Source organism: Marmota flaviventris, chromosome X (genome assembly GCF_047511675.1).
Source record: "Marmota flaviventris isolate mMarFla1 chromosome X, mMarFla1.hap1, whole genome shotgun sequence".
Lineage (NCBI taxonomy): Eukaryota > Metazoa > Chordata > Mammalia > Rodentia > Sciuridae > Marmota > Marmota flaviventris.
Window position 1 is genome coordinate 116,141,176 of NC_092518.1, and position 114,303 is coordinate 116,255,478.

Genomic DNA, 114,303 nt, shown 5'->3' on the forward strand with positions numbered 1-114,303 from the left:
GTAAGTGTTCTTTATCAAATTGAGGACATTCTTCTTTATTCTTACTTGAGTGAGAGCTTTTATCATGAATGAGTATTCAATTTTGTTGCAATTTTTTCTAAATTGGTTGATATATGTTTTCTTTAGCATATTAATATAGTAGATTACATGGATTTTTTGAATATTGAACCACTCTTGCATTTCTGAAGTGAGCCCCACTTCATTGTGGTATATAATTCTTTTAAAATATTGCTGGATTCAATTTGCTAATATTTTCTTGAGGATTTTTGTATCTAAGCTCATATGACATACTGGCTTATGGTTATTGTTGTTTTATTATTTTTTTGCTACCTTTGCCTATTGTTGGTATCAGAGTACCACTGGCCTCATAAAATGTGTTGGGAAACGTTCGTTCTACTTCCATCTTTTGGAAGAAATTGTGTAAAACTGATATTGATTATTTAAGTGTTTGGTAGAATTCTCTATTGGTGTTTTGAAATTTCAAATTTGTTTTATGAAAGTTTTAAAATTACAAATTCATGTTATTTAATAATTATAAACTATTAAATTTATGTATTTCACCCTGGGTGAGTATTTTTTTGGGGGGGTAGGTTTTGAGCAATTGATTGATTTCAGATTGTCAAATGTCTGTGCATAGAATTATTCAAATAATCACTTATTATCTTGATAATGTCTGCAGTATGGGTAGTGATATGCCTTCTTTCACTTCTGATATTAGTAATTTGTGTCATCTCTCTTTTTCTTCAGCATACCAAGAGATTTATCAATTTTACTGGTCTTTCCAAAGAATCAGCTTTTTCATTCATTGATTTTCTCTATTGTTTTTCTCTGTTCAATTCATTGAATTCTGCTATTATCTTTACTATTTCCTTCATTTTATATGATCTGTCTTCATTTTTCTCTTGGTTTTCTTTTTCTTTTTCTTTCTTTCTTTCTTTTTTTTTTTTGGCACTGGGGATTAAACTCAGGGGCACTTAATCACTGAGCCACATCCCCAGCCCTTTATTATATTTTATTAGAGACAGGGTATCACTGAGTTGCTCAGGGCCTTGCTAACTTGCTGAAGCTGGCCTTGAACTTGCAATCCTCCTACCTCAGCCTCCCAAGCCACTAGGATTATAGGCGTGCACCACCATACTCAGCAAAATGTTGCCTTTTCATTTTTATTCCATTCAGCATAGTTTTTATGTTCTCTGAGACTTCCTTTTTTAATCATTAATTATTTAAATATGTACTATTTAATTGCCAAGTGATTGGAGATTTTCCCTTTGGCTCTCCATTGCTGTTTTCTAGTATGAAACCAGTATGGTCAGAGAACAATTTACTATGACTTAAATTCATTTAAATGAGATTTATTTTTAAAAATTACTGTTACCTAGGTTATGGTCCATTTTGGTCATGTGTCATGTGCTTTTGGAAAAGAATATATATTATACTACATTTAAGTTTGCTCTAATTAGTTATACATGACAGTAGAATGCATTTTGACACATTGTACACAAATGGAGCACATTAGATTTTATAAATATAATGCTGGGCAGAGCATTAGATTCAGTGGTTAATGGTTGCACTAGTTTTCTATGGCAACTATAAAAAGTAACCACATACTGAATAGCTTAAAACAACACAAATTTATCATCTTACAGTTCTGTTATTCAGACATCTAAAATGGATCTCACTAAGCTAAAAATAACAGGGCTGCATTCCTTTCTGGACACTCTAAAGGAAAGTCCATACTGTACCCTTTCCAGCCTCTAGAGGCTGCCCATGTTCTTTGGCTCATGGTCCTCTTGCTCCATTTTCAAAAGCTGCTCTGGATTGAATTCTCTTTACATCACTCTGACCTCCACTTCTGTCTGCTTCTTCCACATTGAAGGACCACTGTGATTACATTTAGCCTACTCAGACAATAAAAGATTATCTCCTTATTTTAGGACCAAGTGGTAAGCAACCTTAACTCCATTGGTTACTTTGTTTTCTCTTTGCCATGTAATATAAAAGGAAGGGTGGTGGAATGAGATGGACATTATTACCCTATATACATGTATGATTACACTAGTGGTGTGACTCAGCACCATGTACAGCCAGAGGAATGAGAAGTTATGCTCCATTTGTGTACAATGTGTTAAAATGCATTCTACTGTCATGTATAACTAATTAAAGCAAAATTTTAAAATTTAAATAAATTGCCTGTTATTTGTGTAGTTTTGTGGCTAGTTGAGCTTCCCCCTCTAAAGGGTAGAGTATAATTAAAATTTATTTATTTATTTAGTAGATTCACATAGTGACTTTGTTCTCTAGGGCATCCCTACTTTTTCAGAAAGTAATGAAAAAAGAAATATGCTATATTTTTCTTGAAGTTGTGTTTGGGTTCATTCTGTTTCACATTTTATTCCAAATGACAAAAAGAGGACATTTAGGTCACTCATTATGTAAAAACTTCCTGACTCAAGTTTTCTCGTTATGGAAGTTATATGAATTCCTAAATACTAGCCTATAAAAATAATAAAAATAGAAAATTTTATTATTCATCCTGAACTATTTCAAAAACTCTACCAAACTTTACATTTTGTTCTCAGGTACCACTCTTGAATCTAAGAAATTTTGACTTAACTTTAAAACAGGGACATCTGTTTTAAAAAGCACTTAGGAACATTTTAGAATTTTCTTTAATAATTCATTAGACTACCTTTAGCCTCTGTATCCCAAGAAGTCTAGGCCACTGTTTTGCTCAGTAATTATACAGAGGACCTGGAGTAGAGGTTGGTGTATCTGAATGATGTGGTTGTTAAAGTCACTTGTAAACTTAATAGCTGAAAAAGAAGTAAAGTTTCTCAGATCAACCTGCATTTGATTTCAATTAATTCTGCTTAGGTCCAAATGTGGCTTGATGAAGAAATTAGAAGTAAGTGGGAGGTGTGTCGTTTTCACACAATCACTTAGGAAAGAAAGAGCAAAAATATTTAATATCATCATAGAGTCTTCATATCTTGAAAGAATTAAGAAGAACTAATGGTCATTAAAATCACCCATATGATGCTAGAATCTCCTTTTTACAATACTCTCACTGAATTTTTGCTTATATCTGCAATGACAGTTAGTGAACCCAATTCCAGTTTCTTACATTGATCCAAAATCTGCAGCTTCCACCCATTATTTCTACTTCTATTCTGTGAAGCCATTCACAAAAAGCCTAATATATTTTCCACAAATATTTGAAATCAACTCTCATATCCTCCACTTTATAACATCTCTAGGCTGAATGTCTTTAATTCCAAGTGTTCATCCTATGACAGTGGAGGTGCTTAATAATACCTGGGAAATGGAAGAATGAGTGGTTATTCTTCTTTGAAATATTCGTTTTCTACATCATTTTAAAAATGAATATTTGTGAAATAGTTACTAGGTATTAATTTTCTTTAATTTTTGCTGTTTGCTATGTTTATTTTACAGTTAAGCAAATTGAGACATGGAGAGGCTAAGTCACTTGCCCAAAATCATAGATGTAGAAATAATGAAACTGGAATTAAAAGTATAGCAACAAAGTTTGCATTATACTATGCTGTATTCTTTAAAAAGTAGGCAAGAAAAGAGCACCAATATCATAGGAGTGGAACAGAGTAAAATAGGACTATCATTGCCTTTTTAAATATTACATTTCCACAAACATAGCCTTAACATCAATTTAATGTGTGGGGAGACAATATTATTGACACACTTTTGGTTTAATCTTTTAAAGTGATAGCATTTTCAATCTGCATTCATGCAATTGGGAGTTTTAACTCAAATATACGACCTTATATTTCGCCCCTGTGAAATTTCATCTTTCTTGATTCAGTCCATGTTTCTGATTTGTCAATCTTTTTGAACTCTAATCTTGCTATCTAATAAAGCCATCATTCCTCCATGTTTGTGTCAACTACAATACAAATGAGTCAGTAATACTTTCTATATCTTCTTGAGAAGATTGATGATCAGGAGCATATTGTAGAAAGTCACCTGTGACAAACCACTAGAACTGTCCTTCAAGGATGCCATAATTTCACTTATCAGCACCCTTTGAGCACAATCATTCAGCCGGTTGCCAGTTCATCACATTGGTTAAACAGCCCATTCCTAGCTGAAAGGTAGAAACTATACAAATGTCCATAAATGAATGTATAAGCAAAATGTGATATATATATATACAGTGGAATATTATTCAGTTTTTAAATGGAATGAAATTTCAATACATACTGCAATATGGATGAGCTATGAAAACATGCTAAGTGAAATAAACCAGCCACAAAAGAACACATACTGTATGATTCTGCTGCAGTCTGGCTGGGCACAATCAGGAGCCACTTGTCAAAAGAAACTAACTTTATTTTTAGAACCAAACACGCCAAACAAACAGCATCTCAGGAAAAACCCCTCAGAGCCTCAACTGCCACCACCGGCTTTCCACACGCCTGTCTCTCCCCCCCACAAGCTTCTCTCCACCTCCCACAATCCTCCTGCTCTTGAGGCCGATTGGCTGGGTCACGTGGGCAGAGCCAAAAAGTCCCCCAATGAGCAGCTCCGTGGTCTGAAAGGGCAGGGAAACAGTCCAATGAGCATCACCGCAGAGGAGCCAATCAGCTAGATGTTGCTGGGGCCGCTGTGAGCCAATCATCATCCGGCAGCTGGATTGCTGGCAGCTGGAAGTTTGCTGGGGCCCCTTCGGCTGTGGCTCTCAACATGATTCCACTTCTTATATAATTTCTAAGATTAGCCAAATTCATAAAGACACAAAGTAGAATAGACATTATCGGGGACTAGAAGGAGAATAAAAATAATGAGCTATTGTTTAATGGGTGCAGATTTTCTATTTAGGATGATGAAAAAGTTCTGGAAATGGATAGTGGTGATGGTTTCACAGCACCATGAATGTATTTAATGACACTGAATTGTTCATGTTAAAATGGTTTATGTTATGTTCTATATATTAGCACAATTTTAAATAGTCATCCAATATTTCTCTGCTTTTCAAACAACTCTGTCAAATTATTTACTGAAGTCCAGAAGCACTATGTCTACATTTTATGATTAACCAGTTTGGTAATGCAATCTTCCTCAATGACTCTATTCTTGAAAAAATCAAAATTAGTCTGATATCTAGATCTATTTATCTATAAACATACAATTCCAGTTGGTACCATCTTTACCCAAATATGTAACAGCATTTTTAATAACCCTTGCTATAATATTAGTTTGCATCAACAAGTTATTTTTTTAAGAAACTACTTTTTAAAGAAATCTACTTTCTTCTCTTTGGAAAAAATCTCTATCATGTATTAAGTTTCAACCACCTAATAATCATTCAAAGACTTTCCTTCCATGTTATGTATATCTTCATTTTATACATTGGAAAAAAATGAGGCTCAGAGAATAATTTATGTGACTTAACTGAAGCCACACATTAGTGTCACATCCAGGATTCATCACAACGCTGTCTAGTTATAATGTCCTTGTTTATTCCTTCAAGCTCCTTTGTCTACTTCTACTCTTGCAGGACATCTCTTTTCTACAATCAGAGAAATAAAGGAGTATAATCAGACTTAGAATTATTCCTTCTCTATGTCATCCATCAAATAGCATCATTATCCTTAAGCACTATGTATGTATCTTTTTTAATCTCCTTCCTCTTGCTGCTCTGAATATAGATTCTCTAAGAATCTTTTTTGGTTTTCAGCATTTATTGCAACTCTCAGATCATTTAAAGGTCTTTATGGTGACTATTCATGATTACCTATGTCATCTTCTATGTATTTGTCCTTGGTTATATTTTCTTCCTTTCTTGTTTTCAATAATTCATTCAACCAGAAAACCTTAACTGAGGACCTTATGAGCTAGACACTGAGGGTATGGATGTGAGCATGATAAACATGGTTCCTGTCCTTATGGAGTTTGTAGTCTAATGAAAAAGGGAATTAGAGACATTTATATTGCAACATGGAAAGCACTAAATAAAGGTGAAGCACTCAGAGAGTGGCATGTCTGGCTTCTGATCGGGAACCTTCCTTGACTAGCAATGAAAGAACAAATTAAAAATGGGTGATGTTGAGAAAGAAGATTTTTGTTCAGAAGTGTGCCCAGTGCCACACCATGGAAAAGGGAGGCAAGCACAAGACTGGGCCAAATCTCCATGGACTGTTTGGGTGGACGACAGGTCAGGCTGCTGGATTCTCTCACACAGATGCCAACAAGAACAAAGGCAGCACCTGGGGAGAGGATATACTGATGGAGTATTTGGAGAATCCCTGGAACAAAAATGATCTTCACTGGCAGTAAGAAGAAGGGAGAAAGGGCAGACTTAATAGCTCGCCTCAAAAAAGCCACTAATGATTAATAGCTACTGCCTTATTTATGACCAAACAGAACTGTCTCTTGGCTTTTTTATGTGTACCATAATTTAATTGATGTGATATACCAGAAATCAGATCATGAGTGACTGACAAAATATTTTTTAATATTTATTTTTTAGTTGTAGTTGAACACAATACTTTTATTCCATTTATTTATTTTTATGTGGTGCTGAGGATCGAACCCAGGGCCCCATACTTGCTAGGCGAGCGCGCTACCACTGAGCTACAGCCCCAGCCTTGACAGAATTATTTTTGTTGGACAATCCTGATTTAAGCAAAACTGACTTGTACTTAAATTAATACTTGGCTTATACTCCCACTTCAGTAAATTCTATCACTGTTTCCCCTTTTTGAAGTTATGGTTGGACTTAATTAGTAATGTTCAGTATTTCATAAAAATGGTGAATGACATCTGAAAACTGATTTATATTTAGATTTATATAACGGATTATGTGAATATGGGGGAAATCCCTTCACTCTCTCAGAACCAAGCATGATTCACATTTGTTTTAATTTGTGTTCATTAGCCTATTAAAGGCAATGGTTGAAGATAATGAAAGCAGTGCCTACTTTATATTTTTGTTGACCATGCCAATTTAGTTAGAATTCCCCCCGTATCTAAAATGCTATTCTTTCCTTATGGAGAGGCATTTTAGTATGGTTTATGTATGATATTAAATAAAGAATATTTAACACTTCTCACAAAAAAAGTGAAGCACTGAGTTCTGTGAAAGTTCAGAGGAAGGAAAACTAAGGGTGCATGATGAGACAAGTGATAAGAGAGAAAGCAGGGCCATGGAAATATTCCTGGAAATGACGCATGAACTGAATTTTAAAGGATTAATAGTAGGTCTGGAGAAGAGGGCAGGGAAAGGATCACAGCAAAAGAACCAATATGTTCAAATCCCTAGAACCAAAAGAGAGCTTGATGGCTTCACAGAATATGAATAATGTGGTGTGGTTGGACTTTAAGATGAAAGCAGAGGAATACTCTGGTTGGAGGTGGAAATCACAATCTGGATCACAGCCATGCAGCACCTTGTAAACTATGCTAAGTTGATTATACTTTATCCTGAACATTATAAGACGTGTTTGCTTGATTTTAAGCAGGGCAGTATCATGATAAGGTAAATGTCTTATTTTCTAGATAGTCTGGAAGCAAAGTGGAGAATAAACTGGGTGAGGCTATGAAAAAATAAAGTGTCAGGGCCAGTGAAGAGGATGCTACATGGGGTGTGAGGCCGAAAGCCTAAGGGAAAAACTTGGAAAATCAAAGCAGAGTTTTCTAGAGTTTACTAGTGCTCAGGAATCAAAGAGCAGCATTAAGGACCTCCCAGGGGGTGGGCCTTTACAAATGTTGCAGTCCTTGGGGGGCTCTGCATGAAAACAAGGGAGAACCAAATCAGCCCAAACAGTACCCAACTGCAACACACCCTTCATCAGCTCATACTGACTGGGCTAAGAAGATTGTTCTGATTGATCACCCTTTCTATCTGCCTAGCAGATAAAAGTTCTAAGAAAAAAATAGGTACTTCCTGAAGGAAAACAGAAAACAATGGTGGGAGTCAGATTCTCTCTATTTTTACATGTGATGTTCCATGTTTAATTAAAAATATTAGATGTTCTGCAAGGACAAAACAACCAGGGAATCCAGAAATTTGAGTTAACAAAGACTTTAAAATATTGATGATTAGCTGGGCTCAGTGGCACATGCCTGTAGTCCCAGCACTTGGGAGGCTGAGGTGGAAGATTCATGTGAATCCAGAAGTTTTGAGATAAGCCTGGGCAACTTAGTGACATCCCACACAGTCTCTCATGTCTTTTCACCCTTGTAAGTATATAAGGTACATATGTGTACTTAAAACTCTATATAAAGCTATATACACTTAAAACTCTCTATATGTACATATATAGAGAAGTTACTTATGTGTTTAAGAAATATAAAAAATAGATAAGATGGAAAATTTCATCAAAGAATTTGAATCCATAAAAAATCATCAAATAGGTATTCTAAATCTGAACCCTAATCTCTGAAATTAAGAACTACATATAAGCACTTAACAAAATAGAGCTGGTGGAAGCCAGGATCAGTGAATTGAAAGACAGTTAAATACACAGCATCCAAACCAAAGTACACAGAGAAAAAAACAGCTAGGTGGAAAATATCTAATATATATGTAATTAAATCTCAGAAAGGCGAGAACAAACGGGGCAGAAGTAGTATTGAAAGAGATTATGGTAAATGCAGAAAAATTCTTAAGAGCAGTCAGAGGCAAAAAGAAAAATTATCTTCAAAAAAGTAAAACAGGTCTTAAAACAGACTTTTCTCCCTCCAAACATTTTGAAATCTACTAACCTAAAATCAAGGACACATTTTTAATGATGCCTTTAGATTTTTTTCATTATAGTTTACTGTTAATATGGTCACTTTCTTTCAGTGCTATAAACATTTCCATATTATCAATGAGTTCTCCAAAATGGGCAGCCAATATGGTATAGTGGAGATAGCACTATTCTGTCTCTAATAAGCTGTGTGATCTTGAGCAATTTAGTTAACCTCTCTAGACCTCAGTGACATTTCTCTTCTGTAAAATTAGACAGTATCCACTTTGTGAGGTTAGTGTGGCACTTATGTGAAAATTACTTTTAGTATAATATACATTGTAATATAGGAATTCTGTAAAAAACAGTCAATATTTTCTTGTTGTTCACTTTGTTTTGCTTCTTAAAGATTTTTTAAGGGTTCACAGCAAATTTGAGAGGGGAGTGCAGAGATTTCCCATATACCCCCTACCTGCCCTCACACATACACAACCTGCCAGTATCCAAAGAACAAGTAGAATTTATCTGATGCTTCACTTTTAGCAGGAAGGGAAACAAGATCCATCATCAGATGGCAAAGAGGGTGATGGTGCTGCTGATGATTATCAATTATTTGGAGCACTCTCTATGTGCCTGTTTACCCTCCTTTACCCCTAACAGTAGCCGTGTAAAATAAGTTCTATTATCATTCTCATTTAACACTTAGGGAAACTGAGGCACAAGGACGTTAAGAATGCTTAAAGTGACAGAGTCAAGATCTAAACCAATATGAATCTGGCATTGAAGATTGTGTTTGGGATATTAGATGACCCCCTCACCATTTGTTTATTCCAGGTTGACATGGTCCTTGGCAATCATGTTCACACACTTCATCTGGAAGATTTGTGTTATACACCTCAGTGACACTACTTCCATGACTCCCTCCATTAGCCTGACCCAGTTTTCTCTGTGATTTATTCACTCTCTCTTCTTTGTAATTTGTACATTGATGGCTCTGAGGTCTCAAAATAAGACATTTCCCTGTGATTTTTGTTTTTCAATGTGGTTATCATTCTACTCGTTGAACCTCCCTTTTCCACTTTGTATTTTCTCCATGATGTCTCATTTCATTCTCACAAGTTTTTCGTCTTCTTCAGTGAGTAACATGGTTTCATTTTAATAGTTAAGATTCAGCTGGACTGATTTCTAGCTTCATTATTTGATAATATCCAAAGTTCTCTGCTCTCTGGACAGGGAAATGTTCTCAGCATGGGCCTAAAGCAGAGTTGGGTGTTTCCTTATCTCTTCCCTCTTCACTGTATGGAGATCTTTAGGGTTGGGATAGGAAACAGGAAGAGGAAAGTGGACTGTCATTTTCTCTATCTGTGGAAGGTTTATTTTCTCTACTTATGGGTCATAATTATAGTAAAGTCCATAGTAATGATTCCCAAAATAGGATATGTATTTTCAGAGGAGGTGCAAGATAACCACTTGAAGCTTTTAAGAAAATATTAGAACTTCTACCTTCAACTTTTTTCTAATCCAAAGAAAAATTTAAGAGTCAGCTTCACTGATGTTTAATATACAAATTGACATCAGAACCCTTCCTGGATTCATACATCAAGTAGTCCCACAAAAGGCTTGGGGAAATTCTTGAGTAAGTGGAGGGTTGTACAAAGCAAATGGCACATCACTAGCACTCACCCACACTCCTTGGCTTTTAGTTTTTCAATTTGCCTGTGGAGAGTTATTGTGTCTTGAATGATAGTATCTCCTCCAAAATTCAGAGCAACCATATTAAGAGATATGGCCCTTGGGTGATAAATAAATCACAAAAGCAGAGCATTGGTGAATGGGATTAGTAGCTTCATAAAAGTGATCAAATTGCTTCGCTTCTTACTAGGAGCAGAAGGGTGATCCCTAACCTCCATCACCAGCTGCAAGCAACACTGGAGATGCTCAGATGCGTTATTTGGGGCCATATCCTAGACCTGCTGAGAATCAAAAGTCTTAATGGGGGCTGGGGGTTGTAGCTCAGTGATAGAGCATTTACTTCGAAAACATGAGGTACTGGGTTCGATCCTCAGCACCAAATTAAAAAAAAATAAAATAAAGATATTGTGTCCATCTAAAACTAAAAAATAAATATTTTTTTTAAAAAAAGAAAGGTAGGGGTGATGCATGAAAAGCAAAGGGAAACCAGTTGGAGAGGAAGGGGATTAAGGGGTTGGAGATGGGGAGGGAGAGGGGGAGGGAGAGGAGGAGGGGGAGGGGAGGGAGAGGAGGAGGGGAGGGAGAGGGGAAGTGTACAAAGAGCATATAACAATGAATCCCATAATTATGCAAAATTATAATTTACCAATAAAAATACGGAAAAAGTAAAAATGCTCAAGGTAGAAGGAATCATTCTTTTCCCCTTCCACCTTCTGCTATGTGAAAGCACAATATTCCTCCCCACCGGAAAGATGCAGCAAGCAATAAGGCATGATCTTGAAAGTGGAGACAAGGCCCTTACCAAACAGCAAAACTGCCAGTGCTCTGATCTTGGAGGCTCAGCCTTGAGAACTGTGATAAGTGTCTTTTCTTTATAAATTATCCAATTTAGGACATTTTTTTTTATAATGGCTCAACTGGACTAACACATAGGTTAAATGTATTTATGCATAATATTATATATTTTTGGCTAATCAACAACTGACATAATATAAAAATTAACTTAGAGGTTATTTGCGAAGAATTCATGGGTTGAAGTAAATGCCAATAATGCAAGCACAAAGAAAATGGCAGAGCATATGTTTCTCATTCCCTCAGAACAGACAGTTCTTTATCTTTATTTCACAGTGAAGATTGAGACACTCTAATCACATACAAAAAAAGTCAGCCAAAGTTTTTCTAATCATCGAGACCTGTATTAGAAATATGGATTTATAATTATACTTTAACTCAAGTTTGCTTTACCATATAGTTCAATTCTACACACTTCAAAATAAATAGTTGAAATGTAAGCACCTCTCCAGAACCATTCTTGTTGCCTGCCTCCTTTGTAATACAATTAAATAGGTGAATGGAGCTAGGTGCGGTGGTGCACACCTGTAATCCCGGCAGGTAAGGAGGCTGAGACAGGAGGATCATGAGTTCAAAGCCAGCCTCAGCAAAAGCGAGGCGCTAAGCAACTCAGTGAGACCCTGTCTCTAAATAAAATACAAAATAGGGCTGGGGATGTGGCTCAGTGGTCGAATGCCTCTGAGTTAAATCCCTGGTTTTCCCCCCAAAAAAATTGGTGGATGGAAATAAAAGATTTCAAGATGATTTCAAAGTTTCAGGTAATTGGATGAGTTATGATGTAAAAACATTTTAACAAAATGGTAGATGATGTTACTTTTGGACAAGGTAAATCTGAGGTCAGATGAAGACAACTAAAAAAACTGAGTAATATATTACACACACAAACAAAAAATGGTGCATATAGATATACATACTTAGAGTTCTGTTTTGAAGAATTTGAAAAAATTGATTTGTAAGTTCAAGTTTCTATAAATTGATATGCATTTGCCACAGGATAACAAAACACTGTACTATATTTTATTTAAAAACACATGCATTTTAAATGTTAAGTGCATTTATAACTAATAACACATTTTGAGTGAAAGAAGTCAGTTCCCAAATGGTGGTTCATAAAAACATATAAACACCATAGCATTTTAACTGGGAATGAAATATCTCATTAAAAAACTGACTTCTCAGCAGATACAATGGAAGCTGAAACACAAAGGAATAGTGTTGTCATAGTGTAAAAAAATGAAGATGGCCATCATCAGTGAAAATACTGTTAAAGATGAAGCACCATAAAGACACACAGAACAACAAAATCTGAATGAACTTATAGTCAATAACCTTGTATAGAAGGGAATTCTTCAGGGCTGGGGTTGTGGCTCAGTGGCAGAGCACTTGCCTAGCATGTGTGGGGCCCTGGGTTCGATCCTCAGCACCACATCAAAGTAAATAAAGTAAAGGTGTTGTGTCCAACTACAACTGAAAAATAAATATTAAAAAAAGAAGGAAATTCTTCAGGCAGAAGGGAAATAATCCCATATGGACACTAAAACATATTAAAAAAATGAAGACCAATGAAGAGGTAAATATATGAATAAAGGCAGGTTAATTTGATTATAGAAAACAATAATAGTAAAAATTAGTATGGTTTAAAATATACATAGAATGAAAATGCATGCATTTACTGATTCAGAAAGCCTTTTGGGAAGAAAAGCAGATTATAGAAGGAAAGATTCATGTGTATTATTTTCAGTATCATATCTTTCCAAGAAATAAAATTCTACACAAAACTTTAAAATAAATGAATGAAATACATGTCAGCACTATGGAGTTTGAGTTGGCTTGCCCAGTCCCCAACTTCATGTTTGGGCATATGATATACACCTGGCCAATAAAATACCATGATTGGTTAAGTCGGGTATATGACCAAAGATGAACCCATAAGAATCAGCAAACACCAGCTCTAAAACTTTGGCTGAAGTGCTAGGATACAAGGACTCTTGTTTCATTAGAGTTTCTTAGCAGTAGGACATAAGTCTTGAGATTCCAAAGGCCATCTTATCTGAAATTAATAAAAAACAGAAGGAAGCAGAGATGATAGATGGAAAGAGATGTTGGATTTAAGCTCCCAGAACCAGTCAAATCCAGAACTGGTCCAATCTCTGGAATTTGCAAGTTTGCATATCGGTGAATATTTCCTTTTTAAAAAATTAAAGTATGACCACAATAAGACAAAATGGGAACATAAGTTGAGTTAAAGAGTTTTAGAATTATGACATCATCAAGAAAGTGGAAAAGAAGTAATTTGTAATAAGAATGCATGTGTAGGGCTGGGGATGTAGCTCAGTGGTAGAGTGTTTGCCTAACATGCATGAGGTCCTGGGTTTGATCCTCAGCATCACAATCAATCAATCAATCAATCAATCAATAAATAAAACAAAACTTACAACTGGTATTGTCCAGAAGAAAATTTTTTTTAAATGAATGCATGTAGCTCACTTGCCTAGCATGTGTGAGGCACTGGGTTCAATCCTCAGCACCACATATAAATAAATAAATAAAATAAAAGTATTGTGCCCATCTACAACTAAAAAAGTGTTTAAAAAAGAATACATGTGTAATTCTCTAAGATAATCACTAGAAGAATAACTAAAGAATGCACAACCAACCAAGATAATACAAGAGAAAATTGAATAATAACAAAATATTGATCTTAACAAAAATAAAAGAGAAAAATAAGACAGGCCAGTCAAGTATAAAAAATATGGAAATTAAAAACCCAAATATTGCTAATTTCATTAAGTGTAAATGGACTTGTGATGAAAATGTTCCAAGATATTGTGGTGAGACTCACATAATTCTGTGAATATACTAAAAGTAATTGAATTGTATACTTTAAGTGAGTGAATTGGGTGGTATGTGAATTACATTTCAATAAGATATTTTTTAGAAGTGAAGAGAATAAATGTACTAAACCAAATTGTCAGAAAAAAATAAAGCTCAACTATATACAATTTACAAGAGAATGGAGAAACATATAACCTGTTAACACTAACCACAAGAAAGCTGATGTAGCAGCACTAATATCAGACAAAACATGACTAGAGATAAAGAAGAATATTTCATAATAATAAAAGAATCAATCAACAAGAAAAATATAACAAATTCTAAAGCAATGTATATCCATTACAGATATAAAACAAAAATTGATAAAATTAAAAGGAGAAATAGACACATCCACAACTTATAGTAAGAGTTTGAACATAATTCTATTAATAATCAATAGATCAAGAAAATAAAATGTCATTAAGAAGATAAAGATCCAAATAATAAAATTAACATACTTCCTTCCTTCCTAAATTCTGCTGAAAACACTCTACCCAGCAACAGAATATATATTCTTTTCAAATGCAAATGTAACATTTACAGAAATTGACCATATACTGGATCATAAAGTCAGCCTCTAAAAATTTCAAAGGATTCAAATCATTTAGATTATATTCTCACCATAATAAAGGTAAGCCAGAAATCCATATCATGATGATGATTAGAAAATTCTCAAATGCAGTCATGCATAGCTTAACAATGGGGATATTTCTGAGAAATGTGTTATTAAGCAATTTCATCACTGTGTCAACACTATAGAGTATAATTACACAAACTGAGACAGCTATGACATCACTAGCCTATAAAATGTTATGGGACTGCCATCGTATATGTGGTATATCATTAACTAAAATATCATTACGCAGTGCATAATTGCACTTGGAAAGTAAGCAACATATTTCTAAATAACTAATAAATCAAAGAGTAAATCTCAATAGAAATTAGAGTACATTTTGAATGAATGATAATGAACATACAATATTTCAAAATTTTCAGAATCAAGGAGTGCTTAACATGATATTTGTAACCTTAAATGCATAGTGTAGAAAAGAAGAAAGGCTGAAAACTAATAATCAAGATTTTCACCTCAATAGGCCATGTAGGAAAAAATAACTGCAAATGTATATCAAAGGAAGTAGAAGGAATAATTATGATGAGAACAGAAATTAATTAAGTGTCCAAATGCAATAGAAACATCAACAAAGACAAAAATTACTTTTCTGACAAAAAAAACAACAAAATGTGTATCACCCTAGAAATATTAATTAATGGGACAGAGAGAAAAAATATCAGTCATCAGTATATGAAGTCCATATAAAGTACATACTTTATACTGAAGTCCATCAGTATAAAGAAGTCTATATCACTATAGGTCCTAAAACATGAAAAAATAATATCAGAATATAAAGAACACAAATTTAGACCAATGAATTAGGCAATTAAAAAATTTTTTAGTTGTCAATGGACCTTATTTTATTTATATATTTATATGTGGTGATGAGAATTGAACCTAGTGCTTTTCACATGCTAGGTAAGTGCTCTATCACTGAACCACAACTCTAGCCCTGAACTAGATAATTTATATGAAGTGATAAATTGCTCAAGAAAGACAACTCAATGAACAGTGTCTGCTGTAGTCTGAATGTGTCCTACCAAATTCACATGTTGAAACTAAATCACTAATATGATAGTATTAGGATGTGTGGCCATTAAGAGGTGTTTAAAACTCATGAGGACTGAGCTTTCATAAATGGGATTAGTGACCTTATAAAAAAGCTTCAGAGAGCTGCCTGGCCCTTCCATATTTTCTCCCTTGTAAGCATATAACATTTGTCTCTTTTTACCCTTCTGCCTTCTTCCATGTAAGGACACAGAAGCAGATGCCATATTGGAAACAGAAAGTAAGCTTTCACCAGACACCAAATCTGCCAGCACTTTGATGCTGGACTTCCCAGCATCCAGAATTGTGAGAAATAAATTTATGCTTATAAATTATCCACTCTGAGGTATTTTGTTATAGCAACAAAAATAAATGAAGACAGTGTCACAAGAAGAAATAGAAAATCTAGGTATGTATTATATAAATTGAAGAATTTATTAAGCACCTCCCCAAAGAATACCCCAGGATCCAGTTGGCTGTATTAAATGTTTCTAGACATCTAAGGAAAACAACAACAACAAAACTAGTCTTCAAAATAGTTCTAGAGAACAGAAAAAGTGAATATATATGAATTCCTTTTATAAGGTCAAAATGATCTTTTTAACAAAATTTGACAAGGATTATACAAAGGGAAATTACAGAAAAATCTCATGAGCACATATGCAAAACTCCTAAATGCAGTATTAGCAAGTGAGTCAAGATCTATGTACAAAAGACATTACAACAAAAGCCAGAGAACTTTATTCCAAGAATACAAAGCTTTACATTCTAAAATCAATAAATATATCTACCATATTAAAAGAAAAATGGGGGAAAACTTATGCTCATCTCATTAGATACAGAAAAAAAAATTAAAAAACTACAGTCTTCACTCACAATTAGAAAAAAATACTCATAGCAAACAAGTAATAGAAAAGAATTCTCTTAATCTTGCAAAGTATACCTACAAAATCATTAAACACTAAACATTATGCTTAATGATAAATTATTGAAAAACTTCCTCCCTGGGATCTGGAATAAGAAAGTGTTTTCACTATTTTTACTGAATATTAAACTTAGTGTCCTAGCCAATGCAATAACACAGGGAAAAAAGTTGTAAAGAGTATATGGTAGGGGGCTGAGGTTGTGGCTCAGTGGTAGCGCACGTCTGGCATATGTGAGGTACTGGGTTTGATCCTCAGCACCATATATAAATAAATAAATAAATAAAATAAAGGTATTGTGTCCATTTACAATAAAAAATTATTTTTTAAAAAATAGTATATGGTAGGAAAGGAAGAACCAAAACTCTTTCTATTTGTAGACAGTGTAATTGTGCACAAAGAAAATCCAAAAGAATCCACAGAAAATCAAATAGAATTACGGAACAAATTTATTGACACTACTGCATACAAGGTGTATGTAAAAAATCAAATTAATTTTTATAAATCAGCATCAAATAAATATGAAATGGAAGTTTTAAGGATACTATTTGCAGTTGTATCAAAAACATCAAATAATTAGGAACAAATCTAACAAAAGATGCCTAAGAGCTTTATACTGAAAACTACAAAATATTGAGAAAATTCATTTTAAAAGAATTTAAAAAGTCAATGTCATGTTTATTGATTACAAGAATGAGTGTGGTACAGAAAATTTGATTGAATTTCTTCTCTCATATGCAGAAGCTAGAGCAAAATAAGGGGGGAAAGGGGAGGGGTCAGATATTAAAGATACAGGGAAGATCAGTGGAGTAGAAGAAGGAGATTGAGAGGGAGAAAGGAGGGTGGGAAAAGGGAGGAAATGTGGAATAAATTCAACAAAGTTCATTATATGCACACAACATATGTAAATATACCTCAGGAAATTCTACCTTTATGTGTATATAAAAAGCACCAACCAAAAATAAATAAATGAGTGAAATGAAGATCAGCAGAGTAGAGGAAGGAGAATAAGGAGAGGAAGGATGTGTGAGAATGGAGACTGAAATGAAGTACATGAAATTCCATGCATGTATGACTTTCTCAAAATGAACCCAACTACTATGTATAACTATAATGCTCTAAAAGAATCAGTATGGTAAACATGTGAATTCTCCCAAAGTTGATCCATAAACGTAATGCAATATCAGTCAAAATCTCAATAGCTTGTTTTTATTCTATTTAAAATCAACACATTGCCAGGGGCAGTGGCACATGCCTGTAATCCCAGCAGCTCTGGAGGCTGAGGCAGGAGGCTTGCGAGTTCAAAGCCAGCCTCAGAAATTTAGTGAGGCACTAACCAACTTAGTGAGACCCACTCTCTAAATGAAATACAAACTACGGCTGGGGATGTGGTTCAGAGATCAAGTAGCCCTGAGTTCAATCCCCGGTAACCCCCCTAAATTAGACACATTGATTCTAACTATTATATGAAAATGCAAGAAGCAAGAATATCCCAGATGATCTTGAAGAAGAAAAATATTGAAGGACTTACATTATAATATATTGAGACTTATAATAAATCTTTAGAGATTAAACAGTGTGACAGAAAGACAAATAGATTAACAAAACACTAAAGGACCATAAACACATTCACATATATGTGGCCACCTGGTTTATGATAAAGGTGCTAGTGAACTAAAATTGGAAAAAAGAAGATAATTTTAGCAATTGGATATTCTTCTCTATATAAAACAAATGAATCTTAATACCTTACTTCACATCATACATAAATATCTACTTCAGATGTATTGTGAATCTAAATTAAAATGGCAAATCAATAAAACTTCTATAAAAAAGCAAAGAAGAATATTCTATGACCCCAGCAAAAATTATTTATTTTTCTTCCAGATGTCAGTTTTGTGGTTTTATTTAAGTACAAATAAAATGTACACATGAGCCATCTTTTCATTTTTTTCTTCACTGTGCAACCTGCCATTAGGATTAATAACTCTGGTGATCAAATTGGCTGCTCTTTAAATGATGGCTTTGCTGTTCTTGAAGGGAACACTGAGCAATCAAAGCACAGTAAGATTAGTTGCACATCAGCAGCAATTCCTGTTCCTGGACATTGTGGACCAGGAACTTCCAGAAGCCACTGGAACATGTGCTCCTTTTTCTCATTGCTCTCATAACCAATATATAGCTGCAAGATCTGTTCCTTAAATATTCTCTGCATCAGGTTGTTAATATCTCCAGGTTTCTGCTAGTTGCACTTAATTTTAACATATGGGTCTGATGGGTGCTGGATTAACTTCTTTTTTTTTCTTTTTGTACCAGGAATTGAACTTAGGGGCACAAAACCACTGAGCCACATTCCCAGCCCTATTTTGTATTTTATTTAAAGACAAGGTCTCACTGAGTTGCTTAGCTCCTCGCTTTTGTTGAGGGTGACTTTGAACTCAAGATCCTCCTGCCTCAGCCTCCCAAACTGCTGGAATTACAGACATATGCCACTGCGCCTGGCCCCAGCTCTTTTTTTATCTTTTATTTAGAGACAGAGTCTTACTAAGTTGTTTAGACCTCACTAAATCGCTGAAGCTGGCTTTGAATTTATGATCCTCCTGCCTTAGCCTCCCGAGTCACTAGGATTATGGGTGTGCGCCACCATGCATGGCTGGATTAACTTCTTGGTCTTGTTTTTGACAAATTTGGACTTCACAAGAGACCTGATGGCAGCCTTGATTCTGAATAGGGGATGGCTGCCACCTTCCTAGGAAGCACTGAAGAAGAGCACTGATTTCTTATACTAAAAGGCACTAATCATAGGAGAAAAAAAGTTGACAAACTATACTGCTTTGAGGGCTGAGGCTGTGGCTCAGTGGCAGAGCACTTGCCTTGCATGTGTGAGGCACTGGGTTCAATCCTCAGAATCACATAAAAATAAATAAGTAACGGCATACAGTCCATCTACAACTATATAAAAAAATTTTAAAAATTAAAAAACATACTGTACTGGTTTGAATTCAGTTAATTCTGTTAATTAAGAAACACTACCACCAGGCATGTTGGTGCATGCCTGTAATCCCAGTGGCTCAGGAGGCTGAGACAGGAGGATCATGAGTTGAAAGCCAGCTTCAGCAACAGTGAGGTGCTAAGCAACTCAGTGAGACCCTATCTCTAAATAAAAAATACAAACTAGGGCTGGGGATGTGTTTCAGTTGTTGAGTGCCCCTGAGTTCAATCCCCAGTACTGAAAAAATAATTCTACTGAGATGTTATCTAACCCTAGTCAGAATGGCAATCATATAGAATACAAAAACTAATAAATTCTGGTGAGGATGTGGGAAGAAAAGAGAACTTATACACTACTGGTGGAAATGTAAATTGGTATAACCCCGTGGAAATCAGTATGGAGGTTCCTTAAAAAACAAAAAATAGAACTACTGAAAAACCAGTCTCTACCTCAGAGCAAAGCCTGTCCAAGGAAGGGACATAACCTTTGTCCTTGGAAAGACCCACAGAGCACTCCTAGGCACATTCCCACCCTGCTAAGTTGTTTATCTACAAATAACAGGAGAGATCTGCTGCGCCAGGTGTCCTTGACTCAGTCAGGCTAGGTGGGGATCCATAGCAACCCCCTAGCAGCCACCAATCAGCATGAGACAGGGAAATACCTGGGATGCCAGATGACCCTCCCAGTAGTTTATGGTGGTTGATAACATGTTGGGAAACCATGTAGTTCAGCACGTACACCCTCTTGGCTTAAACCAATCAGTTCAAATGAATACCCCTTTTGTACTGACCAATCACCCCTACCCAACTTGTTCCCGCCAGTGAATGTGCTAATCATGTTTTAGAGTTGTTATTTGATTTTCCCACGGTGTGTGATGATTTGCTAAGAGATGCTATGATGTATGTGAAATCCCTGCCTTCTCCAAAGAAATGTATAAAAATGCTGCAAACCATGGGCTCGGGGCCTCTCAGCATCACCATTTGCTGTGTGCGCACGTGGAGGACCGAGCTAGCTCTCAATAAACACCTCTTTGCTGCTTACATCGATCTTGGGTCTCTGGTGGTCTTTTGGGGGTCCCGAATTCGAGCATAACACTACCATATGATCCAGTTATTCTACATGTGAGCATATATTCAAAGGAATTAAAGTCAGCATACCATAAAGATACCTGTATGCACATGTTTATCGTGGCCCAATTCACAATAGCCAAGCTATGGATTCAGCCTAGGTGCTCATCAACAGATGAATGGATAAAGAAAATGTAGTATATATACCTAATAGAGAATTATTCTGCCATAAGGAAAAATGAAATCATATCATTTCCAGGAAAATGGGTAAAACCAGGGAACATAAATTTAACTGAAATAAGACAGATTCAGAAAGGCAAGTATCACATGTTTTTTTCTGGAATCTAGGAAATCTGGGGTTGGGGGAAGATGACATGAAAGTAACAGGTAGACTACTAAAGAAGAGGCAGGGGATGAAGTAGGGATGAGGGTAAGAGGAGATGAGGAGAGGAGTGGATATGATCAAAGTATGTTATTGAAAAACCAGCCTCTATCTCAGAGCAAAGCTGTCCAAGGAAGGGACATGGCCTTTGTCCTTGGAAAAACCCACAGAGCACTCCTAGGCACATTCCCACCCTGCTAAGTTGTTTGTCTACAAATAACAGGAGAGATCTGCTGCGCCAGGTGTCCCTGACTCAGTCAGGCTAGGTGGGGATCCATAGCAGCCCCCTAGCAGCCACCAATCAGCATGAGACAGGGAAATACCTGGGATGCCAGATAACCCTCCCAGTAGTTTATGATAGTTGATAACCTGTTGGGAAACGATGTAGTTCAGCACACCCCTCTTGGCTTAAACCAATCAGTTCAAATGAATACCCCTTTTGTACTGACCAATCACCCCCTACCTAACTTGTTCCCGCCAGTGAATGTGCTAATCATGTTTTAGAGTTGTTTGATTTTCCAGCTGCGTGAGGTGATTTGTTATGCTGTATGTGAAGTCCCTGCCCTTTTCAAAGAATGTATATAAGCTCTGCTCAAGCTGTTCTCGGGGCTCTTTGCTCTTTACCTCTCCGAGGTAGGCTTGGATCCCCAGCATGCTGGACCCCCAATAAATCGTTTGCTGTTGCATGAGACAGTCTCTTGGTGGTCTTTTCCTCGACGTTCGCCTGACCCTTACATTATATGTATGTATTAATATGCCACAATGAAATCCAATATTCTATATTGTTGAGGGCCACAGCCAAGTCAGGATGACGCATGGCAGTTTGCCAGAAGGGAGTGGTTGAGAGGTGACGCCAGCGAGACATTGAGATGATGATGGTTATGTTAAGCTGTGTATTCAGTTGTATATGGACCCCTGCTGTCTGGCAATAGGGTGGCTGGGGGGGGGTGGATAGGGTGGTGCCTAGGGCATCACTACTTCGGAGTTCCCGTTGAGTTCTCGGGGGTCGAGTGGGGTAGGCGCGGAGCCCGGGGGAAAGCTGAGAGAGTTCCCGGGGCTTGTGCGTGGAATGCTGGTGGAGTTCGGGCAATAAAGTTTCCTGTTTGAACATACAAGTGCTTTGTGGCGGCTCGGTGATTTGTGCCCAGCCAGACTGCGGCACTATATAATTAAAATTCACTAATAAAAACAAAGAAGTGATGGGTTGAAATGTTGCACTGAATTGTATTAATATATTCAGTTAATGCATGTTAATAAAAATGAGGTAAATACATTTTAAAACTGACAGAAGTACAGGGAGAAATTAGATGATTCAACAATAATAGTTGGAAACTTCAATAACCCATTTTCAATAATCTATGGAAAAGTTAGATAAAAGATAAAAAGGAAATATAAACCTTTTTTAATATTTAATATTTTATTTTTTTGGTACCACAGATTGAACCAATGGGAGCTTAACCACTGAGTCACATACCTGGATCCATTTTATTTTTTTTTTTCCTGAGAAAGAATCTCATTAAGTTGCTTAGGGTCTCACTAAATTGATGAGGCTGGCTTTGAACTCACAATCCTCCTGCTTCAGCCTCCCAAGCTTCTGAGATTACAGGCATACCATACTACATCAGGCTGCAAATATAAATCTTTAACACTATAAACCAACTAGATCTAACAACAAAAAGTAGAATATACATTCTTTTCAAGTGCAGATGGAGTATTTTCTAAGATACACCATATATTGGGCGACAAAATGAGCCTCAATACATTTAAAAGGAGTTAAACCATACAAAGTATGTTCTTTGCATGCAAGAAAGTGAAATTATAAATAATTAAGATAAATTGGAAAATTCACAAATATATAGAAATTAAATGACACATTCCTAAATAAATAATGGACCAAATAAGAAATCTCAAGAGAAATTATAAAGTATAAAAATTTTGGGAGGAATGAAAATGTAGACACAACATATTAAAATTTATGTGGTACAGCTAAAATAGCATTTACAGGGAAATTTATAATTATAAACACCTATGTTAAAAAGAAGATTCAGTTGGGGCTATAGTTCTTGCTTAGCATGCATGAGGTCCTGGGTTCAGTTTCCAGCACTACAAAAAATAAAAACCAAAAAGAAGACTCAAATGAATAGCATAACTTTCCACTTTAAGAAACTAGAAAAGGAGAGCAAAGAAAATCCAAAGAAAGTAGAAGGAAATAATAAAGATTAGAGTAAAAAATAATAACATAGAGAATAGAAAAAAAACTAGAATGTAACCCAGCTATCTCATTCCTCACTATTTATCCAAAAGAACTAAATCAGTACACTATAGCAATACTGCCAAGCACTTCAGTGTTTATAGCAGTACAATTCACAATAGCCAGTATATGGAATCAACCCTGATGTCCATCAGTAGATTATATGGATGGAACTGGAGAATATCATACTAAATGAAATAAGCTAGACTCAGAGAAAATCAAGAGCTGAATGTTTTCTCTCATGTGGAAGAGAGAAAAACGTTTTCTTATGTGGAAGCTAGAGCAAAATAAGGGAGAGAGTTGGCAGCGGAGAGGATAGGATATTATAAAGAGTTAGGGAAGATCAGTGGAGTAGAAGGAGAACAAAAAGGAGGGAGAAAAGAAGGGAAAGGGATAGAAAAAAGAATATATATTTGGAAATTACTCATCAAAAATAACTGAATAAGGGAGTGAAAGGAAGATCAATAGAGGAGAGGAGAGAAAACTTGGGAAGGGAGGAGGGAAGTAGAGAGTGGATATTGAAATCAAATTCTCTGCATGTATTATTTTGTCAAAATGAACCAAAATACTATGTATAATTATAATGCTCTAATAAAAAAAAGAAAGAATAGAGGACATCAGTGCAAATGAAATTCGGCTTTTTGAGAAGATCAAGAAAATAGAAAAGCATTTAGTTAGATTGGCCAAGGGGAAAAAAAACCTCAATTTAATAAAAACAAGAATGAAAAAGGACATTACTACTAGTCTCACAGATATAAAAAGGATTATAGGGCAATACTATGAACAACTATATATCAACAAATTAGATAATATAGATGAAATGGACAAATCATTAGAAAGACAAAAACTATAACTGATTCTGAAATATCCTTTCAAAAGTATCAGGTTTTTAGGGGTTAGGGTGCAGCTCAGTGGTAAGGTTGGTGCCTTGCACATATGAGGCCCTAGATATGATCCCCAATACCACAAACAAATAAAAATCAGGTTTTTTAGACTTGTAGAAATTAGTTTCCAGCTTTTGAAAAATGTCCATTCACTTGATATGTTCAGGCTACTTTAGGGAAACCAGTTGTTTGCCAATTGGATCCTTTGCATGGATAAATTCATCATGTAGGTTTGTTTATATCTGGAATGTTCATTGTTTTTAAAGACTACAGAGTACATTGGATGTCATCATAAGTGAACTCTATCCTAGAGAAAAATGGTTTTAAAATATAGTACTTGAAATTGTGAAATCAAACTGGATTTCAATTAAGTTAGGGTTTTAGTTTTAGTAAAAAAATTGAGCAAGTCCTATTTAACTTGACTGCCCTTTTCTGTTGACATTTTATTTTGGGTTCTAAAACTGTCTGATTTCCAAAATTTACATTTTCACTGTCTGCTGAATATGCAAATAGATGAGCAAAGTTTAGTTGTACTTAGACAAGATATCAACAATCATTTTTGTCTCATAATTTTTGTAATTTCATTATGATTTTCATAAAAATCAAGATGATTTGAAACTTACTCTTCAAATCAATGTACCTTTTAGGTACAGGAGAAAGAGTGATTTGATACACCACTTAATATACTGTAGAAAGTATGACTTGGTAAGATCTAACAGAATCAGCTCTACACACAAGAGGCCAACACATGTTGAATCAAAATTTCCCCTTTTGTTCACTCACTGGACATGTTAGTTGTAAATTCTCAATCAGGAAATGTAACTTTATTTGATTTCATAGAGCAGGAAAGGTAATTATACAAAAATGTATATTTGTTCATGTGGCATGCCTAGGCTACCAATTTCTTTCTTTCTTTCTCTTTCTCTTTCTTTCTCTCTCTCTCTTTCTTTCTTTCTCTTTCTCTTTCTTTCTTTCTTATTGAACCCAGGGCCTTGTGTATGTGAGGCAGGCATTCTACCAACTGAACTATGTCCCCAGCCCACCAATTTCAAATGAATAGTCGTTGGTTATTTTTTTATTTTTTGTAAAACCAAAGGTTTTCAATTGATTTATAAGTATTTCTCGGTCTCATCTTGGAATTGTGAAATTTGGTTTCTATATGTTCTTTCATATCTCCCCCCCACCATAACAGGTCCAAAATTGGTTTCTACTTATTGTCCAGTATATTGTATTTTGGTTTTTTACCTCTCTACTTCAGTTGTATGTATCCTTCCAACTGTTATTAAAATAACATGGCCATTTTCCTTTCTCTTTGTGGTGATTTCTGGGTCAAGCTGGAGTTGGTATGGTAATCATTTTTTTTTCCTTTATCTGAACATTTAAAACACATGGTCATTATATTCATAATGTTAAGAAGTAAGGTAGCACTATCTCTAAACCAATCATAATAGTTAATCCATAATCAAAGTCAAAGACCAAATTAAAGCCCATGATTATGAAGCACTTAAGATGCATGTTCAAGTTGCATCCCTCAGAGGGATGCAACTTGGATGACCCACTACTGTGAATAGCAAATCATGGTAACTGACATAAGTGGTCAGAGTTGAAAACATGGATAATCTATACCACATCTGCTTAACCATTGCTTTCAGCTTCTATTTCAGGGGACACAATTTGGGTTTGCTAAATAAAACTTGAGTGCCTATTGCTGAAAAATGCAGGACTTTCAGCACTAAAAGTGGCCTAGTACCAAAGAAGTTAGGATGATTGGTCATCCTATCCATTCAGTACTCTATCCAGAGGATAGATTTTTGACAGTTTTGTTCAAATTTAAGGTTGCTTTTGGAGGAGAAGATTAGTTAACTTTCTAAATTTCTCATTTCAGAAATGAATCTGATACTATGCATATTAAATATCATTTATGATGTACATTTCTGACTCACCAAAATTTAAACCCATGACAATAGGGGGTTTATGTTTTCTTCACTTCTGTACTCCCTATTCTTGACACATAATAGGCATTCAATAAATATTTTTGATGAATAAATGAATTAATGCCTCCTGCAGGAGTGTGGAAACAGATTGGAAATATTACTTGGATAGTCTAGGTAGTAAGCTAGTGGAGTGGTCCAGATTAGTGATGGTAGAGGTGCCAGAGATAATGAAACATGGATTTATTCCAGGGACAGCTAGGAAGCAAAATTCCCATGATTAATGATGGAGGAGAGATTAGCAGGGAGAGGGAAGTAGAAGGTCTTAACCTGCAGAACTGGATGGACAAAGGTGCTCTTCAGTACGAAAACAGTAGAATAGTACCAGGCTTATAGGGAGAAAATCATGAATTCTCTTTCATATTGTTTGAGATGCCTTTGAGATGACTAAGCAATTTTAAATTAACAGTAGCAAAAAAAAAAAAAAAGTTGGATATCTGATCCTAGAATTCAAAGGAGAGTTGTTAGCTAGAGAGATATTGGCTAGAGAGATAAATGTATGTGCCATCAGTCTCAGTAGGTGGTAAATAAAGTGATGGTTATTGATGATTACCAAGGAAGAATGAGAAGGGCATAAGATTACACCGAAACTGTTATGATGCACACACTTAATCATTCAAATTAGTGAAATTACTTGATTATAAACCAGAGCCTAAGCTAGAATTTTAAATCACAAATATTTTAAAGATTTTGAAACATAATAATTAGAAGAGATTTCCAGGTATTCTTCAATTTTTCCTTAGGAAAAATTTTCTCATTTTTAGAGATGAGGCATGTTTCACAGCAGAATTGAGTGTCCATTGGTTACTTTGTTTTTTTTTTTTTGTTTGTTTGTTTTTGGTTAAGGGTAATTATGGAGGGGAATAGTTCTGATTTTTTAGATATTTATTAAATTCTCCTGTGTACTCAGCACTGTGCTAGGTGCTATGAAGAATATGAGATATATATCATGAAGTGACTTTCCAAGTTCAAAATGAAGTGATAGAAATTAGATTAGAATCCAGGGCTTCTGATATCTAGTCGAAGTAAGTGCACTGCTTTTTTTTCACTAAATTGATCATCCACTCTAAAAATATTTCTTGAGTTCCTATTATATAAAGGCACTGTTACAGGCACTTGTGATAAATCTTCCTGCTTTTTCATAGGCATTCACTTCTGGTGACTAATAGCATTCACATTGCCCTTCATATTTAGTAAGCAGAGTTTACAGACAGTTGGGTGTGGCTTACAGCTGGATCATCCACTTTCAATTTATAATCATTTCTTCTCTTAGTGCCTGAAGGAAAAGGAAATAAGTGGTAGATTAACATATGAAGCAATTAGAGAATAATATAGTAGGCATATAATTAAATGCTAAATTGCATTGCCTGAGTGTAAGTGCAACAAGGATCCAAGACCCACAGTACAAGATAGCAAGCTTAGATAGGGAAAAGTCTTCCAAAGTAGTAACCATCTCATGTTTATGCGAGAAAGTTCAGCAAACATTTGTTGGGCAGGCACTGTGCTAGGTGCTAATGATATAAAAAATAAGATGTGGATCCCTCTCCCCAAGAGCTCACTGCCTAGAAGAAGAGACAGAATGAAGTATATATAATTTCAATCTAATATGGTAAATAATGAGATATAGGTCTGGCCAGGATGGTATAGAAACAAAGACGAGGAGAGCTTTGCCCAAAAGGATAAGGGAAGACTAATGTGAAACTCAAGGCCAACACCTGAACTGAATATCGAAAGTTGCTAGATCTTACATAGTCCAAGAAAGTTGTAAAGCACAGTTTTAAGAAGTAAGAAGAGCATGAATAAAGAAACACAGGCCTTTTGTCTACTCCACTTGTCAGAAAAACTGATGACAAATAAGTACTTGCTAAGTGGAATAAGATAAAAACTACTCCATATCACTGACAATATATAAAGCTAGTTCTTGCAGCTAATATTTATAGAGGTCTATGGGCCAGGTACTGTGTTAAATCTTTTATCTGGATTATCTCACACCATCCTCATAAATATCCTTGAGAAAGATACTCCCATCATCCTCAGTTTACAGACAGGAAATTGAGACACTGAGAATTTGGTCTGAAACTAGGGTTTGTGCACAGGTCATTTGGTTCTTTGCCTCCCAGACTAGATTATGTTATTGTGAATATTAGCTCCCCACAAATTTTATCCATTTATAATCTCTTTAGCTTTTTATCTTATAATACTTGAGGGTACTATAGATGTGTCTGATCATATTACTTAACCAATGGCCGAAATAGCTCCCCCCAAAAAACAAAACTCCAAAAATGCTCAAGATCACCAGGGACAATGGCAAAGCCAGTTATTAATATGTGTCCTCACTAAAGTATGTCTAGGTATGACGTTAATATGAATGAGGTCACAAATAATCCAATGTAAGTGATGAGATGCCAAAGTTATAATTTTGTTTTTACTTTTTACACCTTAATAACTATAAGTCATTGGATCTCAAACTTTTGTGTACTGTGTACCACAGTCTTACCTAGCAAAGTTTGTTACACATACAGTTACTGGGCCCCATTTTATACCTGTACTAAAACCTCTGGGGTAAAGGCTTGGGCTGTTTCATTGTTAACAAATTACTACTTGGGTCTGGTGGCACATGCCTATAGTGCCTGTTACTCTGGAGGCTGAGGCAGGAAGATCACAAGAGCAGATCCAGCTTGGGCAATTTAGTGAGATCCTGTCTCAAAATACAATTGAAAGGGCTAGGGATAGCCGGGTGCAGTAATGCATGTCTATAATCCCAGTGGCTTGGGAGACTAAAGAAGGAGGATCATGAGTTCCAAGCCAGCCTCAGCAATGGCAAGGCACTAAGCAACTAAGTGAGACCCTGTCTCTAAATGCAAAATAGGGCTGGGGATGTGGCTCAGTGGTGGAGTGCCCCTGAATCAAATCCCCAGTACCACCCCTAAAAAAAATGGGCTAGAGACAGTGTAGGTTAGTGATAGTGTGCTCATGCATGATGCCCTGGGTTCAATCCCCAGGAATATCAAATTAAGATAAATTCCTGAAATTATTCAATCCCATTAAAGTTCCACTTTTACCCATTCTTCATTACATTCTCTTCCCCATTCTCCATGGCAAAAAGTTCTAGGGGCTGGGGATAGAGCACTGAACATGACAAAACCAAGCTCCTACCCTAGTAACACTTCTTTCCAGTCAGGAGACAGATTAAAAACACAAACAAATAAATAAGAGGTGGTACAATATTGTATTTAAGAGTCTGGACCCTGCAGATAAAACAAATTTTGTAGACTTGAAACATGGTTCTTCCTTATGCTAACTGTCTAACCTTAGGCAAGTTACTTAATTGCTCAACAATTTCTTCCTCTGTAAAATGGAACTAAGAACATTCCCTCACAATCCCCTCAGGGCTGTTGTAAGGATCTGACAAGGTAAAATACTTTCGAAGAATCTAACAAGATAATGTACAAAAAAGTAGTGTGGTACAGTAATTGTCCGCAGTCAGAGTTAACTCATAATTTTGCAAGCATCAATACTATGAGGTTTATTTACTTCTCTAATATTGTCAGTCGATATATCAAATTAAGTTCAGTTTCTCTCTTTATTCAACATTGAACAGACAATGTTTTTTTAAAATGTTTATTTTTTAGTTGTAGTTAGACACAATATCTTTGTTTTATTTATTTATATGTGGTGCTGAGGATTGAACCCAGGGCCTCACACGTGCTAGGTGAGTGCTCTACCGCTGAGCCACAACCCCAGCCCCAAACAGACAATGTTTTAGGGATGTCCATGGCTCTCTAAATCATTCCTCTGCCTGTAATCCCAGTGGCTGGGAAGGCTGAGGAAGGAGAATCCGAGTTCAAAGGTAGCCACAGGGGAGAAAAAAGTGAGTCTTGGCAATTTGGTGAGGCCCTAAACAACTTAGCGAGACTCTATTTCTAAATAAAAAATATTTTTAAAAAAGGGCTGGGGATGTGGCATGTGCCTCAGCACCTCAAGCTTCAATTCCCAGTAACCCCCCCCCCCGCAAAAAAATAAATAAAAATCATTCCTCTGCTAGAGAGGCTTGTTTCCTGGGTAGCAGCTATACATACACAAGCTCAAATTTCCAAACATAGAAAAGATTACAACAACAAGGTCTACTGAGACTCCTACCTCCTCGATTAGGTACCTGAATAGTTCCATAGGCTGGACAGAATTAGGAATGTTAAAGCCTCACCAATATTCAGTGAAAGTTTGAAAATAAACAACTAAGGAGAACAACAGAGGGGGCCAAATGATGAGAGTCAACTCTGGTTGTGAGATCAACTAGATAACATGAAATACAGATACATACAAATAACAGTTCATATTTGTTAGGGCAAAAACATTCACATACATCATTTTCTGTTTTCATTCCCCATAACAACCTTGGGCAATATTATTATTATTTGACTGAAGTGTAAATTAAGGCTCAAAATACTCAAAAGAATAGCCCAGGTTACTCTGCTAGTTAGTGTTAGGGGATAGAGCAACAATATCCCCAACAATTCAAAACCAGTCCTTTTTCTTATGCTACATTTCACACAAATAGCATTTTTGTTCACAAAAAATATTTAAAATACTAATCCATCCACTTTAAAAATGAAAAGTAGAAAATGGAAGTTGTGTTCATTATACAAAATGCCAGTAGATTTTAATTCTGTTTAAATTTTCTATTTAAAGGTTTATTTAAATTAAATCAAAAAAGAAGTAACACTTTTTTTTTGACTTGTCATGGTTGCAATTTTACATTTGTTTATGTGATTATTTGGTCTCCCCTGCTACACCAAAATAAATCATATCCATTTTTACCTGACCCATAGTAGGAGATCAATATATATTCTATGAATGAATGGTTGATCCACTGGTATTGATTGTAGTCAGAAGGTCATAGGCATGTAGGTGAATTTAGCCTTTGGCTTAGGCAGAAGTAGTAAAAATGCTAGGGGTAACCTATACAAAGATATGGAAAATAGCTGGGCACTGTGGCACACACCTGTAATCCCAGTGGCTCTGGAGGCTGAGACAGGAGGATCACGAGTTCAAAGCCAGCCTCAGCAAAAGCAAGGTACTAAGCAACTCAGTAAGATCCTGTCTCTAAAAAAAAAAATACAAAATAGGGCTGGGGATGTGGTTCAGTGGGCAAGTACCCCTGAGTTCAATCCCCAGTATCAAAAGAAAAAAAAAACTGAAAAATGGGTAAAGGAGTTTCTCCTTAGTTGCCAGAGAGGTTGAATTTGCTTGTGCTGGATTTAGTGACTTAAGGTCAAGGATAGGTCTGAACTAAACAGAGAAAATGCAGTAACTAAGCAGATGTTTATAGGGTAGAGAAAGCAAAGAGATTGTGTCGATTTTCAAAAAGAAAAAAAAAAGAAAGGACAATTTCTTAACTGTGAGTTTCTTTTCTGTGGTCTTCAATAGATCTGCTGCAAGAATATCTGGGTAGTTTAAGGAGACAGATTCCTGGACCCCGGGAAGGGATGACAGGACAGGATGAAAAAAATGTATTTTTAACAGACTCCCTAGGTAATATTCACTTCCAAGTTTTAGGAACTGCTGGGCCTGGAGCAACAGACTAGCAGAGGGTATAGTGCATGAGGAAAAATCTGCATTATATTATAAAACGAGAAAAAGAAGGAAAACCTACAAGGAACCAAAATAGTCAGAAAATCAGAGAGTCAAGTCACTGTTGTTATGATCCCAGAGGAAAGTTTAAGACCAAGTAGATGGCCAAAATTGTTAAATGTACCAGAGATATTAAGAATGAAGATTGAGAGAGCCAGGTGCGCTGAATCCCCTTAGCTTGGGAGGCTGAGGCAGGAGGATTGCAAGTTCAAAACCAGCCTCAACAACCTAGCAAGGCACTAAGTAACTCACTAATACTCTGTCTCTAAATAAAATATAAAAAGGGCTGGGGATGTGGCTCAGTGGTTAATACTCTCCTGGGTTCAATCCCTGGTACCAAAAAAAAAAAAAAAAAAAGAAGAAGATGGAGAAAAGCTTTTGAATATCGTAAGAAGATCCAGTGTGGTATGTATGTATGTATGTATGTACCCCAGGTGTTGAGAGCCACAGCCCAGTCAGAATGATGCCTGGCATTTGCCAGAGGGAATGGTTGTAAGGTGACACCAGCGAACCATTGAGATGATGATTTGAGTTAAGCTATATATAATTGCTGTGATGCTGGATTGATTGTATTGTATATTTGACCTTTACTGTCCGGCAATAGGGCGGCTCTTGCTGCCTCGCCCACTACTTTGGAGTTCTCCCGAGGGTTCCGGGAGATTGGATGGAGCCCGGTGGAGGGGGTGTGTTCCTGTGTGGTGTGTGCAGTGCCGATGAGAGTGGGGGAATAAAGAGTTGCTGTTTGAATCTACAAGGCTTTGTGGCGGCTCGGTTATTTGTGCCCAGCCAGACTGCGGCACCCAGGAAGGGATTTATTTATTTATTTTTATGTCAGCGTTTTTGCTGCTATGAGTAAAAGACCTGACAAGAACCATTAGACGGGCTGAGGTTGTGGCTCAGTGGTAGAGCACTCACCTAGCGTGTGTAAGGCCCTGGGTTCAATCATCAGCACCACATAAAAATAAATAAATAAAAACAACAGTATTGTGTTCAACTACAACTTAAAAAAAAAAAGAACCATTTTACAGGAGGAATAGCTTATTTGGGAGCTCATGGTTTCAGAAGTCTCAGTCCATAGACAGCTGGCTCCATTTCTTGAGGCTCAGGGTGAGGCAGAAGCTCATTGTGGAAGAGTGTGGCAGAGGAAAGGGGCTCAAGACATGATGATCAGGAAACCAAGAGCAGCACCAATCACCAGACACAGAAGATATACCCCAAAAGCAAGCCCTCCAATGACCCAGCTTCTCCAGCCACACCCTATCTGCCTTTAGTTATCACTGAGTCAATCCCTATCAGGGGATCAATTCACTAAATAGGTTAAGGCTCTCATAACCCAATCATTTCACCTCTGAATGTTCTTGCACTGTATCGCACATGAACTTTTGGGGGACACCTCACATCTAAACCATAACATTCCACCCCAGTCCCCAAAAGTTCATGCTCATCTTCCAATGCAAAATACATTTAGTCCATTTCCAAAAGTCCCTATAGTCTCAACAGTTTCAAGATTGCCCAAAAATCCAAGTCCAAAGTCTTCACTGAGACTCAAGGCAAACTCTAAAGTGTGAGCCCCTGTAAAAATCAAAAGCAAGTTACATATGTCCAATATATAAAGGTACAGAATAAACATTACCATTCACAAAAATGGGGGAAAAAAGAAGAGATGGGACCAAAACAAGACTGAAACCCAGCTGGGCAAACAAGTCCTGTAGTTTCATATCTGGCATCTGGAGCACATGGCATTGTGATGTTCTCTCCAAAAGGCTTGTGTGACTCTCTCTTATTTGTCAGTTGCAACCCACATGGCCTTTCCATTGATCTGTCTCTCCTCAGTTCCTGCAGTTTTCCTGGGATGATGCCCCACGTTACTGGCATTTCTTACTCTTGGGGGTTTCCACTGCAGCTGCAGCTTCCTCCTCACATCTCCATGTATCACTGCTGGCAGGGACTCAGACCCTGCTGCACTTTGCCTGGCCTCCAAGGCTTTCCTTTGAAATCTTGGTGGAAGCCTACATGACCCCCTAAGTCCAGCATCCTGCAATTCTGCAGAACCAGCACCACATGATTGATGCCTAGGTGTGCCACCATCTGGAGCAGTAGCCAAGCCTCCAGGGATGCTGGCTACAGCAGTCTGTGAGAGCCTGGGTAGCTGAGCATATTGAAAAAGCTTCCTGCAAGCAGGATGCCCCACTGTTTTCTTCTCAAAGGAGCCTGAGATGTGGCTGGTTTTGCCAATTCCTGGGATGTCCTCAAGCCATATTTCTTACTTTCTCTGGGAAAAGTCTTTAGCATTTCTTTAGTGGCACTAATGTTTTTAACAACTGCAACTTCCTTAGCCCCAGTTTTACACCTGACTTTCAAGTCCAAATCTTTCTGTTCTGCTTTCTCTCCCAAATGTAACAATTAAATTGGCTAAAAACCACCAGCAATATCCAATGCTATTCTGCCTAGAAATTTCTTTCAACAGATTAAGAAGTCCATAACTTTTAAAATCAGCCTCACAGAAAGTCTCAGGACAAGGGCAAAATGCTGACAACTTCTTAGCCAGAATGTAACATGAATGGCTTCTAGTCCAAATTCCAATAGAGTCCTCCTTCTCTGAAACCTCATGAGCCCCTTCACTGTGCACAATCCTATAGGCATTCTAGTCTTCTGAGCTCACACCAGAATTGTCCATTAAGCTCCAATCTAAAGCTCTTCCAGCTTGCATTGCTAAACTTTCCAAAATTCTTCCCGCAAATTCCAAAAAACTTCAAAAGCTTCTGAACCACATGGTCAGGTTAGTCACAGCAATGACCCCACTTCTCAGTACCAATTTCTACTTTAGTCAGCATTTTCACTGCTGTGACTAAAAGACCTGACAAGAACAATTTTAGAGGAGGAAAAGTTTATTTGGGTCTCATGGTTTCAGAGATCTCAGTACACAGAAGCAGACTCCATTCTTTAGGGCTGGAGGTGATGTAGAACATCATGGTGGAAGAATGTAGTGAAGGGAAGGGCTCACATAATGATCAGGAAGAAAGGGAGACTCCATTCATCAGATACAAAAGATATACTCCAAAGGCATGCCCCCAATGACCCACCTCTTCTAGCCATACCCTACCTGTACCTGCCTTCAGTTGCCACTCAGTTAATCCCTATCAGGGGATTAATTCACTAATTGGGTTAAGGCTGTCATAACCCAATCATTTAATTTCTGAATGTTCTTGCATTGTCTCACATATGAGCTTCTAGGGGACACCAAATATCTAAACTATAATAGTGGCCTTTCAGAATGTTTTTAGTAGAGTCATGATGACAGAATTCAGATTTTGGGGGTCCCTGACCATCCTTTAGGATCCAAAATGAAACAAAGCCTGAAACCCCATGAGCTCAAAGGTTTGGGTTACCCCCAGATCTCTATATTTTTCTTTCATCTTTTTGTGTTACCCCCAGATCTGTACAGAGTCAATCAATCCTTGGGGTGGACAGAGTCCATAAATCCTTGAGGTATGTATATCTATTACAGCAATTCATCTATTGTACTAAATTCTTTTTACCTATTTTTCTTCCTCATTTAGACTGAGAATTCCTTGAAGTGAGGAGCTGTGTCTTTTCTCTATTTTAATCTCTTTTCTTTTCCAGCTTTACTGAGATATCAGTGATAAGTAGAAACTGTATATATTTAAGTTGTACAACTTGATGTTTTGATAAGTAGCCCTATCTTCCTTTTCAAATCTCCAGAGTCTGGCATAATACCTGGCATACAGGAGATATCTGTTAATGCCTGGTGAATGAATGACTGGAGAGCAATTGGAGGCAAAGGGCACAGTCTAGCAGTGAAAGTAGATGAATCTTATGTTTGAAGGCAAATGAGAGTATAGCAATTGTTGCTGTTGGATCAGGGAGTAGGTAGGAAATCAGTTCTTTCAGAGCATGAATAGATGCAATTAAAAACACAGCTTTAGATTTAGAAAGAAGAATGACAGCTTTTTCTCTGAGTCTTGGAGGAAGCATGAGAGGGTGGGGGTACAAGATGAAGCAGCTTAGCTCAGATGGCCCTTTTCCCTTTTAACTTCATAAGTCATGAAGTTAAGGCCTTTGCTGAGAATGAGGTACAAAAAGTGGAATCTAGAGCCTGAAGAAAAAGACTACAAGAATATTGGTTGAAGTGTACTGGTGAATTGATAAAAGATTAATAGATCCCCTGCTGTATTCCTGGGCATTAAAAGCATGTTATCACAATCAGACTTCTGTCTGTAGCCCGTGAACTAGCAGGTTGCATCTGTAACTCATGCTGATTGGGAATGGTTACCATACCTGAGGCCTGAAAGTAATTGAAGTCACTGATCTGTCCCTCTCCTGAATTCTCTGCACTTTTCTTTCACCTCTCAGTTTAAGACACTCACTGCAGTGAATCTACTATTGTAGATATTTGTCTCTTTCTTGCTAGACTGTAAATAGTTGAAAACAAGGACCATAATTTATTCACTTTTGTGCTGTACCTTAGCATAGTGCTTTGTACATAATAAGCAGAAGATTCTGTATCAGGCACACACCTCTAATATAGCATTTATCACATCATACTGTATTTGTTTTCTTGTCCGGCTCCCCTTTAACACCATGAGTCCAAGGGCAGGTAAAGTTATATTGGTTTATATCTCCCTTGTGTTTAGAGCTTAGTTTTGCAAATGTTTGTTGAATCCAATATTGTCAAAATGAATGCAGAGATGAAAGAATGAATAAAGATAGAAAAATGTGGAGATCTGGGGATAACCCAAAAAGATGACACACTGCACAGGTTCTGCATTTTTGTTGCTTACATAATCACCTGTCTCACTCTGACATCAGTAAGCCTGTAAAGCTGGTGGGAAATGATGCTGGGGACCTGTTTTCACATACACTGCAAATGTCTGGAATACACATTCCAGATCTTCTTATCAAATCTGGTCACTCCCTTTACAGTACAGAGTTTGGGTAAAAGGGCTAAGGGTTCCTTGCAGTTAAATAACTGCTTTGTCCACCTTTATTGTGTACCTATTTGAATGGAATCAATGTTACCCCACTATGGTCACTGTTTTCTTGTAGATTACAATTTAAGGTTGATATTGCAGAGAAAAATAAAAAGATTGGGGAAGCAACGTAGAAACAGCATTGAATAAAAACTGGAAATCCACATTCACTGCAGGAAAAACAGCTAACTTGAAGGGAATCTTTAAATGTTCACTGGTTAGAGCTCCCCCACCCCACTTTTTTTTTTAAATAAGACTGGCTTGCAGTCTGTGAGGCCGATATAAAATAACAAAAGCTGGACCCTTATTTAGGGCATACTATGTGCCCAGGCATTAGTCTAAGTGTTAGTCTATGTTAACTAATTTCTCACAATCACCTTTTGAGATGGATACCAGTATGATCTCCATTTTGGACAAGATGAATCTGAGGGACAGAGAGGTAATAATATAACATGATCAAGGTCACAAAGCTTCAAGTAACAGGAGCTGAGAGTCAAACCCAAACAGTCTGACTGCTATACACCTAAAAGGAAAGCACTGGTTTAGGTGTTTGGTTTACCTGTGTGGGTTATAAAGAAAAAAACATTTATCTTTTCTGACTATGGTGATCCCAGTATTTATATAGAGCCTGTTAATGACAGGGATGCCAAATCGTGCTTTAGTTGCATTCTCTCACCCTTTCTCACAATAAGCCCCTCAGGTACTATTTTATCCCCATTTTAAAGACAAAAAAAAAAAAAAAAAAGATTTAAGGTTCAGAAGTTAAAACGATTCGCCCAAGGACTGAAATGAAGGCAGGCAGACTCCCTACGAGCTTCTCAGTCTTTCCTGGCGGTAAAATGATGCGAACGGAGGACCTCAAAGGGATGCCACGAGAGTACAATGAAATAATGGATGTGAAAAGGCCTCGGTGAACAAGTGCAAGGGATAAGGCCTACCCACTTGAATCTCTGTTGAAAACCGGTTACACAGGGCCCCTGTCCAACGGTTTCTAGTCCCAACCCTGCCCCTTCTTCGCCCAACACACAGTGATATCTTTGAATCTCTTTCTCTATCTCCTCAGATCCTGCCCCTAAACACTTGGCGGAGCGGCAGAGCGGAGAATAGAAGGTACGCGCGCGAGCAGGAGGTGGAGCCTGCCACCCAGATCCGTACAGGGGGTGCCCTGGCACATGCGCCATGGTCCTGTGGCTTCAGTTGCCCCGTCTCTGCAACCAATCAGGACCCGCGGCGCGCTCCGAACGTATCAACGCTGTGTGGGTCGTGTGCGTGCAAGGGGGGCGACGTAAGGGCGCTCCGCGAGCCCGTCTCTCCTCGAATGAAAGGAAACAACCTCCGGCGACAGAGCCCCGCTCTTAGGCACTGCTGGAGAACCGAGACCGACTTCTTTCTCTTTCCCCTCATTGGCGCTTCCCTCCTGCCGTCCGCCTCTGGGCCCTGCTGGTGAGTACCCACGGAACCCAGGGGCCCCCCATTCTCTGCCCGGCGGGAGAAGACAAGGAGGATGGCGGTGGCCAGGCCGCCGCCCCTGCCCGTTGTTAAGGGGGGGACTCTTGGTGGTCTCGCTTTATTGTCAGGGACCCCAGAAGCGCCGTTCATTGTAGGCGCTTGGCAGAGAGGCTGCTGAGAAAAGTGCTTCGGAGGTGCGAAGGGAGAGGTTAAGCTTAAGCCTTGACTTCGGGGGAGGGGGCGCAACATTAGAGGAGGGAAAAAATTGGGAATTTTTAGTCTTTACTGTTGCTTAGGACATATTTGGGAAGAAGGGAGACTCCCAGTTTGGGAAGAGTGAGAGGAAGAATTTTTAGGATGGAAAGAGGGTTAACCTTATGGAATGAGGAAAAACTCCGGGGTGGGGGGAATTAGGGGTGAAACTGATGTATAGGGCAAAGCTTATAGCGAAGACTGTTAGAGGAGGGTCTCCTGGGGGAGAGGGTGTAAAGAAAGTGGTAGGATGATATTTTCCCGGATTTGTGAGGATTGGAAAAGGATGATTAGGGGACCCTGACTTTACGACTGAAGGGAACCTGCCGAAGTGTTTTAGAGGAAGATAGTTTTTCGAGTTTATCTAGCGCTTGATTAGAGGGAGATGTTGGAGTCTAGTGTGAATTGGGGACTAAATAACGGAGAGGATCCAGTATGTGTACCATCTTCTATTATACGAACATCCCAGTATTCTTTTGCAATTTCCATTCGCTTCGATATTCTACGTGGAAGTTAAAAAAATCTTTTGTTTTTGAAAAACCTTTTTATTTTCATGTGCTTCCTGCGTAATATCAGGTCTTATTCATACAGTTCAAATTCTTTCTCTACCCTTGGGTTTGAAACAACTGGAAAATTCCTTCAGTTTCCTTTTGAATAACCGCAAAAAGCAGTGCGAAGCATGTAACAATATCGTGCAACCAAATTCAGGTGCCCTTCCGGTACATCTCTTATTCGTTTATTTCTCTGCACTGTAACTTTCCTGATAGAAATACTGCATCTTTTGAGGATCGCTTTTATATATTTTGACCTGTATATTTCAGCTTGCTTGCGTGTGGAATGTTTTAATCTTCCGGAACTGCAGTTTTTGTTTTGTTTTTTGTTTTTTTTTTTTGTGAAAATGCTCTTTCAGATAGGCATTGGATGAGCTCTCGAGTTGGTTCTTGAACGCTCTCCTTGAGGTTTCAGGTTATTTCTACCTTGGTGCTTCACAGCATCTTATAAAATCAGAAACGTACGATTGTTTCAGCCTAACGAGTCTGGCTTTTATGTTTTTCATATATTTAAATTGTGTTTTTCAAGCAGTTATTGTTCCTTCCATATTTTTGCTTTGTAACGTTATCCATGATGATGTTTTCTTTTAAGGAAAAGGTTTCATTGTTGGGTGAACATATCAAACTTTGATCTCTGCATGCCCTGAAAAACCTTTTAAACTAAAATTAAAATGCCCTATAGCTGTAGATCATTATGACCACCCCCCCATTGATCCTTGGAATGCCCTTATTCTACCTAGCTAGAGACCACAAATGTGATGACAGTATTAGATAAAAGTCTGTATTTTTATGATAAAGACATTTTTGCTAGGAGTCATTGTTTCCATGATGTTTTCCACTTCATGTTTTATAAGGAGGCTGTGAAAAAAAAAGCAAGATATGCACAGATGCATTATTTGAATTATAGTGGAAAAATCCATTTAGTCATTGCATATTGGGGGAAGTTTTTAATTGGTTTTTTGCACTTTTTGTGTGGCTCTGTTCACTTTACAAATTAAATTTAAACTGATTAAAGGAAAAATATGCTGAAATACTTTTTAAGGGAAAATAAAATGTACCTTTTTTTTCTCTTTAAAATCTTTAATATCCAGAAACCCAGGTTCCCAAAATTAGGATGAGAAATGTACCTGTTTATAAAGTGAAAAAGGCAGAATTCAACATGGATGGAATTGAGGGGGATTACATTTCACAATTTTGAGAATAAAAAGTGATTTTCCACTCTAGGAATTTCCTTTATCCTAAGCCATTTTTATAGCCAGTGCTAGGATTCTATAGAAATTACACATTAAAGATGTCTGTACAGATTAGATTTATAATGTGCCATCCTTTCAACTAGCCTGGATGACCGGGAGAAATGCTGAATACATTACAGTGACTTCAGAGTGCCTATTATTTGTTGCATGGTAGTAAAAAAAAAAAAATACTAATTTAGAACCCAAACAGCATATTTTGGTGCTATTTATGAATCTTGGTATTTTGTATAGATAATTCTAAAGATTTGGGCAGCTATATTCTTGATAAAGCAACTGAACACATACTTGCCTGAGCAAATGCAAACACACTTCCCCTTTTGTTTCTTTTGTTTCTGTTATGTCCTTTTCCCCCTTTAATCCTGAAAGTATTTGCTGCCTGTTTTCAATCAGTTTCACGGTTTATAGCCAGTGCTATGAATTCAGTACTATTATAAAGTATCTGATGCCACTTGGAAGACTGAGGTATTTAAAATTATAGACAGCATTAAGAGTTTAATAAGCCCATCAAAGCAAAGATTGTCAGGGCCTTTGAAGTTTTGTTAAAAAGAAAACCCTAGATATAAATGAGTGAGATGACATGTTTTCTTTGTGGCTTCATGTTAAATTTTGATTAAGTATCCAGATTTTTATATTGAATAGTACCAAATGGTTTGTAGATACAGTGTTGCTGTTGCTACTACTATTCTTGTTGGTGAACAGATGCTTCTCAGAAAACTATAGTGTAGTGTTAGTGAGTCAGTTTTTTCAACAGTGTTATTAAAATGTTTGAGTATAGAAAATGGAAAGAATTTAATACATTAACTTTAAGACAGCAGTGTAAGATTTTATTGATTGTGATGCATGTTATAGCAACTGGGATCCTGAACTGCTTAGTCCTATTGACTTGGGAAAATACAAATCAAATAACTGATTTTTAAATTTGTTTAGTATTGTTCTGAAAAATCCATGTTGAGAATGATGATCTAAATCTGAAACCTACTGTGTTAGAGCTTTTCTTCCCTTTTTCTGTTTGACTATATAAACTATTATTATATCTTAATCAAATGTAAGGCTTATTCAGAAAATTTTCCTTCTATTACACAATATTACTAATTTACATATGAAAGTTACTGCATTTAAAATACCAGTGTCAGTTTGTGACTTAATTAATAAGCAGACTTGAAGTAAATCACAATCATATAAGTGGTTTTATAAATAATGAAGTCTTAAAGACTGCATTTTTTGGTAGCTAATAGAAGCTTAACTTTTTCTTGAAAAAAGGAATAGAATAGCCAAAATTAATTTATTAAAGATCATATGCATGTTTTTTTAAACTTCCATTTTAAAAATAAGTGCTCCAGAGTTATGGTTAAGTAAATTTATATTACTTTCATTGTTTTATAAATATGTGGACTCCAAAAATTGTGCAATTATAAAATTCTGTTCCCTCTGGATATTTTGTAGTTTTCTCAAGTTTTTGCTCTGTTCATATATATATTTCTTTATCTCCTTGAAGGGGTACCTAACCATACTTGAAAAATATTTTTCATTAATTACACAAACAAATGAATATTTAATATTGTGCATTTTTAAATCCTCCAGAATAGTTCTAATTATTTCACATATCCTCAAATTTGGGAGCAGTTTGATTTTTCTCATTAGTCTAGACTTTATTTAGGGGTCTCTCTCTCTCTCTCTCTCTCTCTCTCTCTGTGTGTGTGTGTGTGTAAAATGGAGACATTGGGGTTTTAATATTAATTTATCTATTACCCAGTAACTTTAAGTGTATGTATTGAAACCTAGTTCAAACATTAAACTACTTACACGAATACGTATAAACTGATATTAAAATGAAATTAACTGTTTTGTTGCCATGTTTATTCTCTGTAGCATTTCTTGAGACTTAAAGTGGCATTCTAAAGGCAATTTAAAAATCATGTCAAGCTCAATTGAACAGAAAAAAGGGCCTACAAGACAGCGCAAATGTGGCTTTTGTAAGTCAAATAGAGACAAGGAGTGTGGACAGTTACTAATATCTGAAAACCAGAAGGTGGCAGCACACCATAAGTGCATGGTAAGTATAGAGGCAGCCAACCAAGAGACCTTGAAACCATTCATGAGAGAATCTTAATAACACATGATTATTCCCAAGTACTTTTTTTAAAAAAAGCACTCAGTTAAAATTTTAAGACATGGCTTAACACTAATGCTATGCCATTTTTACTAGAAAATCTTTTTCAATTTAATATTTTTTTCATTGATTTACTATAATAAATTTATATGTGAACCTTAACTTTTTTTAAAAATGTGATTTATAGCTCTTTTCATCTGCTTTGGTCTCATCACACTCCGATAATGAAAGTCTTGGTGGATTTTCTATTGAAGATGTCCAAAAGGAAATTAAAAGAGGCACAAAGCTGGTAAGTTGGTATTTCTGCCTCTTGAGTATAAAAATTACTTTAAACTCATTAAGGATGAAATTGCTTATTTTAGAGTGTATTGCATTATTAACTGAGTATAATTTCAATTGCAGGCTTTTTTTCTGAGCCAGCAAAATCCAATGCTGGGTTTAATTTATTTACCACTCAACAAAAAAGAATGAATCAACATTTATATTATTCAAATAATTTTTTCTTTTCTAAAGGAATTAAAATTTTCTCAGAGGCTGTGTTTGCTTAGAAAACAAGCAGTTTGCTTAATTTGCATGTATCTTGTGTTAAAATTATCATTCAAGTATATTTTTCATAATTCTAGTATGTTTTCCTTTTCTTTCATTAAAGTTATTGTGGTCATTACAAATGAAGATGACAGTGTCCCCTCAAGAGGGAAATGTTAGCACTTGCTGAACAAGGTATTTTACTGTGGCTCTGCTATATGACACAGCATTTATCACTTCAGATAACTTTTGGAAAAATTTACAGGAGCTTTTCTAAAACTGTGCTAGAGTAATGTTCCTGTATTTGTCTTTACTACCAGTAACCAGATGGGCAAGGATTTATATCACTCTATTGGAAAAATACTGTTATCTTAATTGGTGTTTATGACACATGGTTTATTTTAAAACATTTAATTAATTGAAAGATTTATTTTCATTTGATTATTTGTATTGTTTGAGCTCTTTATTGAAATTACATCCATAAATGTACCTTTACAATTTTCACTGTTAAATGATTTATTATTTTAAAGATGACTTTGGCAGAACATATATCTGTGTTCTTAGTCACTGATAATCTAATTCACAAAGAATCTGAGATGCTGATTTTCAGATGAAATGATTATGGGAACAGTTTGATGATAGGGATAATGTATTTTGAAAAGTAGTCTTCTAGTATTGGGGTAAAAGCAATTTGAAGAAATATAAGTTCAAAGAAAACATTTGAGGTTTTTTTTTTTTTGTTGTTGTTTTTTGGATAAGTAGTTTCAGATCCTAGTGTCAGTATTGGTACAAATGAGAATTCAGGGGTCATACCATTTTTGTTGTAATGAGACCTTAATTGAAAACCTTTATCTTTCCTACCCCTAAAACTGTAAATAGCAGGTTATTTCTCTGGGTCATGTTTTCCTTGCCTCCAAAAAAAAACGGATAATGACAGTACTTGCCTCACAGAATTATTGTCAGGATTAAAGGAGAGACTATATAGGACTGAGTATGGTGCTTGGCATACAGTTAGTACTTGATAAATAGAGGCTGCCACTGTAGTTATTGCTTGTAAATAAAAATAAGATCCTGTAAATATCATTGTGGGCTAATGAGAAGCATGGTAGTCTGACAAGTCATGAGGCCTATTTAAAAAAAAAAAATGGTACTGCAGGTGGTAACCAGGGCCTCATCAATGCTAAGCATACGTATTACCACTGAACTACACCTCCAGCCCCAGAGCTATTTTTTTTTTTTTTTTAGAAATTTAATTTTTTTTTAGTTGTAGATAGACACAATACCTTTATCTTATTTGTTTCTTTTTTTTATTTTTTATTTTTATGTGGTGCCAGGGATCGAACCCAGTGCCTCATGCATGCTAGGCAAGTGCTCTACCACTGAGCCACAACCCTGGCCCCCCATAGCTATTTTTTAAATAACTGCTAAGAAAATATTATATAACCTTATACAAGCGATTAACTTATTTGTTGTTTCACCAACTGTAAATAGATAATGCCATATGACTGCTTACTACACAGTTATGTTGCATGACTACAAAGGTCTATAAAAGATATAAAGAATTATCTTAGAAAAACTGTTTCGGAAGTCCTTTGACAACATTGGCATATAGCATTGAGGGATACCTCAGAAGGGCAGCACTTCTGAGCCTGGGCATATCATTTTGCTTCCTTTCCTTTTTCTCAGATGTCAGAATTTAAATGACATATTTAGAGGATAGGATTTATATGTTTTACTCATTTTTTTTTTCTGTGGGATTAAACTCAGGCACTCTCTGCCACTGGTTTACAACTCCATCCTTTTTTTTTTTATTTTGAGATGGTATTTCTAAGATGCAGAGAGTGGCTTCGAACTTGTGATCATCTTGCCTTAGCCTCCTGAATCACTGGGATTACAGGCATATGCCACCATACCCAGCATGTATTTCACTTTGAAGTAGTTTTTAAGACTCATTTTAGCCTTCAGTTTTGCTCCTTCCAATATACTGTTGATTTTTTAAAAGAAGTGATACCAAATAACCAAAATTCCAGATTATAGTTTTCTTCTTTATTTTCCCTGTATAAATTCATCTAAGCAATAGAAGGGCTGTAAATCAAATAGGAAGAGAGAAAAAATGAAGAGCTTTTTGTAACTAGATAAACTACGTACAAAATTGACAAGCAACTTCCATAATTGACTTTTTAAGGTATTTTATCCTGTAAGCCAGTTTGCCCTGGTTCCTGTTCATCTGGATTTCTAGGTGAAAAGTAGGTCATGAATACCCATTGAAAATAACCAAAAACAGGAACACTGGCTCCTGAGTGCTTTTGAGATAGATTCCAGTCTGTACCTGGTGTTGGCTCCAAAGGTGCTTGCTTGTCCAAAAGATAAGGACAGAAAGAAGAGGTGAGGGCTTAGAAGTGAAAGGGTTTAGGCATCCAGATTAGTCAGACCCTTGTAAGGAGGGGAACACTCAGTAAGGCAGCGGGTACAGGTATGTAGTTCTTACATTCTTGCAGCCATAGGTAGTTTTCTAAGGTTTTCACATCAACCAAAAGGATCAGAAGAGGAAAGGTATTTTGCAGGAACATAGTCATCTTTTTAAAATATATAGCACCAAAATGGAACAGAAAAATTTGCCAGAGTATTAAGGCTTTATCATTTGAAGTCCTGTTTTTAGAGTTTAGACAGATAAATGTTTTTCCAGAATGATTTCCAGTTCATACTGAAGCCATATGGAGATATCACATCTGTACCATCTATTCTTATTCTCTAGCCATCTAGCCAAGAAATGCAAATTCCCAAGTAAAATTATGAGTTACCATTGCTTTTTAAAATTTGTCTAAGGAGATTCTTGAGCAGCATATTTGAAGAACATAAACTCTTTGAGCATGAAGCTAGTTGGTGAAAGCACTAAGATTGACATTGGATAGCTACTCTTACTAATTGGTACCAGTGTCAGATATATCACAGATTGCAAGAACAGAAAGAGTTCAGGAGGCCATTTAGTTCACCTTCTTTACCCCTAGGCAAGATTATCTACAAGCCATCCAAGATAAGATTTTTGTCTGCCCTGTTCTTAAATATGTCAGGAAATTGTGATTCCGCCTAAGTAATCTGAAACAGGACCAGTAATATATAACATTCTTTAGAGTTGAGAAATTCATTCCTCTGTATAACTCAAATATCTCTTAACTGAAAGCCACTTATTCTAGGTCTGTTTCTTTCCATTAAATAAATGGTTGGGGCTTTTTCTTTCTTACTAAAAATTCTTCATATGCTTGATGATTTTTCTTGGGTCACTCCTAAACTTTCTTTTTCAAACTAGGTTTTACTCACATATCTTATGAAATCCTCTGATCATTTTCTTTACTGCTAGTAATATAAATAGCTAATGTTTATTGAATTATTAATATGTGCTAGGGACTAGGCTAAGTATTTTAAATGTTTGTGATCCTGTTTATTTATCACGATCAGACTGAGATAGGAAAGTATTCGTTCTCATGTTACACAGGGAAACTGAGGCTCAGAAAAGTTAAGTAACCTGACTGTGATCATATAGCTAGTTAGTGGCAGAGTTGGGATTTAGATCCTGAGCTAGTTAACTCCAAAGCCAGAACTGCTAATCACCAGGTTATACTGACTTTTTTAAGCTTCCCAACCAAAAATCACATTTTAAAAAATGTGGTGGTTAAGGCTGGGAATGTGGCTCAGTGGTATAGTGCTTGCCTAGCTTGTGGGAAGCCCTGGGTTCTATCCCCAGCACTGCCAAAAAAGAAAATGTAATGATTAGATGAAGATAGAAATAGTGCCAAATTTACAACATACTCAGACTCCTATTATTTAATTAATATATTCTGCTAATAGCATTATCTTGTTAATTTTTAGGACAAAAACCCTATACAAATCCTACATAAAATTGTCTGATTCCTACCCTCAAGATTTTTTTTTGACACCTCTGAAAATGAAAAGACTTAGTTCTGCATAGTCTTTATTTACTATCAAGGGACTGTGAGACACTCCAGAGTAACAGGGTGTCTGACTTTGAGATAGATATTGGGCATGCCATGAATCTGCATATGGGTTTTTTGTTGTTGTTGGTGGTGGTGGTGTTTTTTTTTTTTTGCAGTTCTGGGGATTGAACCCTGGGCCTTGCACATGCTAGGCAAACACTGTACTACTGAGCCACATCCCCAGTCCATGAATATGCATGTAAGGTAGTTCATAATATGTATCTTTTTATTCTGTTTGGGAGGGATCTGGCCTATTTAGGAAATTAAGACTGTTTTCTAGATATAGTAAGATTTTTAAAAAAATGGAATGAATGCAGGAAATAGGTGAGCCATACCAAAACAGGTCATGGAGTTAGACAGTAATAGATTAGAGTAGTAAGGTGAGAAGACTGCAGGGTCATTAAACATCAGACAGGAATTGCAACTCAGATAAGAGGTAATAGGGAAGGGCAAAACAGGATTTTTCAGGAGAAAAGTGACACACAACAGACAATGTGCAGAATGAAATATGATGGCAGCATATTTGTCTGCTCTGCAGAGATGTCCTGCGGGCATCTTAAACTTAACCTGTCTAAACCAGTATTCATAGCCTCCCCACCTTGAAACCTGATTCTCATTCTCTTTCTGAATCTTTTACCTTCAATTCTTCATTTTCCACATAGGTCAAGTCAGTTCTATTTTGGGGATGTCTCTGCCTTCTTTCTTAATGTGACCCTATATCCAGTCTTCCTCTTCCCATCTTTGCAACACACACACACTACTGGTTGATATTTGATCTCAACCCCAGCCCCTCCAAGTGACTTCTGATGTATGTCCTTAGTTATACACCATTGCCCTTGGATGAGGTTGGTAAACTTTTCTGTAAAGCGCCAGATAGTAAATGCTACTATCCCTCCCTAACTTAAAACATTTAATGATTTCTTAACTACATGCAAAATAATATCCAGAAGCTTTAGCCTGCCCTTGATATGTCTGTCTTAATACACCTTTTCCATTCTTATCTCATTCTCTAATCCTTTACCAAACATCTTCTGTGCACTTGTGTCCATTTGCTGTGCATGTACTGATGTCCAACTGTGTTTATCGGTCCCTTTTCCTCTCAGCACTTCAGAGAAGCTCTGTTTTCTGAGGTTCAGCTCAGAATTCAAAGTTGCCTCTGCCATACAGTAAGTACAACACAATATGCGTTGCATTTGGTACACATGCACAGGCCTTTCTTCCACATTATGCTGTGGACTCCAGGAGAGTAAGACTATATTCTCTTTGCCTAGCATAGGATTATGTGGGGGTAATGCATGGGGAACACTTAGTGTGGTGCTTGATGTCTCCTTTGTACTCACTAGTATTCTAATAAGTAAGTGGGCACTCATTCATTGCTGGTTGAATTTCAAGAAAGAAAGGGCTTCAATTGGATAATAGTGTGAAGCCTTAATAATGGGCTTGGTATAAATTGACCAGGGAAGTCATGGCATAGCATGAAATTCCTGTTTTGGTTAATCACTGTTTTAGTGTTGTTTGCAGCTTTCAGTGGTTTGAAAAGGGAGGAGAGAAATAGATGGGAAAATTAGCTTGGTTATTTCTTCAGGATAGTGGAGAGCTGTATATGAATCAAATATGAGGGTTTTAGGTTTCACCCTTTGCTCCCCAAGTATGATGTTATTTTTGTGGTTTCCTTAGGCATTATATTTGTCAAGTCTTCTGTACATTACAGTTTGAATTTATGTATCTATTTATTAAATACTCTGCACCCAGCACAATGCTAGATATGTTGGATATCAACGTGAACAAATACAGTTTAGCCTTAGAAGTAAAGTATGCCACAGGAAAGCCAGGAAAGAGGACCACAATTCACTGTACCTGAGAAGGCAGAAGGGTCCATAAGAAGTGAGATTTTAAACATGTTCCACCAGGAGAGTGATTCCAAAGAAGTCAAAGGGAGAAGAGTTTCAAGGAGAAAGAAGTGGTCAAAAATATTAAAAATATTATATAAGTACTAATTCCAGTGCTGTTTAAGGTATAGCATGTGTGGCTCATTTAGGATTCAGTAAGGGCAAAATGAGGTGCCCACAGTGTAGGGAGTGCTGCCATTTGCTTTCTGTACACACACAGGCAGACAATAACAAGTGACCATTAGTGCTACTAAATCCTTAGAGCAGTGGTACTTAACCAACTCTGCTAAGTTGGAAAAGGACCAAAGGGGAATTTGCAATCAGCTATCTTTTGAAAAAGGTTCCCAAGTGACTTTTTTAGAAAAAAATATTTTTAGTTGTAGATAAATTATTTTATTTATTTATTTTTATGTGGTGCTGAGGATCAAACCCATTGCCTCATACATGCTAGGCAAGCACTCTACCACTGAGCTACAACCCCAGCCCCCCCAAGTGACTTCTGATGTATGTCCTTAGTTATACACCATTGCCCTTGGATGGGGTTGGCAAACTTTTCTGCAAAGCACCAGATAGTAAATAATAAGGCTTTTAAAACCATATGGTCTCAGTTATAATCACAGACAATACACAGAGAAGTGAATACACTGTGTTCTAATAAAACTTTATTTACAAAAGCAAGTGGTAGACTGGAATGGGTCTACAAGACACTTGCCACAACGTATTTGGAAGGAAAAGAGGTAAATGTTTCTCCTGAAGTTTTGTTCATTATCTGCATAACTAAGTGTACATGTGAATGTATCCATATAAATGGAATTTTTAGACTCCAAGTAGGGTTAGAGTATAGCTCAGTGGTAGAATGCTTGCCTAGTATGTGAAAGGCCTAGGCTCAATACCCAGTATCACAAAAAATAAAATAAAAAGGCTCTAGTTGTGGCAAATAGATTTATTTTTGATGTATATATTTTACCTGTCATTTATATTAAAATGAACTCTGCTTTACTTTTGATTAAGCAGAATGAATGTAAGGCCAACAAGAAACTTCAAGTCTGATGATGGATAAAAACTCAGTCTTTGGCTACTAGTGAATGAGTTTGTTTGTTTAAATGCACAGTTTTTTTCTTTGCCTTCATTTAGTACTTTTTTGTAATTGGGAATACTATAACATAATTCTTATTTAGTTTTGCTAATGGAGGAGAGCCAAAACCAATAATTATAATTTATGTCTGATTTAGGGGATTTCTTGGTCCTTATTTAAGCATGGCTGTGTATTTGACATTCTTCACACATTATAGCAAACATCATGACAGTGTACAGTGCCCTCAACTGGAAAGACCTATGACTGTGAAGAACTGCACCAAAATTACCTGGCTTAGAAAATGTCTGAATCTTTCAGATGAAATAAAAAGAAACACCAACACCTCTAATAAGAGAATTTATTTTCCTCATCAGTCATGATTCAGAAATTTGGATGGAGATGGAGTTCACTCAGAGCAAGGTCAGGAGGTTAAGTTGAGCAAGAACTTGATAGGCTTGGTTCATTTCCCTTCAATTTCCAAAACTTCTGAAGTGATCTCTTCAGTAACTGCTTAAATTTAGTCTGTTACTCTAGTAAAAACAAGTGGTCCTGGTTTTTAGAAGCATGTGGAATTTAAGATCCCAATCTATTTTTCTAGCAGCCCTTCACTTTTCAATGATTTTATTAACAGCTTTCAGATTTTCATTGTTGTATGGCTTTCCATTTAGACCTCATTCATGTTAAGTTTGTGTTTTTATGAGTCCCCTTCAAAATGCTGTTTTTTAAAACTCCAGATTAGAGTGTTATGAGTTCATGTTTCACCCTCCCATGCAGTGCCATTCATCTTAGGAATTTTTAATAAATGATTTGAATAGCCGTCAGCCGGATAGTTCAGAGGCTACTCTGCGGTCTAACTATGTTGGACATGTGTGACTTTACTATAAAAGCAATGAACCTAGAGTTATGTAGCATTTGGGGCCATCTCTGAAAACTTGCCCCAAGTGCACTGTCCAGCTTTTTAGTTCTTATTGGAGTTAGACATATCTTCTTTAAAAAAACAAAAAGCAAAAAACTGTAAGGTAAGCTATTTCTGTTTATTTTGACTTGTATCTCCTGTGGAAATATCCTTGGTACCGTCACCTTCTCCAAATGGTTTTGGCATTTTTTTCTTTGCCTTACAGGCTCAGGAACATGGCTGCTTTTTGTACCCTCTTTTACATGCTAGGTGCATTTGTAGATGTTTTCTTGAAGCAAAGTATCTCCAGAGTAGTTAAGTACAGTACTTAGCTGTGAAAATTTGAACATACACCTTGGTAGTCAGTTACTGACATGCGTAGTGCATATTGAACAGTAATGCTGGATGAGTTAAGCTGTAGAGTGCCCTTCCTCCCTGGGTTCCATATGGTTCTATCTAGCCACAAGATTCCACGTTCCCCCCCAAAGCCCTCTCTTTCTGCCTATATTAGAAGTTGGCAACCTCATTTTCTGTTTACTCCCCTATAGCTATTGTGAAAGCACTATTCTTCATTTTGTTCCTTAAGACTTTTTGCAAACTGAATTTCAGTCTTGGCCTAGTTCAGTTGACTGAAGAGGAGGTATGTCCCAGTCTTTGGTTCCTACTGTACTTTAGCTAAGTCTTAGTCCTCTGAGTTCCTTGTGTTCCCTCTCATGCGTGACTTAGTTCCTCTTTCATCTGTAGTTCAGCTCCTTAAGATTCTGATTATGTGGCACAACTTAACCTTAAGTTAGTGTAGTTTCTGACAGTATTATAGAGAGATCACACAAATATATATAACAGGATGGGCCTATTATTTCCTAATTTCCTGAGATTGGAGCTGGTGATTAATTATTGTGGTTTGCTAGGTCTACTAGGTAGCAAACTAAATAAGGTGATACAAATAATAGAAAAATTATTATCAATGAAAAAGTTTTTACCTCCCTTTAAAATAAGAACATGAAATTAGGATATGAGTAGGATAAGCTGAGAATGTTTATACCTATGTTGGAGGAAAGAAATTGGCTCTCAACAGAATATTTGAGAGGTGGGTCAGACCTTTTTGGGGCAAGCAAGGAAGTCTACCATTGTTCTTGAAAAACTTATTCCTGTCAGGTTAAGTTTTCTTTTTCCAAATTTGAAGGAGTCATGGGTACAGTGTAAGCATGATGATAAATGGAAGTTAACAGTCATTCTGCTGAGGGGCTAGTAGGGACTGTGGCAAATTGGAAATCAAAACTTTTTTATGAAAAGTAGAATACTACTTGGGCTGTGGTTGTGGCTCAGCAGTAGAGCATTCACCTAGCACATGCGAGGCCCTGGGTTCAATCCTCAGCACCACATACAAATAAATAAAATAAAGGTATTGTGTCCAACTACAACTAAAAAATAAATATTAAAAAAAGAAAAGTGGAATACTAAATACCATTACTTGGTGCAACCAACAATGCCTTGCTTAATGGTGGTGTTTGGTGGGAGTTTCTGTTTTCCAATTCTTTTTTCAAGGGAAGACCTCTTTGGTTGTGTATTATTTCATGTAACTCTGTGTGTGTGTGTGTGTGTGTGTGTGTGTGCGCGCGCGCACATATGCAGTACTGGAGGTTAAACTCAGGGCCTTCTTTTTTTTTTTTAAATATTTATTTATTTATTTTTAGTTATCGGCGGGCACAACATCTTTGTTTGTATGTGGTGCTGAGGATCGAACCCGGGCCGCACGCATGCCAGGCGAGCGCGCTACCGCTTGAGCCACATCCCCAGCCCCGAGGGCCTTCTTTTTATTTTATTTTGAGATGATCTAACTGGGTGAATCTGGCTTTGAACTTGTAATCCCCTTGCCTCAGTCTCCCAGGTTGCTGGGAGTATAGGCATGTGCCTCCCTGCAACAGCTTATAACATTTTTTTAAAAAGCTGTATTAGCCAGCTGCCTGCTTTCCTAGATTCTTTAAAATTTTCTTTTTATCTCTTATTTCCCAGTCTTGTGTCTAGCAGAGCTAGTATCTCCCCCCAAACATTCTTTTTTTTTTAAAGAGAGAGAATTTTTAATATTTATTTTTTTAGTTTTCGGCGGACACAACATTTTTGTTTGTATGTGGTGCTGAGGATCGAACCCGGGCCACACGCATGCCAGGCGAGCACGCTACCGCTTGAGCCACATCCCCAGCCCACCCCCAAACATTCTTGCCACCACTCATTCTGTGGGCCTTCAACTGGGTTGTTCTTCCCAATTTCACCTCTACTGATCCTAAATCAGACAGTTTATGAATATTTTAGAAGCATCTGAAGATAATTATGTAAAATCTGTAATTATTAGAAACATGAATGAGAAAAATATGCTATAAGTTATTAAAATCTTTAATAACAGAGTAAACTTAAAATCAACAGATTGAGCTCTACTTTGTATGGTACAGTGTTAGTCTTCAAAATAATTCAGTCTAGAAGGAACTGATGGATAAAATCTATGCATTTATAAAAATAATTAGCTATATGCAGGAGTAAAATGGTAAAAGCAAAAATGAACACTGTGTATCTTGTCCCATGGGAGTTCAAGTGAAAAGGATTATTTCATTGGTTGGAATACAGCATAGTAGATTTAAAGATAAGTTATTTTCCCTCTTTCATTCACAGGTAAGCAAACAAATATAAATTTTGCATAATAGTTTTATTCTGAAAAATTTTTGCTATATGTTAGTACCTTGCCAGAAATATGACTGTTTATTTGTGAATGCTGCATAAAGTAGATCATGTGAATTCAGCAAAATTCTTACTCCTAATCTTGAGAAGAATTGTATACTCTGAAAATATTTTATTGGTCTGTTTTCCTTTTTCTTCCTCCAGTGAAACTGACAATAAAAATAAAGTAAGCTTTTACTTACTTTAAAAAAAAAAAAATCCCATGTTGGACTGGGGTTGTGGTTCAGTGGTAGAGCGCTTACCTAGGATGGTTGAGGCCCTGGATTCGATCCTCAGCACCACATAAAAACAAATAAACAACAACAAATAAATAAAAGTTAAATTCTTTTTAAAAGTATCCATGTTGCTGTAGTTAACTGGTTATTTACAAAATGGGTTTATTTTACCATAGCAGTTCAAACCACTTGCTTTGGGCAGATCTGGATTTATAACCTGCCAAGAAAATATTTTGGACTTTTGGTTTCCTTCTCATTCTCACCAAACTGAAAGACAGGTATTGAAAGTGTTTACTGGAGTATTCCCAGTATGGATTTGTTTGTTTGCTTTTTTTGTGTGTATGATATTGGGAATTGAACCCAGGGCCTCACACATGCTAGGCAAAGACTCTGTCACTGAGCTGAATATGCCCAGCCCCAATATGTTTTGTTTGGTACTGGGGATTGAACCCAGGGGTGCTTTACCATTGAGCTACATCCCCAGCCTTTTTTTATTTTGAGACAGTATGGTAAATTGCTGAGGATGGCTTTGAACTTCACAGTCCTCCTGCCTCAGCCTCCCCAGTTGCTGGGAATGCAGGTGTGCACCATACACTGCACCCAGCTTTTTTTAAAAGTATTTTTTTTTGCATAACAAAGTACTTTTCCTGTTGTAGAAAAATCACAAAATGCAGGAAATTGTGAAGAAAACTAAAACTAACCACCCAGAGATAGCTACTTCACATTTTGCTATATTTATTTCAACCTCTTTTCGGTTACCCTTGTCTCATTTTTTTTCATTTGTACATAAATATTTTCCTATGCCCTTAAAACTTCTTTGAAAAGATTGGTTATAGGGTACTCCTTTAAGGGTGTACTATAATTTATTTAAACATTTTCTATTGATTTCAATAGGCTGTTTTATATTTTGGGTTATTCTAAATAACTCTGTAATGAATATATTTACATACAAATTGCTTGCACCTTACTTTTTCCCCTAGATTTATAGATGTAAAATTATTTAATCAGGGGGCATAAAAGTTTTCTTTTTCATTGGTCCTTTATAATTATACATAATAGTGGGATTCACTATGCTATATTCATACATGCACTTAACACAATTTGATCAATCTCATTCCCTCGTACCTTCCTTTTCACTCTTCTCCTCCCTCCCCCTGATCTCCTTGCTCTACTCTACTGATCTCCATTCTAATATTATTATTTCATTTAGTGCATTATAATTATATCAGAAAGTAGGATTCACTGTGGTATATTCATACATGAACATAGCATAATTTGGTAGATTTCATTCCCCAGCAATTCCCCCCTGAGGATATAAACTTTTAAAAAGCTCTTTATTAAGTAAGGCAAATTTCTTTCCAGAGAGTATGTACCAATTTCCAGCAGTATACAAGAGTGCCAGTCTCACTGTATCTTTGGCAGTGTTGAGACCAGTGCAGTATTTTTAACAGCACCTGTCCTTTCAGTTTTGCTTGCTAATTAAATTCATTTTTTTTTTCAAAATGAATCTGTTCAAACCCATTGGGGATATACTTTCAAGATAAACTACTTACAATAAAATTCTTAATGAAATGGGGTAATGTTTATTAAGTTAAAAAATTAGATTGCAAAATAATATGCGTAGATGTAGAAGAAAATATTCACAAAAGCATTGCAACACTGTAAGGTGTTTCTAAGAGGTGAGTATGAGTGATTTTTTAAGATTTCTTTGTTCATTTTTGTATTTTACAAAAAATATTCATAAGTATGTTTTCTGATGAGAAATGTAACTTACTAAAATAATAAAGCTTTATAATTAAATTGCAGTACAAATGATTTACCTCCTTCAGAGAATTTAAGCCATCCAAAAACTTTCTGTGCTTGATATTTTGGCACAGCTTTTCTTTTTACAGTAATATTTTGAAGTTTCTATTTTCATTTGAGGAAGTAGGATATATATTGAGTATTAATAATGGGTACTAGCTTTCATGTTTTCTGGGAAGTACCTGCATTTGAGAATATTTCTGGTTTTGCCTTGTATGTGAGTAATTTTAAAATGAAAGTTAGAGAGAATTTGAGTTTTGACTTGCTTAGGGAAATGTAAGAATTTTTATTGGAATTTATACTAGCCTCTGGTACACCAAAATTGCTTAGGGGCCAAGTAATCCAAAAGTTAGAATGGTAAGTGTTCTTTATGTTCAGATTAATAAAGGAGAATGAGAACAGATTAGAACAAAGTATCTAGCAACCAATGAGCAAATTAACAGTTTTTTAGATTCACCTTTCTGTGGATTTACTTTGGTATGGCATTTACAGCTTAGGAGATAGCCTCATTAAAATTCCACTGCGTACTGTACAATATAATATGTGAACCAAAACCATTCACAATCATTGTTATATACTTTTTAAAAATATTTTTTCCTAAACATAGAGCATGAGGTAGTTAATTGGTATGAATTACCCAATAAATTTAGGTGAGTTGTATTAAAATATGTTGAAAGAGTGTATTCTTTTGTGTTTGCCTGAATTCATAAACAAAAGTAAGTAACAGATTAAATTAGACGAACGTATTTTCACAGTATGAAGAACTTGACATCAGGGGCTGGGATGTGGCTCAAGCGGTAGCGCGCTCGCCTGGCATGCGTGCGGCCCGGGTTCGATCCTCAGCACCACATACAAACAAAGATGTTGTGTCCGCCAAATACTAAAAAATAAATATTAAAAAATTCTCTCTCTCTCTACCTCTATCTCTCTCACTCTCTCTTTAAAAAAAAAAAAAAAAGAACTTGACATCACAAATATTCCCAGAGCTTGATGTATTGAAAAAACTACTTAATTATTTTATCTTCTTTACTTCCCTCACTCTAAATTGGTTTTCCATATTCCTAAATAGCATTGACATTTTTTCCCAAAGTTTCTCATCGTTTTGATTCAGTGGAAATTTTAAGGAAAAAAATTTTTTTTTCAGTATGAGACATTTTTTCCAGTTACTTATATCCAGGAAGATCTGAAATGCAAAAAAAAAAAAAAAAGGTCTCTTTTATATTATATTTATAGCTCTCATCCCTGATTTACATTATTTAAAAAAAAATTTTAATGTTTTTTAGTTGTAGATGGACACAGTATCTTTATTTTTATTTGTATTTGGTGCTGAGGACTGAACCCAGGGCCTCACGTGTGCAAGGCAAGTGCTCTACCACTGAGCTACAACCTCAGCCCTCAAAATTTTTGATCACAGTAAAATAATAAGTATTTAAATAACATTCCAGTTTTTATCATGGGGGGAAATACCCCTAAAATAATTTTATTCAATTTATTTCTAGGAGAGAAAAATAAGAAAAATAACATTATGAGATTTTTCAATAACCAGTTTCTTTTTCTTGACAGAAATTGATATGCCTCTAATCTGATATTATAGTCTTAGCCAAATTACATACTAATAATACTATTTTGTTGTTTTGCTGTAGATGTGTTCTTTGTGCCATTGTCCTGGAGCAACAATTGGTTGTGATGTGAAAACATGTCACAGGACATACCACTACCACTGTGCATTGCATGATAAAGCTCAAATACGAGAGAAACCTTCACAAGGAATTTACATGTAATTATTTAACTTATTTTTGTTTTAACAGTCATACTTTCTTTAGAATGTTGTACAAAGTTTTTCCTATTTCAAAGCATTTCATCATCATCATAAAGGGTGTTTTGATAAGTAATGCTTAAAGAAATGGTGGAAGAAGTTTTATAAGATTTTTTGAATCCAGCTTGTGAGTGGGGTGAAATGTACTGCTCATTTTCTTAATCCAAAGAATTAGTTTAGTTTGCTTACTTGATAATTTTTTATTTCTTCATTTTTTTCATAGGGTTTATTGTCGAAAACACAAGAAAACTGCCCATAACTCTGAAGGTACGTCATTTAGCTCTTTTCCAATTTCAAGAAGGAATATGAGTAAAATATGTGTAATGGTTCCATATTAATTTTTGCCATTTGATGTATACCAATATTAAATACATTTAGGAGAATTGAAGAAAGTATTAGGATGAACTAATATACAATAGTGGAAAAGATACAAATTTTCTTTTCTTTTTTGATACCAGGGATCAAACTTCCAGACGCTTAACGACTGAGTCACATCCCCAACCTTTTTTTTTTTTTTTTTTTTTTTTGAGACAGGATCTCGCTAAGTTGCTTAGGGCCTTGCCAAGTTGTTGACACTGGCTTTGGACTTGTGATCCTCCTGCCTTAGCCTCCCGTCACTGGAATTACAGCCATGTGCCACAACAACTGGCAAAAATACAGATTTTTATGAAAACTTTTATTGCAAAGTTCTTATAAAATATACATTGAAAATGTCTTTTCTCTGTAGAAAGAAATGATGCTAGGAGGTGACATGTTTCCATAAGGGTCATAATTAGAATCCTTGCTTCCATGAGATAATTACAGATAATGTGATCTTAGGAATACTAGTACATAACTAGACTTTCTATTACATTTTTACTCACGTTGTGTTATCCTTATCCATGGTTTTACTTTCCATAGTTTTACTTATACCTGGTCAACCATGGTCCAGAAATATTGAATGGAATATTCCAGAAATAAACAATTCATAAGTTTTAAATAACTTTTGTTATATCATTATAATTTATCTATTTTATCATTGGTTATTGTTGTTAACCTCTTACTGTGCCTAATTTGTAAATTAAACTTTACAGGTATATATGTATAGAAAAAAAAACAGTACATATATACTATCCACTTTCAGGCATCTACTGGGAGTCTTGGAACATGATTACTGTTCTTTTTTTTAAAAAAAATAGAGACATGTTTATAAGTAACCAATTTTAAAATGTAAACTTTTAAAGTTATTTCATAGTTTATTTCCACTTAAATTTATACAAGACCAGATTAGTTGTTTAGTTGTGTGTGTGTGTGTGTGTGTGTGTGTGTATGTGTATTTTTTAGCCAATCTTGTACTTTTCTTTAAAAGACATGGAGAAGTTCTTAGATTGAATTCCGACTTGTTTCGAACAGATGGTTTTGATACTTTTACTAGCAGTATAAAATGGCTTAGATTTAATCAGAGATTTTTCTATTTTTTCATTTAGATTAGAGATCTTTAAAATGGTTGTTAGCTTCTGAGGACATGCTGCTTAAATTTAAAATGGATTGAGAACTGTTGTTTTAGGAAGTTGTTTCTTTTACAGAGACTTCACTATTAGTGTTAACATTAAAATTATGTTAAATGGGCCATATTAAAATGGCCTTTTTTGATCTCTTAGATCTTGACTTTTATTATACAAAATAGTATTGATTTCACATCTGAACTCCAGATTAATCCATCTATTTTAAAGTTCTGGTTAAAAATACAATCATGTTTTTGTACATGTGTTGAAATATCATGCTGTACCCCATATATACAAATATTATAGGTTAATCTAAAAAATTTTTAAAGAAATGTTTAATGAGATAGAAATGCTAATTTCCCTGATTTGATCATGATGTACATGTATCAAGTTATACTGAACCCAATCAATATGTACAATTAAAATAATAATTTAAAAATAAAAAAAAAATTAAAAAGTAGTCTAGCAAAAACTACTCTTAGGTAAACAGACTGGATAAATAATAAGGACAAATTGCTTTTAAGACCATAAAGTGTGACTTTAAAAAAACCCTTCATAGTTCTTTCCTTCTGTTTTTTTTTTTTTTTTTTCACTTAATTCTAGAATTGAATCCAAAAATCTTTTGTGAATGGTTACAAGTAGGTGCTGGGGGTGTAGGTCAGTGGTAGAGTACTTGTTTAGCATGCACAAGGCCCTGGGTTCCATCCCCAGCACCACTTTAAAAAAAAAAAAGTTACAAGCAGGTCTTCCCACCTTTTATTACTTCAGATTTTAAGTGTATTTATTCAATACTCTTGAGTTTTCAGTGGCCATATATGTTAACATCTGAGGATTGAGACTCATGATTTTACTAATATAAGTATATTAGCATACTGGGACAGGATATTTGAGATATTTAAGAAGGATGATTAATATATACTGATTAATATAGCCAGCTCCCATTTTAATCTCTAGGTTTCTGAAGCTGATAGTACCATCTAGTGGTAGAGAAAAATCACTGCAGACTATATAAAGTACGTAGAATAATTTTGACCACCTTTTTGCTCTGTCAAACTTATTAGTGAAAGAGATCTAATTTTAAATTTTTCAAGAAAATTTCTTTTAATGTAACTGGAAGGATCATTACAATTTCAAACTCATACAATTGATTTGAATTTGGGATTTAATGTATACTTCTGTAGAATACCAGGACTTCTTGTATCATAGGCATATAAAGTGTGCTTATACTCATAACTGTAGAATTTGAAATGTAATTTAATATTTTTAAAATATTACAGAGTATATTTTTGTCTTTATCACATTCATCTGCCTCAGACTTATTTTATATTGAGTGCTTTGTCAGAAACAGAACTTCTAGTTGTTCTAATGGGAAACATATGTTCTACTTTATGATTGTGATTTATGAGAGGGGTTATAGGATTGTATGTCAGGGACTATTTTTGAGAATTGTACTGCACTAGTCTCTAGAGCAATACCTGTGGTAATTTCTTGATCATATGCCATCTGTGGCTCAGTACTGCTGATATTTAATATAAGATTAATGCTATGTAAATTAATCTGCCATGTTAGCTTTATATGATATGCACTCTTTTGGAATATTAAATTCAAGAATAATATAGCAATTTGATTTTCCCATCTTAAGTAAAATATTATTTACTATTAAATACTTAAAACCCATGGCATCAGTATGATTCAGGAAAAAAAATGGATTGTGAGTTAACAGAAGCAATTTTTTTCTTTAATCTGTAGCCCAGTGTGCTTAGCTGCTTGGATGAAGTTTTGAGCTATCACTATGTCACTAGATTTTTAAAATGCCAGTCCTAGGAAGTATATATTTACCTCGTAGTTGTGATGGCCTTAGATAGGCTGCCTGTAAAATGACTTGAAATGTGCAAGAAAGCATTTCTGATTAAAAATAATTCCCTATCAATGGTGACAGTTAACTGAGTACAAGTTCCCTCTGGAATTATACCCAGGTAGATACTTATTTCACCCACAATGTGTGAGGCCTATTACGGGATTGAGTGTGTAGAGATAAACTAGATGGATCTCTGCACCCCAGAAGCTTAAAATCTTACTTGAGAAAGGTTCTTAAATAAGTAATTGCACAATTAATTGGTTACCATTGTGAACCTTTATGAGGAAGAGATGAAAGATACAGAAAAGAGAATTCAGCATACAAGCAAATCAACTGGCCTGGGATATGAAGTCATTTCCATTTTAACAGGAGGGAAGGAAGAAGATAGGTGGCTCCTATTTGGTCTGTTTTCTCTGGAGAAATGTAGGAAGAGATATAAGAGTCTAAAATAGGAGAGAAAAAAGAATAACTTTGAGTACCAAGAGAGGAAGTTGCTTAGAGAAATTTAATAGTTGAGGCTGGTATTCATGAATTTAAATAGCGGTACCCAACAGTTAGGTCATGTGACTTTTCTTCCAACAATTCAGGGTCCTGAGTATAGAAAGTGGTTAGCTGGTTAACTCAGACTTGGGATTTTGTCAAATGGGTTCAAATGAGGAAGTAAAGGAATGAGGGAATTTAGGATATTTATTGAGGGAAATCTGAGCTAGATAGGGAGGGAAGTGGAGAAAAGAAATAGGAAAAAAAGGAAGGAATCAATGGACAGGAGGTCCTGATAGGGTTGAAGAATACTTTTGAAAGCAAAGTACAATATAGGAGTTTCAGAGGTAAAACCATTTTAGATGATTGTAAGGTATCAGGGTGTGACTATGGTAATTAAGTGATTGACAGGATACATCACTGAAGATCAAGGAACTGAGTGGCTAGTGTGGCTTGGATTGTCCATGTGGACAGTTGAAATCACCTAAAGCAGGATTTGCAACAGTCACTAGTATGGCAATATGTAAAAACGTGATGTGTAACCGATGTGATTCTGCAATCTGTATACGGGGTAAAAATGGGAGTTCATAACCCACTTGAATCAAATGTATGAAATATGATATGTCAAGAGCTTTGTAATGTTTTGAACAACCAATAAAAAAAAGAGATGGAGAAAATGGTTGTGGACTGTGCTAACGAAAAATTTGATGCCTGAGGTCACGTGATTGGGAATTATTAGCAACAAGGAGGGGAAGTAAATAGCATAGCTCATTTCTGTTAAAGAGTGCAATCAGTCTGTGGTCCAGCAGAATTGACATTCCCTGGGAGCTTGCTAAAAATGCCTAATCTCAAACTGGGCATTGTGGCACATGCCTGTAATACCAGCAGTTTGGGAGGCTGAGACAAGCAGATTGCAAGTTCACAGCCAACCTCAGCAATTTAGCGAGTCCCTAAGCAACTTAGTGAGACCCTATTTCAAAATAAAATATAAAAATGGGCTGGGGATGTGGTTCAGTGGTTAAGTGGCCCTGGGTTCAATTTCTGGTACCAAAAAAAAAAAAAAAAAAAAAGCCTAATCTCAAGCCTTACTTCTATTTACTAAATAGGAATCTCCATACTAATTAGATTCTTAATTGTATTTTATACCCTTTAAAATTTGAGAAGCAGTGGCTTAGCTGAATGGCATGGACCTCAAAGAGGTAGGGCTTTCATGAGAGGGTAGAGAATGAATGCCTTGACAACGCTATCTTGTAGAACTTTCCTTAACAATGGAAATATTCCTTGTTTGCACCATCCAGTGTGGTAGTTACATGTGGTTATTGGGTACTGTATTTAACTGGTGTCATGTCTTTCTAGTCTTAATAGAAAATTTATACTTTAAAAATGGGCAGGAATAGCCAGAATTAAACCTTACATCTTGGAATTGGGTGTAGCTCACTGGTAGCGTGCTTGCCTAGTACATACAAGGCCCTGGGTTCCATCCCCAGCACCACCACCACATACAGCAACAAAACCCCTACATTTTAAGTGTTTTTCCCTGTGTATGTCTAGTTAATAACTATATTCTTTACCATTTTAAGACAGTATTTTAAAATATCTAGTATTGATAATAGCAAATTGCTAAATTGCTCCAGCTTTTTACTTCTACGGGTTTCTGTTTTGTACAGGTATTTTATTAGAATAGATTATCATCACTAAACATTTGAGCACCTGCAAGAAACCATGGATAAACATGAAAATGGTTCATTTAAAATCATTTTCATTGAAAGGTTAATGCCTTGGGCTGGGATTGTGGCTCAGTGGTAGAGCACTAGTTTAGTGTGTGCAAGGCCCTGGGGTTCGATCCTCAGCACCACATAAAAAGAAAGAAAGAAAGATATTTTTAAAAATAGGTTAATTCCTGTGTACTTAATAATTTATTTTGAGCAAAATAAAACTTTGATATGATAGGAAAAGGTATCTAGAATAGGTCCTGAGTTTTAACTATTCACAGCAAAAGTGTAGAATGTAAGTCATGTTCACAAACATAACCTCAGGTCAGTTTAGGTTCTTGAAATCATAAGGAACCAAACTGGTGTATTATTATTATTATGGGTTTTTTTTATATATTGAGGATTGAATTGAGGGGCACTTAACCACTGAGTCACATCCCCAGCCCTTTTTATTTTTTTTATTTTGAGACAGCATTTCTTTAAGTTGCTGAGGCTGAACTCGAACTTGTGATCCTCCTGCCTCTATGGGATTATAGGCATGTTGCCACCATTCCTGGCACATTATTTTTCTTAAATGACCCAATATAGCATGTCTTATATGGGATAGGTACTCAAAAATGTTTATAGCATCTTCAGTTTCTTTGACTTGAAAGTAAGCACAATATCTAATGCGTTGTTTAATTTTGAGTGACATTTCTTCTCTTGTACCAGGTGTTAGTAGAACAGGGTGAATTAACAAAACATAATTTCAGTTATGGGGGTGTGGGAAAAGACACAATTGAGTGTCAGACATATGACTAGCTGAATAAAATACAGTGGTGCATCCCTATAATCTCAGAAATTTGGGAGGCTGAGGTAGGAAGATCACAAGTTCAGGACCAGGCTAAGCAGCTTAGCAAGAGCCTAACTCAAAATAAAAAGGGTCAGAATGTACCTCAGTGGTAGAGCACTTGCCTCACATGCCTGAGGCCCTAGATTCAATCCCAAGTACTATAATCAGTCAGTCAGTCAGTCACTCAATAAAGTGGTGACACATGGAAATATTTAGACATAAAGTAGGCATTATATCTGTATATTAAAGCTTTCAGAAAAAAAGGTTTATGTGTATAGAGACTGAATGATAAAACAAACGTAAAATATTAACATTTGTGGAATCTAAGTGAAAGGCATTAAGTCTGAAATTAAAAGATACAGTAGTAATAAGTGCTAGAATTACACTGACCATAAAACCCCATGCTTTCTGAGACACGGTAAAGAAATCTTTGGTGTCTAACCTTGGAGACTGTGGTCTTGATTTTATTCAGGGACTTGTGGATTTCCTGATTGACAGGTTAGAAACTTTATTTCAGAGATTGCCTGTTAAATCCTGTAAGGAAATAGGTCACTATAGTTACAGTGGAAGTATATTGTAAGAGTGTTATAATTTATATAGATTTAAAATCTTTGCTTGCTATAGTATTCACTTAGTGTTTTCTTTGTTCTTTTTCTAGAGAATGCAATGCAATTTCTAGTGTCCAATGCTTTTATTAAATGGAAACTTAGGAAATTGTAATACATGTATTAAAATGCCATACTGGACTACATAAATATGGGTGATTACTATGTGTCAGTTAAAAATACTTATTAAAAAATCTTATTAAAAAAGTTTAGTACCATTGAATATGTTTATGAAGTACTGGGAAGATAGTATCATACTGATCAATAGTGTGGGCTTTTAAATCGGATTTATATTTGAATTTTAGCTTTGTTACTTCCTAGTCACATGATCCTGGGCACATTATTTGATGTTTCTCAAATGAGAGCCTTAGATATTATATCTGTAAAATGAGGATTAGATCCCCAGCACTGTAAAAACAAACCCCACCTATCTCATAGGAGTATATAAAGCTTTTAGTAGTGTTCCTGGCACATAATAGTGCCAGTTACTGTGTTCTGTATCTTTGTTGTCATTATTGTCCTTTAAAATTCTGCCTACTTTTATTACCACTTATCTTTTCATATGTTCTTCCTTGAAAGACAGTGGAATTTAAGTTGTATTTCTGATTTAATTTGGAAAATTTTAGGAACATATGCATATTGTGATCTTTGCACCACGTAGAATGAACTAACTCTGCCGCAATCTGGCTGGGCACAATCAGGAGCCACTTGTCAAAAGAAACTAACTTTATTTTTAGAACCACACACGCCAAACAAAACAGCCTCTCAGGAAAAACCCTCAGAGCCTCAACTGCCACCACCGGCTTTCCACAAGCCTCTCTCTCCCACACAAGCTTCTCTCCACCTCCCACAATCCTCCTGCTCTTGAGGCCGATTGGCTGGGTCACGTGGGCGGAGCCAAAAAAGTCCCCCAATGAGCAGCTCCGTGGTCTGAAAGGGCAGGGAAACAGCCCAATGAGCATCACCGCAGAGGAGCCAATCAGCTAGATGTTGCTGGGGCCGCTGTGAGCCAATCATCAGCCGGCAGCTGGAAGTTTGCTGGGGCCCCTTCGGCTGTGGCTCTCAACGTCTCCCCCTCTCTGTTTAAACAACAAGCATGTGGCTTAGGGACGGTGCCTGCCTTAGGTTGTCCAATAGTACATATGGTCCTTAGGTTGGTACCATTGCAATTTCTATCTCCTGGTGAAATTACTGATATACCCTTTGGAGAACTGGCTATAATTTTTATTTCACCTTCATAATCGGGATCAATTACCCCAGGACTTATCATAAGTCCTTTTAGAGTAGAAGAGCTGCGTCCCAATAATAAGCCTACTGTTCCTTTGGGAAGAGGTCCTTTCACCCCTGTGGGAATGATTTGAACTCCCATCTCTGGAGTTAGTACTGCTCTGGCGGAGGCGCAGATGTCCAACCCTGCGCTCCCTCTGGTTTGTCTGATGAGGGATCTGATGGACAATGTGTCCTGGGCACTACCCTGATGGGGTTGCTGGGTTCCTCCAGTGCTCCGTATATTTGTGGTTTTGGGCCCCGGAGCATTGGGCCCCCCTGTCCATTTTTTGGCAATGGAGCCCGATGCCTTTCTCCACGATATCGTGGATAAACACCTGGTCCTTGTTCGTTTTTTGATAATGGAGTACCCTCTATGGTGGTTTGAGAACGGCATTCATTAGCCCAATGTCTCCCTCTACGGCATCGTGGGCAAATACCTGGTATTCTACTCCTTGGATACCTAGTTTTGTTAAACCCTCCTCCAATGGGGCAATTCCTTTTAAAATGTCCTGTTTGTTCACAATTGTAGCATGTTCTTAGCCTGGCATCTAAAGCCTGTTTTACTGCAGCTGCCACAATTTGCCCTTGTTCATTAATGTCTCTGGCATCTAAAGCCTGTTTTACTGCAGCTGCCACGACTTGCTCGTGTTCATTAATGTCTCTACATAATTTAATATATGTGTTTAAATCTTCATGTTTCCATGGTCTAATGATATCTCTGCACCAACGATTCGCTTGCTCATAAGCCAGGTGTTTTAGTAATGGCATTGCTTGTTCTGTATTCCCAAAAACTCTGGTAGCTGTTTGAATAAGCCTATCTACAAATTCAGCATAAGGTTCATTAGCTCCTTGTATTACATTAGATAATTGACCTTGTAAACCTCCATGTCCTTGTAAAGTCTTCCATGCCTTAATTGCATCTACAGCAATTTGTGCATATACACCAGGATCATATGCAATTTATTGCTGCTGATCCTCATAAGGTCCCTTTCCTAACAACATATCTAGATTTCTCTGAGGATAACCAGCTGCTGCATTTCGCCTAGCCGTCTCCTTGCAAAATTCCTCATTGGCAACCTTCCATAACAGGTATTGTCCTCCATTTAGCACAGCTTTACACATATTAGCCCAATCTGCTGGCGTCATGTTCAAGTTGTTAATGGATTCGACCATGCTTACAGTGAAGGGTGCTTGAGGACCATAGGTTGTTACAGCCTCTTTTAGCTGCTTCACTGTTTTGGAATTTAAAACTTGGTAAAATCGCTGCCCTCCTGCCTCAAATACAGGGCATGTTAATATTTGAGATCTTGTCTCAGGATCCCAACTATCAACTGCGGGGGTTGGGGACCTCCCAGCATATGGAGGTGGCCTTGTTAGTTGGACACTTACGTCCTCTGGTGATAGAAAGGTGTTAGTAGCAGTCTCCTGTAGAGGTGGTGCTGTTGGTTGGACACTTACACCCTCTGGTGATAGAAAGGTGTTAGTAGCAGTCTCCTGTTGTAACTTTCCCCCTGATGGCTTTTTCTGTTTTACACTTTCTTTCTCTGTCTGACTAGCTTGAGAGGCCTTCTCTTTTACTTGAATCTTTTCCTCTGTCTGACTAACTTGAGAGACCTTCTCTTTTACTTGAATCATTATGTCTTCTCCTTCCTCTACCATTGTCTGAACTGAAGGCTTTGGACTAAGCAAACAAGATACGAACGTCCACAATGGCAATGTGCCAACTGGCAGAGTCCCTGGGCTTTTCTTTTCTATTCTTTTTAAATCTTCACCATGATGGTTCCATTGTGATATATTTAACAACTCCTCCTTAAAAAGCCATGGGCTACATTTTTGTATTGTATCAACATATGCCCTGACTGTTCTTGATTTTACTGAGATGCCTCCTTCCTCTAACAATTTACTTAACACTCTTTCAGTTTGTTTTTTGCCAATTTCTGATCCCGTATTTCTACTGTAATACAACCCAACAAGATGACGCCAAACAAAACCGAGACAGAATGAAATAAAAAGGGAACAACAAAAAGTCATTATAGCCTTTCTATCCTCCTGACATGTGCATCCGTCCTTTCTCCCTATCTGTTCCTCAGACGTAATAGTTTTTCCTCAGATGTGAGCGGTTTTTCTTCCGTCTCACTCATCTCCAGGGACAGGCAACTTAAAACAAAAGTGAAGCAAAATAAAAGAGAATCTTAAAATGGCTACCCATCCTCTCTCCCTGCCCTCAGGGGCGAGCAGTTTCACTTACCCTCAGTCGCTCCCCGTGCGAGCCACCAAATGCCGCAGTCTGGCTGGGCACAATCAGGAGCCACTTGTCAAAAGAAACTAACTTTATTTTTAGAACCACACACGCCAAACAAAACAGCCTCTCAGGAAAAATCCTCAGAGCCTCAACTGCCACCACCGGCTTTCCACAAGCCTCTCTCTCCCACACAAGCTTCTCTCCACCTCCCACAATCCTCCTGCTCTTGAGGCCGATTGGCTGGGTCACGTGGGCGGAGCCAAAAAAGTCCCCCAATGAGCAGCTCCGTGGTCTGAAAGGGCAGGGAAACAGCCCAATGAGCATCACCGCAGAGGAGCCAATCAGCTAGATGTTGCTGGGGCCGCTGTGAGCCAATCATCAGCCGGCAGCTGGAAGTTTGCTGGGGCCCCTTCGGCTGTGGCTCTCAACGTCTAACTCCATATTCTTTTGTATTCACCAGATTTATTGACCACCCATGTGCAAAGTACTGTGAGGCATTATATATGTTCATTTTGATTTAGCACATTACAGACTTTCATTGTAGGATATTTCATAGTACATGAAAGTAGAGAGAACAGCATAACAAACTCCCACGTACCCATCACTTGGCTTTAGTAATCTTCAGATCATGGCCAATCTTGTTTCATTACCTACCTCCCATCTGGATTATTTTGAATTAAATCTCAGACATTGTATTTCATTTTAGCATACTTAATTAAGAATAATATATTTTGGATATATGCTACATCTTTTTATATGCATATGTAGGTACCTAATGCAAAAGCATAAAATGTATAATTTATCTGATATCTTTCCTGAAAAAGCAAAAAGCTGAGTTCACTAGCCACACAGAGCATGCAAAGTAAATACACATCACAGTTGCACTGGAGAGGCAGGGCAAGTGACCACTCGTTTTCCTTTCCATAAAGATGCTCAGCAGAGGTAGTGATTAATTAATGCCTATCCTTGTTCTTTTTTTCTAATCCCAGTGAACATTTATTGAGTATCTGCACCTCAGGGAATTTAGAAAAGAATCCTTTTATGGACAAAAAGCTTGTAATCTACGCATTATACAAGAGTAATATGTAACAAATGAATGGAACTTAAAAAGTGTTTTTGCAAGTAATTTCTTAAAGCAATCTTGTGAGGAAGGTATTAGCTTTAGTCCCATCTGATACATGAGGAAACTTTGCTTTGCAAATGGTAAGTAACTTAAACAAGTTAAGACCTATTATATGGCAGTTAGACTTTGTGTCCAGGGGTCCTTTCTGCTCCACACTGTTAACTGATGTGAGAACTTAAGAGGAGGACAGAAATGGAACATAAACCAGGAAGGATGATGAGGGAAACACTCATTAAGGAGGAAAAGAGAGCTGGGGTTGTGGCTCAGTGGTAGAGCGCTTGCTTAGCATGTGTGAGGCACTGGGTTCAATTCTCAGCACCACATATAAATAAATGAATAAAATAAAGTTTCATCAACGTTTAATTTTTTTTTAAAAGAAGGAAAAAAGAGAGCTGGAGTTGTGGCTCAGTGGTAGCACACTTGCCTCACATGCATGAGGTACTGAGTTCAATCCTCAGCACCACATAAAAATAAATAAATTAAGTTTGTGTCCACCTACGACTAAAAAAATATTTTTTTTAAAAAAAAGGAGGAAAAGAGAAATCAGTAAAAGGATATACAGGGCTTTACAATACTAAAAAGAAAAAAGAGGAGTTGTCCTGGTAAGTTGGCCCCTCCTCTGCACCATAACAGAGGCAAACCAAAGGGAAACCAAGAGGGGTCTGGCCATTCTTAAGCCACATAGGCATTTGAGGTTTGTGTTCATAAGAGGCTGGGAATGTTGGGTGGCACAGGAGGGAAGATAATCTTATTTTGTCACCTACGTTATCAACTTGAATTTTTAGAAATCACTACTGTGTCATATTCATTTGTTTGAATAGGTACATCAATGTTGTACAAAGATCACCTGTACAGAAGACTATATACTTCAAGGAGGCTTCTGCTGTTTCTGGCTCTTATAACTCACTTTCCAAATTCTTTTGCTAAAGGCAAACAGTACTTCCAGTTTCTCCAGTATCCTTCCGGAGAGATTCTGTTCATACATAAACATACATAAACAGTTCTTTTTCTAACTTCAGGAGCATATTGAAGTGTGTATTTCTTTGATGAGTTTTACCATTTTAAAGGTATATCTGTAGTTACTCATTGACATATATCTGTCCCACTCTGGCTTTTTGTCCTTGGCCAAAAATATTTGATCTTTCTGAACTTTCTTATCTGTAAAATGGGAGCATGGAAGATGACTGATACAACTTTATAGGATTGTGAGGCTCTCGTGAACCTCATATAATGCATGTAAACTGCATAGCATATCTGGCATAGTAAAAACTCAAAACATTGTATTTCTAGCATGTGTGTATAGATTTTTATTTTACAAATAAAAGTTAAGATATACAATAAGTGAGCAAAGATAAATGGAGAAAGATGTTCATTCCAACACATGTAATAGCAAAAATAATGAGAAGAACTTACAGGTTGTGTAATAGCGAGCTGGTTAAATACAATGGATTACTCTTTGCTCTTACAAGGAAGGAAGTAAATTTGCATATACTGACACGAAAGGTCATCGAGCTACGTTGAATAGAAACTGGGGGGTGCAGAATACTATGTTTGGGATGCCATTTTTGGCATATATTTTTGGGGGTACTGGGAATTGAACCTAGGGGCACTTTACTACTGAGCCATATCTCTAACCCCCTTTTTATATTTTATTTTGAGGCAGGGTCTCACTAAGTTGCTTAGGGCCTTGCTAAATTGCTGAGGCTGGCTTTCAACTTGTGATCCTCCTGCCTCAGCCTCTCAAGTCATTGGAATTACAGGCATGTGCCACTGTGACTGGCTATTTGTTGTATATTTTTGAAAGACATTTGCATACTCAGAGAAAATAGTAGCTAACATTTATGAAGAGCTTCTTATATGCCAGGTACTATTCTAAGTACTTTATAAGAACTAACTCATGCAGTTTATTCAAGAACCTTTTAAGGTAAATCTCCGATTGTAGGACATCTCATGTGGCAGATCTAAGGTTCAAACTAAGACCCTTGACCTATGAGGCTGAGAAAGGGAACTGCCAACAATGGTTACCTCCCTGGGAGGGAGGGAGAGAGGGAAGGAGAGAGGCTGACTAAGGGGTCAGCTGGAAGTGCAGAGCAGGTGGAAGTGAAGGTAGGAGGAGGATTTTAACTTCTTGTATGTAGGTAAATCTTTTGTGATATGAAATGAAAAAAATAGTTTGTTTAAATGTTTTCAAAAAGTTGAACAATTTTGAAGTGGGAAGAGAAAAGCAAAAGAAGCAGTAGGTAGCAACCATGAAAAATTTACTACTTTTAAATTCACATTTTCATGTGAATTTTCAATTAATTTTTAAGCTAAAGTCCTATAACTGAAATCACTGGGTCAAAGGATACAAACTTAAAAGTCCCTAATACACATTGCTATATCACTTTACAGAAAACTTGTGATGGATCACGTTTTCATCATTGATGGGTGAAAATTACTCCCTCTTTACCACATTGGGTATTACAAATTATTGTAATTACAAAAGTAGCACAGTGCTTATTGTTTAAAAAATTAAATAATAAAAAGAATACTATTAAAATTAGCTTCAAAAGCTCTCTTCTCACCCTCAAATCACATTCTCTAGTAGTAGCTAGTAATGATAGCTTGTTGTACATATATTTTCCCAGAGACATTTTTATATACAAACTTACATATATGTGCAATTGCACATTTTTAATAAAATGGCATTATACTGTATGCATATCATGTTATACAACCTGCTCTTTTCATTCTGTGATATATTACAGACCTCCTTCCTTATCACTTGTCAGCATACAGATCTACCTCTTTTTTTTTTGGTACTAGGGATTGAACCCAAGGACGCTTAACCACTGAGCCACAACCCCAGCTCTTCTTATATTTTATTTGGATACAGGGTCTCACTGAGTTGCTTAGTGCCTCACCATTGCTAAGGCTGGCTTTGAGCTTGCAATCCTTCTGCCTCAGCCTCCCAAGCTGCTGGGATTATAGGCACACACCACTGTGCCTGGCCCTACCTCATTCTTTTTGATAGTCATATTCCATAGAATAAGTGGAACCATATTTTATTTGTAGATTTGTCTGTTAATAAAAATAGGCTGTCTACTTTTTCATGATTACAAATAATACTGTAACAATCTACCTTGTACAAATACACTTATGTACTTAATATAAGTGACTGTGGGATAGTCCTAGAAATGGGGTGGCCAGGTCAAAGGTTGTGCTTTTAACATTGAAATAGATATGGTCACATTGATTCTAAAACCATTTACCCAGTTTATGTTCCCATCAGCAGTGTCTAATGCCATATACCTGGCTGGATAATATCAATCTTTAGTTTTTGCCAACCTGATAATCTCATTTAATTTTCATTTCTGTTATCACTAGTAAGGTTGGGCTTCTGTACATAAGTTTTTAGTCATTATTTTTTCTGTGAATGGCGTGTTTCTGTCCTTTGTACATTTTCCTCTTGGGGTTGTCTTTTTTTTAACTTTTTCTTTTTTTAGTTGTTAATGGCTTATTTATTTTATTTTATTTATACACAGTGCTGAGAATCAAACCCACTGCCTCACACATGCTAGGCAAGCGCTCTACCATTGAGCCACAACCCCAGCCCTTGGGATTGTCTTTTTAAAATTGAATTATATAGTTGAGCGTAGTGGCACTGTCCTCTAATCACAGTAATTAGGAAGGCTGAGGCAGGAGGATTGCAAGTTTGAGGCCAGCCTTGGCAATTTTAGTGGACCCTGTCTCAAATGAAAAAGGACTGGGGATGTAGCTCAGTGGATGTGAGAATAGAATAAAATAGAAGGCACTCTCTATAATCTAGGTGTTAATTCTCCATCACTATAAGCAAATGATTACCAATTTACTTGTTTTTTCCCCATGTTTGGGATTGAACCTAGGGCCTCATGTATGCTAGGCAAGTGCTATACCACTGAGCTACACCCTCAGCACAATTTGTCTTTTAATTTAGTTTATGGTGCCTTTTGCTATACGAAAGTTGCTAATTTTTAGTCCCATCTCTCAATCTTTTCCCTTATGGCTACTAAGGTGTCCCAACCTAAAATTTATGAACAAGAATTCTCTATTTTTCTCTCTTTACATTTATAGTTTATTTTATGATTATATTTCAATACATCTGTACTTTTTCATATTGTATGAGGAAAAGAATCTCATTTTTTTAAAAAATGGGTAAGCAATTTTTTTATCATGTCTTCCCCCCCATCTGAAATACCACCATTATTATCATATTCTCAGATCTCCCTATACACATTGGCCTGTTTTGAAACTTTCTGTTTTCTTCCTCTGTCTATTCTCGTGCTAGTATTTTCAAGTGCTGTTGCTTTACAGTATAATTTTATTTTTATTTTTTTAAGAAAGAGAGAGAGAGGAAAGAGAATTTTAATATTTATTTTTTAGTTTTTGGCGGACACACATCTTTGTTTGTATATGGTGCTGAGGATGGATCCTGGGCCGCACGCATGCCAGGCGAGCGCACTACCGCTTGAGCCACATCCCCAGCCCCTATAGTATATTTTTAAATAACTCTTTTTAAGGATATTCTTCTGTGTTCTTACCTATTTACTTTTCCAGAAATCAACTTTAAGATCTATTTTATTGGAATTTCATTAAATTAGGTTAGCAAGAACTGATTTCTAATGTTGATACTTATCGTTCATCTAGAAGCATGATCTATTCTCTCCATTTAAAAGGGACTTATATATTTTCATTTCTAACACATTTTTGGTTCATTGTAATCTTATAATTTTATAATTTTGAAGTCTGCTGTATTGATAGATAAAAATGATGTATCATTTAATTTGTGTTTTGATTCTAGAGAAGTTACATATTTTTAAAGTATGTTTATTAACTTCCTATGCTCTGTAAATTTTTTCATCAGCTCCTTGATCCATTATTCCATTGGGGTCTTAATCATATATGAGTTTATTGTGTCATAAGGATATTTATCCTTTGTCACAGATACAGGAGACACCGTTCCAGTTTATTGTTTGCCTTTTAATTTACCACTTCTTTTTACTCCCCAGAAATTTGAAAGTCTAATGTAGTTAAGTGTATGAATCCTTTGTGATTTTAGTATTGCTCTTAGAAAGTCCCGTAAATTTTTTTTTGCTGAATATTGCATGTTTACGAGAAATATGCCATGTGAAAAACTAGTCATATTGGCCTGATAAAAGAATCAGTTCTTAGTTTATTTATAGATGTTTAATAATACAATATTGTGGTATTAGTGATGTTCATTTTTATAACAGACAACTGAATATGTTGTATGTATACATATGTATATATGCACATGACTGAAATGTTTTATATACATACACACAAATATATTTGAATGATTGGAACATTTGGTTATGATTTTTCATTTTAAGAATTTTAATTTTTGGCAAGTGTAAGTAATTTTAATAGAACTGTTTATAAATTGTTTAATTTGAATATTTAAATAGGCAATATGCTCTGATATGATTTGATATAGTGTTAAGGTCAGAAATCATTTTAAGTTGAATTTTCTGTCTGTGTTCACAGGAAGTTATTTGCATGAATTTGTTCCCTATTAAACACTGTCCAATAACTTGAACCTCTACCCCTTGACTTCCTCTAATCCAATCATGGTTATATAAATTTGTATTCACGTAAATTTTTATTAACAGTCTTGCAAACACTTATATTTTCCTTGAGCTTTTATATATATAATAATTGAATTGCCCATTTATTATAATGAATATGCTTTTATTTCTAAAAGCCAAAAATCCTTTAGAGTATTGAACAGCATCTGGAGAGTAGGAGCAGATATGCTTTCTCATTGAGAATATTATTATTCTCAATGTACTAATAATACTCTGTAGAATAATAACCAGTAACATGGTAAAGGAAGATTCAATACAGGAATTAGAAGGCTGTACCTAAAACTTACATAGTTTGATCTTTTTGTTTTTTATTCATATAACATTTATTGAACACATTAGCACTAACCATTCTACATCAAAGAATAAGAGGAACAAACCCCTGTGTCCAAGGAATTGTCACTCCAGTGGGAGAGATAGATAATAAACATTTCAATAAATAAATTCAAATATTAAATCTGGTAGAGAAAAAGATGTTGAAACATAGCAAGGCAAGAGAGAAAGGAGTGACCCAGGCCTGGGGGATCAGAAAGGAGGTTCCTTAGACGGAATGATAAGGAAAAATTATTTTAGCAAGTGGCAGTTGGGATGGGGTATAGTTTGATCTTAAGATGAATTAACATTTAGTTCTTATACCTTCTTGAACACTAAATGCATTATTTTATATACAGAAGGTCCTTAATAAAATATTTGTAGTGAATAGCTGAATGAAACATCTATTAGTGGTAGAAATTCTTTTAATTAAAATTGCTGGGAAATGCAGTTCTAAAATTTCTACATAAATTTTGTTTAATCCATTAAAGTATACATAATCAACTTGCAACATACCTAGTCAGAAATTTCTTTTGTACTTAATATTCATTTAATTACTTGATCAGTTAGTTCAATTGTAGATAACTTCCTTGCTGAATTTGTTCATTCAGTTTTCATGTGGTTGAAAAGCTAGAACAGTGCTGTTCAATAGAACTTTTCTGTAGTGACAAAAATAGTCCAAATTTGTGCTCTGTAATACTTTTGCAAGTAGTTACATATAGCTAATAAGCTCTCGAAATGAAGTCAGTGTGCCTAAGAAACTGAACTTTTATTAAAATGGATGTAAAAGTATTTAAAAGCCATACCATCAAGATCATAAAACTTGGGGCTAGGGTTGTGGCTCATTTTTTTGCAGAATACAGATTGAAAGGAAATAAATAAGGTTATAGTGATTATCATAAAACTATATGTTGTATTTGATTATTTTGTTAAATTTGTCCGAAACAGTAGGTTGCTATATTGAATATATTATAAATCATTTCTCCTCATTTCTGAATACAATTTCAGTCTAAGGAAAAGTTTGTGTCCTCAGAACCTGCAAACTAATGCTCATTTTAAGACTGGTCCATATAAAGCTTTTGTTCATTTTTAAGCAGCTGATTTAGAAGAAAGTTTTAATGAACATGAACTGGAGCCCTCATCCCCAAAAAGTAAAAAGAAAAGTCGCAAAGGAAGACCAAGAAAAACTAATTTTAAAGGGCTGTCAGAAGATACAAGGTCCACATCTTCCCACGGAACAGATGAAATGGAAAGTAGTTCCTATGTAAGTGAAAAACTATTGGATTTTTACTTTTTGTTGCACAATGAATATTTCATTTAAACTTTTTCTGTAGTTAAGGTTTATCATTTGAAATGTTAAATAAGCTTGAAATACTGATAGCATTTCTGAAGTGTGTTTTTTTTTTCTTTTATATTTGCAGAGAGATAGGTCTCCACACAGAAGCAGCCCTAGTGACACCAGGCCCAAATGTGGATTTTGTCATGTAGGAGAGGAAGAAAATGAAGCAAGAGGAAAACTGCATATATTTAATGCCAAGAAAGCAGCTGCACATTATAAGTGCATGGTAAGTAAGGTTCTTTTTATGTGCCTAATTTAAGCCCAAGCTTTTGTGAAAATAATTTAGCTAATAACCAAACATGGCATATTTACCTCTAGTATTCATGTTCTAGAGTAATGAATAGTAATATCTTATAATCTCAAATCTTAATAAACTTTAGATTTTTAAAAAATAGCTTTTATGTTTTACTAGAATTTGAAGTATGCTAATTATAGTTATATGCAAGATAATCCATAATTATTTCACAACTGTAAGAATTTAATTTATATAAACACGTTTTCCACTATAATAACTACTGCTGTTGTTTTACTTAATACACTATATTGCAGTTATTATTTATGAGTCTGTCTTTCCTAATAAATTTTTCAATGCCTCAAAGATAAGAATAAGGTGAGGACAAATTTTTATCTTTACATCCTTAGATCCAGGCCTGACTTACAGAACACCTAAATGTGTTCAGTTGTATTGAATTATTCATCCCATTATATGATTAGTTCTTTTAAAGTTATATTATTTATATCAGAAGTTCTTGACTAAAGTGCATATCAGATTTACGTGGGAAGCTTTTTCCAAATAAATGTACCTTGGACCCCTGTGGAATAGATCCCACACATGTCTTTTTTACAAAACAAACAAACAAACAACAACAACAACAACAACAACAAAAAACCAGGTGATTTGATCTGTATCTCTGAAATTTGTCAACTTAAACTATTTCTTAAAACTGTGGAAATGGGATGTTTTCCCCCAGAAAATGTGCCCCTCCAGTGCTAAATAAAGCATCACTGGTTCATGGGGAAGAAAAACCTGGAAATGTAAAAAGGTTGAGACAACAGGGTGATATTGTTGAAATCTTCATTGTTTGAAGCAGGGTATTTAATCTTGTCTCCACAGTGGCAATCTTAAGTTTTTTTCAGTCTTTATTTTGGGTTAAATTTTAATCAAATATATGAATATATTTAAAATATTTGTTGTTATTTGATTATTATGGAAAAATATCTTTTCACTGGAAATTAATGCAGCATATTTATTATTATCTAATCTCTTTGTTATAAGGATTCTGAATGGTAATATTCTTGCATTTTTCTTCTCTAGTTGTTTTCTTCTGGCACAGTCCAGCTCACAACAACATCAAGAGCAGAATTTGGAGATTTTGATATTAAAACTGTACTTCAGGAGATTAAGCGAGGAAAAAGAATGGTCTGTGATTTTTATATTTGTGTTATGCAACATTATTCTTGACTCTGCTTTAAATTAAGAACACACCTCAAATTTACCAGTCATCAAGAAATTTAATATAAAGCAGTTCATATGTCAAAGCACAGTATATATTTGACTTTATTTGTAACATAATAAAAAATGCTGATGTTACTGAAACTTACTCTTTCTATGTAACTTCATTTCTTCAAAGATTTACATGGATTAGGTTTACATTTCAGGGTATTTGAGTGCTCTTTAATAAAATAAATGAAAATATGAATGTAACCCACTTTATTAAGTTTAAACTGTTATATTGTATAATTTTGCTTAATGAAAAATTCCATAAGTTGAATATAGCATTGAAAACTTACCCATGTTGTTAATACTTTTTCTTTTCTTTTTTTTCTTTTGGTACCAAGGATTGAATTCAGGGGCACTTGATCACTGAGCCACATCCCTAGCCCCATTTTTATATTTTATTTTGAGACAGGGTCTCACTGAGTTGCTTAGAGACTCACTTTTTTGCTGAGGCTGGCTTTGAACTTGTGATCCTCCTGTCTCAGCCCCCTGAGCCACTGGGGTTACAGGCATGTGCCACCACACCCAGATTTTCTTTTCTTTTTAAAGAAAGGAAAAGATTTTTAGGGCTTCTGTTTAATGTACACATAAACAGTTATGTCTCTTAAAATGTTTATGGTAGCTTTAAAGCTTCCTTTATAAAATGTACTTTAGTCTCAAGGGTTTTTTTGGGGGGCGGAGGACAGTACTATTGATTGAACCCAGGACCACTGAGCCACATCCCCAGCCTCCTTTTTAAAAAAAAAATTTTTTTTTAGTTGTAGTTGGACACGATATCTTTATTTTATTTATTTATTTTTTAATGTGGTGCTAAGGATCGAACCCAGGGCCTTGCACATGCTAGGTGAGCGCTCTACCACTGAGCCACAACCCCAACCCTCCCCAGCCCTTTTTTATATTTTATTTACAGATAAGGTCTCACTAAGTTTCTTTAGAGCCTCACTAATTTGCTGAGGCTGGCTTTTGAACTCACGATTCTCCTGCCTCAGCCTCCTGAGCTTCTAGTATTTTAGGCGTGTGCCACTGCTCCTGGCTAGTCTATTTTTAAACATGCTGAATTACTAATAAGGAACTTTGACAAATATTGGCATCTTTATTGATCACTTACTCCTTTAAAGCTTATGCAAGTGGAATGTCAGTGGAATACAAAGTCTTTTAAGATAGCAGTTATCTCTAGAAATGACTTAATGATGATTTTTTGTTTTGAAAATTTTTCAGACATCAAAATTACAAAGACTAGTAACACATCCATCACCTTAATTCATCATTTATCAAGGATTTGTGGTACTCATTTCACTATGCCTTTAATTCTTGTTGCTTGAAGTATTTTAAATCAAAACTCAGATTTCATATCATTTCACCTCTGTCTAGTGCAGTATAAATCTCTTCACTGGACAGTTTCTTACCTAACAACAATATTGTTACACCTTCTATATAACAGCTAATTCCTTGGTGTTACTTAATACCCACTTCATACTTATATTTCCCTACCTGTCTCCAAACTGGCTGTAAGGTTGATTTATGTGAATTGGGTTTCAAAGGAAGTCCATGCTTTACATTTTGTTCTTGTCATTTCATTTTGTTATTGTTTTTGCAATACTGGGGAATAAACCTAGGGATGCTCTGTCATTGAGCATTACATCCCCGGCCCTTATTTATTTATTTGTTTGTTTGTTTGTTTGCTTTGAGGCAGGATCTCACTTAAGTTGTGGAGGCTGGCCTTGAACTTGTTATCCTCCTGCCTCAGCCTTATGAGTTAACTGGGATTACAGGTGTGCATCACCATGCCCAGCTCTACATTTGTTTTTTACATATCCTTTACATAATGTACAGCAGCCTCTCCTCCCTCTCTCTGTTGTTTTGGATTTTTCTTGTATGCTACTGACTTGAAGAAAATGAATTAATTGTCCTTTAGAATGTCCTACTATTTTATGTGTTTGCTTTTCATGATGCTATTTGTCTCTCTAACCTCCATATTTCCATTTAAAGTGGGAGATGCATGTAAAGCTTGATTAGATTCATTTTCATCTTTTTTGGGGGGTGAGATCATCCACATCCTACCTATCATATCAGATAGGTCATAATGATTGACTCTTGGTTTCAGGTGGTAAATCTGATCCCTCTACTGTGAAGGTACCCTTCATTCTTTCATGTAATGGTTTCAGACAATTATCATCTTTGTCTTACTCTATTAGAATTGACCCTTTCTTTGTGGAGTTTCTTTTGAGGTATGAAGATTGTTGTTATCTGTTCCATTTAGATTCAGTTCAGTTTAGTAATAAAGAGAACTCACAGTACTAAAAAGAAATAAGGGAAAATCATGCAGCAATGTCGTGTCATTAAAAAATCCAAATAAGTGAATAGGACAACCGTTCAATTCACTTACTGTTTTCTTCTGTACTGTTGAAGGTTAGGGTAAATACTAAATTGGTATCTCTCTCCCATGTGTGCTCCAAAGGAAATTAGTCCATCAGGATACCTCCTTACTTGCTCTGAAAGTAAAAAGGCATCTAGAGTTCAGTAAATTTGAAAACTATCTACTATTTACCCCTTCCTGGAGAAAAGGCTGTGAGAAGTTCTGCAATAAAGTGATCTGCTTAACCCACTGTTTCTCAAACTTATTTGACTATGAAATTCTTTTTGCAACAGGCACTTTCAATCTCAGAACATTCTTTAGGTGAGGCTGATCAAGGCCAAAGTCAGGAGTTTTGAAAAGATTTCAGCCCCTTAATTTCTGCCCTTTTGTCTACTTGGTGATGATCTCTCTCTGAAGGGATGCTTTCCTGTTTCCTCATTCTTCCCCCAATTAAAATAGGAAAGGATCTGATCTCAAGGAGGAAGAGAAGTCAGACCACTGAAATATATCATCTTTTTGTGTTTGGTATCAAGGATTGTCATAAGACACATGGGAGATGTCAGTTCTCCCATAGTTGGTATAGTTTTTCTGACAAGCTGGAAGTTTTTAATTGTTAAATAACATAAACATCAGGGCATGACTTAATTAGAAGGTTTAAGTTGCCACATATTATTCTTTTTTTTGTTTGTTTGTTTGAGACAGGGTCTCCTGGGGCTCAAGTGATCCTCCCACCTCAGTCTCCTGCATAGCAGAGACTAGAAGTGTGCACCATTGCACCTGGCTGTAACATTATTTTAATTATGTATTATAAGTACAGTGTACTCTCTTTTCTGATAGAATATTGCTGCTGTTTTCTTTATAAACTGGAATAGTTGGCTGAAATATGACTAAAATAGAATAAATAAGATTGCCTAAACTTTGGAATTCTGCTTACGATCATTCTTTCTCTTTCTTTTAAACAGAAATGTACACTTTGTAGTCAGCCTGGTGCTACTATTGGATGTGAAATAAAAGCCTGTGTTAAGACCTACCATTACCACTGTGGAGTACAAGACAAAGCTAAATACATTGAAAATATGTCACGAGGAATTTACAAGTAAGAAAGCAACATTTGTCCATTTTCCTAAACATGTCAGTAAGTAACTGCACTTAAGTAGGTTACCAGTTACCTCTTTGGTGGCATTTAGTCAAATATAGAATATTGAGCCTATTATATAGGGAATGAGAATTGCAATTGGCACTTTCCTGTGACTATATATCCCTGAATTAGCATTTATTCATTCATCCATGCTTACTCTGTGCCAAGCATTGTGCTAGGAGCTGGGTATACAATAATGATCAAGACAGACACAGACTGCGTCCTTTTAAAGGATACAGTCAGTTAATTGGGAGCACCCTATTTTTACATGACCAGACAATAAATAAACAATTACAAACTACATAAGCACTCTAAAGTTACAAAGTGCTATGAGAACATATGACAGGAGAGCTAATATAGTCTGTAGTAGGGAATGTTTAAGAATTTTCTGAAGGAATCAGCACTTGCGCTGAGATAAGGATAAAGGTGAAGATGGGGAGGCATTCTAGGCAGAGAGAAAAGCAAGTGTGCAAGACTTTCGGGTGGGAAAGGAGCCAAGGAGAGATGGGGAGATGAGTTAGAAGGCTATGGCTGATGATCCAGGTGATAATTGTTGGTAACTTTGACTAGGATATTGTTGAAGATAGAAGTCAAAAGATTGTCTTGGAAAAATGATGAATGAATATGGTGTTGGGGTGTAGCTCAGTGAAATAGCATGTATAAGACCCTGAGTTCAGTCCCCAGCATAGCAAGGGAAGAAAAGTAGGATTTGGAGATTTGGGACTGCAATATCACTTACTTTTTTTATGAATCTTCCACTGTGGGTTAGTGGCATCTATAATGATTTCATTTGTTTAATCAAATGTAGAATAATTTGATAGGGATACCTGAAATTTAATTTGCCTTTGAGAGTTGTAAAGCACTTCTGTATTCTCACGTGCCTAATATGCAGTAAACCAATAACTTCAGGGTCTGGTATTATGTGTAAAAAGCAGTTTACTCAAGCAGTCATCAGATCATTTGGGTTGCCTTCGTAAGTTGCTGATGCCATATTATAAAATTGACCAAATTTTGTTAGGGCATAAGTATTTTCAAAGGAGTTCCATCAAGCCTTTAAGAAACAGATAATATCAATGTTATTTGAAAAGAACTAACACAAACAAGAGATGGGAAATTTCTTGGCTCATTCTATAAAGCATGCTTAACTGTGATACCAGACCTGACCTAACAAAGATACATTAAAAGAACAAACTGGAGACCAGTCTTACTTTTATAAATATATATACAAAAATCTAAATAAAATATTAGTAAATTGAGTGCAGCTCTATCTACAAATTTAAAAGATGTTCAAAATTAGGACATATGTTAATGTAATCTATTATAACTAAGGGTAAAAAAAATCCTGTACCTTCCCAATAGATGGTGAAAAGACATTTTATAACATTCAATATCAATTTATGATTTTATTTTGGTACTAGGTATTAAACCCAGGGGCGTACGTAACCAATGAGCCACATCCCCAGCGTTTGTTTTTTTTTTTTAATTTTATTTAGAGAAAACTCTTGCTGAGTTCCTCAGGGCCTCACTAAGTTGCTGACACTGGCTTTGAACTCATGATCCTCCTGCTTCAGCCTCCCAAGCTGCTCGGATTACAGGCATGCACCACTGTGCCCAGCCCAATGTTTTGAATTTTAAAGTAACATAAAAAGAGTGCTCTTGGTAAGCTAGGAATCTTAATAGGGTGAGTAGGAGAAAATAGCAAATAATTTAGAATTGAAATAAGGAGCAATGGTCTTTATCCAGGGGTGATCCTCAGAATCACCTGAGGTGGATGGGGATCGATGCTTAGGCCCCACCCCACAGAGATTTAAGTTCATTAGGTCTGTGTTGAGGCACAAACCCTGTATTTTATGACTTTTCATGTGATTCTTATGTTCATCTCTAACAGAACCATTAGACTAAATGCACTTTTTTTTTCTTTTTTTGGGGGGAGGTACCAGGGATTGAACTCAGGGGCACCCAACTACTGAGCCACATCCCCAGTCCTATTTTGTATTTTATTTAGAGACAGGGTCTCACTGAGTTGCTTAGCACCTTGCTTTTTGCTGAGGCTGGCTTTGAACTTGCAATCTTCCTGTCTCAGCCTCCTGAGCCACTGGGATTACAGGCATGTGCCACAGCACCCAAACTAAATGCACTTTTATTGAGATTAGGAGGAAGACAAAGGAATCAACTACCACCATTACTTTCAACATTCTTCTCAAGGGTTAAGCTAATGTAACAACAAAGGAAAAAGGGGCTGGAGGTGTAGCTCAGTGGTAGAGTATTTGCCTAGCATTTAAGAGGCTCTGGGTTTGGTCCCTAGCATGCAAAAAAGAAAAATGTATAATAAATGGTCTGGGGTTGTGGCTTAGCAGTAGTGTGCTCGCCTCGCACGTGCATGACCCTAGGTTCGATCCTCAGCACTACATAAAAATAAATAAGTGAAATAAAGGTTTTGTGTCCAACTACAACTAAAAATAAATATCTTAAAAAATGTATAATAAATAAAATGATCAGTGTCAATTATTGATGTATATCAAGAAAATCCAAAGGAATTAATTCTGAACTTATTAAAATTAATAAGGCTGCACAATATGAAATGACTTTAAAAAAACAGTTCCAGTTAGAAAATGCAAAAGAAAAATGTTCATCATCCATAGACACAAATTAAAGGTGAATCTTTTCCTTCTTTTTTTTTTTTTTCACTACTGGGAATTGAACCCAGGACCTCATGCATGCTAGGCAGGCACTCTACCACTGAGCTTTTGTATTTTGAGACAGGATCTCCCTAAATTGCCCAGTGTGGCCTGGAACTTGCCATCCTCCTGCCTCCACTGCCTAAGTAACTGAGATCACAGGTGTGCACCACTGCACCCAGCTTAACCTTTTCCATCTATAAAGAAAAAAGGACTCAGACAAAATATATTATGCTTCTTGACAGAATAGCATTGAAAATTATCTATTTTCACCAAATCAATCTATTATTTAATATAATTATTATCTATTATTTAATATAATTTTAAACCAAATCCAAAATTTTTGACAATTTTATTTAGAAGAATAAGTGTGATATAATTTTCTACTTGTAATGATTAAGTTTACTTTATGTAATGGGAAAAAATATCAGCTTCAACAAGGTAGTTGTTTCTTACCTCAGGTGGGCAGAGGAAAGAAGTCTAGATGTTGGGGAGCAGTTTGTCAGTGTCATCAGGGACCCAGGTTACGTATCTATCATCTTTCTGCTTATTCATCCTTAGAACATCCTTCCACATATGTGTGTATGTATTTTTGTACGCACAGGAAGATCTCTAGAATACATTCAGCAAAATTAATGGTTACTATCTACCATTAATTGCAAAGGGATGGAGGAGAAGAGACAGTTTTACATTTCCCATTGTCTGATTCTATGGTTTATGATTAACTGTGTACTGTTATTTAAGTAGCCATTTTTTATTTTTCAGTACCCAGGATTGAACCCAGGGGGCGCTTAACCACTGAGCCACATCCCCTACCCTATTCATTTTGAATTTTGAGACAGGGTCTCACTAAATTGCCAAGGCTCGCTTTGACCTTGTGATCCTCCTGCCTCAGCCTCTTAAGCCACTGGGATTACAGACATGTGCCACTGTGCCTGGCAGCCATTAACATTTTAAAAGAACAAGCCCGTTTTATACATCTAAAATCTAGTATGTGGGGGCTGGGGTTGTGGCTCAAGTGGTAGCGCGCTCGCCTGGCATGCGTGTGGCCCAGGTTCGATCCTCAGCACCACATAAAAACAAAGATGTTGTGTCCGCCGAGAACTAAAAAATAAATATTAAAAAAATTAAAAAAAAATAAAATCTAGTATGTGAAGAATTACTGCATTTACATTTTTATTTTATTTAGCTATTTTTATTATAATTACCTATTTTCATTTTGGACAAAGTAGAGAATTAGATAAGAAAAACGAGTTAATTAATTCTACTACCCAGAGCTAACAATTTTTAAATTTTTTGGAATATTTTCTTCTTGATGTTTGTGTGATTGTGTAAATGTGTATATTTATAAAAAAGATTCTTATATATACTGATTCATGATCTGTTTTCCAATTACTATACTGAGACTTTTTTCTGTGACATTAAACAGTTTTATATGTATTTTAATGGTTACATAGTATTCTATCCTGTGGATATGTCAGTTAGTTTCATTGTTTCCATTTTTGGATATTTAGAGGTCTTTTCTTTTCCCTTCTTTTCTCTTCTCTTCTCTTCCTTTCTTCTTTTCCACTTTTTGACTATTAGAAAACCTTGTTTTAGTACTGGGGGTGTGGCTCAGTGGTAGAGCGCTTACCTAGCATGTGTGAGGCCCTGAGTTCAATCCTCAGCACTACATAAAAATAAATAAATAAATAAAGGCATTGTGTACAACTACAAAATAAATATTTAAAAAGAAAAAGAATACCTTATTTCAGTGACCATTTCTAAGCAAAATTATTTGCACAAAGATCCATAGTGATTTGAAATGCTCTTTCTTTTTCACATTAAAATATGTTTCTTGGGCTGGGGTTGTGGCTCAGCAATAGTGTACTCACCTAGCATGTGTGGGGCCCTGGGTTTGATCATCAGCACCACTTAAAAATAAATAAAATAAATGTACCCAAATAAATGTGTCCAACCACAATTAAAAAATAAAATTTAAAAAATGTTTCTCCAATCTGCTTTCAACATGGATTACAGACAGAGACCTTTCAGTTCAAATGAGAATCTATATGCAAGTAGTTTGAGGAGAGAGGAATGGGCAAATAGGAAGGAATGCAGAGGGATATTTCTGTATAAAGTGGCTTCCTTATCTTTTAAATATGGCTTTCCTTCCTTTACCAACCCTTTCTGGATTCTGACAATATATTCATATTAAAAAGGCAAGGGAGGAGTATGTTTGTTGCCTTCATTGTCTTTAAAATAATTTAATATGAATTTTTTAAAATGTCAGTTTCCCACCATAAAATAGTGAGTTCTGTGACAGCAGGGATCTTGTTTGACCAACTGACACCTGTGACCTTGGTGCCTAGACTGGTAAAAGACACTTAAGCAACTATGGAAAATATTCTGCAAATGGAAAATCATTCCATAAAAAGATCAAAAATTTTCTGACAACAAGGGACTTGTTAATTTTAGATGAAACCTTTCTATTCAAAAGATTTTTCAAATGTACACCAAAATAGAATGGTATGACAATTTTCTCTATCAGCAGTTACCAAGTTATTACCACAGTTGTTTCATCTATTGTTTTTTTCTTGAAGTATGTTAAAGCAGAATTCCAGCTCTCTTGTTCTTATCTCTACATACTTTAGTATGCATCTCTTACAAATACGGGTATATCTTACAAAATCAGTGTTCCATTATCACATATTATAAAATGAACAATTCCTTATTAGTATTTTCTCATACCCAGTCCATTTCCACATTTCCCTACTTGTCTCGCAAGTGTCTTTTTAGATTTGATTTGCTCAACTATTCAATACATCAAGGTCCATCCACTGCATTTGACCTGTCTGCTAAATCTATCTTAAAATAGAGCTACCCCTAACTACTCACATTTTTTCTATCTTCTTGAAGAACCCTAATAAGTTATCCTGTGAAAGTCCCACATTGTAAATGTCTGCTTGCTATTTCTTGTTGTCTTTAACTTATTTATTCAACCTTTCCCTCCATATTTTGTGTAAACAATAAGCTGGTTCAAAGGCTTAATATGATTCAGGTTATAATTTAGGCAAGATGCTTCATAGGGATACTATATAAGGAATCTAACTCTTGACATTTGAACTTGTGAAATACAAGACGTAGTTTCCAATGTGCATCATTTGAAGAGTAAAAATTCTCCATAGCTCTTTGAAAGTTATTGAAAATGTTTTAAGACTCAAAAATGAGAAAAACTGGATTGAAGTAATTTGTTAATATTGTACTCCCAACCCTACACCCTACTCTTGGCTTTTATTCTACTCAAATATTAGACCTACTTTAGATCATCTATTTGACATGTGAATTTCTATATAATCTTTTATCCATTATTGACCACAAGAGGGCATCTAGTAAACATTTTCTAACCATTGTTCCATTATCATATTGTGTGTAATTCACCTAAAACTGAGCTCAAATCAGCCCACCTTTCTCTGATTCTACAAAATCATTTATATTGCTATTTTTATTAAAAACTTAAATGAATTTCAGGTTGGGGATCTATGTAGCTCAGTGATAGAGGGCTTACCTAGTGTACATGAGGGCCTGGGTTCAATCCCCAGCACTGCAAAATAAATAAATAAATAAATAAATAAATAATCAATTTTAAGGGGCTAGGGCTGTGGCACAGTGGTAACATATTTGCCTGGCATGTGTGATGCACTGGATTCTCAGCACCACATATAAATAAATAAAATAAAGGACTATCAATAATTAAAATATATATATATTTAAGAAAATAAAATAAATTTCAAATACATAGCATATTATATCCAAGTAAAAGGTTGTTGAAACAGCATGATACCAAAGAATCACTCAAAAGATTTTCAGTGGAGAAATCTGGTCATCACCACCACCTTAACCAAATGATCAAGCATCAGCATCACTAATAGCAGAAGGTTTGAAATTACATGCCTCCTGCAGTATGCAGGATCACCTAAAAAGTGACTTGACTGAAAAACAAAAGTTAAACCTAAAGCTAATCAAACCCTTAGACATTCTTCCCATTTAATATAAAATATAGGGTGAGAGAACCAAATAAAACAGTATAATCACAGTGTGATGAAGTTGATAAGCAGGCTGGTCTGATTCTGTCCAGAAAAGTCAATGTTGTGAGACAAAAAGAAGTTGGAGGGACCAGACTAGAATGAGAGAGACATAGCCTAATTCAATGCAGGAAAACTGTTGGATGATTCATGAAGGTATTCTAGTATAGGCTAGGACACCAGTGATGAAAAGACATTTGAAGATTTTGAGAAAAATTGTTTCATTAGATGTGAGCAGAAAGTATCAGTTCATATAGAATATATTTCTTGATATGTGACTGCAAATTATGGATATGAAACAAATTCATAGAATTTGATTATTCCTTATATATACCCAAAAGGTGTATTTTTAAGTTGGCCAAACACCTTGCTTTTAATCTGATTGTCCAGAATGAGGAATTGCCTTATGATAACTGTCATCATAAACTAGAGGTTTTGAGATAAATGTGTTATGTCAATAATACTGTGTTTTCCTACCTTGCAGATAGAAATGGACCTGTAAACAATGATAGGGTATTTTTAATTGGAATGAGGAAACTCATATTTTATATGTGCTCAGACTTTATCTGCTAAATACGATATGAGTGTATTCTCATTGAAAATGACAACAAATTTTGAAATTTTTGTTTTTTCTCATTGTAGACTGTATTGTAAAAATCATAGTGGAAATGATGAGAGAGATGAAGAAGATGAGGAACGAGAGAGTAAAAGCCGGGGAAAAGTAGAAATTGATCAGCAACAACTAACTCAGCAGCAACTTAATGGAAACTAGGTATGAATGTTAATTATATGGGATCTGTTGTCAGGATACAATACACACTTGATAAATAAATACACAAGTAATGGTATGCAGTAAGATATTTTAATCCTATTATGTTTAGTTAAGAGCATGTTACTGGAATGCTGAGGATTGTGTAGGCTTGCATAGTTGTTGTTTTTCTTTTTTTTAACTAGCCAATTTTGTAACCATAAAAACAAGCTATCTACTTTATCAATAAATGTAGTTATAATGTCAAATTAGTAAGATATTCTCACTCCTCAATAACATTATGTTGATTGTATTCCCCTCAAGCATCATATTTTACATATTTTTATCATCTTTTAAACAGGTTCATGGGACAGAGTTAGAAAACTGGGAATGAATAAGACATCCATAACTACTATTCTTTTTTCACTGTTTTCTAAAATTAAAAAGGGTTTGTAACTTTTTACTGCCCAACTCTTAGATCTTTCATTGAACTGCCTAAAAACATCTTGTTTGTTTTATGAGCCTTCACTAGACGGCGAGTTTGACATGTTGGTATTACGTAGCTGTAGTTTGCAGTTTCTGGGAAGCAATTGAAACACTATTAACCCTGTGTGTAGTGTCAACAGTTAAAGCAGACATTGAAATGAAGTAAGCTATATTTCTGGACTGAACAAAGTTCTACTGTTTAGAGTGTTTAAGTTTGTTTAGTGGATTCATGCTCAAGGGAAACTATAAGCAAATTTTACTTTACAATGCAAACATGCCGCTGGTGGCAACACATGGTAATTTGTGGATTTTTTTTTCACACTCAAGTAATGGAGGCTAGAAATGAAGAGAACCTTCTTTTTCTCTTGGCTTTGACAGCACATGCTAAAAATCTCTTCCAAGAAGTGTGCTGAAGCTTTTCATTTGGTTCCTGTTAACGTTGTTCTCACTGACCAGCATGGACTCGGGCAACTGGTGATTATAAGCTATGAGCTCCAGTGCTTATGCCAAAATTCTCTCGACAATACACTGCTTCTCTTTCCATGTCATACAAAGAGCTTCTGGCAAAATGATTGAATCCTTTCATGTTTAAACTAATATTTGGCAACAGCAAATTAAACCTCTTTCTGATTAAGGGGTTACTACTCGCTAAGGACTTTAGACACCATGTCTGAAACCCATTCCTCCCAAGTGCCCTGTTGTGTGAACACTTCACATATTGGCCCAAAGTATGTAAGGAGGTCTCGTGTGTTGTAGGAGTAAAAAACAGTCTTTGCAGAAAACAGTATTTATTTTTAATTTTGTGACCACTATTTTAGAAACTTTATTTAATATTTGTAATGTTTTCAGTCATTGCTTTTGTTATCTATTAAATAGGCTTTGGGGCCCTGCTCTTTTTCTGGCAGGGCTCAGTATTGTTTTATTCATCATCACAATTGTTGATGAAAGCCTAAGAACCCACCCAGCTTTTTAGAAAGGATTTTTACACTGGCATTTCCAGCTAGTGATATTTTCTTCCACTTCTCTGCTGAAGCACATTTATATGTTTCTTTATGGCAAAACCAAAAACAAAACAACAACAAAAAAACTTTAGTTGTGGTCTGCCTGATATTACCATAGCACCTCAATACCAAGGGTAGGATTCTGATTTCTGAATTATTAGTTAACCTACCACAGTAAAGCAGATTTGCAAATAAGAAACAACATGCTAACTTGACTATACATTGAGATATTCTGCAGCTGATAGATTTAAAAATGTAACAGGTGGAAAATTACACTGTGCTTAATGACTGAATTTTTAAACTGCTAGTCCCTTAAGATGTTTGTCAAGTGTGTATTTACACATTTCCTTAAATCAAGGGACTCTATGCGTGCTTTATTTTAACCATCTTTATTGTTATTTTTAGAAGGAAACTAGCTTTAGTAGTGGATTGCCCTCCATGTTTTCTCTTTTTGCTCTTAATCTGTCATCATGTGTATGTGATTAATTTTCAAAGTTCATCATGACTTGAAGTGCAAGGACAGATCTAAATGTTGTTTACCAAGCTATGTGACTTTTCCCAAAGGATCTGTACTTTATTTCCTTACAACGGCTTGAAAAACCATTATTTTTAAAATCTTTAAATCACTGTGTCTAGATCATTTTTACATTGTGTGCCATAGAACTTACCCACGGAGAAACAGAGCTCCTTCATTTTTGGACAACTACTGTAATGATGTTTTTTTTTAGGAAAAATGGAAGGTGCCAGGGGTAATCATGGCCAGTCAATAATTATATAAAGGACTTCAAATACTATAGCTGTCACTTGATGGATTTGTTATGTAGTAAAATGTATGACTTTGTATGGGTTTCTTCAGCCCTTTCTCTGCCACTAGCAACCAGAATAGCACTTTACCTTTTGGTTGGCTAGATAAGTGGCTGACTACCTGTTTTTCTCACTGTGGTGTGATTGGCTAAATAATCTTTCATTAAAATTGAAATGTAAATTGCAGTCACATGAAAAATCACCTTGGGTTGTAAACCTCCAATATTTTGATTCTCTATCCGTGTTTTCATCACATGCTGAGTAAAAGTGCCTTACAATGTAAAAATTGTACAGTACTTATGTTCCCAAGTAGCATCATCATCTTCTGGGTAGTAATTCCATTGTGGTATTAATATTTAGATAAATGGACCTCAGCAGTGTATTTACTGTACATCTCTTAAGTCTTTAACTGTAGTTTTAATAAGCATGACATTATTTGATAAGTATATGACATTTACATCATTTCCAAAAATACTGCCATTACTGTCTTTTATGCATATTTTAGCCTGAAATTTTGAAGCATCTTTTTCTTTCTTTCCTTTTTTCTTTTTTTTTTGTTTTATTTTTGTTATTGATATTAAACAGTGTAATCTTTGCAAGCGTATATTGAAGATTATTCTGGAGCATTTATTGCCTTACCAGAAATGTTAGTAAGAAATGTTCTTTAGAGTAGAAAGATAGACTTGAGTTTCTATACTTTAATAAGAGCTCTTTGTTCCTGGGGGGAGGTGGGTGGGGGGTGAATTTTACTTTCATCTCAATTTATTAAAACCCTCAACTGAAATAAATTTCATTTCAAGGATCAACAATTTTAGACTTTCAGATAGTAAATGCTCAGAAGTACATGCTACTCAAGATATTAAGAGATCTGTAGATCTACTATTGAATCAGAATCTATGTACTTGAACAAATGTGTGAATCTCAAATGTCTCAAAGCAAAAGAAAAAGTGTTCTAGAGTGTTGTTGCTTTTTTAAAAAGCACTAAAGTTAGACCAAGGTATAGTTTTGTTCTGAAAGACATTTAGGTTAATTGTAAAGATAAGGAATGCATCATGGGTCAAAAATCAAACATTCCTCTCATGTTATGTATATTTTGTTCCTGTTATATTGGCTTTATTTTCAAAATTGTAGTTTGTAGTATTAGTTTCCTTTTATTGGTATTCTTGCATATACTATTCATTCAATAAATGAGTTATGACTTTCATATTTGTATGTCTTTTTTTGTGAAACATATAATGAAGTTTATTTGACACCAGGTATAATACTGTGTTCGTTTTAGTATTGCTTAATTTTAAGGTGAAATGTCAGAGGGGTTAGGGATGTAGACCAGTGGTACAGCACTTAGCATGCTCAAGACCCTCAGTTCAGTCCCCTGCACTATGAGAGAGAGAGAGAGAGAGAGAGAGAACACCTGCCTCAAAAAAACTATTGTAGGGGAAAGAAAAGTATGGGAAGAAAAAAAGTTAATTCAAATTCACAATCTAAAGGTTTTCTCCAAGAGAGAGAGAAACAGCAATTTTTTAAGCACAATACAATTGCATTACATTTTGGTTCTTCTAGTACATTTCAAGGATCAACAGTTTTAGACTTTCAGATACTTAGTACTTAAAATACTGGAACCTAATTAGAAGATGATTTTGAAAATAAACACACCAAAACTCCTAGTATAATTTATGTGACAGGTTGCAGGAGTGAAGGATTAATACCCTTGTCATAAGGGACTCTACCTCATAGGCTTACATTTACTCCCATTACTATGGGCATCATGCTGCTAGTACAGTACTCCTGTATTGAGATTGGTCATGTCCAGGTAGAAATCAGAGTTTTAATTAGTGGAATATGCTCATTCCATACATAATTCCTAACCTGCTTTCTTAATCAGAGGAGGGGAAAAATCAAGTAACAGGTTCTGATTAATGCTGAAACAGGATGGCAGGTTTTACTGCAAATGCTACCTAGTAGCACCTGGCACATGCATGTGTCTGTACATTTAAAATCATTATTAAGTCACATTTTAATTACCATAATAAAAATACGGAGATGGGGTGTTATGTGATTTTCTTAAGTTAACTGAAACTGTTGAGAGCTTATTTATTGTTTTGTTTTTATGGCCAGCAAATGGCCAGTCTACTTACATTCCCTCTTATATTTATGTATTAGAGTCTTCCATTATGGAGGCAAAGTACTGCTTTGTATATCAACTGATGTTATATAACAGCCTTGTCCAGATACTGAAGTATTTGGACATTGAGAATGTAAGGCAAAAATGTATTCTTGATTTTTATTCAGAAGATGAAAATTATAAAGTACTAATGACTGTAACTTATTGATGACATTTGGAAATGAGACATTTCTGCATATGGTCAATGTGCTAAAGTCAATCAATCAGACCTGGGTTCTTGTCAAAAGACAGCTGGTCCACAAACTTCTAGAGTGTGTTTTTGCCCATACCTCTCCTATGGCTGTGGTTTTTTTTGTTTTGTTTTTTTGTTTTTTTATGATGGTGGTTAGGAGACAGGGAAAATAAAAGGCATCTGGGTAAAGAGCTAACTAGGTCCACTGTGTGAATGAAAGTATTCTGCTAAAGAGACATACATGGAAACAAAAATGCTGTTTGAGGGAGTAACCATTTAAATGGGACCACAAAGATAAGATATTTAAGAAAGTGTTAAAGAGTGATGAGACAGAAACAGACTGTGCTATAATATGGATACTGGATGTAGAGATTTTGTCTTTAAATTTTTATAAAGTGATCTGTACATAAGAGAAAGTTGTTTCTGAGTATTTTTTAATCTCAGAACTATATGCAGGTTTTTATTTATAAAAGTAGTATATAGCCATAAAATGGGATGAATTACTGATGAATGCCACAATATGAATGAACCTTGAAGAAATGCTAAGAAGCCAGACACAAAAGATCACATATGATATTCCACTTATGAGAAATTTCCAGAGAAACAAATCCACAGAGACAGAAGGAAGATTTGTGGTTACCTGGGGCTACAGAGATGGAGGAATGAGGAATAATTGTTAACAGGATTTCTTTGGGCATGGTAAAATGTCTGGAATTAGTTGTCAATGGTTGTACAATGTTGAGAGTATACTAAAATCCATGAATTATACACTTTTAAGAGATTGTATTTTATCTTTTATGAATTTTACCTCAATTAAAAAAAAACTAATATATGGCCATTGCACAAAATAAAAAATACACAAAGGTGGGCCAGGGATGTGGCTCAGTGGTAGAGCATTTGCCTACCATGTGGGAGGCATTGGGTTCAATCCCTGGCACCACATAAAAGCAAACAAATAAAATAAAGGTATTGTGTCCATCTACAACTAAAAATATATATAAAAATACACAAAGGTATAAAAGCAAAATGTGAAAATATTCCCCCCTTTTTCACAAGCCTACTTCCCAGTTCTTTCACATTAATAGGATCATGCTATTAAGTTGTATACCTTGTCTTTTTTACTTGAACACATTACAAGGTGCTAGTACATCCAGATTTCTCATTCTTTTTAGCAGCACCAACTCTGTGGTGTTTCAGCATATGCCTGTCTAGTTCTCACATACGACCCTGTGTTCTTATGCAAGTAATTTCTTAGGCTAAATTTCTAGAAGTGGAGCTGATAAATCAAGTGTGTATACAATTAATTTTTGATAAGAATTACCATCCACAAAATTTGTACCAAGTCAACAGTTCATCCACGGGGATTAAGCTTGCCTGCTCCTCCGCCTCAGAAGAGTGCTTCTTAATGAAAAGAGGTATGGTGCCTTTTTTAACATACACACTCCATAGGGTTTTGATTTTATTGTGGAACCCATATAGACCATTTCAAAGTGATGTATGAGCTATCTTTGGGAAACCAAGCACTATCCTTCATCTGTAAAATAAATTCAATCAAAAGGTTAGGTTTCATATGTATGATAAACATGAGTCGTCAGGCAATCATTTCCCTTCCTCTTAATTTCTGAAAAACAAGAGATTGCTCATCACTGCCCACTGATGCCAGGTGAACCAGTTTCTCTGTGTCCAGGGTCACCTATGGCTCAGTTCAGTCCACTTGAAGGGGTCATGTACTATTTTGTTGCAGAACTTCTATGATCTTTATTTGTCATGTGATGGCTCTTATCCCCACAATTATGGCCTTGTATAACAGCTGGCCAATTCTGGGAAAAAAGAAAAAATTCATTTGAACTTTCTGCTTTTCAACTACTTGTATGGGCCTTGCATGAATAAATTCTAAGACTAACCTGAAAAATTGATTTGATGCTTTTGGCTCATTTACTAGGATTTTTTTTTTCTCATGTAGCAATTTCAAGCAACAGTTGCTTATATGTCTGAAATTACTTATAAAAATAACATGGATACTCAATTATGCTGGTCAGCCAGCATGGAAGTTTCTAAATAAAGAATAAATTGAATGTAGTCAAGGGTGAATAATGTCACATGAAAATTGTTTTTTCCCAATTCTCAAATCACACTTGTGCTAATTAATATTTGTAACTTAATGAAACTATTTTGAAAAGGACAAATCAGATGTATAACATTACAAAAACATTTAAATGTTTAACCAGTAACCCAACCTTTGATCATGTTTTGTTCTATTGATTCTTCATAGGTTTGATAATTAAATCTTGAAGGAAGAGCAACAAAGTAGGATGACTTCATTAGAGAACTCTTTTTGTAACTTAGAACTGCAGTAGTCATGTGAATTGCTATCATTTTCATTTCAGGAATTAGCTAGACAATTTAACACAAAGGCTTATTTTCAAATGTTCCTGATCCTTAAGCCCAATAGGATTATGTTCTATATTTAGTATTGATTTAGTATTACCAGGAAATAATAATTCTTTGAACTCTGGTCTCATATGTTCTTGATTAGAGAGCAAGCACAAAAGATAAGTGGTTTCTGAAAAGTTTACAGATCAGAGAGCTGGAATTTTGGCATTATCCTCAAATACAACATTCTTTCTGGACATCTCTTAGAAGAGTGGTTCTTAAGCATGTCAACCTATCCCATGTATCCCAGTGGCTTAGGGCAGCTAGCCAGTGTGCTGGGGTTGCAAGGAGAGAATGTTAAAGAAAACATATGTTGCTCAGGAAGAAGGCTTGACAGATATTCTTTCTCCCTCCGGAAGAGGCAGGGTAGAAGACAAAGGCCTTATGGACTTTTACTATGGTCTTTGGAACACCTCTAATAGCTGGGGTCACTCTATTCCATGAAATGTGGAAATGTAGCCAATAGTTTATAGGCCCCTTACTAGAAAAATCCAACACAAAACTTGAAACACATCTTTATTCATTTTTTTTTCCTTTGATGCCCTCCTGGAAACACTCTTATCTCAATTTCCACCCCTTTAAGACCACTCCTTTTTCTGACTCTTGTCCCTACCCCTAACCTACATGTCCTTGGTTGTATTAGTCAACCTTTATCACTCTGACAAAATACCAAAGATAATTATATCTATTATAAAGAGAAAAGGTAACAAGGCATGGTGATGCATACCTGAAGTCACAGATACTTGGCTGAGGTGGGAGGATCACTTGAGCCCAGGAATTTGGGTCCAGCCTCAGCAACATTATAAGACCTGCCTCAAAAAAACATTTATTTTGGCTCACAGTTCAGAGGGTCTAGCCTAAAATCAAGTGGCACATTGCTTTGGGCAACTAATGAGGCAGCAAACCACAGTTGGAGTACATGGTAGAGCAAAACCGCCCAGCTAATCATCCAGTAAGTAAAGAGGAAGAAACCAGGGTTCCACAATCCCCCTCAAAGACACACACCCCCAGTGACTTAATTCCTCCAACTAGGCCCCACCTCCTAAAAGTTCTCCCACCTCCCATTAGTACCACCCTGGAGACCAAGCTTTAACAGGTAGACCCTTGGGGGACACTTATCGAAGCCATAGCATTGGTATTCCGGTCTTTGCTATATTATTCTCACCCATAACCATGATCTGCTACAAGCTGTAATCTGTGTGTTCCACATGGATATCCTTCACTCACTCACACTCCAATGCTAAGGCTCAACTCCTTCAGGACATTTCTATCCAATCCACTGGCTACCTAAGTATGAATCCCAAACTAGATTTTCCTGGTCTGAGTTTTAGCTGTTTAGTAGTGATGCCGTCAGACAATAAGGTTATAGTTGGTCTACTTTGATCTCCACATCCACTTCTGCCAAATTCCTCAGATTCTATTGGATCTGTCCTCTCATTTCTTACTGATGATAAGCTAGGGTAGATTCTACTTTCTTATTTTAACCTTTGGCCTAGCTTCCTAATTTCTGCTCTGTGCCCATGTTCATCAGAAATTTAATCACTACTTCTTTTTTTTTTCTTTATTGAGCACTTCTTGGCCTCCATTCTTTCTATTCAGTCTAGATGTAATGGTAAATCACCTCCATTACTTTTTTTTTTAATTTTTTATTGTTGGCTGTTCAAAACATTACATAGTTCTTGATATATTTCACACTTTGATTCAAGTGGGTTATGAGCTCCCATTTTTACCCCATATACAGGTTGCAGAATCACATCAGTTACACATCCATTGATTTACATATTGCCATACTAGTGTCTGTTGTGTTCTGCTGCCTTTCCTATCCTCTACTATCCCCCCTCCCCTCCCCTCTTCTCTCTCTGCCCCCTCTACTGACATTCATTTGTCCCCCTTGTATTATTTTTCCCTTTCCCCTCACTTCCTCTTGTATGTACTTTTGTATAACTCTGAGGGTCTCCTTCCATTTCCATGCAATTTCCCTTCTCTCTCCCTTTCCCTCCCACCTCTCATCCCTGTTTAATGTTAATCTTCTTCTCATGCTCTTCGACCCTACTCTGTTCTTAGTTACTCTCCTTATATCAAAGAAGACATTTGGCATTTGTTTTTTAGGGATTGGCTAGCTTCACTTAGCATAATCTGCTCTAATGCCATCCATTTCCCTGTAAATTCTATGATTTTGTCCTTTTTTTAATGCAGAGTAATACTCCATTGTGTATAAATGCCACATTTTTTTTTATCCATTCATCTATTGAAGGGCATCTAGGTTGGTTCCACAGTCTTGCTATTGTGAATTGTGCTGCTATGAACATCGATGTAGCAGTGTCCCTGTAGCATGCTCTTTTTAGGTCTTGAGGGAATAGACCGAGAAGGGGAATAGCTGGGTCAAATGGTGGCTCCATTCCCAGCTTTCCAAGAAATCTCCATACTGCTTTTCAAATTGGCTGCACCAATTTGCAGTCCCACCAGCAATGTACAAGTGTACCCTTTTCCCCACATCCTCGCCAGCACTTGTTGTTGTTTGACTTCATAATGGCTGCCAATCTTACTGGAGTGAGATGGTATCTTAGGGTGGTTTTGATTTGCATTTCTCTGACTGCTTCCATTACTTTTTTGTTGTTGTTTTTGGCAATACTAGGGATTGAACCCAGAGACACTCAACCACTGAGCTGCATCCCAAGTCCTTTTTGTTTTTATTTTGATACAGTGTTTCACTAAGTTGCCCAGGATGGCCTTGATCTTGCAACCTCCTGCCTCAGCTTCCTGAGTAGCTGGGATTATAGTTGGGAGCCACACCTGGCTTTCCATTACCTCTTGACACTACTGGCCACTTCTCACTTCTCTCAATTTTCTTACCCCCTTTTACACTACCATCCCTATCTCTAGAGATCAGCTTACCTTTTCAGCTGGGGAAGATGACTTGCTAGGGAAAAATCACAATTATGCAGACTAATACCACAAGTATTTAGTATTTAGTCTTAGGTTCTCCACATCAGTCTTTAGTCCTTTATTTACTTGCTTTTCCCACTGTACTTAGAAACTATTACAAACGTGGGTATATAGACTCTAGATTTGGTGGCCAGGGCTCAAATTCCATTTAAGTTTTATTGATTTATTGAACCACTTTACCTCCATTATCTCATTTATAAAATGCAGATTAAAAATAGGACGTTATAGAATCCATCCTGGGCAAATTTTCAAGACTCCTAAAAATAAAAAGAATTGGTAGTGTAACTCAGTGATAGAGCATTTGCCTAGCATGTGTGAGACCATGGGGGTTCAATCCCCAGTACCACAAAAAAAGGTGGGGGAACTTGACTCAGACTTGAGGATCTACGGAAGAAACACAGACTCAGAACTCTCCCATCCCCTAATAAACTATCCCTTGTAACTGTGTCCTCAGTTCCAACTTTTACCCCACTTCTCTCATTTTCTTGAAAGCCCAGTCCACACTTGTCATCTCCACTTTCATTTTTTTTTTATTGCTGGTTCCTCAACCCTCTGTGCTTGTTTCTATTCAGCCACCTGCACTTATCAACTACACTAAAACTGCTCCAATAAAATTTGCCATGAAGATTACAAAACCCAACAGGTCTTTACTAGTTCTTATCTTCTGGACTCTGTTTGATGTTCCTGACAGTCCAAGTGCTGTCAATTGGTCCTCTGCTAATCTGTTTTTACAAGTGACCCAAGAATAGAAGTAACACATCAGATGATAAGACCAAGATTGACAAATTCTTTCAGAACTGACTTTACATGGACTATCTGCCTATACCCTTAACCTCTAGCAGAAATTGACTAGCAGTCTACCCCACATCTGGTACTTCCTTGGCAAAGGAAAGACCTCCCAGTTGTAAGACGGTGAACTGTAGGCATCCAGGTGTGAAAGTATCGAAGAAAATAGAGAAATGGGAAATTGAGGCCAATTATGTAAAGGAATAATGGAGTTGATTAACCAACTTGTTTATGAAAAATACCATATGGTAAAGACAACTCTATAAGTTTGAAGCACATGTGAAAGAATGTATTTATGTATATGTATACATACGTAATTCTTGCCTAGTAAAAAAAATAAAAGACAAAAATTATACCTACATATAAAACCTATGAAAATCACCAAATAAAGAGTGGTGAGACCAAAAGCTGGGGAGTTATATATAACACTACAAGCCCCACCATATTTCTCCTCCAGGAGCCCCTTCTGCCATATCCCTGAATGATATCTGCTTTCTACTCAAACATTTCTTGGTACAGAGAACTCAACCCACTTTAGGATTGGCCAGTTATAGTGTTCAAAAAATGTCCTCCTTGGACCATAAGTTTGAGGTCAGCCTTAGCAATTTAGCAAGGCCCTAAGCAATCTGGTAAGACCTTGTCTCAAAATAAATAAAAAGGTCTGCAGCTGTACTTCAGTGGTAAAAGCTCCCCTAAGTTCAATCCCCAGAACCTCCCACTCACAAAAAAAAAGTCCTCCTTGCAAATTTCACCTGTTGGTTCTCCTGGTTCTGCCCTCCAGGAAGGGCACACATAAGCAATGCATGGTAGGGAGAAAGGGCTTTATGGTCTGAAAAACCTGGGTTTGAATTTTATTGTTTGCACTTATAACAAGTAACTCTTGGCAAGGCATCTTTCCCCTTCTCTCAGCCTCAGCCCCCAACCAGCTGTCAAAATGGGGGCAATATCCTATAAACCACTGGGTTGTCTTAACCTAGTACAGAAGATAAAATAATCTTAAGTGAAATTAAATGGTTTATGGCAGATAGCAGTGCTTTTTATTCTTTTTTTAACAAAAAAGTAAAGCTCCCGTAATCCTACTACCATAGGTCACTATTATACATTTTGTAGAATATTTCTGACATTCTCTGCCTACATATAAATATATAATTATTTTTTAAATGGGCTCTTATAAACATTAATCTTTTCTCACATAAAATTAACTATAAAATTTTAACTATAAAAAATAAAACTATCTTCCCAGGTCAGTTAATATACTCTGTCATTCTTATTGGCTGAATAATAGTCCACTTTGTGGATACAGTTTACTTAATCATTCCCTATTATTGGACAGTTAGTTTCCAGGTTTTATGTTGTTATTTTGCTATTGCAAGTAGTGATGAAGAAACAGCAGAGACCCAAAATTGAAGTATATTCTTCAGAACTATTGGCCTGAACTCTTCAGAAAAAGAAAAAAAAAATGGCTTGAAAAATAAAGACTAAGGAACTGTTCCAGATTAAAGGTGATTAAAGAGACATAACAACTAAAAGTAATGGTCACTCCTGAATTGGAGCCTGATTCAGGAAATAAATTTTCTTTTTCCTTGAAGGATGTTTTGGGGACTATTGGCTAAATGTAAATGTGGATTGAATATTAGATAATATTGTCAGTGTTAGTTTCCTGATTGTAGTCACTGTCCTGTAATTACATAAGAGAATATCCTTGGACTAGGGGTGTAGCTCAGTAAAGAACACTTACTTGCCTAGCATGTGGAAGGCCCTGGGTTCTATCCCCAGCACTGCAAAGAAAAAAAATTATGTCCTTGTAATTAGAAAATGCACACTAAAGTGTTTCAGAACAAAGGGATGGCCAGGTGTGGTGGTGCACTCCTGTTCAGCAGCTTGGGAGGCAAAGGCAGGAGGATAGAGAGTTCAAAGCCAGCCTCAGCAACTGAGTGAGGCCCTAAGCAATTTAGCAAGACCCCATTTCACAATAAAATATGGAAAAGGGCTGGGGATGTGACACAGTGGTTAAGCATCTCTGCATCCAATCCCTAGTACAAAGAAAAAGGCAGGGGGGTGTATTATTTCTTTGCAACTTTTCTGTTATTTTGATTTTTAAAAATTAAACATACCAGCAGAAATAGCAATTCTTCCTCAGGGTGTCTGAAGAAGGTCTAAACCTAGGGTCAGAAAACTTAAAGAAAAGGAGTAATGCTTGGGTGGCCATCAGGATATTTATTTATTTATTTATTTTTTAAAATTTTTTAATTTTTTATTGTGGGTTGTTCAAAACATTACAAATTTCTTGACATATCATATTCCACACTTTGATTCAAGTGGGTTATGAACTCCCACCTTCACCCCCATCAGGATATTTAAAGAACCACATCTGGAGGTAAGAGTATATGCTACTATTTCGGGATCAGACAAGTTAGAGAGAACTCTCTCCCTCTTCAGTTCTCAGGGTTATTCTCTACCTTTTCCATAGAAAGATGCCCAAAATAGAGGAAATTTACTTTCTGAGCTATTTCACTCCTCAGCTGCCTCTGTTTTGTTTTGTATCTTATATCTTTATCATAGAATACTTTTTTATTTTGTTGAAATAACATTTCTCTTTCCTCCTTTTTTAATAAGAGGCAGGGGTCTTGCTGTGTTGCCCAGGCTAGCCCAGAAGTCCTGGGCTCAAGTAATCCTCCCACCTCAGCCTCCCAAGTAGCTGAGAGACTATGGGTACGTGCCACTGCACTGGCTCAACACTTTTTTCCCCTTATAAGACATAAACATGGATAATAAATATCTAAAAAGAATGCTGATCTGGCCATTATTGTACTTACAGCTTTTTCCTCTTGTTTACTTCCTTAAGATAAATTTCTAGAACAGAAATTCCTAAGTCAAAGGATTGCACACATTTTTTAAAAGCCTATTGATTCATGTTGCTAAATGCTTTGTAGAAAGTTTTTTTTTTTTTTTATCATGAACATGTTACTCAGTTTCAACAATTATCAGTTAATTTCCCATCCTGTTTCAGATGTACCGCTGCTTATCCTTCCCCTACATATCATGGTTACTTTGAAGTAGTTCCCAGAGATATCATTCATCCTCTATTTCTAAAATACAGACTTTAAAAAATATGATCACAATACTGTTATTGAGCCCTCTGATTTTTAACGATAATCCCTGGTTGTTTTAAAACATCCAGTGTTTAAATTTCTGCAGTGGTAAATGCAATTAATTGTTGCTATTAACTAAATTTGCACAGATGGGGGGGCACAAATACACACCCTCAGGGCTTTGTTGGAAATCATCTTGGTAGACCAAAAGTACAGAATAGAAGATACAGAGACTAAACCTCATAATTACAGTTATATTAGACAGAGGCACCAAAAACATACATTGGAGAAAAGATAGCCTCTTCAACAAATGGGGCTGGGAAAACTGGAAATCCATATGCAACAAAATGAAATTAAACCTATCTCTCACCATGCACAAAACTCAACTCAAAATGGATCAAGGACTTAGGAATAAAAACCAGAGACCCTGCATCTAATAGAAGAAAAAGTAGGCCCTAATCTCCATCATATTGGATTAGGTCCCTACTTCCTTAATAAGACTTCTATAGTGCAAGAATTAAAAAATCAAGAAATAATAAATGGGATGGATTCAAACTAAAAAGCTGCTTCTCAGCAAAAGAAACAATCAGTGAGGTGAATAGAGAGCCTACAGCTTGAGAGCAAAGTTTTACCACATGCACATCAGATAGAGCACTAATCTCTAGGGCATATAAAGAGGTCAAAGCATTTTATATGTAATTATTATCTATATATTATATGCTGCATATATTTTAAACAATTCTAATAGACTGTCTAAAATCAAATATTCTGATTACTCTGGGTGTTTTAGAGAGTTTTTTTTTTTTTTTTGTCATTTTGTTTGGTTTTTGGTACCAGGAATTGAACCCAGGGGCACTTAACCACTGAGCCACATCTTCAGCCCTTTTTATTTCTTATTTTGAGACAGGTTCTTGCTAAATTACTTAGGGCTTCACTAAGTTGCTAAGGCTGGCCTAGAACTTTCGATCCTCTTGCCTCAGCCTCTCAAGTCACTGGGATTAGAGGTTTCTATCACCCGGCATAGTTCATCAGTGAAGTTTTATACTAATTTAATCATACCCAAATCCACATAAGAATATCAGAGAATACAATCAAAATAATGGAAATAAGCTACATTTTCTAAATTATTATTAGAAAAGTGATCAGATATTATACCTTTAAAAATTCACACATAGGAGTGCCGGAGCAGCTCTGTGTTAGAGCACTTGCCTAGCATCCATGAGACTCTAGGTTCCAACTCCAGCAACACACACACACACACACAAAGTTCACACACAAAATAGTAAAAACATTCCTGTATCATGTTCTTAGAATTTTTAAAAACTCTTCTTAATATTTAAAAAAATGTTTTAAATTTGTTCTCATTAATTATACATGACAGTAGAATGCATTTTGATACCACATTGTATACAAATAGAGCACAACTTCTCATTCCTCTGGCTGTACATGGTACAGTCACACCAGTAGAATTTTATCTGTATTCAGCTAAACAAGTTATTTGGCCAAAGGTTCATCTATTGCCTAGTCAATTGCATTTTTTTGTTTTTGTTTTTGGTGCTGGGGATTGAACCCAGGGCCTCAAGTATGCTAAACACACAACAACACTGCCACTGAACTACATTACTAGCCCTAGTTGATTATTTTTTAAATTTCCATCAGATGGTGGAAATTAGACATAATCGCAATTATACAGTACACATAGTTATTATTAGCTTATTTATATTCATGCTGATATTTTCCTCTAAACTGGCTTCTTATATTAGGAAGGTATTTCCAAATATAATCCCATAACTCATTTTCAGTGGTATCTCTTTCATGTAGCCTATGGACCTGAGGGTAGTAAATGCTGTTGGTGCTCTGCTCAGGTCCCTGTACCAGCTAGTGCCCCTGGCCCACATTTGCATTAAGTGCAGTTTACCCTTTTACTTTTTCTGGTATTCCCCTTTGCCTGATGGCTTTACTGTTCCTCTTCCTCTGCTCCCCCTCTTCCTGGCTCGGCAATGATTCTAGGATACAAAATTCTTGGTCCCTGCCTTAAGGCAGGGCTACTATAGATATTCCACCTATGGATCAGGCCAAGACTAAACTTTACCTGAAGCCATAAACTTGCTCAGCTCTCTCCCCTTCTCTATCCTTCTCTGCTTCCTCCCTTAGAAGTTTCTTTAAGAGCACCCCCTCCACAAAATAAACATACTGGCCAAGGAATAAATCATGTTTCTGGTGTAAAAGTTTTAAATTTAGGCTGGAAGTCCATTGATAATGACTTTTTTTGTTTGTTTTAAAGATGAACATATCAGAACCATATATTCTGTGCTTCAAAGTATTAACATCGAGAATAATAATTTTTTTAGAGAGAGAGAGAGAGTTTTTAATATTTATTTTTTAGTTTTCGGCAGACACAACATCTTTGTTTGTACGTGGTGCTGAGGATCGAACCCGGGCCGCACGCATGCCAGGCGAGCACGCTACCGCTTGAGCCACATCCCCAGCCCTGATAATGACTTTTTGAGAGAATATGGTTATCACAATGGCATCGAAGAGTTGGAGGCTCAGTGGCAGAACACTTCCCTAGTATGAGCGAGGCCCTGGGTTCCATTCTCAGCACTGTAAAAATAAATAAATAAATAAAGAGCCATAATAGCTTTGACATATAATGGTAAGCCCAGGATTGGAAGTGGAGCAAAAAAAAAATAGGGATTTGTCTATGACTCTTGGAAAATAGAACATAAAAAATAATTCCCATAAGATTCTCAGACAAATCACCACAACTAGATTTCTTCCTATCAATTTTTCTCAGTCCTGGTTTTGTTTTCTTGCGTAATAGCAGTCTATCTTCACAAAGCCATCTGCCTCTAGGCTAAAACAGTCCTGGAAATCCCTAGTCTTAGGTGCACTAAGAAACAGTCTGAAACAGTCTGTCAGTTTTATGCACCTGGCAACAGGATTGGCTTACACTGAGAAGCCTGATTCTAGCATAGCCCTTCCTATTGAGGCTCTGAGATTGTTCTTTGTCATTCCTTCCCAAAGACTCATTTTCTAGCCCAGAACTGTACAGAACTTTATGCAACGATGGAAATATTCTATTTGCCACTGTCTCATACTAACTACAAGTGGCTATTGAATGTTTGAAATGTGCCTAGTAGAACTGAGGAACCAAACTTTAAATTTTCTTTAATTAATTTAAACTTAGTTTATATAGCCACCTGTGTGGTTAGTGGCCACTATCTTGGACAGCACTATCTAATTTGTAACAGGCACCTTCAGGCAATTGTAAATAGAGAGCAGAGGTAAAGAAAGACCATTTGGTATAGAAAGACCAAATGGTTCTGGCTCATTTATTATAATAACCAAAAGTATCAGAATGGAAGAAAGAAAAATACCCTATTAGGGAATAGTACATGAGTTAATGGACCTGCCTGTAACTATTTAGTGTGTGATAACCCTGAGGGCTAGAACATATTATCAACAGAGAAGACATCATAAATCTCCTGGGTGTTAAAATCTATCATGTAAAGTGTATGCTATAAGTGCCTGTCAAACAATAGATGTATTGTACACATATTAATAAAATCTTCCTTACAAATCATTTTGTTAACTGTTACTTTGTTAACCCTTACACATGAACATGAATTTGTTACTGCCCTGCTTGAAAAGATATAATTCATTACAATAATAGTTTACCTGTATAAAACTAACCTGTAGCCAGGCACTAATGTGGCACACTTGTAATCCCAGTGGCTCAGGAGGCTAAGAGAGGAGGATTAGAAATTCAAGGTCAGCCTCAGCAACTTATTGAGGCCTTAAGCAACTTAATAATAAAAATTTAAAAAGGGCCTGAGGCACAATTCACAATAGCCTAACTATCCAGACTAGGTGTCCATCAACAGATGAATGGGTAAAGAAATGGGGCCTATATAAGTAATGTAGTTTTATTCAGCCACAAAGAAGAATGAAATTATGTTATTTGCAGGAAAATGGATGGAACTTGAGACCATTATGTGAAATGAAGTAAGCCAAACTCAAAAGGTCAAGGGTTCTGTTTTCTCTCATATGTGGAAGCTAGAGAGGAAAAAGGAAAAGAAAGGTAGTGGGGCAGGGATCTCATTAAAATCAAAGGAAGATCAGTAGAGGAAAGGGACCAGAGGATGGAAGAGGGGAGCGAGAGGGAAAGTGCAGCCGAGGGATATTGGCCAAATTTTATTGTCATACTGTGTGCATGTCTGAATATGTAACAACAAATCCCATCATTATGTATAACTATAATACACTCATTAAAAATGTGGAAAAAAGGGCTGGAGTTGTGGCTCAGGCATAGAGCACTCACTTAGCACATGCAGGGCACTAGGTTCAATCCTCAGAACCCCATAAAAATAAAATAAAGGTGTTGTGTCCAACTACAACTAAAACAAAATTTTTAAAATGTAGAAAAAAGTTATAAGGAAAAAATAAAAGGGGTGGGGATCCTAGCTTAGTAGTAAATTGCCCCTGAGTTGAATCCCAAGTAAACCCCCGCCACAAAAAAAACTAACCTATAGTTTTAAAATAATAACACTTAATAGATTATAGTTAATAAACTGTAGTTTTAAAACTATAGGTTAGTTTTATATAGGTAAAGTCTATTGTTCATTAAGAATATATGGTGCATAGTTAACCATAGTTAATTCTTCTTTTTTTTTCATTGCAGTGCTGGGGTAGAACCCAGGGTCTTACACATGCCAGACAAATGTTCTACCATTGAGCTACATCACCAGGCCATACTTAATTATTTCTAAGGCATGCCCCATCCCCCCACCTTTTTTTTTTATTGGTACTGGGGATTGAACTCAGAGGCACTCAACCACTGAGCCACATCCACAGCCCTATTTTGTATTTTATTTAGAGACAGGGTCTCACTGAGTTGCTTAGTGCCACTTGTGCTGGGGCTAGCTTTGAACTCATAATCTCCTGCCTCAGCCTCCAAAGCTGATCCACTAGGATTACAGGCATGTGCCACTGCACCCGGCCCATTCCCCCCTTTTGGCTTGTGATCCTATAATCCTATAAGGGGAGGGAGCAAGTCTTTGGTACTCCACACCCATTTAGGAGAACTCTAAAGATGGTTTAGGTGTAAGATACTGTACTGTACTAGGGGGGGAAAAAAAAACTATCCCTCTCACTCAACATAGCACAGAGCAATTTTGGTGCCAGGTATATACAGGTTTTCTCACATATATCAAGAGATTCTTCAGCAGATACCAGCTGGATGGCCTATAAATTGAGATAGCATCAAGACCCACAGATTAAGGGATTGGTCCCCACAAGCTTGTTTCTCCCACTTCAGATGCCAATTATAAGCCCCAGGTTATAACCTGTACTTCCAAAAACAAACTATAAATGGGGAGTTTCCCTTATTCCCTCCTCAGGTTCAATTAATTTACTAGGATATCTCATGAAATTCAAGGAAACATTTAAGTTACTAGTTTATTATGAAGGATATTACTAAGAATGCAGACAGCCAGATGGAAGAGATGTACAAGGCAAGATAGGGGAGGGAGCATGGAACTATCATGCCTTCTGGGCACACCACCCTCCCAGTACCTCCAAGTGTTTAGCAACCCAGAAGCTCACCAAATCTTATTGTTCAAGAGTTTTTTCTAGGGGCTGGGGATGTGGCTCAGTGATAAAGTGTTTGCCTGGCATGTGTGAGTCTCTGAGTCCAACCCTCAGCAAAACCAAAAAAAAAAAAAAAAAAAAAAGTTTTTTTAGAGCTCAATCTCCCTGCTTGCCAGAGGTTGGTTGGGGGTGTGTGTGAAAGTTCCAACCAGCTAACACTCAATCAATCACTAGCCCCATCCTGAGGTTATCTAGGGGCACCACTCTAAGTCATTTATTAGCATAAACTCAGCTGTGATCAAAAGTAGCTTCTCAGAGGGCTGCAACTATAATAGTTCAGTGGTAGAGTGCTTGTCTAGCGCATATGGGGGCCTGATTTTGAGCCCTAGCACCAGGAGAAAAACAAACAAAAATGACATAACTTGGCAGTGGCCCCCAAATGCCATCTCCTGTTTTACCAACCAGACTAACTCCAACCAACTCAAAAGTGACCAGTAAGCTTTATGAACACTTTACCTCTGAGCCTGGAGGAAACATGGAAGAAGAAGTATAGATGCAAATGGATGGGGTTCATTCCCAAGTTCTTCAATCTCTTTGTAAATTAATGGTTTGAACTGATCTTTTTAGATTACTGAGAGTGGGGTTAAATGAGGAAGAATATTCAGAGCATCACTGAGGGGAGTCAAAAGGAAGCTGACCAAGGATTTGGAAAGAACTGTGGAGTGGTGTTGAGGACCCAGCTAAGATTGAAGACTATGAATGTGTAGAGGTTACCTACCAATCTCCACACTTACGGGATTTTCTCCAATATTGCTCAGTAGCTTAGTAGACAAAACAGGCTGTGAAGTTAAGCCAGGGTGTGGTTTAGCCATCTTGGCAAAGCAGACTCAGAGGAGTACAAAGGACCTCCAGGAGTTGAGGAGACAGTGGTTCAGAAGGGATCCAAACACAATTCTAAAGTAAAGGAAACTGGGAACCGGGTGGTAGCCCATAGAACTGGAGGTCTCCAACAGTCTAAAGCACAATTAGTGAGGCCAGTGAGAAATGGAGAGGAACTAAATTGCAATCAGATTAGAATCCTGCAGTTTAAGAGCAGCCATGAGCAGCTTTGGAAAGCATTCCCCATCCCACCCTTATACCACTGTAGGAGGATTATGCATCCCAGTTTTCCTAGGACAGTCCCAGTTTATATTGGTTTTTCCAGGCTTTTGTCCAATTTTTCATTTTTCCCAGATTTTTTAATTTCTAAAGAATTTAAGTATTAATATAATGGTTACATTGAAATAAGGCAGGCTGGGTCTGGTGGATCACAATATTTTAATTCCAGTTTCTGCTGGCTTGGGAGATGCATATACAGAGAACCAGAGTTCTCACAACAGGGTTAAACAAAGACAATAGTGATAACTCTTCTCCCTTTTCCTAATCTCCAGGTATAATGTAATGACTCCTGCCCAAGAACAGCAGCAGGGTGTTCACTGATAACAGAACAAGGATACTCAAGACTCTAGGGGTTAGGGACAAGTAATTCATTCCATTCCCAGAAGGGAGTGAGGGACTATTGCCCATTGTGCCCCTTGCTGATAGCTGCTGTACCAGTCAATTGTACACATGCCAAAGCCTGCAAGATAAAGGAAGCTACCAGGCCACCAGACAGTAGGCCAGTGGATGCAGGAAATTATATTTTTTACATGTACATAAAATATTTTCAGGAAATATAGACAGAGGAGTTAGGCCATAGAACATATAGCTGGGAGTCTGAATGCTCTTAGTTCAATGATTTTGTCATTATTTATATGGCACAAATCTACATTCCATTATTTAATTGTTTGGTATTTATTTTTTAAATTTTGCAGTCAAGTCTTTCAGCATATGAGTTCAAATACTAAAGTGCATAATTAATAAAAAAAATAACCACTGAATCTGTTTCTCAATAAAGTTGGTGATGGCTGAGTAATATACACAAAACATTTGTCAGCATTCATCATTCACTCTTGGGGCACAATGATGTCACCAACCACATGAAAACCAGAAAACAAGTCTTCCAAGAGAAGGGAAAGTATCAGTATCTATCTCAAGGTCTGTAGTTGTTTTAAGAAACCCATGCCTAAAGATGATGATTTTTTTTTTTTTTAGTACCAGATATTGAACTCATGGATGCTTAACCACTGAGCCGCATCTCCATCCCTTTTTATGTTTCATTTTTGAGACAGGGTCTTGCTAAGTTTCTGAGATTAGCCTTGAACTTGTGATCCTCCTACCAAAGCCTCCTGAGTAGCTTGGATTACAGGAGTCCACCACCATGCCCAGTGAAAGATGATGATTTCAAGAGGCGCTGCTATGGAGAGGACATTTCTTTATGGCTCTGTGAATCATTTTTGTTTAGATCAGTAACTTTTCTTCAAAATTCATTTCCTCATATTCCATTTCAAGTTGGCTTGCCTGTGACAAAAAGTGAAGCAATACTTTCAATGAGTAGTTCTATTTGCAGAATAACTTTACAAGCAGTGCCAGTTATATGGTGCCAGTTATATATTGATGCCATTATATATTCTTCAATTAGAAAATCAGTTCTATTAGTTGAGGTTTTCCATAGCAACAGAACAGGATGGATATGCATACATATTTAGATATATCTATTTCTACACTGAGATTTTTAAAAATGGACTCACCTTGTTGTGGAGGCTTGGTAAGTCCTAAATTTGATGGGGTAGGCAGCAGGCTGGAGACACAGGGAGTTGAAGTTTCAATCCACAGCCAGTTTGCTGGCAGAATTCCTTCTCAGGGGAGGTCAGTCCTTGTAGTGTTAAGGCCATGCACTGATGAGGCCCACACAAATTATGGAGGGTAATCTGCTTTACTCAGAGTCCACTGATTTAAATGTTAACCTCATCCAAAAAAATATCTTCACAGAAATATCCAGAATAATGTTTCACCAAATATCTAGGCACTAGTGGTCAGCCAAGTTGACACACACAATCATCACAGTTAATTCCAATAATAGTTCAATTTTTCAAAGCTATGGAGATCGATTCTGATGAAGGTGAAACCTCTGACATTATTGAGAAAGCTACTGTCAATTCAGTTTAAGAATTCAACATACAATAAGTATTTTATGTTAATAACTTTTTTAATAGAAATACAAATTTTGGAGGAGCACAGCACCATGATAAAATCATGGTCTTAATCAAGAAACCTGTGGAGCAGAAATAATTGATATTATGTTCAAACAAGTATATTACAAAATTGTTTCTGGAAAAGCAGATTGAGGAAGGAAGATCTTTTCTTCTTTTTGCAGTGCTGTGGTAAACTCGGGCCTCACACATGCCAGGCAAGTACTCTTATCACGAAGTTACATCCTCAGTCAGAGTAGATTTTTTGTGTGGGGGAAGGTAGTGAGGTCTAACCCAGGGGCAATATACCACTGCGCTAAATTGCTAGCGGTTTTTGTTTTTTATTTTGACACAGGGTCTCACTAAGTTGTTTAGGGCCTCACTAATTTGCTGAGACTGGCCTTGAATTTGCAATCCTCCTGTCTAAGCCTCCCAAGCCACTGGGATTACAGGTGTGTGCCATGGTGCCAGACCAGAGTAGATTTTTTTATATCCCTGACTCTATTTTTATTTATTTATTTATTGGTACCAGAGATTGAACCCAGGGGCACTTAATTACTAAGAGTCATCCCTAGTCCTTTTTATTTCGAGACAGCATCTCAATAAAATGCTTAGGACCTCACTAAGCTGCTGAGGCTGGTCTCAAACTTGTGATCCTCCTGCCTCAGCCTTCTGATTTGCGAGTATTGCAGGCATGTGCCACTGTACCCATCAACCTGACCCTACTCTATATGACAAAAAGATTTTCAATAAAATCATGTAGAGTTAGTAATATTATTTTGTTGATTTCATCTTTAGTTTTAAAGCAATTAAAATTTTAAAAGAATAACTTTCAATTTTAAATATGTCCAAATTTCAGTATTTAGCGTATGAACCAGATTTTCACTTACTAAAAACACTGTATTACATCTTCATAGATTGCACTCTGTTGGCTGTTTTCCATCATAAATACAAATAAAAATTCCAAGTTACCACACAGAATGACTGGTTATACTGTTTCTTTGTCTATGCAATCACCTGGCTCTCACTATTTCAAATCTACTGCTAAAACACAGTAATATCTGGATTTGGAGAAAGGAATGGCAAGCCAAAAGCAAGCTGGAAGGATTCCGAATAGTTGTGTTTCTGATTTAGAAACAAATGTGGGTAGTTGAATCCACATGTATCTGGAGCCAAATATAACTGGAAGTTCTCAGAATTAACTTCTAGGTAGAGAAAAATGTTAAGGAGCTAAATAATGAAAATGTGCTAATACAAACTTCAAAGTCTATGCCAAATAGAAAAGCATTCATATATTCATCAAAAGACACATAAAAATGTTCATAGCAGAACTATTTGTAATAGTTCAAACCTAGCAACTGGTTAAATGTTTATCAACAGAAGAATGAATAAGAAATCTTATACAGAATAGGGGGATAAATATCATGAAAAACTGTTAAGGCAAAATTATGAAACACACGACATTGGTATTATAATGTATTGAACCAAGTACTCTATTAGACATTTTTTGGGGGGGTATACTGGGGATTGAACCCAGGTGCACTCTGTCAGTGAGCTACACTTGAGTCCTTTATTTCGCTGCGGCTGGCCTTAAAATCTTGTGATCCTCCCTCTGCCTCCCAATTAGCTGGGATTATAAGCATGTACCACCCCGCCTAGTTTTATTGTTATCTTTCAGATGGAAAGGATCGAGGCTCAGAGAAGTGCAATGACTTGCCCAGTTTCACAAAAACTACCATCGCACTGTGGTGGGTGTTGGGAAAAGTATAAACGGCAGCCGTACTCCAGAGAAAAACCCCAACATGCGCCTAAGGACCTCTTCTTCCTACCTTCCCCTTTTCTGCAGTGGCAGGAAAAGTTCCCGCCCGTGTGAACTCTCCCGCCTGCGCCAATTTCAAATCTCGCTGGCGGGGAACCTTAGCCCCAATAAGAACTAATTCCTGGGCTCCGGAGCTGATATCTGGAAGAACTTGCCAATAAACGGGTGGCCTGCCATTTATCTAAGCCCTACCATCTCCCCTTAGTTCTATATAAGCACACAGCCTTTTGCAAAAAATTGGAATTCTCCCGGCAAAGTGTCTTTGCAGTGGGGAATTCTTTCATTCTGGTGCCTTGGCTCTGATATGGGTGAGCTCTTTCTAACAAGAGCCCCGCCCCGCCGAGACACTCAGCCCTGGTCCGCTCTTTTCAGACGCCGGCTCCCTGCACTCACCACTGATCTGACCTAGGTAAGTTTCCCCTTTCCCGGCTCGGCTCGCCAACTCCCTTCGGGCTTACACGTACTGTGACCGTGATCACACTCCAGACGCCCGGTAGGGAGGAGGGAACCCACCCCACTAAGACCTTTACTGGTCGCAGTGGACCCTCTGGCGATCCGTTTCCCTTTGGGGCGTGAGGCTTCTGAGTTTACACGAGAGGCTCTCTGTTTTTTTTCCTACTCCGCTGCCAGCTAGAGCTGCTGTGTCCTGCCGAAGCTGCTTTTCTGCTCTGGGAGTTGAACTCCCAGCCTGGAGCTGCATTCTGCAGGAGCTGGAGCTCTGTTTTCATTGCTAATTTTTTTTCGCTGCAGTCAAAAACTTTCCTGATGTCAGGTCACCCGTGGCTCCGACACTATTGGGTCTCACAGATCGCACTTCACTGGTGACTACTGGGTAGTGCCCTCTGTATTTCCTTGCGAAGGCTGGTCATTTTGGGGATGCCCACTTGAACCCTGTTCGCCCTGAGCTTCCAGGAAACCGTTCCGGCTCGGGTTTTCCCTTTGTCTCTCTCGCTTACTCTTATTCTCTCTCTCTCTCTCTCTCTCTCTCTCTCTCTCTCTCTCTCTCTCTCTTTCTCTCTCTCTCTTCCATCTCTCCCTGTGACTATGGGCACCTCTTCTTCTATA

At 36.4% G+C, this 114,303-nt stretch overlaps 1 protein-coding gene and 1 pseudogene across 4 annotated transcripts; both read left to right on the forward strand.

Annotated features, from left to right (window-relative positions):
- LOC114101853 (cytochrome c, somatic-like) overlaps positions 1-6,370 on the forward strand; it is a 9,569-nt pseudogene extending 3,199 nt beyond the window's left edge.
- Positions 6,371-38,188: 31,818 nt separating this feature from the next.
- Phf6 (PHD finger protein 6) lies at positions 38,189-92,310 on the forward strand. Of its 4 annotated transcripts, none has more exons than XM_027947004.2 (11): positions 38,189-38,341; positions 42,273-42,456; positions 42,701-42,802; positions 57,281-57,414; positions 57,677-57,720; positions 76,089-76,258; positions 76,416-76,559; positions 77,649-77,753; positions 81,150-81,283; positions 88,710-88,839; positions 89,177-92,310. In XM_027947004.2, the coding sequence occupies exons 2-10, from the start codon at positions 42,319-42,321 to the stop codon at positions 88,837-88,839; spliced, it is 1,101 nt and encodes a 366-aa protein (XP_027802805.1). In that variant the 5' UTR covers positions 38,189-38,341; positions 42,273-42,318; the 3' UTR covers positions 89,177-92,310. The 4 variants fall into 4 exon arrangements, with proteins under 4 accessions (XP_027802805.1, XP_071462433.1, XP_071462434.1 ...); XM_071606332.1 differs by having other exon boundaries at positions 89,629-92,310; XM_071606333.1 differs by having other exon boundaries at positions 89,680-92,310.
- The last annotated feature ends 21,993 nt before the right edge of the window (positions 92,311-114,303 follow it).

Bases quoted from the DNA above. Each gene is read 5' to 3' on its own strand.
- Phf6 (XM_027947004.2), top strand. From the start codon at position 42,319: ATGTCAAGCTCAATTGAACAGAAAAAAGGGCCTACAAGACAGCGCAAA. The intron at 77,754-81,149 runs GTCTGTGATTTT...TCTTTTAAACAG, and splicing joins TTAAGCGAGGAAAAAGAATG to AAATGTACACTTTGTAGTCA. The intron at 81,284-88,709 runs GTAAGAAAGCAA...TTCTCATTGTAG, and splicing joins ATGTCACGAGGAATTTACAA to ACTGTATTGTAAAAATCATA.